The sequence below is a fragment of the Ursus maritimus genome, unplaced genomic scaffold (assembly GCF_017311325.1).
Source record: "Ursus maritimus isolate PB19 unplaced genomic scaffold, ASM1731132v1 scaffold_31, whole genome shotgun sequence".
Taxonomy (NCBI): Eukaryota; Metazoa; Chordata; class Mammalia; order Carnivora; family Ursidae; genus Ursus; species Ursus maritimus.
The window spans coordinates 26,075,730-26,219,908 of record NW_024425675.1 but is presented as its reverse complement, the minus strand read 5'-3'; the positions used below and the strand labels follow the sequence as shown (position 1 = coordinate 26,219,908).

The following is a 144,179-nucleotide window of genomic DNA, read 5'->3' as shown; positions in this document are numbered from 1 at the left end:
GCTGGATCCTTTCAAGGATGCCCAAGAGGAGCTGTATTCCCTGCCATGACCACCCAGAAAGGAAGGAGAAGAGAAATCAAACAGCCTGTCTAGGCCACACAGCTGTAAAGGGCAAAGTAAAGACCAGTCTTTCTTTCTGGACCCAAAGCCAGCACTCCTCCCCCCCGCCCACTTCTCGGCCTCCTGGCATCTGTACTGGTTACTACTCCTGATGACCCTACAAGAGAAGGATCACTTTTTCATTGTGCAGAAAGCACATCCATGTGCAGAGTCAACAAGAGAGTCACCGTCTTCCAGATCTGCTCTTCAAACCAAGCTGCTGGAAAAGGGGAGGGAAAGTATGCCTACTTATCTCTTGCTCCCATCATGTGAAACATGCTTTAAGCTAAATGATTTTAAAATAATTTAAATGATACATGTGGAAACAGCACCAGGAGATGCACATAAGCACTGTCTGCTTTAACTGGGACACAGCCATTGATCCAAAAGGTCTTTACATTAATACTTTTGTCGATTCGTTTTACAGTTTTCAAAATCTTTTCTGTTCCTCAGACATGGCAATGAGATTTCATACTTGCAGGTTTTATCCACCTGTGAGGCTGAGCCTTTCAAAATACAAACTCTGGCAGATGCGCAAGATATTAACTCTGGTAAGTGAGCCTTTCCTTGGTTTTTGGTCCTCCCAAACCGTCAGACCACCTTTGAACTGCTAACCCACTGATAAGAACCTAATGGGAAAGTCGAGTTCCCCTGGTTTCCAGGTGGGGAAAGTGGAGGAGAGTATGCAACTTCTAGATTGTGCTTTTTCTCCAAAGAGCTAGGAACAACAGTAACAACACACCACCCCATACATGCATCTTAAAAAGTGGAGGAGAGTATGCAACTTCTAGATTGTGCTTTTTCTCCAAAGAGCTAGGAACAACAGTAACAACACACCACCCCATACATGCATCTTAAAAAAGAAACTGTGTAATTGGCTTGGGGCTCTCTCTCAAAACTGAACACCATCAACAACAGGAGCCAAGACTTGGTTCTGCAGGGCTTTCAAGTCCCAGACACAATTCTGCAGGAAAGTTCACCATCCAAACTCTCGCCAAGAGTGACCAATAGATGCGGAAGCTTGCGAGCAGAAAGTTGGGGAACGGAGAGGAGGGGGGACGATGTGACAGGAGATGGGGGTGATCCCTTCCTTCCTTGCGTCCAGGAGCCATTCAAGGGAATCTGTCCAACAGCCACGCGCCCGAAGAAGGCGGCGGGAAGGAATGGCACCCTGAGCCCGGGGCCATCTCTAGGTCCTCCCAAGTCTACTTACTTGCTCCGAAGTGTCATCCCGGATCCGCGCGTCTTCCAGAGACCCCGCGCAGAGCGGCAGCCCCAAGCACAGCCCCAGCAGCAGGAGCATGGCGGGGTCGAGAGCGCGGCGGTGGCACTGGGACGAGGCGGGATGCGCGCAAAGGACAGCTCCGGGGCTCCGCGGCCGCAGACGTGCTCCGNTCGCCCCGGGGTCTCCTCCGTGGCCCGCCCTTCAGCTCCGCCCTCCTCGCCCCATTTCCCTCAGTCGCCTTCTGCCGCCACCTTCAGGGCTTGGGACACCTGCCACCCGACCCCCAAATCTTTCTCTCCTGCAAGGTGTGAAATGCTTCTTCCAGGACTAGCTTAAATTCCTGTGGCAGGAGGACACAGGAGTAACCAGCCTGACCCTCAGTACACTGCCCAACCCCCTTACCTGCTCTCTATACCACCCCCCACCTGCTGTGTATACCGCCACATCCCCTCATCTGCTATCTACACTACCCCTTGCCTGGTGTATATACCAATACCCCCCCCCATCTGTTCTATATACAATTCCCAACCTGCTATACATACCACCTGCCCTCACCTGCTATACATACCACCCCCCAGCTCTATATACTGCTCCCGCACCTGCTGCCCATACCACCACCTGCCCTCACCTGCTATATATACCACCACCACCACTCCCCACCTGCTAGCATAAAGCCAACATGAGACCTTCTTACTTCTGCCCAGAAAGCAGCACATGCCTCTTGGCATCCTGCACTGATGCTTAGAAGCCAAATCAAGGGACGCTAATTAGTAGTCTAATGCAGAAAGTACCAGCAATGTACTGGCCTAAGGGGGCAAAAGGAGAGGCTAGAACGGCACTGTGTAGCAGTATTTCTCAGGTTTGGGTTATTAATCATGACAATGAGTATCACTGTGTATGTTAGTTACAAACTACTGGTGATATTTCTGTTCTTCCCTAAGAATTACTATCTGCCGCCATCCACACGCGGGCTTTTACAACTTGCGCCATCTTTTTATCTGCTAGACACACGGTGTAGCTAGAGCCACTTGTATATTTCAACTTTCAAAAGCCAATCGCTTCGAAGACATTTTCTCTGTCTCTATAAAAACTACATCTAAACCCATGAGCTGAGTGATTGTGAGAGACTGGCAACAAACTTGATGGCCAAGAACAGGGAAATGGCGAACTCAATGCAACGTCCGTCCTCTGCAGTATTATGCAGCCATTAAATAAGAATCACAAGGTCCTTGGAAACAGGAAAAATGTTTACAGTGTAATCTAGAGGAAAAAATCAGATTACATAACCGTATCAACAGTATGATTATATCGGGGCGCCTGGGTAGCGCAGTCGTTAAAGCGTCTGCCTTCGGCTCAGGGCGTGATCCTGGCGTTCCAGGATCGAGCCCCTCATCAGGCTCCTCCGCTATGAGCCTGCTTCTTCCTCTCCCACTCCCCCTGCTTGTGTTCCCTCTCTCGCTGGCTGTCTCTCTGTCACATAAATAAATAAAATCTTAAAAAAAAAAACAAAAAAAACAGTATGATTATAATCAGGTAAAAATACAGGTGCATGGATATAAGAACTAGGGAAAAAGACATGAAAAATGAAAAGAATGGGGTGGTTAGTTTATGATGATATCTCTTCTTAAAATTTTTTATTTACTCTTACTGAAATGTTATTTGTCCAGCAAAGGCACTAGGAGAGGAAGGAGAAATAGGCTGCCCATTGTAAAGCGAAGGAAAGAAAATCATTGTCATTAGCAGTTAATCATTTCCAAGCCTAACCACTGGCTCACTGAAACACACAACCAACAAGAAGTGACAGTAGCAGGTCCGGTGAGGTTTTACAACGAAACCGCCGGTAAAGGAGAACTCTGAAACAGGTCAAAGGATTTTTATCTTTAGTTCTTCGACATAATCTAACCATGAGGTTGCCAATGTACCCCCTACCCAGGCTGACTCAGAAACTTGGCAGTATACGAATCATGTGCACACCCTCTCCTCATTTCTAACTAAGGAGGACAGTCCCCAGTCTTTTGGAATCAAAGCTTGTCTATTCCCCCCCAACCCCCTGAAAGAAATACCTACTTGTGAACTCAAAGTTGAATTGGAACAAAGCTGCGTTTTTTGAAAGGGGACAACAGCGACTATTATCTCAATCCCGGAACAGAATTGGGATCCTGTCTTTGTCTTCCCCTTCCTACTATTCTTCTCTGCGTCTCAACTCTCCTTTTGGCCTTATATCTGTTCTTTTTCCAGATCTCTCCCAACTGGTTTCTGCAGAGGTCCAATGTCAAGAAAAAGGAGTTTTCCTTTCTTCATCTTGTAGGACTCTCCATTCTGCTGTAGGCCATGGGGCTGGGGCTTATTATGTTCATTTTAAGGACAACTTTACCAATTGGATAAGAAATTCCTTGAGGGAAAACATCTCCCACAAGTTCTAGCACTGTGCTAAATATATGGTTAGCACTTAATGAACATTTGATGAAGGGAATTAGGAGACGGGAGGCCTGGGGGTGGGAGCCTGAGCTGGCTGTGCTGGGGACGAGGAGGGCTGGGCTACAGGCCCAACTTGGCCACTATTGAGCTACATGACTTGGGATAGTTTCCGAAATTCCCAGTATTTGCAAACTATAATAGCCTAGGTTTCTTTGTGACTTCTGAGCATCTGTAGGACTGAATAGAGATGGTCTTTAAAAACTAGGTAGGTGTAATAAAAATAAGACCCAGTGAAAGTTTTCCAAAATTGTTCACAAGCATTGGCAATGATGTATATTGGCCTTATAAATAAGGATGAAAAAAATTAACTGTCCCCCCCGAAAAAGGGGGGGTGTCCTTACACACATTTGTCTTTTGATGTCATGTTTCTCACTTCACCTCCAGAGGAGCTGGTTTTCCAGCTTGAGACTACTGAGCTCTTAGAAACTCAGAGCTCAAAGCTCAAACCTCAAAAGACTCTAAGGACATCTAGCCCACTCCGGATATTTCCACTGAGACACCTCACAGGGCTTGCCCAGCACCACACTCCATTAGAGACAAATCTCTGGCAAGGCCCCAGGTGTTCACTGACAGAATCTACTGTGGGGTTCAGCAGCAAGGGCTTCAGAGAGAGGGATGAAGAAGAGCTGCCTTGCCCAGGTCCGAGAGGCCCTCTGTGCCAGCTCTTGCTAGGAAATGGCTCCCCAAGTAACTGAAGGGTGGGCCAATGGTTCCAAAATTTTAGCGTCAGACTCATTAGAGTTCGGGGCTTTATCCTGCTCTCTCACTTGAGAATGCCAACCGATGGCAAAGCTAGCCAGGGCAGAGACTGAAGAGGAAAAGGAGGGTTGTTGTCCATTTGTTTTCTTTTCCTCTCCCTTGAATCTGCACCCTGAAGCCCCAGGTTCCTCTGTCTAACTGTTCTGAAATTCAGGCCCTCCCCAAGTCCTCTGGGCTCCCCCTTTGGTCCCTCCTTTGCCCCATGCTCCTTTTGGAGTGTCTATGAGGCCATTGTTCTAATCTGGGCCAGCTATTGCTTCCCTCTCTGGTCTCACCATTTTATCTAGTTATATGGCCTTGTGGATCTCTTGGACCCCTGACAACTTTGTATAATTGCTACAGTTTCTTACAACCTTGGGTTTTGTTGTTGTTGTTGTTGTTTGCTTTTTTCCTTAATCAAAAGGCCTAGGGAAGAAATGGGTTCCCTTCAACTTTGGCTCCGTATTTCTCAGGAGCCGGGGATATCTTGGGAGTCTAGTTACACCTCCTTTTTACCTATTTTACCAACCACTGAGTTTTATCCAGGGAGAAGATTTGCGAAAGTAGAAATAGAGAATGCAGTTTTCTAATTTCTTCTGATAATGATTTGCTGAATTTATCAACTAATCGCAAAGTGTAACACATATTTTATTTTAATATGGTTTCCTAAATAGCCTCTTGCTCTCTCTTGACTCTTGCTCTTCATGGATTCTTCTCTTTTCTGGAATGCCTCCCATTCGCTCCCCACCCAATCTTGCAAATGTCACTTCCTCCTCGGTTCTGATCAAGTAGGTAAGTGCTCTTCATACCTCTGACGGAGCCCTCGTCTCTGTGTTTACATGTCTTTCTCACTAAACCAAGACCCAATGAAGTGTTTTATTCATCTTTCTAGGCTTTGTCAGCATCCAGCATGTCATCCAAGGTTGGGAAATATTTATTGAATAAGGAAGACTCAGAACGGTATGCTTTCCATATTGTGCATTTCACTGAGAATTTGTATAACACCAGTCTGCGTGGCCAGTGACTGGATGCAAGACCACACACAGAGTATTGACCTCTCTGGAGGTAAATATTTTCAAAGAAAAACATAAAATTTACTCCTCAATTCCCAAAAACATTTTAGCCCACAATTATCCCTCTTTATTATTTATCTATATTTGTAAGAGTTATAAGAACTGGGGGAAAACAAGTGAAATTTAGACCCTCAATATAATATTCTATGAGATGTTCAATCTTCTCTTAGACTATCACATTCCTGATAGACTTGAATTCTACATGGTGAGGGCAGAGAGTTCTACTCCAACAAAATTCCCCACTCCTACCTCTATTTTTCTATCCCAGACACCCTTGCTCCTTCAAGGATCTCCGCTCAAAAAATCTGCTTTCAGAGACTGCTACAGTCTGTCACCAAACACACACACACACATAAGAAGCATCTCCCTCCCTTGAAAAATTTTAAGGTTTATATGTAGTAATATAATTTCAGTATTCCCAAGGTCATCAGAAGGCACAATTAGCACTAATTTTGCCTTATTTCCTCTTGCCAGTTCTTCACTGTTTGGTATTAGGTGTAGATGGCTGTCTTTATCTTCTGCATCTGCATTAATGTGTGACTCAAAGCTAGCAAACAGTTCTGGAGAAATATTGGTCAGCAGAACAATGCACTGTCCCTATAGAAGTGCCCGTTAAACAGTGGACAATCTCAGTGCAAAGTTAAGAATCATTTGTATTTTCTTTTGGAAGGATGCCTAGGGCAACAAGTGGTGTCCTAGTTTTCTGGGCTTTAACGTGGGACCACAGAAGACTTGGAACAGCGCCAAAGATCCACTGACGCTATCACGGAGATGGACATTCAGTTCAACCTGCCTCAGTGCCCCATATTACTGTCCTATCCTGCTTCTGTCTCTAACTCCGGGGCATGAAGACAGAGAAGCCAGCGAAACCTGCAGTCGATCTACAGGGTGTGTTTTCTCCCTGAAGACTTGCCAGATCCTTTCCAGACAGATGTTGGGAGATGTCCAGAGAACGTTCACTGAAAGCCACAGGTGTGTCTTTGGAAGGCTTCTGACTAAAACAAAACAGTGTTGGTTTTGTGGTTGATGCTGAGAGATATATCGTACTCCATGAATCAGACCTAACTACAGAGCTGTCATCAGGTTCTTTCGGCGGTGCTCGTAGGCTTGGTGCCTGCTGGCAAGCAAGCAAGCCTCCTGTCTATGTAACATACGCAGCAGGTTTGGATCTCACAGGTGCGGACTAGCCAAACAAAAATATGTGATCCTTTCTTCCTACATCTCATAGTTTTCCCATACTGCGTTCCCATTCCCCCATGGAGAACACTCTAATCTTGCCAATTCATGATAAACCATCAATATGGAGTTTTTTAAATTAAATTATTGTTTTCTTAGTCAATTTAGGTTCTCTGCTTTCTTACCTATCCATTGGATTGGTTCTAACGTCCATTAAGTCGTCAGGGAATGGAGTGGAGATACAAAGGAGGGGCCTCTGGTCCTTACCTGTGTTATGGACTGAATGTTCATATCCCCTCCAAATTAATATGTTGAAGCCCTAATCCCCAATGTGATGGTATTTGGAGGTGGAGCCTTCAGGAGGTAATTAGCATTAGATGAGGTCATGAGGGTGGGGTTCCCATGATGGGATTCATGTCCTTATAAGAAGAGCTGTGTAAGGACACAGTGAGAAGACCACCATCAACACGCTAAGAAGAGAATTCTCCTCAGGCACTGAATTGGCTAGCACTTTGATCTTAGATTTCCAGCCTTTAAAAATGTGGGAAATAAATGTTGTTCCGGCCACCCAGTCTGCAGTATTTTGTCATAGCAGCCTGCTGCTGACTAATACAGCCTATCCGTGCTGGCATGTGCATCATCCCAATTGGTTTAGGACCACATGTCTACCTCTGTGCTGGACTCTGCTCAGTGACTCAAGTGGCCATATGGCCTCCGGTTATAGGGTTTATCTCCATCTACCCCAAGTCCCCTCCTTCCATTCACAAGGCCCTGCCAGGTCTGCTGCCTTTGCCCACCATCTTCAGTTACCTAGGGAAACCCAGACGCTTCCCCTCCCCATTAGGACCTCCATTGGACTTATTGAAGAGTTCTTAGACATAACCCCAAAAGCACAATCCATACAAGAAAAAAATTAAATTGGACTTCACCAAACTCAAAACTTTGGCTTATTAAAATACCTCACTAAGAGGATGAAAATACAAACTACGGACTGTAAGAAAATATTTGCAAATCATTTATCTAACAAACCACTTGTCTAACTTATCTCATACCTTGACTATATAAAGAACTCTTCAAATTCAACTGTAAACAAACAATACTATTAGAAAATGGACAAAGGACATGAACAGACGTTCACAAAGAGGATATATGGAATGCAGATAAAAACATGAAAAGATGTTCGATATCTTCAGCTATCAGGGAAATGCAAATTAAGAACACAACAAAATATCACCACATACCTATTAGAAGCACTACAGTAATTAAAAAAAAAAACCTGACAATACCTTGGGGCGCCTGGGTGGCTCAGTCATGAAGCATCTGCCTTTGGCTCAGGTCATGATCCTAGGGTTCTGGGATCAAGCCCCACATCAGGCTCCCTGCTCAGCAGGAAGCCTGCTTCTTCCTCTCCCACTCCCCCTGCTTGTGTTCTCTCTCTCTTGCTGTCTCTCTCTGTCAAATAAATAAATAAAATCTTTTTAAAAATTGACAATATCAAATGCTAGAAAAGATGTAAAAAAAACTGGATATCTCAGAATTGAGGGTGGAAATGTAAAATGATACAGCCACTTTGGAAAATAATGTGGAAATGTCTTTTAGAAAAAACCAAACAAACATACATTTACCATACAGCCCACCCTTACACATTTATCCCAGAGAAATAAAAACACAAAACCTGTGCATGAATATTCATAGCAGCTTTATTTGTAAAGACCAAAAAACTGGAAACAATCTAAATGTGCTTCCAAGACTAAATGATTAAACAAGCTATGGTATGTTCACCCCTGTAGAATACTCCTTGGCAATAAAAAGGAACAAAGTACTGATACATCCAACATCCTGAATGGATGTCAAGGGCATTATGTTGAATGAAAAAAGCCAGTCCCAAAAGGTTGCATACTGTATGATTCCATTTATATGATGTTCTTGAAATAATAAACTTACAGAGGGATGCCTGGGTGGCTCAGTTGTTTAAGCGTCTGCCTGTGGCTCAGGTCATGATCCCGGGATCCTGGGATCGAGTCCCGCATTCAGGCTCCTTGCTCAGCAGGGAGCCTGCTTCTCCCTCTGCCTGTTACTCCCCCTGCTCTCCCTCTCCCTCTCCCTCTCTCTCTCTGACAAATAAATAAAATATTTTAAAAATATGGAAATTATTTACAACCATATGCCAGATGTACAGAAATAAAGAAGAGATTAGTGTCTGCCAGGGTTTAGGGATGTGAGGAGGGGCTGGAGGAGGGAGGGACTGGGTATAACTGCACAGTGGTAAGAGTCTGAGACCTCTGTATCTTAGCTGCGGTGGTGGTTGTTCCACGAATCTACACGTGTGATAAACTGCAGACAATTGAGCACATACATAAACATGTAAGACTGGTGAAATCTGTGTAAGTCTGTGAGGGACCAATGACTACGTCCCTGATTTTGATGTTGCACTGTAGTTATATGAGATCTTTCCAGTGAGGAAACTGAATGAAGGGTACATGGATAGAATGTGTTATGTCTACAACTTCCTGTGTATCTATAGTCATCTCAAAATAAAAGTTAGAAAATAAAGTTTACTATACTTCATGTTCTTGTGAAAAATGGGGCTCTTGGTGGAGAATGGGGCAGGGAGAGGTGGGAAGGGCCTTTTCCTGCTATTTTTCCAGTAACTCTGTGTGTGTGTGTGTGTGTGTGTGTCACATGCACATGGGTGGCCATCTTCTACCTTCTCTATACCATAGTTACCACTTTTATTTTGATCTGTGTAATCAAAAATAGAAAAGAAAGTCATCACATCTTGGTTTATTCTATCAACTAGACATGACATAGAGGGAACTGCTGACCAACGAAATCCTACCATACACATTCATTTCTCAGCTCTGCCACTGGTTATATAAAATAGAGCATCTTTTAAAAAAATATTGCCATGGTTTCACCACCATTTAAATGAAAAAACAGTACATGCCCCCTTCTATCATAAGTCCTGCTAAGATAACTTTATAAACACAAGAGGGAAATCCAACTTGCTTCTCTCAATACAACCATATGCCAACATTGTGCTAAGTGTTGTGTATGACGTATCTTATTTTCTTCTCAGGACAATCTCCAACACAGATAAAAATATGAATTCATGAAGGTGAAGTAATTTCTTCAGGTGTTGAAAATGACAGAGCTGGAATTTAATAAATCCATGAATGTGTGAACTTCAAAATAGCTACATGGCTGCCCAAAGAAAATGAAAACATGAAATGAAAAAGATGAGCACCCAATGTTTATTGTAGTGTAATTACAATAACCAGGATATAGAAGCAGCCCAAGTTTCCATTGAGAAACAAAGAAGATGTACTATACACACACACACACACACACACACACACACATACACACACATACACACTGGAACAGTACTCAACCATAAAAAAGGATGATATCTTGCCATTGGCAACAACATGGATGGACCTAGAGGGTATTATGCTAAGTGAAATAAGTCAGACAGAAAAAAACAAACACCATATGATTTCACTTATATGTGGAATCTAAAAAATAAAACACACCAATACACTAACAAACAAAAAACAGAATCAGGTCCATAAATACAGAGAACAAACTCAGTTGCCAGAGGGGTGGGGGGTGAGAGGATGGGCAAAATGGGTGAAAGGGAGTGGGCGATATAAGGTTCCAGTTATGGAATGAATATGTCACTGGAATAAAAGGTCAGCATATAGGGAATATAGTCGGTGGTACTGTAATAGCATTGCACGGTGACAGATGGTAGCTACACTCGTGGTGAGCACAGCATAACATACAGACTTGCTGAGTCACTATGTTGTCCACCTGAAACCAACTTAACACTGTGTGTCAGCTACACTTAAATAAAAAATAAATAAATTCAAAACCCCAGCTATATAGCTTATATTTTCTCATAAGGCTGCTGTATTTTATTGAACATTTAGTCTCTGCCATATTCTATTTTAAATTTTGTAAGTCACTAAATATAGCATAGAAAATGCCACTGACTATGTAATTTAACCTGGTAATGGAGTTTCTTTTTATTTTTATATTGCCATGGTTTTGCCACTTTTTCGAGAGGAATACCAATAATGCTCCCCTTATACCAAGAATCTTAAGATAATTTTGTAACAACAGTGAAATCATTTTCTATACTGTATTTGTACAATGCGTAAATGATGTATTTATCGGTGGCAGATGCCAAAAGAGACCACCTGTATGAGTCTCATATAGTTGCTGTAACAAATGGCCACAAATTTAGTGGCTTAAAACAAAACAAATGTATTCCATTACAGTTCTGAAGGTCTGAAGTCTAAAACTGGGTTGGCAGGGTGGTGTTCTTTCTAGACGCCCTGGGGAAGAATAGTTCCTTGCCTTTTCCAGCTTCTAGAAGCCATCTACTTTGGCTCGTGGTCCCACTTCACCGCAACCTCTGCTTCCATCAACATATCTCTCTGAGCCTGCCCCTTCTGTCCCCTTCCTTCTCTTGTAGGGACTCTCACGATTACATTGGACCCTCCCAGATAATTCAGGATCATTTCCTCATCTCGAGATCCTCAAATGTAATCACAATGGCAAAATCCCTTTTGCCCTGTAAGGTAACCTATTCACAGGATCTGGAGATTAGTAGGACATGTAGATCTTCGTTATCCAACCTACCAAACCTTCAGAACATTTACTTTGTATTCTGCCCTAAGCCTGCGCGTTGCAGTCCTGAGGAGAGAAGAGAAGTATCTTCTACAAGAATTCTCTTTGGTGAATTCCCAAAGATCAAGGACAAAATGATAGGTCCTACCACATTGCAAAATGAGCACTGCACTCAGTGAGTGTCCCCAAACCAGTTTTGTGCCTCTTCACCCATCACCCTCCTCAAGGCTGGATGCGGAAAGGCTGAGGTAAGGAATCCCTTTGGAGAGGGATGTTTGGTGTCTCCCCTCCCCAAGAGGCTGGCTGAAGCCATCATGAGGGGTGAAGGCAACCTAAGAAATGAACAGCACATTGCCCAGGATGCTTGTGTGTCCATTCACAGCTGGCATGAGGTCACTTGGTTTCCACAGAAGAGGACTTTATAGAGATGCTAAGCTGATCCCAACAGAGGGCAGTAGACAGCAAAAAGCCAGACGCTGAAGGAGGCACTCTCAGCAGCTGTAGGGCAGACATGGCAACTGCCAAGAGATTTGCAGCTGGAGATTTCCCCACTGGCGAAGGTCCTGAGAGGCTGTAGTAGTCAGGATTCTCCAGAAAAACAGGACTAACAAGATGTGTACATATAGGAAACAGATTTATTTTAAGGAATTGGCTCACACAATTGTGGAGGCTTGGGGAGTCCAAAATCTGTGGGGTGAGACTCAGAGACAAGTTGCAGTTGGAGTCCAAAGCCATACTACTGGAGAATTCCCTCTTATTTGGGGGAGGTCAGCCTGTGTCTACTAAGGCCTTCCACTGACTGAATGAGGTCCACCCACAGTAATAAGAGCTGTTAACCTTATCCAAAGTCCACCTATTTAAACGTTGATCTCAACCAAAAGACATCCTCACAGAAACGTCCAGAATAATGTTTGACCAAATACCTGGGCACCATGGCCCAGCCAAGCTGACACATAAGGTTAACCATTACAGCACCTGTGCTGGGTCATAGCTGCATCTGTCCTGGCCCTTACCTCGCATCTCCCTCCCTGTATATCCTAGAGGATATTCCCGATGAGAGGACAAGGACCAAGGAAAAGGACCAATTTAGGGAAAGAGAGGCGAGCCATCCACCCCCATGGAGGGCTTCGAGCCTAATGCAAGACTAAGCAGTAACCCAGGGACTTTGGGAGCTCCCAACACTTACTTATGAATTCTGTGTTCAGCTTCTTCGCCCTCACTAGAAGGGTGGTTGGACCACACTGTAAATGCGCTAAATACCACCAAATCATTCACTTTAAAATGCTTAATTTTATGTTCTGTTAATCTCACCTAAATTTAAAGCAAATTACATTTACAAAAACAAAAACAAAACCCAGCCTTCTCATACTCCGATAGCACTAATACAATGAATTGACATTTAGGGGAACTTGGAACTACAAATCTCCAACAAGTACAAGTATGGTGGGATGAAAATGTAGAGAAAGTAAGGAAATAATGGAAATGTCTTTTTCTGTGAAAAGTGGTCATCATGGGTACTCATGCTAGTCTTTCTTTTACTTACGTTTTGAAATTTTCCGTAAGAATTTTTTGTATACATAATTATGTATTTTAATTTTATCTTTTTATATTTATTTTTTTATTTTAATTCCAGTATAGTTAGCATGCAGTGTTATACTAGTTACAGGTGTACAATACAGTGACTTAGCAAATCTATACGTGACTCGGTGCTCATCATGAATAAGTGTCCCCTTGATAAGTGTATGCTAAGTGCACTCTTGATCCCCATCACTTATTTCACCCATCCCCCCCCAACCGTCCCTCTGGGCACCATCAGTTTGTTCCCTATAGTTAAGAGTCTGTTTCCTGGTTTGTCTCTCTTTCTCCTTTGTTCATCTGTTTTGTTTCTTAAACTCCACATAGGAGTGAAATCATATGGTGTTTGCCTTTCTCTGACTTATTCTGCTTAGCGTAATACACTCTAGCTCCATCATGTTGTTGCATCAAGTCTTGCATCTTGTAAATGGCAAGATTTCATTGTTTTTCATGGCTGAATAATATATACCACATCTTCTTTATCCATTCCACAGTCGATGGACACTTGGGCTGCTTCCATAATTTAGCTAATGGAAGTAATGTTACAAAAGAAACATAGGAGTGCATGTATCCTTTTGAATCAATGTTTTCGTATTCTTTGGGTAAATACCCAGTAGTGCAATTAACTGGATCATAGGGTAGTTCTATTTTTAACTCTTTGAGAAACCTCCACACTGTTTTTCCACAGTGGCTACAACATTTTGCATTCCCACAGAGTCCATAAGGTTCCCTTCTTCCACATTCTTACCAACATCTGCTGTTCCTTGTGGTTTTGATTTAAGACATTCTGACAGGGGTGAGGCGGTATCTCATGGAAGTTCTGATTTGTATGTCCCTGATGATGAGTGATGTTGAGCGTCTTTTCATGTGTCTGCTGTGCTCCGGGATGTCTTCTTTGGAGGAATGTCTATTCCCGTCTTCTGACTATTTTTTATTTAGATTATTTGGTTTTTATGGTGTTGAGTTGTTTAAGTTCTTTATATATTTTGGATACTAACCTTTTATTAGATATGTCATTTTAAGTATCTTTTCCGTTCAGTAGGTTGTCTTTTAATTATGTTGTTTCTTTTGCTGTGCAGAAGCTTTTTTGTTTTGATGTAGTCCCAATAGTTTACTTTTGTTTTTGCTTCCCTTGCCTCAGGAGACATCGAGAAAGATGCTGCTATGGCCAATGTCAGACAAATGACCGCTTGTGCTCTCTTCTAGGATTTTTACAGTTTCAGGTCTCACATTTATGTCTTTCATCCATTTTGAGTTTATTTTTGTGTATGGTGTAACAAAATAGCCCAGTTTCATTCTTTTGCTTGTAGCTGTCCAGTTTTGCATAATAAGAATTTTTTTTAAAAGAAAACCTTGATTCCACTGGACAGGATGTGCTTGGCTGCATGTAATAGAATACCTAATGAACAGTGGCCAACTTCATAATGATATCTATTGTTCACTTCACAGGAATTCCAAACAAAAGGTTGCCACCATTGATTCAATTCTCCCATCCAATATCCACATTCTTTTTTTTTTTTTTTTTGAGAGAGAGTGAACAAAATCGGGGGCTGAGGGTGGTGCAGAGGGAGAGGGAAAGAGAGAATCCCAAGCAGACTCCCTCCTAAGTGTGGAACCCGCCGTGGGGCTTGATTTCACAACCCTGAGATCATGACCTGAGCCAAAATCATGAGTCAGATGCTTAACCAACTGAGCCACCCAGGCGCCCCCAATACTCACATTCTTTTTATCTTCCTGCTTTGTGTTGACTTTTCATACTCTTCCTTGTCACCTCAGGGTCTCAAGAAGATTGGTGTAACTGAAGGTGCTATAACATGTTTAAGACAGGAAAGAGAGAAGAGACAATCTCCAACCATGTCGGTCCTTTTTGTCGGGAAAGCAAACACTTTCTCAGAAGCCATCCAGCCAACTTCCCCTATGTCTAATCTGTTAGAACTGGATCACAAGGCCATTCCCAGCTGCAAACGGGATGGGAAGTCCAACAGATGGTAAAGCAGCGTCAAACCGTCATAATACATATTAACCAATCATGATTCATCACCTTCTTGGCCAGGTCTTATTGGCCAGGAAGAAAGAGAAATGACTGTTGAGTAAGGAGCCAAGTGGGTCTACCTAGCTGCCTGGTGCCTAGTGAATAAACTAGCAGGGCATCCACGGGCCTGCAAGATCATCTAGGTGCCTATTCTCTTCCCAGGCATGCTTTATTGCAGTTTCCATGCTTCATTCACTCCAGCCTTCTCTAGATCCCACGGACATGTCCATGTGGCCCTGTTTTTGAGTCTTTGTTCAGGCTGATAGTTGGTTGAGAATGCTTCCCCCATGCTCCCACCCACTGAACCCCTTGACATTTGGGGAAGCTCTACTTAAAAACTACTTTCCCCTTCCAGATTATCAGAGTCACTAGCATCATTCTCTGTGTTTCTTCATGGTTTAGTTATTTGTGTGATCTCACCTCGTCTATGAAATTCCTAGATTCTGCAAGGCAGAAACCTTGCCTTCCACATTCTCATAGCCTTCTGATTCATCCACAGTGACCGGCACTGTGTCTTATACCCAATACTTCTTTGTCCAATTGAACCCTACAGTGAGATCCTTTGTAAACTGGAGAATCAGTTTATAATAATTACAATGAGGACCAGCACTTGTATAGCACTATATTCCAGGCAATATTTGAAATGCTTTACAAAGACTGACCCTTCACAATAACTCTGTGAGGCAGCTATTATTATTCCCCTTTTACAGATAAGCAAACCAAGGCAAAGAGAGGTTAAGTAACCTTCCCAAGGTTACAGCTAATAAGTGATAGAAACTAAGGGTACACATTTGGGCTGTTTGGCCCTAAAGTCTATGCTCTTAACCCCTCTTCTATACTGCATAAAAAGTCTAACAACATGACTGTATATAGAAAATATTCAGTGAATACTGGTTGGTTGACTGGCTGATTAGTTTATTATAAATAATTATCCACATCTTTTGTTTTGTGAGCAAAGTTTTTGAATAGGACGCCTGGGTGGCACAGCGGCTGGGCGTCTGCCTTCGGCTCAGGGCGTGGTCCCGGCGTTATGGGGTTGAGCCCCACGTCAGGCTCTTCCGCTGTGAGCCTGCTGCTTCCTCTCCCACTCCCCCTGCTTGTGTTCCCTCTCTCACTGGCTGTCTCTATCTCTGTCAAATAAATAAATAAAATCTTTTTTAAAAAAAAGTTTTTGAATAATACCTGTAAGTGAATCACTACTGCATATTCATTATGCACGTGTATTGTAGTTCAGATAAATAGTTTTACTATATGACTGCTTAAATACGTTTTTGGAAAGGAACACTACGTAATTGGCTCTAGTGATATTAGGCGTATGCTTATTTATTGACACTACAATATATACAATATAGCCCTGTATTATGTTATTCTCGAATGACATAGTAGTTCATATCCACCAACTGCCTGGTCAATATTTATGTTCAAGTTTGTCCCCTACTTTGTACAAGGTCCTTTGATCAGCTCAAAATAGGTGAGCACTTTACGCCATCTAGTGGGAACACATTTTGAAAAACATTTCCAGTGAGCTACTTAGCTACGAAAATGGTATACTGTTAACATCCAAAAGCCGCAGATAGACTTACAGATCACGATAAAAACAGAAACTTCGAATAAAACTAGAATCTTTGCTCCAATTAGCAGCAGCTGTAAAATCATTCTCCCAGACTCTTCCAGATTGCCACCCTCCTTTTCTGGATTCTGCATGGCAGCCGCCTACTAAAAACACTCCGGTGTTTCCTAGAAGGGACCATTCTCCCTATCAGTTGACCCCAAAGATATTTTTCTTCACAATATGATGAAAGGGCTCCTGGGAAAGTCACTGTTGTGTCTGGTGCCCAGAGGAGAGGGGTGCAGGGTCTGGTGAAGGTGCAAATTCGTGACTTCAGTAACCCTTCGTCAGCTGGTCACCTTTGCTATCTAGGCAAATGTCATTTGAATGTGCTATTCCCTGTTTGATGGGGAGTTCAAGCCTCTCCCCCTCACCAAGATTTCCACAAATTCTGGAGCTAACTCCTACGGTAACATCTATTTTTATTCCCACTGAGCTCCTAACCTCTGGTAGCAGACATTATTCTACACGAAAACCTAGCTTCCTTCTATTTCCAGGCATAGTGAAAGATCGTAATTCCCTGTCCCCATGAAATTAAGCATGGCCATGTATGTGCCTTGCTCTGGCCAGTCAATATGAATGGAAATGACATGTGTCACCTCCAGGCAGAAACATATAAACAAGGTACTCCTCATTTTTCCATCCTCCCTACCATGGCTTTCTCAGCCTGAGCCTCTGAGTGAGGGCAACAGAGTGCAGAACCCTCTGTCCACCTACAATGGACGGACAGCAAATATGTTCAAAGTCTGTTGTTTTAAGCCACTGGGATTTGGAGATTGTTTGTTACCTAAACATAGCCTTAAAAAAATAAAATAAAATAAAATAAACATAGCCTAGTATTGACTAATGTCTTTTGCTCTCGCTCGAATTCTCTCTCTCTCTCTCTCTCTCTCTCCACCCCTTCACCCTCCTTCTCTTATGCACTGCTCTATCCATGGACTATGCCTCCTCTTTTTTTTAATTCTCCAAAATACCACTTTTGAAACCTTCCATGAAGATAGGAAACATTTTTAAGTTAAGCATTATACATTCTGGATCTTAAAGATTCTTTGTCCACATTCTCATCACACTCCTTTTTCTCTTCTCTCCCCAACTCCTGGTACACACAAAGCATGTTAGCAACTCCTTTGTCTTGCCCCTTCTAAACCACTTGTTCTCAACTCTGTCAGATCCAATACCCTGTTTCTTATAATAAAAATTTTAACACTCCCTTTAAAACCTTGAAATAAAATTCATAGATAATTAGCCTACCTACACACATAATTTTTAAACTTCAATATAAACATAATATAAAGGAGAAAATAATCTATAATAAAATCTGATTTTCGATAGGCACCTGCTTAGGTGTAACTACATGAGATGTTATGAAGGAGTCAGATGCTTACACATGTACAGATCACTGTGACTTTGACAGCACAAATTCAGACTGATAAAGATATGCGATGCTAGTAATGCAGACTCCATAAGCAGCATTGCCAGCGGCGACATTATTTTCCAAAATGGTGAAAACTTCTTGGTTCAAAGCACAATTATACCTTAATTCACACAGCAGTTGCACTTCCACAAATTTGATGTGTATTACAATATTTGAAAAATATGTGATATAAAATTACATTGTAGGACCAAACAATTTTAAACATAAATTTTCACTTACACAATGTCAGGAGGGCATTCAAATGTCCTGTGATCCTCAAGACAACGATTTCTTATTAGGCTTTGTCCTGTGCATAGCAAGACATCTAGCGTTCCTGACCTCATCCAGCAAATACTACTAGCAGCACCTTTCAATTATTAGGACATCCAAAAAATATCCCCATATATTCCCAAAATGACCCCTAGTGGCAGTTCACTTCACAGTTCTAAAACATTACAAAGGGGATTTCATTTTTACCATAAAGTAAGATACTGTGTGTATACATGTGTTTGTTTTTATTTCCGTATTTACACACACACTTACACACACACACACACACACACACACACACATACACAGAGGTAGTTCTCACTTTGTATCGTGAGACCGTAAACACAATCATAGAGGTTGATACAGTGCAAACCAATCTTAATAATCAATAGGAAAAATTATAATTATTCCTTGACCTTTAAATGTTTTTATCAAGACATTAAAAATTCTGCCTAGGGACGCCTTGGTGGCTCAGTCAGTTAAGCATCTGCCTTCAGCTCAGGTCCTGTTTCCAGGATCCTGGGATCAAGTCCCATGTTGGGCTCCTTGCTCAGCAGGGAGCCTGCTTCTCTCTCTGCCTGCTGCTCCCCCTGCTTGTGTTCTCTTTCACTTTCTAACAAATTGTAAAATTTTTTTAAAAAATCAAAAAAAAATTTTAAAAACCCTTAAAAAATTAAAAATAAAACAAAAATAAAGATTCTGCCTAAGAATTATACTATGCAGTTATACATGCATAGGAAATTAATAAATACTATAATTTGTATTTATTTAATACACCATAAGTTCAAACATGGGAAATACTGGGAATGAAAGTGTTTCGTTTTTTGGTTAAAAACTTATCAGCGGGGGTGCCTGGGTGGCTCAGTGGTTAAGTGTCTGCCTTGGGCTTGGGGCATGATCCCAGAGTCCTGGGATCGAGCCCCGCATCAGGCTCCTCTGCTGGGAGCCTGCTTCCTCCTCTCCCACTCCCCCGCTTGTGTTCCCTCTCTCACTGGCTGTCTCTCTCTCTGTAATAAATAAATAAAATCTTAAAAAACAAACAAACAAAAAACCCTTACCAGCAGTAGTTTGAAGGGCACTGGCCTCCTTCTGCCCACTGGACAACTTAGGATATGAAGGGAGCCTCTTCTCTACACCTCCGGAACTGTCCACCCCGGTCTAAGTTTGGATCCTTCCAAACTCCTTTCCTCTGTGCTGTCCCTGTCGCCAGTGCTCCAAGCGTGCCTTCCAATGTGTTTCCTCGTGGCGTCGCTTTCTCTGAGACATTCTTTTCATTACAACCACTTCCCCCAAGGATGCCAATAAATTTGCCTTCACAGATTTTCCCGGCCACGCCTCCAGGGTCTTGAGGAGCAGCGGCGGCAACATTTCCCAGGCCCCTTCTTCCCTAACACCGTCGGTGCTCACATTCAAATTCCTTTCCTTGTCAGCACCTCCCGGGCCACGGGCTCTTTCACGCAGCCATTTTGTACAATGTCACGTGGGCCGGTCACGTGGAGCCGATGACACTGCACACGCACCTGCTCTGCAGTCTGTGGGAAGCAAATAACCGCAGAGGCCAATCCGGAAAGCGCGAAGGCCGTGACGTCATTGGTAGTTCATCCTGATGCATTTGTTATTTAGGCGCTGATTGGCGGACTGAAGGGCTGGCAGCGAAGGCCTTGGCACAACTACTCCGACGGATGTATTGCGATGTACTGAGATGTGAAGTAGGTTTGTTGAGGGCCGGTGTTATTTCACTAAACCACAGTAACTGAAATCCAGGCATATCAGAACCACGCAAAGCAAGGGTTCCCTGTAATGTAATATTGCTGTATGCGTCATTCATTTTCTGGAGAGAAAGTACACCGCTCCCTTAGGGACGGAAGCTACAATAAGCTGGGATTTGTAGTTTCCTCTCTTCCCCTCTTTCTGTACCAATACAAGAATATTCAAGGAGCTGACTGTGTGGACAGATGAATTGACAAACTTGTATCCACCTAAAAGACATAAAACTATAGTAAATTGCTTTATATAGATAGGATCCCACATAAAAAGTAAGGCCATACATGTAAATACAGGTCTTACAAGGGATTTTGCTTGTTTGCTAGAACTTGAAGAGTGCCATAGACCACACTGACCCCAAATACTTCTTTTTGGGGGGCACCTGGGTGGCACGGTCAGTTAAAGCCTCAGACTCCCGGTTTCAGCTCAGGTCTGATCTCGGGGTTGTAAGATACAGCCCCTCTTGGGGCCCCACACGCAGCAGGAATCTGCTTGAGTTTCTCTCCCTCTCCCTTTACCCCTCTCTCCCCTTGCTTGCTCTCTCTCAAATAAATTAATCTTTAAAAAAAAAAACCTTCTTTTTTGGTCTGCATTTTTATACCGCCTAATTTACTGGTCTCAAATGGGCTGTCCTCCAGATGAAGCAAGAAAGAAGCTGGATGGGAGGAGGGTAGGTGCTCTGAGACAAGTGAGAAGTGGAAGTCTTTTTTAGCTTTTCCGTTGAATGATGGAAACTTGTAGTCCCTTCCAGTTCATCTTCCCACAGTTTACCCTCCTGAGGCAGGAATCCCTTCTATTCTCTTCCTAAAATCTGATCTTGCAGCCTCTGTTTAGAGTTTAGACACTTTCATGACAGACATAGCATTAATAATAGTAATAATAATAGTAATTTTTATGATAATAATTATTATTGTAGCAGTTACTATTTAATAAGAACTTGCTATGTACCAGTTATTATAAAGATCTCTACATGTACCATTTCAATTAGTCTTCATAATAGCCTCCATTAGGCAGTCATTTCCATTTGTTAATTGGGAATCTCTGAAACTCCCTTCCTTTATATCATCTCCTACCACCCATTATTCCTTTCAGTGGATTAAAGATGGCCCCAAATGCTTCACCACTCTTCTAATCAGAGATGGACTGTATTTGCCCTCCTTTGAATTTGGAGAGACCAGAGGTTGGATTTACCCAGGAGAATGTAACAGAGTGTCACTGTGTAACTTCCAAGGATGGTTCTATACCTTCCATTTTGGACACTTGGAATGCTCCTCTGGGAACCCAGCTGCTAGGCAGGGAGAAGCCGAACTCATATGGGGAGGCCACATAGGGGAAAACTGAGATGTTCTGGCCAACAGCCTAGGCTGAACTCCCAGCCAGCAGCTGGCACCAACACCAGCTGTGTAATGAGCCGTGTTGGATGTCATAATCCGGCTAAGCCTCCAGTAGACCTCAGGCACAGCCAACACCACATGGAGCAGAAGAACCACCCATCTGAACTCAGTCAACCCACAGATTCAGGAAAAATATTAAACTGCTCTTTTAAGACATTCCATGGGATGCCTGGGTGGCTCAGTTAGTTAAGTGTCCAGTTCTTGGTTTCTGCTCAGGTCATGATCTCAGGGTCATGAGATTGAGCCCCCGTGTTCGGGGGGGGGGTCTGTGCTCATCGGGGAGTCTGCTTGAGAATCTCTCTCTCCTCTCCCTCTGCCCCTCCCCCACACTCGTTCCCCCCCCACTCGTCCCCCCCCCCTATTTAAGATTTAAATAAAATCTTTTTTAAAAAAACTGTAACATTCCATATGCTGTTCTCTGGAAATATGGTGATTTAGCCCATCTCCACAGGACCAGTTTGGCCCAGTTTACCACCAATGGAACCTCGTCCTGGCCTAACGAATCCTGCCAAATTGCACCTCAAAGAAAAGTGCTGGCAGGCTCTCAACATTCATGGTGTTAGTTCCAGAATGGCCTGGTTTTACCCAGTGAACCTCGCCCTGCTCACAGCCTCCTCATACAGTGTTGATCTTGCTCATTCTTCTACCACGGAGATGGGCTGCCTGCCCAGCCACTTCCAGCTTGTGATTTCCTGGATTCTACCTTCTTTTGTCTGTTCTGGCATGGAGTCCCCACAGAGTGATCACCTCATAATGAACCTCCTCTTTAGCCAAGAGTTCTCATACTTGGATAGTTGTCATATCCATCCCGTGTTCTCCTTGTTGAACAGCCTTTTTCTTGAGCCGTGTATTTACATTATGTCCTCATATGGTTGTTTTTAAATCCCTACCTCTCCTAACTACCCTCATGGTTTACCTCTATTTGATTAAGGTCCTGCATGATACTTTGTTCAGAATTGGATGCAGGATTCCAGGTGTAGTCTACATTGGAGAATGCACTCAGGCAATACAAGGAGTGCTTTTAGAATTTATTTTTGCCTATAAAGATGCCTTTGAATTCTCAATCTGTCTTCCAAAACATTAGGCATCCTTCCCAACTACCTGTCATCTGAAATTTTGTTCAGCGTTTAGTTCAAGTGTATTGTGAGTATATTTTATTTTGAACAGGTTCCATGAATTTTAGGACCCTGTTTCTCACCACTAAATTCATTCCTTCAAGTTAACATCAATCTGTTCATCAAAGCTTTTGTGCTTGGATTTGTTCAAACAACTGGTTCTATAATTAACCAGTTGAAAAATCATTCTATTTTCATTTTCCCCTTCAACCATGATAAGCACATTAAAATCCATCTGTGCTTCTAACAAATCTGGGGCTCCACTTTGGAAACCCCAGGGTAAAAAGAAGTAAAATGTGTTCAACTTGACATTAATCAAGCAGTATATAATCGCTGATCCTTTAGGCAGTAAATGGCTCTTTGCCATTCACAAACTCAAAAATCCAGGGGGAGAATTGACTATGACGTCTGGACAGTGTTCATGGATTGTGTGTGTTACCAGTTCCCAACTCCGCTGACAAATTAGGTTGCCTCTCAATGCCTGACCTTGGACTCAAGCCAACATCAGCATGCCCCTGAAGATGCTTCTGTTTCTCCTGCTTCCTGACCCTTCAGCATGTTTTTACAGTATTCTCTCAGCTTACCTTCGCTTTCAAGCTTCTCTCCTGCTTCCTGTGCACTCACCACCCCCCCCCCAGGATTTCAGTGCCCAGGCTGTCCCCTGCTCTCTGTGGTCCATTGACCCTCCAGTTCCACACTGATTCCTCATCACCCAGTGAATCTCCCACTATATTCCTGTCCCTCATCTAATGAGCCTTAGTTGTCAAAGCCCTTTCACATAGACATAATATTTTTTTGCCAAATAAAGTCAACTTCAAGCTCCCCCACCCCTAATTTCTAGAATCTAAATTTTTCATTTTTGGAAGAAAATTGAAGCAACCTAATAGTACGAATTTACAAACTCTTTTAACCTAGAACTTCTTTAAATTCCCTGGAGTGTCATTAGTCTGGGCCTAGAAACTATTCATTTGAATTGCTTCGGTGCAGTCTTCTTATCCACATTTCTCTTGGATTTATCACCCCTTGTCCATTGCTTGTGCTACTCTTTCCAGGCTGGTGGTCACATTCCAAGGAAAAACCAAGCTAAACAAACTACTCATTAACATGACCGCCTCTTTTCCTGGTTGTAGACCTACTGTTTTCTTAATTTTCCCACTTGTTCCAAATGTAGTTTGGAAAGTGAGTTTAGGTGTGCGTATCTCTCACGAGTCTCAACTTCTTCCCTCTTTTAGACTTCCCAGCACTGCTTTCACAAGGGAGTGCCCCTCTTGATTATGATTTCTTCATTCCACTTCTTATCCCATGTCCCTTTCAACTTCATCTCAGTAGAAGGAGAGGGAAGAGTGGGAGTGAGGGAAAGGATAAAGGTGGACAGCCCTTGATAAAAAGCTAAGAAGGACTGCCTTTCTCCTTAGCTATGTTCATTCTATTAAAATACCCTTAAGATACCCCGAGAAGACAAGAGAAGTAACATGAAGTGAAAAAAGCACGTTGTACTTATCTGAAGATCAGAATTCCCTGGATTGGCTTTGCTTTAATACTGCTGCTGCCGCTGCTGCTGCTAATAATAATAATAATAATAATAATAATAACAACAACTGAGCAATTAACATGTTCCAGGCACTGTTCTAAGTCCTTTACAGGTGCTCGTTTGTGAGTACTATTTATTATCCCTCCTTTTTCAGGTGAGGACAGCAAGGCACGCAGAGATTTGCCCAAAGTCATGAAGGCAGCTAGTGAGCAAGAGAGACAGGTTAGGGCTGTGGTTAGTAGTGAGGCTCTGGAACCAGATGGCCCAACTCTGGGCCCATTGCCACTACCAGCCTGGCCCCTTATCCCCGCCCAACACCCCTCTCTATCTGCTACCAGCTTGGACAACTCTGAGCCTCTCTTCTATCATCTTTTAAATTAAAAGATCTGGCTAGATGACCTCTAACGTCCCTGTGGCTCAGATATCCAAAGATACTCGTCACCTTATTTATATATGAGAGGCAACCACAATAACTCATATGAAGGTTCCCAGCCTGGACATCAATACCAGCTCACAGTGTTATGGTGAAGGCAGCTTCCGGTGAGGTCCTTCCCCACCAGAAACACCCAGATGCCCTGGGAGGAATTCTGTAAGCTGCTATACTGGGATTGACTGGCCACTGGGCACCCCTTGGCCCCACTGTCTCTACTAGGGAAGTGGGTCTGACTGTGAACTTCTGAAGGAACACAAAAATGGAAATGACTCAGCAGCAAGGCCAAGTTTCCATGGCCCGAGAAAAGGATGAAATCAGCCTTATATTCTCTAATTTCCTGTTTTTGGCTCGTGGTGCCTTTATCCAATTTCTAACACATTTCTTCTAAAACTTCTTTACGTTCTAGCCCCAAATTACACTAACCCACACCTGTATTCAGTGTGGAAAAAAAAAAGTTGTGACAGAATAATAGAATATCATCTAGAGAAATTAAAATAAATAATCCTTGAAGAACCTAAAACAAAGTGACTTAACTTCATTATGAGAAGGAAGGCATCAGAGTTCAAATATGTGTAAAAAGCCGACTTTTTCCATATTATGCCTCATCTGGACCAATGAACAAGCACGTAAGGGCCAGATAGAGCTATCTGTAAGTTAGTTCACTTTGGATTTGGACTTTTAAAAATATACTCTTTCACAATGGTGAAACTCGAACTGAGTTTTATAAAGGTGTGCTAGCTTTTGCCATACCGTTAGCTAAGCTACGACGACTTACATTCAGTCATGAATCTCAAGTTTATTGATATTCCTTAGAATTCTCACTGAGTACTACATGAGTTCCTATGTGGTTTAAACATCACAGTATAGTAACATTTTCTTCTTTATACTTCCCATTGATTTTCGCAAATATGCACGTGAATATTTTTTGCAGAAGTGATTTCCATCCTACAAATCAGGAAACTTTAAGGACCAGTAGATACATTCAATACATTCAGGCCCGAGGCAGGCTGCGAAAGCCCCAGGTTCAGGACCCAGCGACCTGAACACACATTACCCTGATAGGAGCCGTGGTGCTTCTGAACGTCAGGAGATAACAAACATGGTGTTTTTCCCAAGGCCTTGGGATTAGGACAGAGGCTATCAGCATAAAGAGAGAAGAGTGACCCAGGCTGCCCTTAGTGTGGCTTGTGCCAAGGTCATTCTGAATACCTGATTACAAACAGGAGATGAAATGATCCATGGAAATCATAATTATTTCTGAAAAACATGCCATAGGGTCTCACTTGCTCAGAGGCGCTATCTCAGCAGAGAATGCAAAGCTGGGACGGCATTTTCCGATGAGGAATGGGCTGAGGCACCCCAGTTGTCTGCGAGTTCACGCAGCCTGTCCTACACAAGGAAGGGGAGGGTTTGTTTTCTCCCTTCCATTATTCCAGGAAGTGCATTTTCCCAGAAGATACACCGCTGTGCTGTTCCCAAGGCCAAGGGAAAACCTAGGCAGAAAAGTAGAGACAACTTTCAGTTCTAGGCCCTGGGGTTATACTGTACATTCCCAGCTGGTTTTCTTTTGCCGTCTAGAACGATGACAGTGATGACACAGGCCCCGGGGTAGCCCCTCGCTTTGTGTCAGGCCCCGCTTGCTTAACCCCTTCCTCGGTTACTCTTCGTCGTAGCTGGCCTGTCCCGTAGATGTTACATCCCCATTCTACAGATGAGGAAAGTGATCAGCAGAGAGAGAAAATAACCTGCGAGAGTCACAAACCTAGTAAGTGGTAGGCTCCTGGGAACCAAACAGCACAATGGTAAAATGGGGAAGTATTTGAAAAGTGCAAGGATGAGTCAAAGACACTGAGGCACGGCTGTATGCAGTGCCCGCACACGGTAGGCTGTGTACGAATGGACGCTGAAAGAAGGACAGTGTGAGGTCTGCACTTGGGAAAACGTCGCAAGGCACATAACACGCCCCATTGCAGGAGTCCCCAAATGACACAAGTGATGAATGTCAGCCGGAGGCCTCGGCAGCATGTTGGGGACTGAAGTACAATTAAGTGGTTTTGGAAGATGGCTATGATTTCATAGGTAGGCACTGGAGAACGAGGGGGGTCTCTGGGGCAAGGGCACCGTATGAGGGAAAGCAAGCGGTACAAGCATTCGGGAATGAGCATGGAGTCTGGCACTGCGGTGCACGGAGCGTCTATGGGACTTCAGGAGAGCGGGCTGAAAGGCGTGAGGGCCAAGAGCCTTGAACATGAGAATCGGTCAGCTGGCTCCTCTGTAGAAAGACAGTAGGGATTTCTGAGCAGGGCTAGCAGCCTCAGAGCTGCTCTCGGACACCGCTCCGGCAACAGTGCGAGGTGAGGAGTTCGATTCAGAAAAAGCAGCCAAGTCCTCTCGAAAACACTGCCAATGTTCCAGAAACAGTGACAGTAATAACAGGGGGAATGGAGAGAAGGTGCCATTGACACCAGTGGGTACGTTCCTGGAAATGCTCACCATGGGGACTGTTAGCTGAGCCCAAGCATTTGGGAAGGTAAATTCGCTATCGAAATCATGCAGGGTGTGCTCACCAAAGCCACATCGGTACAGACAACCCGACCCAAGTCACCTTCATTCATTGAAAAGGCCACTCTACCTTTAACTAACTGGTACACCTGTTCACCTTAGATCTCTGTTTTCTTTAAACAAAATTAGGTGGCGTACAAAACAAGTGATTTTATTTATTCTGCCAAGTTTACCTTTATCAGTTGCTTAAAATATTTTTAACTGATTTGAAGCTGCTTTGTAAAAATTACTTTTTAAATGCGTATTTATAAAATATTTCATGCAAGAGTTAAAGCATAGATGTTTAGTGGAAGCAACTGAACTGTCCATAGGAAGGTGAACGTATAAAGGGAAAGTAAATGCATACAAGAGACTGTTATAATAGAGGCCACCGGGCAAGTCCCTTCTTCCAATCTGCTCCTGCGCTAGAGTGGGGATGGCATCAAACGTAGCAGGAAGCTCCAGGCCCGGGGATGAGACACACTCCCCCCATCACCTAATTCTTCCCAGGGCTGGAGCTGCCTAGTTCCATGCCGCACCAGAGAGGCCACATTTCTCGTTTGTTGCAAGGAAAATAAAATCCTACCAGGACTGGCTAATACATACAATTTCTTCACTGCATCGGTCTGAAATGTGGGAACAGCTTTATGTGCTAATCTGATAGGGAAAGTTGACTATAAACAAAGCATAAAATCTAAGGTGTATGACAATTGACCTGTTTAGAAGCAAAACACAAAACGTAGTAGCCGCTCTGAATAGTCTATGAAAGAGAACCTCAGAAAGCATTTAGCAAATATCATTTACCATCTACGGTGGGCAACAAAGTGTGCTGGTAGGTGCAGAATTAAGATTCACTCTCGTGAATCTGGAAAAATAGGAGAGGTGAATTTATGGATAAAAATGTTTCCATAGTATTAAAATCTATTTTTTGTATGTGTGCCCAAAATTTCCTTATAAAAAAATTGTCACTTTAATGATAACAGTAATTCGTAACTATAGCTACTCCTTATTGAGCATTTAGTATATGCCCAGTATTGTATATGCATTATTGTACTCAACGCTCACAAGAACTCTGTGAATACCCGAGTGTCCTGGTCGGCTAGGGCTGCTATACCAGCAGCATACTGGGGGTGGCTTAAGAACACACATTTATTTCTCACAGTTTTGGAGGCTGGGAAGTTTAGGACCAGCACTGAATCAGCCAACTGGGCTCGTGGTGAGTGGTGTCCTCTAGCCCTTGCAGATAGTCACCTTCTCACTATGGACAGTGTATTCACCTGGCAGGGAGGAGGGAGGGAGTAGACAGAGAGGGAGAGAACACTTTGGTGTCTCTTCTTATAAAGACACTAATTCTATAGGATCAGGACCCTAGGTTTATGACCCTCTCTAAACTTAATTACCTCCTTAAAGGCCCCATCTCCAAATCCAGCCACATCAGGGGGTTAGGGCTTCAACAAAGGAATTTGGATGGCATGTAATTCAGTCCATAGCAGTGGGAGATCATTCTCATTTTACTAACAAGACTCCGATTAGGTCTCACAACAAGTATGTCAAAGAACCAGAATTACGAACACAGGAAGACAGACTCCAAAGCCCAGTGCTCTTAACCACTACCCTAAAGAAGAAAGAATAAATTGTCCATAAACCCTCCAACTAGACATGACATTTTAGTCACCAAGGTTTCTTGGCTGTTTGCTGACTTACACATTATTTTATAACTGTAAATGTTAAGTCTTCATGAATCTACATGCTATTAAACAGTAATCAGCAATAATAAGCACATACATTTCTTTTTGGTGGGGGAGGAGAGCGGGGGTGGGAGGAGCAGAAGAGAGGGAATCTTAAACAGGCTCCACACCCAGCGTGGAGCCCGACATGGGGCTCGATCCCACGACCCTGAGATCACAACCTGAACCAGACCAACAGTCGGACACTTAACCAACTGAGCCACCCAGGCGCCCCCGGCACATACACTTCTATGTATCAAAAGCACGTATTTGCCAACTGACATCAATATATAGCATTTTGTGGGAGCATCTTCTGATTGGTCCCCACTGCTGCTGCCTTGGTTTAGACCCTCGTGCCTCTCCACTGTGTGAGCACCGTCCACCTCCTCAGGAGCTCCCTGCGTTTTGCCTTCCGTTTCCATCATTCTAGCTGCACCCAAACCGATCCTTATAAAATGTGGATTTTGTCCTGCTTCTGTCCTCACTGGATCCCACTGCCTGTGGCACAAAGGTGAGAGTCCCTTGACGCAGTGTATCAGGCTCTCCTGCACCTGTCCCCGTGGCCATCTCCTGTCAGACTGAGGTGCACCTGGTGCCCCGCATGCCCCAGCCGCCTCTGCACATCCTAAGCTCACTTCCCAAGTGGCATTCTCTCGCTGTCAGCCTGGACAAATCCTCCCTTTCCTTCTAGACCCGTTGGAAGCAATGTGTCCTCTGTGCAATGTGCATCGTGTCTCAGATGGGTTGGCCACCCCTTCCTCTGTGCCACCTTCATGCCACATCCTTTCTCCTTTATCACAGGTTGCTGGAGTGCTGTCTGCCCTTCACACGTCCTTCTGCACCACTACACAGAGCCCCTTGACCATCAGAACTCCCTGTGATTTGCTTTTAGTATTCAGTACCTGTACAATTGATAAAGTCTCCGTTGGTGTTTATGGTACGCAAGCTAATTCATTAACAAATGAACCATTCTCTTAGCCATCCCCCCATTATTTGTCAAACTGCTTGTTGTCCATATTTCAGTGGCATAAAGTTTTCTATATAATTTTTCCCTTCGTATTATTTCCTGGGAATTTCTTTCCCGAGCAAAGAGAGTGTGGTAACAATTTTACAGTTTGTAGTTGATACTTTCACCATGTTACTCACCAGAGAGACGGAAGCAACTCCGGGGCCGCCAAGCAATTTGTAATCATCTGTCTGTCTATAACTTCCGGTTCGGTTTGTAAGACTCTTAATTATTTTTTAGTGGAATTCACTAGTCCCCCCCTTATCCAGAGTTCCAGTTTCCTGGTTCCAGTTTTGCCGGGGTTCCAGCCACGATGTAGAAGAGGGTCCTCTGACGCATGTCAAAAGGTCAAACCAGCCCCACGCTGCGTGGCGACGCACACGTCACGTCCCTTCATCTCGTCACGTAGGCATGTTGTCATCTCCCGTCATTGCAAGAAGGGTCAGCGCCCGGAGGATAAGGTATTTGGAGAGAGAGAACCGAGAGACACCACATTTAGGGAACTTTTCTTAGTCTAGTGTTATAATCACTCTATTTTATTATTAGCTGTTGTTGTTAATCTCTTACTGTGCCTCATTTATAAATTCAGCTTTATCGTAGGTACGTATGTGCGGGATCAAGCAGTGTGTACAGGGTTCAGTTCCATCCGCCGTTTCAGGCCTCCACCGGGGATCCTGGAACTCGTCCCCACCCATAATGGGAGGATAAAGGTATGTGTTTGAGAGTAAATTAAAGCTGCTTTCATTCCATATGAGCATTTTTTAACCTGTGTAATACAATGTCTGCATTTCCTTGTATGTCATCTCTCTGCTTATCTGTGTCCCCCAGTGTGGGTAGGAGCCAGACCGTCTTTTTTTTTTTTTTTTTAAGATTTATTTATTATTTATTTGAGAGAGAGCATGCGTGAGGTGGGGGGGGACGGACTCCCGCCGAGCATAGAACGGGCCTCATGGCTTGATCCCAAGACACCCCTCAACTTCCCCCACCCCAGATCATGAGCCCAGCGAAAATTAAGAGTCCAAGGCTTGGGGCGCCTGGGTGGCTCATTTGGTTAAGAGTCCGAGGCTCAGCCACCCAGGTGCCCCCAGGCCTTTGTCTTGCAGGTGACGCGGTAGGGTGCAGGCTCACCAGCCTCAGTCTCTGTTCCCATCCTGCCTCCAGCCATCCGGAGCCACTTAACCTCTCTGTGCCTCCATGCTTTCATCTGTAAAGGAGGAGTAAGGAGATTGCAGCTTTCACCAGTCCTAGTAAATCATTTTTTTTTTAAAGATCTTATTTATTTATTTATTCATGAGAGACAGAGATAGGGAGGGAGTCAAAGGCAGAAAGAGAAGCGGGCTCCCCGCAGAGCAGGGAGCTGGATGGGGAACTCGGTCTCAAGCACCGGGGATCATGACCTGAGCCGAAGCTGCCACTTACCCAACTGAGTCACCCAGGTGCCCAGTCCTAGTAAATCTTAACTGGTTTTGCTAATCACGTATATTTTACTCATTCTATTGTTTTCTTTTCTAAGTGTCTAAAAGAAGACCCAGCACATAGTAGCCTATGCAGTTTTCGTTACTCTTTTTGGCATGAAATTCTTCATTTAAATTTTTTGTTATATACGATATGAGCTATGGATTAAAGTTCATTCCTTTTCATAGCATTATCTAATTGTTCCAGGAGCATTTATTAAGGACTGAATTCAATCCATATTGCTTTCTTGCTATCCGATTCTATATAGCATATTCTGTATGACATGCATTTCTGGACTTACTATTTTATTCCATTGATTCGTATCTATATTTTTAAGCACCAAAGCGTATTTTTTTTTAAAACTTGTGCTTTGTAATGTATTTTAAAACGTAAACACTGGGCATAATTCTTACTGTTTAAGAACCACGTTTCTTTGGCTTTTGTCTTTTCGTCCTATAGAGTTTTCCAGTTCCATAAACTCTTCTGTGGGACACTAACATCAATATTTTATAAAATGTATATATAAATTTAGCTAATGATTTAATTATTAGCTCCTTTAGCTATTACCGTTAGCAATTAGTATTTTTAAGAATACAGTGCTCCATTTACTCATGGCTTTCTTCTTTTTACCAGAGTTTAAGAGGTTTCTTGTTATAAATCTCTGCCCCGACTTAAATTCCTATGTGCTCTTGATACAATTAGTAAAAAAAGGACTTCTTTCGTGCTATTTCTGGTGCACCCACTAATAAAGAGAAATGTAACGGATTTTGTGGGTTCACCTTATACCTTGCTGTTTGGCTAAACAATTTTGCTACTTCTAGTAATTTTTTTTATGAGATTCTCAAATTTTCTTGATTAGGAATCTCAGCCTTAAGAAAAAAAAACAGATCTTTTGTTTCTCTTTTTAAGTGAAGTGTTTTTCTGCATGTGTTTCCTAATTTTTTCCAACTTGACTCTTGGTTTTATATACATGTATATACACACACACACGCACACACACACACTTCCCATCAAGTTAAAAAAAAAATTGCCTCCTGAGACTAATATTTTAAGCACTTTCATCTGAAACAGTTTGTGGAATTTCTTGAATGGCTTCCCAGTAGCTATTGAAATAGTGAAAAAATTTTAGCATTTTTATTGTTAACGTTTTAATTTGATGAATTTTCTTCAGCAATATCAGCCTCAATTTCCTAGGCTAATCCCATCTTCCACTATTGTGGATTATTCTTCCCTGGTAAGAAAATGTTGTCCAGGATAATATCTACTATTTTTAATAAGGTAAATTGGTCCCGGGGTGTCTGGGTACCTCAGTTGGTTAAGCAGCTGCCTTTGGCTTAGGTCATGATCTCAGGGTCCTGGGATTGAACCCCACATCGGGCTCTCTGCTCAGCGGGGAGTCTGCTTGTCCCTCTCCCTCTGCCTCATGCTCACACTCTCTCTCTCAAATAAATAAATAAATAACATCTTAAAAAAAAAAAAAGGTAAATTGGTCCTAAAATTTTTTTAGTGTATACTTCAGATTTGTGGGTGAAATGGTATCCACCTCATTAAATGAATTAAAGACCACAGTGTCACTTTCTGTATGTTGTTCAGATATTGTACATCCTATGAAGTTCCAAAAAAATAGTCAGGCTCAACGATTTTTTTTATGTACCTTTTTCTTTTTTCTCTCTGTGTTTTGGTCTGTTTACCTCCATATTATGGATTATTTTAAATATTTTACGTTTCATGTAAGATGTCTTATAAATTTGACACACTGGTCAATTCATGTTACTATTGAGCCTCTCACTTTCATTTTTAATTTATTTTCATATTTCTGCATTTATTAATTGGACAGATGGATCATTGTCTTCTAATTTAAAACTCTATTTTATCAGTTTTCTCCGAATTGTTGATTTCCACTCTTAGATTTAATTCTCTCTTCTGACTTTCTTTTTGTTACTATTTGCTGTGACATCTATTTTAACCTGATACCACCTTTGTAACACCTGCTTACAAGTCTCTGAAATAAACAGATTTTTAACAAGATATCAACTTTTAGTCTATTTTTATCTCGTTGGGATAAAATGTCTCATGGAGACAGCATAGGGTTGACCTTTTAAAAAAAATTGTCAGTAACCCTTCCTAATCTTACAGATAAATTTAATCTGTGTTCATCTAATATTCTACTTGCACCTACACTTTGAATTCTTTTTGGCATGTGCTTGGGTATTATAAATAAAATTGTACATTTTTAAGTACCATCCAGCACATTTTTCAACTCATAAGTTTATCTTTTTGGCATTGTCTTTGACTTTCTTTTTTTCACTTGCATTGTTTCTGAAATCTTTCAAACCATTTCCCTTTAAACAAAATCCAAAGGCTGTCTCAGACAACGGCCCGGTGTTCAATGTAACAATCACAGTGAGCCTTTGAGGCTCAAGTGTGAGTGTGGTCAGAATGGGAGCTGCTGGAAAGAACCCTAGAGCATCATGTTTCAGAGACCATAGCAGACTGCCTATGTCTATAGGGGTGTGAGCTCCCCATGTGAGTGGACGTTTAGAGAGTGGTCCTTTCCAGCAGCGGGTCCTTTCCAGCAGCAGGAGCTAGATCACGGAAATTTAGGCAGGAAGGCATGCGATCCATTCTGAGAAGGAAAGCCAGAAATAACGTGAGGGCACAGGTCCTCTGCTGGCCAAACTGGGGTCCACAGCATGACCCATGTTCAAGCAGACATCTGCAGTAGGGACTCAAGAAAGAGGCCCATTAAATAGACTTGCCAGCCAGATGGGGGAATTACAGGTGAATTCTAGTCTAGATTCACACCTGGCACCCTGGACCGCAGTGATGGATGGCAGGTTGCCTCTCCTGGGCCCATGGGGTCATGAACAGCAAAGGCTTTGGGCTCAGGCCAGACTTGCTGGATCTGTGTCTCTTCCTTTACTAACCATGAGATGTGGAATAAATGACTTAGTCTTATTTTCTTCAATTATAAAGGAGGACAAATATAGTGCCTACCTCACATGGTTCTTTCAAAGATTAAAAAATCAAAGAATTAAAGATAATACAGGTAAAAGCACCTGCCACGAGGAGGCTCAACACATCATAGTTAACATTCTTATTTCATCCAGACCACAAATAGGCAAGACTACTACACAGAGCTTCCAGGCCAGGTTTTCTCTGGTTCTGGAATGGAGGAGAATTGATTCTCCACTGACCTGAGTGAGGCTGATCAGGGACAGCAGCAGGGACAGACATTGCTCTCTTAGTCAAAGACATTCATGAAACGTCCCCACGCTCTTCAGCGTGTCTTTGTATCTGGCCCAGCGGCGTGCCCAGTTCTTACCACAATAGGTACTTAGTTATCAAAGAGAGACGGAAAAACGCTAGCAGTGAATGTTCTGCTCAGAACACCATTGTGTTCCCTTTTCCACTTTTGCTAAACTTCTCCTTTCATTTAAATAAAAGGATTTCGTTTCCAGAAACTTTACACTTTTGCCCTTTTCTCTCTGACTCTGTTTCCCTGTCTAGTTTCCCACCTGGTCCTTCAAAGAGGATGAGGTTGATCTTCAGGTCTCTCTGATTCTGAGATGAACAGAAATCAGCAAAAGCCAAAAAAAAGCATGTCCATCTGACCCTGACTTGTCCACACAGCCCAGCGACTACCTCTGGTTTTACTGTTTGAATAACCTCCGGGTGTCCGATCCACCCCCACAGCTCAAGTTTGAACTCCAGAACAAATATTTGTCCTGTTTTTGAACAAAGTTTGAGAGCTTTCTTCTTCTTTTTTTTCTTCTTTTAAAACACGAACTCTTCTGCTGTTCCTTTGAACTGGGTTCAGCGAGGAGCAGAATTCTCCGGGGACCCTGCACGGAGAGCTTGGCAAAGCCACCCAACAAAATGCATCGACTCACGTGCTTTCTCATCTGTGTCTTTGTTTCTGAAACACAAGGCTTCGAAATCCCCACCAATGGACTTCCAGAAGTGAGTACTCCCAGAAACTCCTTGCTGTGGGCCTGTACATGGGCTCAGTAAATAGCCTGTGGTTATTGCTATTTGAGGACTGTGTTCTGTGTGGAAAGGAAATTTATGATAAAATTCATCTGAGTAAGAGTGTTCACTGTTGTAATTACTGGAACGTGTGTTTACCTTTTAAAGTGTGAATGGGATTTGCATGAGAATTCAGTCAAATTCAATGGACCGGCCCCACAGAGCAACATTTATGGAACACAGCTGACTACTCCTTATCTAAACAATGGGGATAATTGATCTAACCCAAAGGGTGTTAGGGGAGTTAAATGACATATGTAAACTACCCTGCACAATGCAACCCTAGGAAGCACTTAATAATTATTAGCTGTGACGAGGATGACACTTCATTATCACTCTTGCACTAACAGTGTAAGAAAAGTCATTATCAAAGCACCATTGTCTTTCCTACCTACGTGAACAATGAGTCCTGTCATGAGGGCACTTTAAATATTGCTGTTAAGGGGGGGAGATGGCAAGTGGGCCGGCAGAGAGCAAGGATTATTTCCAGGGAGCTCAAGGTTTCCACTTCAGATCCTTGGCCATCCCCAACATAAGGAATGTCTTGGACTGAGTCATTTTGAAAGTCATGCAAACGCTATTTTGATGCCAGAGAAGGAATGTGTATCATGGGAAGATCCTAGGAGATGCAGAGGCTTTGTAATACTTGCAGAGTGAATTACCCACAAAAATGCCAAGGAACAGGATGGCATATTTGCAGGAAAGAAAAAAAAATCACTCTGCTTGGAAACGATCTGATTTTCCAACACCTTAAGAACTGCCAGGGTGTGTTGGAAATCTCATGGACAGAGCCAGGGATCGAAGCCAAGACATCCAAACATGTGTGTGCTTTTTCAGTCGCTTCTTACTTGTATTCCTTTCCTATCAACACTTTTTTTCAACATTTTTAATTGGAAGAGATGTATGGGCACATTTATCCACTCACACACTTGCTGATGGCCAAGGTCTACCCAAGAGCTCCCCAGGGACCTACTTGATCACTGGGTTACTGTGACCCCGACCTGTATGTCCTGTCATCTTCTGGCGAACTAAAAAATGCATTCCTTCAACAAATGTGAAGAGAATAGCTTCCGTGGACTCACCTCTGAGACGTAGCTAGCAAATATAAATTCATTAAAGAAGTCATGGTATCTTTTTTTAAAGGGGATTTCCCAAAGGTATAGGAAACAAGATAGAAAAACAGGATGAATGCCCTTATGCCTGTCCCTATCTGCCTCCTTTGTTCTAGATCGTTTTTATTAATAGAAATAAAAGTCCTTAATTCTTTTTTAAGTTTGCAGAATACGCAGATCTTGTTGAACTGGCCCCAGGCAAATTTCAGTTTGTGCCGGAGAACCAGAGGTATCAGGTACAGTAAGCCTTAGTCTCCAAGGGGAAATAAATGAAAGAGATCATGATTGATGAAGTAAGGGGAGGATTAAGATGCTTTGTGCTAGATATTCTCGGAGCTTGTTTTTTATCATAATGGTCACCTTAGTTCCTTAAAGGATGGTTGGCTATGCGTTTTCTTCAAATTCTAAGACGGTGGGATGATTTTACTGCCTTATCAGGAAGGATTTCCTCTTAGGAGGGCATTGCTTCTCTTAGCTGAATGGTAATCTGGATGCCTCAGGCTATCCGGTGGAGGCAAACATGGCCCACTGAGCACACATCCTCCTTGGGGCGGTCACTGCTGCCTTTGGGGAGTAGCTCAGAGAGCATAGGGACAGGCCATGGCCAAGGCCGCATCCCAGAGGCCGCCAACAACAGCACGGATACACCCTCTAATTCATGGGGGAATTCTCCAGCAGGCCAGGAAGGGTGTGGCTTCTCCCACATGCAGCCCACGTGCTGAGAAAGGGGGTGTTTATGGAAGCAACGCTAAGCTGACCAATGACTTATTTTGTATGGGCGTGAATTTTTGACTTTCTAAAAGTCCAGATTTCTTGTAAACCAATAATATGAAAACCCAACGGGCAAGTTCTCATGTCATCTAGTCACAAGAGCGAAAACTTCGTCATTGAGAATTGTATTCAAAAAATTCAAAAGAAGGCAACTGTTGACCTCACAATGTCACATAACACTCCCTACAACCTCAGCTCACTCTGAATCAGGCCAGCTAGACTTACATCCAGCACCTGACTTATTCTGCTAGAGTCCAACAGATAATAGATGTTCATCCATCTTTAAACCTAACTCGGCTTTAAAACCAATTCAGCTTTCCATGCCCAGAGGACAGTCCTTCATGTGGCTAATTCGCTGCCTGGCAGTGAAAGTGCAGGATTTTCCACACACCAGTCACTATGCCCGGCTCCAGGGCCACCCCAAAGAGGAAATACCTCAAAATCCCCAGCCTCATATAGCTGAGTCCAATGGAGGACACAGACATGCACTCGCACTGTCTTCCTTGGAAGGAAGAGCTTAGCTGCCATGAAAACTTAGTAAGAGAAGCTTACCTAGTTTGGGGGTGGGCAGGAGCGAGCTTGACAGAAAATCCCCCTGAGCTGAGATCTGAAGGATGAGTGGGGGGGGGGGGACGACACGAAAGCACTACGGACCTTGCAAATGGCATGTCCAGAGCTCCATGGTAGCCTGGGGCATCCAGATTACCATTAAGTTAAATAAGAAAATAAACGGGATAAAGGGAAGATAGGTCACTCAGCATGAGTTCCTTTGAATATTTTAATTTTAAAGTACTTGTTCTCACATTATATCAAAAAATGGTGTGCTTGCCAAGTGGCTAGAAATGTGTCCAGAGAAACACACCAGTGGGAAAATACTTCGAGAATATTTGACATTTATATCTGGGCTCCAGTGAATGAGTTATAGCTTAGTATTGAAGGGAATAAAAAAATTTTTTTTGACTGAGAGAAAGCAGTTTTTGTCCTCTAGGTAATAAGTAACACATTTTTGAAGAATGATTATCTACCTTCCTTTCACAGAGAAGTGTTTCCGGAGAATCTGGAGAAACGATGGTGAGTTTACTTTGATTTTGTTAAAAATTGATGACCGAATGATTTTCCTGTTACCTATTATCTGGAGATCGATACGGTTGCCTCCTTTGTCTCTAGCCCTGAGAGCGTTTACCTGACTTTCGAAATACCCTCTTGCCCAATTCTGTTTGGAAGAGTGTCTAAAATTCAGCATGAAAGAGTATAGTATATATGTAGGAGAGATGTCACCAGGCGAGATGTCACCAGGAGCTGAAAATGTCCTTTCTATTCTCTCAAGTTTTGCCAAAAACCTAGATTTCACCCGAGCATACATATTCATTCCAACTTAGCTGTTCGCATTTAAAATATGACACCTAACAGATCTGGAGGGGGAAAAAGACAGTGTGGGAAAGGAGTTCCCAAACACAAAATGGTCCGATTTCCTGAGATGTTCAAAGAAGTCCTTCCTGTGGCGAGAAAACATCAAAAGGAAGTGGTTTCCATTGGCTTCCTACTCTGAACTGACAGAAATTGTGAGAAGCAGACATTTAAGGGGAGGGAGGACAAGTTACTCAGCCTGGATTTTGTCTTAGTTGGAGGTGAGCTGGCTGTTACAGAGTTGAAAGGCTTAATCTTGGCTGACAGAGTTTTGGGGATGACACCTAGTATCGAAATAAGCAAATCCTTTCCGAGAAGAAAGGAAAACCTAACGGGTCACCTAATTGCCCTAGCCCTGAAGGAGTCTGCAGTTCGCAGGCCTCTCCTGAAAGACATGTGCTCCTAGTACCTGGCCTTTGGGCACCATGATAGGCTGTAATTTGTTACACGGGAGCTGCCTCAAACCAGTAGAGCAGGGTTCGGAAAGGAGGCCCAGAGCACGGGACCAATCACGGCATCAACAAGGTACTTTCTCTTCATATTCCAATCACACCCATCAGTGTGTCGTATTTCATTCTAATTGGGGGAAGGAGAAGAAGACAGGGGAAAGATGGCACCATAACAGATAAGATGGAAGAAGGCAGGGGCGCCTGGGTGGCTCAGTTGGTTAAGCATCTGCCTTCTGCTCAGGTCATGATCCCAGGGTCCTGGGATCGAGCCCTGCGTTGGGCTCTCTGCTCAGCAGGGAACCTACTTCTGCCTCTCCCTCTGCTGCTCCGCTTACTTGTGCTCTCTCTCTCTCTCTCAAATAAATAAATAAAAGCTTTAAAAAAAAATGGAAGAAAGCAGATAACAATATGGAGACCACACACGTACTTCTACCCCACTGTACCCTTGGCTGCGCCCCCCTCTGAAGATACAGCCAGGGTCCTCTCAAACCCCACTACCTTTATCATTTCCCTTGCTAGGGTCCTGCCTTTGAAGTTATTTCTTGAACTTTCTCAATCCAGTCTTGCATTCCACAACCATTTTCTACTTGTATGCTCATTTTAAGCGTCATTATTAATAGACTCACAGAGCTGAACAGCATCTCAAGATATCTCAAAACGAAGGCAGCCTTCTGCCTGGCAGGCGGGTCCCAAGTTAGGAGAATGCTTAATACTCCCTGAGTGACATGCTTACCAATGCCTGAGGACTGATCATAATAAAATGTGATACTCTTTACCGTCAGATACGTGCTGAAGTTCCGGGTAATTTTGCTCCGCGTAACCCCCATGCTTTCTTGCCAATAACAGGAAGAGGCTGATCAAGTAACTCTTTATAGCTATAAAGTCCAGTCCACTATTACTTCTCGTATGGCCAACACCATCATCCAGACCAAAGTGGTGAACAACTCCCCAGAGCCTCAGAACGTCGTGTTTGACGTTCAGATTCCCAAAGGAGCCTTCATCTCCAACTTTTCCATGTGAGTAACTCCTATGTAGACTAGAAATTGGAAATCCTCTACTCAAAGACCCCAGCTCCCTCATAGTTAGAATGGCCCTTGGTAGTCAACTGCTCCTCTGGTTCTCACTCTCAGAGCTGTGGACCCACTGGATGTCAAGAGCCGTCGTGGGCTGGGTCCCCATACTTTGTTTCTGTTCAAAGTACCAGAATTAGTGAAGGATTTGCTTTTCATGTCTAATAAATTAAAGCAACCAAGCTATCTCTCTGGTAACAACTCTTACTTGCATTTTAATGTGCTTTCTTGTGGGGGAGGGGGTGTGGGGGTGGGGAGAAATCTGTGAATTACAGGAAACCATGTATGAGTGCAGAGCAGTTCCATGCCACCTGTCATATGTTTCCCTATGGAGAAAACACATGAGAACCACTGATTAAATCCAATCGTCTGTCCAGTGATTGAATTCCTCTGTTACACCGAGGACAAGTGGCTTATCCAGGCTCGACTTGAATATCTCTTTAATGATAAACTCACTACTTCCCAGAGCAATCCACTCAATGATTGACAGGTCTGTTAGAATTATTTCTCATACTTAATTGAAATCTGTGCCGTTTCTACCCGGTGACTCTGGTTCCACTCACAATTTTTTTTCTTCTTATTCTCTGCAAAATACATACTGAAGTGTTCGAGGATGAAATGATACGCTGTCTGAGATTGGCTTCAAAATAATCGAGGTGGAGAGGGTAGGGGTAGAGGTGAGCTGACACTGGCTGAGTACTGATAATGGTGTGGCTCAGGGATGGTTTCATGGAGGTTTCTTCTATTATTCTAGTTTTTGTCCGTTTGAAGATTTCCATAATTAAAAAGATTTTTCAACCACTCCAGTGCTTTTTAAAAAGTGAGGCCAGTTATCTTGTCCCGACTGGTAGCTTCATGTATCAAGGCTAAACATTCCTTATTCTTCCAAGTGTTTGGATGGCTTTCTACCCCCGACCATTTACACGGCCATCCCCAGAGTGTGCTCTGCCTGGCCGTGTCCTGTCCCCGAGCACAAGGCTCTGCATACAGTCTGGCTATCTTTTTTCCTAAGACATTAGATTGAGTTACTTCTCATCTGCTTTGGTCTTTCATCCACCAAGGTAACCAGCAATAACTGTGAATAGACAAAACATTCAAATACCATGTACTTTGGCTTCTAAAAACTACAGAGCACATTAACTGTATTTTCTAAACAAAACAAAGTAGGTGGGGAAAAGGCATTAGGTGACTGAATTGGTATCCTTGGACTTGGCTTAGAAATTTACTTTTCAAAAACATTTAAGGCAGTCTGTTCTAAAAAAGGAAATGTAGAAAGAAGAGCTTTTATGTAGTGGCATTGCATGACACTGTGTCTGAAAAATTATATTTAGAACTGTTGTAATAAATTTTTATTTTGAAGTCACATAACCAGAATTTATTCTAGATATTGCTTCTTTCTGTTTTCCTTTCTTCTTTTCTCCTTCTCCATCTCATGTCATAGAAGATTTGAGGTGACAAAAGATAGAATTATAACTTTGGTCTTGTCTTTGGTCTCCCTTCACTCAGGGTTGAATTTATAAGACCAGAGAAGGTAGACAACTTGATCACTGCAATTTCATATGAATTGCACAAAATATTTCTTCTAGTCAAAATATTTCTTCTGCTTCTTTTTATCAAGGTTCCAAATATTCTCCCATTAGGGACAACTTCCTTTTATCTTAAAGACTTCTTGGTCTTTGAACCTGAGTATGAGTTGATGGGAATAGTGTGGACCTGGACATGTGGGGTCTAGTTCTAGCTCTGTCTCTGACCAACTGTCTGTGTGACCTTGAGCAAGTCATTGTCTCCTGGCTCTGACTTCTCATCTAAAGAGGTGGCCTTCAAGTGAGCCTCCCCAAGCCTGTCATTGGCACTTGGGGCAGGAAATTGGCCCTCATGCTGAAGAATGTCTAGTGTTCTCCACATCGCGAGAGATCCTGTTTATTTGAATGCCATTGAGTCCATTTTACTTCTGCAATTCTGTAATTCGATGGCTCTGATCAATCATTACTTGGAACGTATTAGACGACAGTCACTTAAAATAAGGTGGATAGAAATGGAGTTGCAAACGGAAGTCCGAGGTCCCTAAGGGAAATGTTAGAGGGATAAACACAAATCTGCAAAGGGATTCCCCAATGCCTCCCTCCATCTTCCCACACTCCCTACTGCTCTTGCTGGACAGTATGAGTCCCCAGGCTATTAGAATCATTTTCTAAACAAATGTAAGTCAGATTAGTTGTGATTTATCGATCACCTCTCCTCAACATAATTGTAATTCAAAAGGGTTACCCAAAGAGAACACCGCTTCATCTGAAGGGTAAAACTTGAAAATGAGGAACAATCTTAAGCATGAGCAACAGCACCCGAGGGGAAGCTTTCAGCGTAGGCACCTACCTCTTCAATCACACTCAGACAAAGGGTCTCCTGACTATAGTAGGCAGATGTCTCTCTTCTTGTTTCTTCTAGGCGCAAAATGATAATGGCCCGCGTTCACTAAATCCCCTTGGTTGGGTTGGTTGTTGGTAGTGTGTTTTGTTGAGACTACTGCTTGGAAAAACTCAACAACTCAGGGGCCTCCTGTCATTTTTTAGGACCGTAAACGGCACGACATTCACTAGTTCCATTAAGGAGAAGACTGTGGGTCGGGCGCTCTACTCCCAGGCGAGAGCCAAAGGGAAGACCGCGGGGTTGGTGAGGTAAGGGCCAGGCCGGCGCGGGCCACAGTCTCATCTGCTAGCTGCTCCCACTCCATCCCAAAGCCCCAATCAGCCTCGTTGAATAAATCTGCCATTTCCTCTTTAAAACTAAACACCTCAAGCAACGATTGCAGTAAACTTGATATGTATGTGTTTCAATAAGGACTTAACGCCAGAAATACATATTCCGCTTGATGCAGTCATAGGTTTCTTCTTTCTGAAGACTTTCAGAGATGTAAAGAATCTCTAGAACCAGCCTCCAATGCAGCAGAGGCAATGTGTGCTGTCTCCGGAATTACCAGTTTGGGTTTGAGCCCTGGCCCCACAACTGAGTAGCCTAGCAGTCTTGAGTGATCTAGATTGCTTCCTAGAAGCTTCAGTGATCTCGATTGTTCTTCCTGTTCATTTTCATAAATACCCGAGCAGGCTCGATTGCCCACAAAAGCCTAGGTGCCCTCTGCATAGATGTGGGGTCTTGCTTTCCGTCATGCATGTGCTGACTTCCGTCGGGGGGTGTTAAACCTTTAGGAGCAGGGCTCTTGATATGGAAAACTTCAAAACTGAAGTGAACGTCCTCCCTGGAGCAAAGGTGCAGTTTGAACTTCATTACCAGGAAGTGAAGTGGAGGAAGCTGGGATCCTACGAACACAGGCTCCATCTGCAGCCGGGACGACTGGCCAAACACTTGGAGGTGAGGTGGGGTTTGCAGGGCGTGCAGTGACCCTGTCCACTGATGGTTCCGAGCCCTGACTTACATTTTCTGCTGGTCACCACCCTTTGTGGCATTGGATGCTGGCAACTCAGCAAGACAGTGGGGTGGACTGAAAGGCTGATGGGTTTGGAGTCCACCAGGATGCTTCCTTACGATTTCAATGCCAGCTCAGCTCCATATTAGCTGTGTTAGTTTCCTAGGCTTGCTGCCATGAGGGATTACAGACCGGGTGGCTTAAAACAATGGAAATTCATTTTCTCACAGTTTTGGAGGCCCAAAGTCTGAAATCCAGGTGTTAGCAGGGCCTTTCTCCTGAAGGTTTGGGGGAGAATCTGTTCTTTGCTTCTCCTGGTGACCGGTAGCCACTGGCACTCCTTGACCCGTGGTCTCATAGCTGTAACACTCCAATCTCGGCCTGGTGGTCACACCATGTTCTCCTCCATGTGCCTCAAATCACCCTCTGCCTTCTTCTTATAAGAAAACGTCATTGGATTTAGGGTCCACAGAGTAGTGCGGGATGATCTCATCTCAAGATCCTTACCTTCACTTCATCTATGAAGATGCTTTTTCTAAGTGGGGTATCATTCACAGTTTCCAGAGATTTCCTGTAGACATGTCTTTGGGGGTATGGGTATCGGGGGAGAGAGCCATTCAACCATTACACTAACCTTCTGACATGGACGCATTCTCCTGAGTGTCCATTTTTTCTATCTGTGGAATGGGTGCTAGAACATATTTCCCATATAATTTATGGAAACAGGTGGCAAATAATAGGAACTCGGTGAATGCTAGCTGTCTTCCTCTCCCACCCCATGGTCCCACTGATACAAACTCACCTTTACTATCATCTTCACTTGTTGCCCTAAGAACTGAGACAGTCTTTGGGGGGGGGGGGGGGACTTGAATCTTTGTGACATCCCGTGAACATTTTGTGTCCGAGCAGAGCAGGGCCAGAAGTAGCCCAGGAGAGTATACGATCCAATCTGCCTCTCCAGTTGACAGCTAGGAAGGGGAGGCCTCCAGGCAGAAGAATCCAGGGGATAAATCGATCATGGTGACATTTTTATTCCAGTTTGAAAAGGTGTATATCTGACCGATGGAACCCTCCTTCTTCTCATGACCACCGTGTGGCATCGGCTTGCTCTCAGGGTATCTGTCACTGAGTTATTTGCAGGGCCCCTGCCGGCACATCTGGGGCCTTTGTGAAAGCTAGGAAAAGATGCCCTTCATGCCGGCTAATGCAGTCCCATGTCAGGACACATGACTTGGCCAGTGGGCGAGGGGCTGGATGTCAGCACCCTTTGCAGCCCTGGCTGGAGGCTCTGCACAACTCAACACGTGACCCTGGCTACTTTTCTAGGAGCGATGATGAATGCGCCCTTCTCTCGCTCAAGTCTATGAATCGCATGGTGAATAGATGCGATTGGCATCTTGCCTCCAATGACGCGAGGGCCGAGTTTGTTAATAATATTAACAGCAACCGAGTTAGTGATATGAGAATACTTCTATGATATTTCGGATAAGATACTTATATTTTATGTCATTGACTCCTCTGCACGAGTTATAAAGTAGAGCTCATTAGCCCTGATTTAGAGAGACATATAAATAACTTGCCTAAGGAAACAAAGCTAAGCAACAATTAAGATTTGAGACTATGTTCTATGCTCTTCATCTAAGAATTTGAGTTTGAGTCCATGAAGATAATGATTCTTAACACACATACCACGTAGCACATAAATCTTTCTTATATTTCTGAAATTTTTGTTCATCCTTAAATTTCCCATGCTCTTAGGAATTCCTTGTTTTTTAAGTAAGACTGATAGAGTCTTAATTTATTAGCAAGAGTATTAGACAAAGCGGCAAGTTTCCCAAGTTCTGGTCCAGAGTTAGCAGTCATAGCTGTGGGCTCAGGGTGAATCCATTTCCTGGCCTTCAGTGTCTCATCTGTGAAAGAAGGTTGGACCAGATGATTCTTAAGGTACTTTCCAGCCCTAACAGTCTATGAAATATATTCATTTCTAAAGAGGTTTGATCTTATCCAGAGATAAATTAAGTTGAAATTATAAAATTAGACCTCCTCGTGTTTATTCCAGAAAAGCTTTCTAATCACCATCAGACAGGCCAGCCAACTGGAAATACATTTCCCTCACAGGAATCACAGAGAACACATCTCTTTTTAACCTCCACCCCTACCTTCTGAATGTATCAAATCTTAGAAAAAGATTTTATTCCAACTCCTGTAGCTGGTTACTTACTGAAATGCCAACAAATATGGCAAGTGACTCAAGGCCACCATGCACTGGTCCCAACCTGTCAAGGAACCAGCTGTGGGACCTTAGGTACACACCCCCAAAGCATAGTTTCCTACTTAGATTTGGGGCCATGCCTGCATCAAATTGAGCACAGGACTGCTAATAGCTTCTGTGACATTCCAGAAAAGATCCTCCTGCCATTTTTATGCTCTTGTGAAGAGACTCAACTTTGTCCTGAGTACCCTACACTTGTTTATAAATAGAACTTAATGGAAGAATGACAGCAGTGGCCCCAGTTTTCTGCAACTCCCTGACTTTTCTCCCTTTCCTCCAGGAGCTGCTCAATCAACTACCCACAATGGCTGGGTCGGGCTGTCCTGGGATATCTGATCCACCCGGTTCTGTGTAAATTTAGCTCTTCCCAACATAAAGAACCTGGAGCTAATGGGAATCTTGAAGGCAAACTGAGCTCACATCTTTTGCTGGAATTTGTAATAACCAAGAAAGGAAATGTTGGCTCTGCTTAGATAAGTGTCCATGACTTTATGAAAGCAGATTAAGAAAAAAAATCAGAGGGACACCTGGGTGGCTCAGTAAGCTAAGCACCTGACTCTTGATCTCAGCTCGGGACTGGATCTCAGGATCGTGAGTTCAAGCCCTGTGTTGGGTTCCACGCTGGACTTGGAGCCTACTTTAAAAAAAGTAAAAATCAGAGAAAAATCTGGCATGATTCCAAAGCCAGGGACTTCCAAAGGGGAGAGAGCTCATCACTGTTATACATGATCCTAAATGAGGAAGAGGCAGTAAAGAAACCAATGTGCATAGGGTTCCATCTGATGGCCTCACATTTAAGTGGGTGTGTGCAAAAGATGGGAAATTTCATGATAAACAGATAGGACATTGTGGCCGGGGGCTAATGAATAGTGCGGCAAAGTGAACTGAAAAGATGGAGCAGAAGCCATGGGAAGTCAGGAAGCAGTGTGGAAAGTGCTAGGAGCTCGGGCCCTGGGTCTGAAGCCTGGCTCAGCCACTTCCAAGCTGGGTCACTCTGAATCTGTTTCTTTATCCATAAAATACTCAATAACAAATTAAACAGACCATAAGAATATCGGTAAGAGTTAAATGAGTTCATACATGTGAAGTGCTTAGCAGAGCACTTAGAGTCTACAGAGGGAAATGGAAGCCATGACAATGGTTTTTCCAAGGATCACCCAAAGGGATTGCCTCCTGCTTCACTCTGTTCAAAGCATGTAGACAGAAAAGGAATGAAAAGGCCCTGGTCTTTTGTTGACAGATCCATAGACTAAGTGCAGAATCATTTCACAATGGCTTTCCTTCTTTTGTTTCCTTCGACAACATGAACACTCTTATAAACAAGAACAACAAATATAGGCTAGGATAGAGATGGGGAATGAAACCCAGAGGGGTGAAGCAAGAGAAGGGGAGCATTGAGTTGCCCAAAGGGTCTTCAGCCCCCGTGGTGAGATGACTCAGATCCCATGGCAGTTCAGGAACGTGCAGGAGTCATCATGGAACCATGCTGGGTCACCTCTGGGAAAGCCTGACGATGAGAAAAACAGCAGAGGGTGTAGTTACGGTACTTTTTGCTCAAAAAAAGGCTTGAAAGATACCTTGATGCTTTGAGTAATTTTCTTTCCCTTCTCTAGGTAGACGTGTGGGTTGCTGAACCTCAGGGAATAAAATTTCTCCATGTTCCTGACACATTTGATGGCCATTTTGATGGTGTTCCAGTCATATCTAAAGGACGGCAGAAGGTAGCATAAGTATTGCCTGTAGCAAAGAGTCCAAGTGGCCACTAGCCCTGGGTTCTTTGCCCTCCTGTGCTCTGGGGAACAGAAAAGTGGTCGGGTGGTGAACCCTGTGAAGGAACAGAGATCCCTGAGCAAAATCTATTGTTTCTTTGCATTTTGACCAGTGACTGTCCATTTTGGGGCCTCATTTCCCTCAAGTCATATGCTTGACCGTTGCTAGAATGCAACTTTCGCATAATATGTGGTGCATTTTCATTAGTCACAGCAAGAGATGCTCAGCTTTGTTCTCTTTGCTTCGTGATCAGTAATAACCAGCAGCGGAAGAGTCAAACTCCTCCGAGAACCTTTCATAAACTCTTGTTCACACTGGTAGCCATCTCTCTGATGGAGGAAGGGAGGAATTCTTCGAGTACCTTAAGAAGTCCTAAAACCTGGGCAGCAGCCCCACAGGCTGGCAGATGCCCCCTCACGTGCCCGGCCACTGTCCCTTGCATTGAGAAGGGACTTCGGATGCTGCCTGGGTGAGGGCTGGCCATCAAGCCATGGGCAATACGTCTTCACCTGTGTGCACAGGAAGGTGTCAGCCCCTCATCTCGGGAGGGAGAGGCGCAGAGACTGGGCTCTGATGTCACTGTTCTTTCCAGGCACATGTGTCCTTCAAGCCCTCTGTGGCACAGCAAAGAAAGTGCTCCAACTGCTCTGAGACTGCGGTAGACGGAGAGCTGGTGGTGATGTATGACGTGAACAGAGAAGAGAAAGCCGGGGAACTCGAGGTGGGTAAAAACAGTCTCGAGGAGGGCCGCCAGGCTGAGGCCAAACAAAGGTCTCTTGTAGGACAAACTCCCTGGCTTCTGGGTGGCTCCTAGCTGCCGAGGCAAGTGTCCAGTTGCAGAGAAGGGACTAAAATCGTATTTCCCTAAGTGTTACTAAGCAATATCTTCTCATGTCAAGAAAACAAAATGGAGCAGCATTGCGTTTCATGTCCTTGTCCCAGAAGGGTACTTCTATCCCTAATATAAAGTACAGTAGAAACTCACAAAATGGGAGTTTGGGATAACCTTCAAAGGCCCTTTGCAATTAAACTATCGAAGAAAGCAGAGAGGTTATGGGGCTGGATGGACGAAACAACCAAGAGAAAAATCTGGACTAGTGGCGATTTCCAGGGCCAATGTTCATCGTGAGATTTCTTCAGTTTCCTTTCCCCCTTTGTCATGTCTTAGGTGTATGTCTGTATTTCCCTTGTGCTGAGGTAAGAGCCCTTAGAGGGTTTCCAAAAGTCTGTGCTTCTCTCCAGGATGGGGAGGTAGAGAAGTGTCCACAGCTACGCATTCACCAGCTAGGCACTGTACTGTCCTGGTAGACATGACCAAAGGACAGTGGAAAGAGAACTAGGGGAGCCAGGCATTGGAGCCTAGAGCAGAAGACAAAGATGGCGATCCAGAATCCAGCTGGAGCGGCCTTCTAGTAACTTCGAGAACAATCCAAACTCTCTAGAGTGCTGATAAAGGTCCTTCCTGATCTGTCCTGCTGACTCTCTACTCTAACTCCTTGAATTCTTGATCTCTATAGCTCTTGTGGTGCTGAGCCACTTACGGAACTCCTAGTGTGCCATATTTTCTCACCCTTGTCTGAAATTCTCCTCCCCACTCCTACCTGACCCCCCCAAGCCTGACAAGTCCCACGCTGGCAGACCAACTCCAAACTCATGCTCAAGTCCAGTGTGGATTCCATTTCTGTGGGAAAGACTCCCCCATCCGAGTCAGATACACGTCCACTGGGAGTTCTCAGAGTCCTTTATTTTCCTGAGCATAGCACAAAGTGCTCTGCTACAATTGTCTCTTTACTTGTCTGGATCCTGGGTTGGCCTGTGAACCCTGTGAGGGCACAGACTCTGCCTGATTGGCTGTTGGCTAGTAGGGTGCCCAGAAGGCAGACTCTCCATGAAGACTGGATGGAATGGGGTGGGGGTGGGGTAAGTGATATGCCCTGGGGAGTGAAACTACCCAGAAGGCTTGGACCTTCCCAGGAGAGGAATGGGGGAGAGCAGGAAGGAGGAGGGAGAGGCACAGATGGACACCAAGCCTCCTCTGCCCCGTGGCTTGCCTCTTCTCTCTCAGTCCCCAGGGCCCCATCTTCCTACGTGCTAAACAGTGTGCTCTGTTTTCCAGGTATTTAATGGATATTTTGTCCACTTTTTCGCTCCTGAAAACCTGGACCCAATTCCCAAAAACATCCTGTTTGTCATTGATGTTAGCGGCTCAATGTGGGGAATAAAAATGAAACAAGTAAGTACCGCCTTGTTGGTAGGGGTGCTCGGGGCTCCCTGCCTTCTTTGCTGTGCTCCCAACATGGCAGACGTTCAATGCATCTTCCCCCCCAGGCCTCAGCTCGGTCAGCTCGGGCTGCTCTGACCAAGCACCACAGGTCTGGTGGCTTATGAACAACAAACATTTCTTTGTTTGGAATCTCTTTGGAATCTCTTCTAATTACACCACAGCTCCTTGAGGGTGGCCATCCCATCTCATGTCTTCCAGGTTGGAGTTCCATAGAGGCTAATCCAACGTTAAAGGGTGTAGATGCCATTCTGCAGAACAAACCAGGAAATTTCTTGTTTTATCCATCAACCCACCCATCCAACCAATCTGAACAATTAACTAACCAATCAACCATCCATCCATCCATTCATTCATTGAGCAATCATTTCTGACCACCCAAGTGTTCATCAATGTTCTGGAATCCAAAAGAAGGACAAGGCATTATGCTCCAACACCGGGTTTCCCAACAGTGGCACTCCTGACATTTTGGACTAGATGATTCTTTGTTGTGGGGGCTGTTCTGTATGTGGTAGGGTGTTTAGCGGCATTCCTGGCCTTGACCTACTGGCTGCCACTAGCATATACCCCCTTAGTCATGACAATCAAAAATGTCTTCAGACACTGCCAGATGTCCCCTGGGGGTAAAGGTGCCCTCACTTGAGAATCTCGGCTCTAATACAACCGTGTATTCACTCTTTCTTTCCTTCATTTGTGCATGTAATGAATATTTATTAAGCACCTACTGTGTGTCAGGCACATAGTTCATCAGTTAAAAAAAAAATTGACCAAAAGCATAAAAAAACCCCATCCTTGCCCACGTGGAGCTCATGGAGTTTATGTTCTGTGAGAAAAGGGGGACAAAGAATAAGCAATAAGCATAATAAGTCATTTAAAAGTATCTTCAGGGCGCCTGGGTAGCTTGGTCAGTTAAGCATCCAACTCTTGGTTTCTGCTCAGGTCCTGATCTCAGGGTCGTGAGATCGCGCCCCGCATCTGGCTCTGCGCTCAGTGTAGAGTCTGCTTGTCCCTCTCGCTCTGCTCCTCTCCCTGCTCTCTCTCTCTCTCAGATAAATAGATAAAATCTTTAAAAAATAAAAATAAATAAAGTTATCTTCAGTGGTGGTGTTACAAGAAAGCTTTTTTGGGGTTTTTTGTTGGTTTGCTTTAGAGGAGCGTATTAGGAATTAGGAATGCCAATTGCCAATTTAAGATTTTAAACAGGTTTGGCATGTAAATAGGTGCTTCTATTGAGAAGAGCTTGAGGAAACCATTAGAAGGTGTCGGGGGGAGGCACGCAACTCTCTGGGGACAGACCCCTATAGGTGGCAGGGACAGCCAGGGCAACAGCTCTGAGTCAGATGTGTGCCAGGAGTGTTCAAGGAGCAGAGAGGAGCCAGCAGGGAGGGGAGGAGGAAGGGATCGGACAGATTGAGTGAAGCCCCTTAGGTCACTATGAGAAACTTGGCTCTAACTCAGAAAGAAATGGAGAGCTGCTGGGCGGCTTGGGGGAAGGAATGACATGATCTGACATGCTTTAAAGCCTATCTGTGGCCACTGGGTTGAGAACAGACTGGCATGTGGGTGAGAGTAGAAACAGGGAGGCCAGAAAAATGGCTATTGCAACAATCCAGGCAAGAGATGATGGTGGCATGGACCAGAGTGGTAGCTGTGGATGTGTGCAAGAAGTGACAGGATTCTGGAATCTATTTGGAAGGTAGAATAAACAGAATTTCCTAAAGCTGTGAGCTATGAGAAGAAAATAAGACCCCAAGATGCTCCGAGCTCTTACCCTGAGCAACTGGAAGGAGGGATGCAGGTTGCCATCAATGAGCTGGAAAAGACGGGCAGAATGAGACTTTGTGGGGATATCAGGGGCTCGGTTTTGGACATGTGAAGTTTGAGATGTTATTAAACGGAGGTCAGTGAGGCCATTGGCTATGCAAGTCTGGTGTTCAAAAGTGAGATATCGAGATGTACGATTAGGACTCACCAGAATGTGGAAGGTGAGTCTCATTACAACGAGACTGGCTGAGAACACCAAGGAGCAAGTGTAGCTAGAGAAGAAAACCATGAGTGAACCCTAGGATATTGAGCGAGAATTCAGGGAGAAGAGGAAGAACAAGCAAAAAAAAAGAAGAGTGAGAAAAGGCAACCAGTGGAGATGAAGAGAAAACCCAAGAGAGTCTGAGGTTCTGGAAGATAATGAGGAAGTTGTATTAAGGCGGCAGGTGTGACCGGTTGGTTCAGATGTTGCTCGTAGGTTGAGTCCGATGAGAAGTGAGAATAGTCCATTGGATTTGACAACATGAAAGTCACCGAGACCTTGAAAAGGGCAATTTTAAGGAGTCCTGATGGCGAAAACCTGAATGGAGTGGGTTTGAGAGAGAGTAGGAAGAGAAGATTTGCAGCTAGTAGGTTTAGGCCAATCTTTCAAGCAATTCTATTGCAGAGGGAGACTGAGAAATGGGAGTAAGTACGAATGAGGCTTTTATCTCATTCTTTCTTTCTTTATTTATTTTTAAATTTTTATTTTTATTTCTTTGTCAGAGAGAGTGAGCGAGAGAGAGCACAAGCAGGGGGAGTAGCAGAGGGAGAGGGAGAAGCGAGCTCCACACTGAGCAGAGAGCCCGACGTGGGGCTTGATCCCAGGACCCTGGGATCATGACCTGAGCCGAAGCAGACGCTTCACCGACTGAGCCACCCAGGTGCCCCACGACTGAGGTTTTTAAAGGGATGAGAAATAACAACATGTTTTTATGTTTATGGAAATGCACCAATAGGGGAAGGAAATTCTGAATGTAGGAGATGCAAGGGCCAGTGGCTAGAGCCACGTCCTTCAGTAGATGAGAGAGAATGAGAGCTAGTCCACCAAGGGATGGGATGTGCATTCAGTAGAAATCCTGCTAGTTCTCCTAGATCGCCAGACAGGAGGGTGCGAGACTGGGCATGTTTTCTTCTGACCGCTTTAGTCCCCAGTGAAGTTGGAATCCAGGTCGTGAGCTGAGACAGGAAGAGGGAGGTGTTGGTAGTTTGAAGAGAGAGGCGATGAGAAGTAGTCATTTAAGAGAGAGGGTGAGTAGCTGGACTTGAGAAATACATTCCAGGCACTACTAAATGGGCACCTGAAGTTTGTGATTCTTAACCAAAAGCGAGACTAGTCAAAGTGGTCGTGTAAACAAAATAAAACAGTAGAAGTTTGAGTATCAAAATGCAGACTATACATGTTCAGGATAAGTGAGAGACAGGTCAGTGTTGACTGAGGTGGGTTCGGAGGTCTTCTGGAAGAAGGGCAGCTTGAGTTGGTACTTGTAAGAAGACAGGATGAATTCTTGATCTTCCTCCTTTCTTCTTGGGCTTAGAGCTTATGTCATGAGACCCTTCTTCATCCTTTTTTGAAACAGACGGTGGAGGCAATGAGGACCATATTGGATGACCTAAGAGCTGAAGACCAATTCTCTGTGGTTGACTTCAACCACAATGTTCGAACCTGGAGAAATGACTTAGTTTCAGCTACTAAAACACAGATTGTGGATGCCAAGAAATATATTGAGAAAATCCAGCCCAGTGGAGGTGAGCAACTTTATCCTAGAGTCCAGTGAGAAATGCTCATAGGGTTCAAATCTTCATTCACTTAGGAAGTATCATTCCCTACCATGGTGGTCTTTGCCTGGCTGGCAATGCCTTCCTTAAATAATGCATGTATTATTCTATGATGAATACTAATTTCTTGTGGAAGTACAAGGTGTAACCCATCCCACACAAGTTTGTAACCGTTCCAATCTGTCTCAGAAAAGGGTGTCAGCAAGTGACACTAGCCTTCTTGTTATTCTTATACAAAAATGCAACTGTCCCCAGACCAGTGTTCCAGCATGTCAGCAAGGCTGATTTAGGGACCTTCAATTTGGTGTTTAACAAAATGACAGATGGGTGCTTTGAAACGATGAATTCCTGTTTAGGGGAATAGTTTATTACAAAGTGAATATTACTCCACTGGGGAATCTTGACCAGCCTGGGGGAAATTTGTGTCACTTGGAAAACATTCGAAGGATTTGGGTACTAAATAAACGATGCATGAGTAATCACCAGGCAGACAAATCTGAACCCAGGATGGGACGGTTTTTGTGCAAAGAGAGCGTACATAACAGAACAGCACATCGTGTTACTTTAACAGGCACAAATATCAACGAAGCCCTCCTGCGCGCCATCTTTATTTTGAATGAAGCCAATAATTTGGGAATGCTGGACCCTGAATCAGTCTCTCTGATCATTTTGGTTTCTGACGGCGACCCAACAGTAGGCAAGTAGCACTTCAATCTTCTAGTGACAAATATTTTACTCTTGGTTCTTGGAAACGTGCTTTGCTGAAAATGGGAAATCTGATGGCACTTGCCTGAGTTTCTAAACCGTTGTAGCCCCATGCTTTCTAAAAGGAGGCTTCTTTTGGGCCTGGAGCACTCACCCCTCTGAAATCCAGTCCCAGACATTTTTTGGTGATGCTCTTGAAAGCTCCCGTTTCGCCTCCACTATGTAGGGAAGCTTGCGTATGAATTGTGATAGTATGCTGTTGTATTTATTCCCTCAACTTAAGGTACGTGAGGCGGCATACGGGAGTGTGTGGGATGAGCGTGTCCGTCCCCAGTCTCCAGAAACCTCTGGGGTCTCCATCCTTCTCCATCCTATTCCATCCTTCTCCATATTCCCTCAGTCACTCACGGCAACTGGAGAAAGGACTTCTTTCTGATATATCCTGTACGTTATGCGTTCTTCACCATGAAATGGCCCAGCACCTCCTGGCTTCTATCATGGGCTCTCATTTTTACCTGCTTCATCTGTGTCTTTCTACTGCAAATACTAGAGTGCATGCTAGATTGGGTTGCAGCCTGCCGCGTAGACAAGGACCCGTACCCGACACAGCTTGATGGAAGGAAGACCGGTGGGCCAATCACGACAGTGGCCACTAGAGTTTTAGACGAAAAGCAACCGTTTTATTAGTAGCGAGACTAGAATGGGAGTTGTTACGTAGTATTTGTGGTTGACTCAGTGTTTCTTCCCTCTCAGATCAGATTACTTCTCAAATTCAATTTGAGGGGCACTTGGCTGGCTCACTCAATGAACCATGTGACTCTTGATCTCAGGGCTGTGAGTTCGAGCCCCACACTGGGTGCAGAGATTATTTTTAAAAAATAAAATAAAATCTTAAAAAAAATAAAAATTAAGCTGGCCAGCTTAGTCGGTAGAGTGTGTGACTTGGTCTTGGGGTTGTGGGATTGAGCCCCACATTGGGTGTAGAGAGTACTTAAAAATAAATAAAACCTTTAAAAATAATAATAATAACAAATAATAAAAATTAAAAACTCAATTTGAGAATAAAATCATAGGGAAGAAAAGGAAACATAGCAAAAAACTAAGTCTGTTTCTAATTTCTGTCCCTTAACCATCCAGTTCCTGTCCCCGGAGGCAATCTTTGGTTAATTTCTTGTGTATCTTTCCAGAGATATTCCGTGTGTGTGTGTATATTTCATATGCATATATACACATTGACATGTGAATACACACACACACACACATATGCTTGCCTATATGCAAATACATCCCACATACACCGATTTTTACATTGTTTATCCCCCCTTAAAAATGTATCTTTGAGATCATCCAGTATAAATACATAGAGAGTTACCCTGCTCTTTTTAATAACTGCATAGTTGCAGAGAAGCTCACAGGTTGGATGTAGCATCATTTAACCAACCCCCTTACTGGTGTGCAATTGTTTTCAATCTGTCGCTACTCCCAATAATGTTGCTATGGACGATTGCCTATATGTCATTCCCATACGTGTGAGTGCAGCTGTAAGAATAACCCCAGAAGTTGAGTCTCTGGGTCAAAGGGTAAGTGCATTTTTATTTTGACAAATTTTGCTAAACAGCCCTCCGTGGATATTCCTATAACATTGGCTCTCCTTCTCTTCCTCTCTGTCGTCATCAACTTTAGGTGAACTAAAATTGTCAAAAATTCAGAAAAACGTGAAGCAGAACATACGAGACAATATCGCCTTGTTCAGCTTGGGGATAGGATTTGACGTTGATTACGATTTTTTGAAGAGACTATCCAATGAAAACCGTGGAATTGCTCAAAGGATTTATGGAAACCAGGACACATCCTCCCAGCTCAAAGTAACGCTTTTTTTCTGTTCTTTCTTCCTCCTGCACTCATAGTCATTCAACTAGCCAAATTTAAGTCACAGTTGTCATCACTTCAGCTACGTTCAGCCGTGACAATCAGAAAGTGTTCGATTCCTTTCTCACCCCACCCCGCGTGTGTATCTGCTCTGCACTGACAGTGAGATGGGAAGCAGGAGGGGGATGGGCACGCCCTCCCTACTCCCTAAGCAAGTCCTCCAGGCATCATCAAAGCTTCTGGGCTCTCCAGTCCTGCTAAACAACTGGTGCTCCTTACCATCATGGCCATTGTTTCCCTTTTAAAGTGCGTTGGCATCTCGGTACCAACTTTTTATAATGCAACATGATAGCCTGTAAAAGCAAACAATAGCCTGTGAGCTTTGAGGTTAAAGGAGAGAAATTACTTTTTAGTTTGACTCAACGGACAAGAAAAAGACGTAGGAGAAGAAGAACATACTTTACCCCACCCTCTGTCAATTCCAGGTACCATGGTCACCATATTTAAAGTTGGGGACAGGAAAGGGGTAAGGGATAATTTGGGAATATCAACCCTGCTGACTTTTCTTACTATGAGTATTTATGAGCTTTTTTTGCTGGTCATAAATGGAAAAAAACATGCTGGGCTCTCAAGTCCAGGGTACTATTCTTAACAATTTTTTAATTTCTCCATATCTCAGTTCTTCTGATAATTGTGAGAATTTTCCTTGTCCCATAGCTTTCCACAGAGATCCTGTGAGAATAAATTAAGAGATACCAGCCAAGCATTTGGGGAATCTCAGCAAAAAGTGCTTTACATGCACCTGGGTGGCTCAGTTGGTTAAGTGTCCGACTCTTGATTTCAGCTCAGGTCATGACCTCAGGGTTGTGAGATAGAGCCCTCAGTCAGAGTCCGTTTCCCTCTCCTCTGCCCCTCCCCCCTCTTAAAAAAGTGCTTTAGACCGATGAAGTAGTATGAAAATAATGATTTCTCTGTTTTTTTTATGAATTGTAGAAATTCTACAACCAGGTCTCTACTCCATTGCTCCGGAATGTTCAGTTCAACTATCCCCACTTCTCAGTATCGGATGTCACTCAAAACAGCTTCCACAACTACTTTGGAGGTTCAGAGATCGTGGTGGCAGGAAAATATACCCCTGAGAAATTGGAGCAATTACAGAGCATCATCACTGCCACTTCGGTACTTTTACTTATCTCCTTATTTCTAAAAATATTAACTGGTCCCTCGATACTACGCATCTTGTAAATTAACAGGTTAATATCTTGCATTCTGAGAACGTTGCATGCGGAATAAAAGCAATAAAGTGAAAGGGAAGGCGTGAGAATATCTATGCCTTGGTCCCCAAACCATTCTGTCAATCCTTCCCTTGTCATCCCAAAGCCAATCCCAAACCTTGGATGTATGCACTTATTTCCTTTTTTGCATTCTTTTGAATTATTTTGCATTTCCCTTGAAGTTACATAGCGCCCTGATTCACTCACAGTAGATAGGAAAAATGTGGATTGATTAACTATAGTTCTGCTCTCCCGATGTCTTTCAACTGAATCTTCCATCATCCAGGCTAACACGGAGTTAGTCTTGGAAACTCTGGCCGAAATGGAGGACTTAGAGGATTTTCTATCAAAAGACAAGCATGCAGATCCTGATTTCACCAAGAAGTTATGGGCCTATCTGACAATCAACCAACTTCTTGCTGAGCGGTAAGAAGAAAAGAGTACACATAACAGGGATTTGCAAAAGTAAGAGGTTTGCCTCGAATATTTGAAGTAATACGCAAACAGGATGTGGAACCAAGAAAGGCAGCAAATTAATTTGGGATTTGGATTGTCAATTTCCATTGGTTCCAAGCACTTTAAGTACAGCTGAATTCACTCCTTTTTCCTTTTTATTGAGGCATAACATACAAAAAGTGGGCGAAGTGCATGAATTTTAAGTGTACATTTTAATGAATTCTTAGATGTGTCACCCATGTAATGTAAAGAGAGGACACTTCTGTCCTCTCTGAAGGGTCCCTTGTTCTCCTTCCCACAGAACATCCCCCGCCCCTGCCCCACCCCTGCAGGAGAAATCACTGTCACCATCCATTAGTTTTCTGTGACTGAACTTCTTATAATGATGTAATCTGTCTTGGACGTTTCTTGTTTCTTTCCTTCAACATGATGTCTGGGAGACTCATCCGTGTTGCTGGGAGTATCAGAAGCACATCTGCATTTACTTCTGAAAAGTTTACTGTCCAAAGAGAAATTTGCGATTCTAGTATCATCTAAGGACAGGTTCCATAATGGCTCTCTCTTTCAACTCTGGCTTCTCAGCCGACCTCCACTTACCCTGTACAGTGTAACAACTACACTTCTGAGTAATGCACAGTTCGTGGACCACGTGCAGCAGGGTCACATAGCAGGTGCCGAAGCAGAAAATCACCGTTCCCGAGCCCCATTCCACCCGTCACATCAGATTCCCAGGAAGACGGAGCAGTCTTCTGAACTAGGGCAGGAAGAAATGAAACACAGCTGAATGATTGTACTCACAGAGAAAATCTGTGATGTCAGGAAGATTGTAACACAGACACGGGGCGTTAGCTGTGGCTTGGAAGTGAGCAGAAACTATGCCTGCCCCTTTACAGAAGCATCCTGGGTGCATTCGCAGCAAAATTACAGATACACAGTGGATTGCCAAAGTTAGAGATCGATTTCTCAGAAACTAGCCCAGCAAGCAGATCAGTGGTTGCCAGGGGTTGGGGGTCAGGATGACCAGGTGGATTACAGGGGTTTTTTTAGGACAGTGAAAGTGTCCGGTATGATAGCACAATTGTGAATACGTGCGATCACACGTTTGTCAAAGCCCATAGCATGTGCACCACCAAGAACGAACCCGAATGGAAACTGTGGACGTCGGTGATGATGAAATGTCAGCGTAGATTCATAGGTTGTAACAAATACAGCACTCTGGTGGGGGGTATTGATCGAGGCTGTGGTGTGTGGGCACAGGGAGTATATGGGAAATCTCTGTACTTTCTCAATTTTATTGTGAACCTGAATCTGTTCTGAAAAAGAAAGTCTCTTAAAAAAAAAAAATCCTTAGGACTGCATGGCTCAATAAAATCCTGGCTTCGTGGGGGCCAGTTAGCCCTCTTTTATCTGTGGTCCCCAGGGTCCTGGCTGAGCCCGGAAGTGGTAGGATGTGGGACTTCCGTGCAGTAATGTTCTAGAATGCCTCTGTTTCCCAAATACAGAAGCCTGGCTCCGACAGCTGCTGCCAAAAGGAAAATTACAAAAACAATCCTGCAGATGTCTCTGGAACATCACATAGTGACCCCGCTCACGGCGATGGTGATTGAGAACGAGGCCGGGGATGAGCGCATGCTGGCAGACTCTCCCCCGCCGGATCATTCCTGCTGCTCAGGTCAGTGCTTCTGCCTGGTGGAGAAATAGGACAGGTCAGCTTTCTTAGCCTGCACCAGGGTCCTCCAACCTCTGCTCTTCTCCCCCGCAACCCACCTCTTGCTCCCAGCCCTGGGTCCCCATGTGCCCGAGCTCTTCCTGTCAATTTACTTTGGGATGGTTTATTGCTGTGGTCTTAGAACTTTTGCTTACTTAACTCCCAAAGTAATTTTGAAGACCTATGCAACCCTGCACCCATTGTTTAAATCAACATTTAGCCATTTTTCACTATGCTTAAATAGTTGCAATGAATTTAATTTGGGGTATATTTTAAACATTGAACTTTTCAAAAATATTTTTTATTTATTTGTCAGAGAGAGAGAGTGAGCACAGGCATGGGGAGCAGCAGGCAGAGAGAGAAGCAGGCTCCCCGCTGAGCAGGGAGCCTGAATCGGGGCTCGATCCCAGGACCCCAGGATCATGACCTGAGTGGAAGGCAGACACCTAACTGACTGAGCCACCCAGGTGTCCCAACACTGAACATTTAAAATAAACCTGTTACATCACTGTTTTAAGTGTATCCAATGACAGGGAATACTTAACTTGGTACTCTCCATCATCCATTAAAAAAGTACATGAACAAATTCTATTTTAATTATTGGAAATTTTATATTGTTCTTTTTTCTAGTTGAGCTGGTATTTCATTCCTGGCAGAATGATGTCTCAATGTAACACACCGTCATGCAGGAAAGCCTTTCACTGAGCATCCTGTTTCTCTGCAAGAAAAATGTTTACAAATTTAAATGTTTTTCTGTTTCTTGTGACCATTAGATTCTGATGTTCAAAATTTTTTTCTAGATTGACTTCTATTAAAACTACTACAAGTAGATATCTGGTCAAAATAATATGCATGGATTATAAACTCAATATCCCTAAGTAAAATTTTATTGAAAATCATCTCTTAATGAGAAAAAAAAAGTGACTCTTTTTTCGAGTATCTATGGGTATATGTTATTTATTAATAGATTAAAAGGGATCAGATTCAGTGTCATTTCTACTTTAAAAAAATTTTAGGGGTGCCTGGCTGGCTCAGCCTGTGGAGTGTGCAACTCTTGATCTCAGGGTTGTGAGTTTGAGCCCCAAGTTGGGTGCAGAGATTACTTAAAAATCAATCTTTTAAAAAAAATTTTATAGGCGTAAGCCCTGATAAATCTTGTTGACATAGGTAAGTAGACAGGAATGGAATGAATTTGGTCATAGCAACTGTCACTCACATAAAACTTCTTCAAAGGTATATGCCAAACTCACATAGGATCTAGTAAGCAAAAATTATTTTTCATGATCTAAGGCATGACAGCTCGGGTCCTACTTCAACTCTGTTTAAAGCAAAGAACTGGGAACTGTCTGACTTGCAAACGGATTTGTGTCCCTTGCAATGGGTTGGAGCCATTCCAGTTTTCAGCACTACCCTAACCTTCCCGGGAGGTTTTTGGTGAGAGAGCATGTCTTCCACTTCTAAACTAGGACAAGGGGGTTTTCTTAGGAGAAGTACACGTGGAAGCTGAGAACCTCAAAATTGCCACAAAACCAACCCACGATTTCTGCGTCCTGTGGAAAGTCCTAAGGTGCGCTCAGGGGCACACGTGCCAAGTTTAGAAGACGTTGGCTTATCTAAACCTTCCTGCCCTCCCTTTCTCAGGAACTAGTCCTATTGAAACAGTCTTAAGAAGGGCCTGCATACCCTGGAGGGAACGCTTTCCACATTTTTAATTTTGTCCAAGTGAGATGCCAGCTTTACTGCAGGGGCCCAGGGTTCAAGGAGCTCTTACTTGTGACATCCCAGCCTGGGGCTCCACAGCTGAATTTATCTCGGAAGAAACTCGCCCTAGATAAACTGCATTTAGAAGTGATTTTATATTGCCTAGATAAAACGCCTAGGTGAACTGTCATTTGTTTTCTTGAAGACAGAAGGCTGCCTGTCTGTATATCAAAAAGCAAAATGAACTTGTTGTAACCAGTAGGAGAAACTCGTCGGCTGAGAAACTGAATTGTGCAAATTGTTGTTTGGTGAGGAAATAGGAAAGGATCCAGGCAGAGGCTGACTGTAATCCACGGCTTCTCCAGGGGCTGGCCTGGACATCCTCTCCCCGGCCTACGCTGAAGACGTGCGGCCCTTCTGAAGCTTCTGTGGGGCAGATCCCACAGCCCCGGTCCCAGTCTCTGCAGAGATCCCTCTAGTAGGCCTACACAGCATAAAGACAGGGGGAGCTGGAAGAGAGACAATTCTGGAATAAAAGTAATGGGAGCAAACCTTCACCGAGAACCTCTACGGTCTGCATAACACGGATTCTTGACGTTGTAAGAAATCTCTATGGAAAAGTAAGCTTGGAAACTAATGGCTACGGGTTTTTCTACACAGGGGCCCTGTATTATGGCAGCAAGGTTGCTCCCGGTTCTGTCCCATCTTGGGTCAACCCTTCCCCGACACCAATGATCCCAATGCCTGTGCTGGGAGCTCAAGTGCTCGAGGCAACTCCTCCCCCACATGTGATGAGAGGTAAGAGACCTTTACCACCGCTTTCACGTCCTGGCGTCCAATCGGATCACAATCTTGTGGAGCGTTTATATACATTTAAAAAGTCCTGGTAAACCAGGTGACTTCTATAGGCATCGCTGACCTCCAGTGAGAGAAGAGAGTTCTGTGTATTAGCCAGCTTGGGCCGCCATAACCAGGTAACCTAGCTTAGCTGGCCCAAACAACAGACTTTTGTTTCTCCCAGTTCTAGAGGCAGGGACGTCCAAGATCAAGGTGCCAGCTGGGTAAATTTCATTTTCTTGGCTTGCACACGGCCAACATCTTCTCGTGTGTTCACACGACCTCTTTGTGTGTGCCCCGAAGAGAGGAAGGGTAAGCTCTCCTGTGTCTCTTCTTCACAGGGCACGAATCTCATGATGGGGGCCCCACCTCCAAATATCATCATGTTGGCGGTTAGGGCTCCAACGTATGAATCTTGGGGGTACAATCCTGTCCATAGCACTCTATTTCCAACTGTATGAGGTGAACCCTTGGGAATGGAAGAGATGTTTTTCTCAGGCGAGGTGGGCCAATGGGGTATCAGTGAAAAGAACATTCTCTTCGGAGATTGTGTGTGAACTTAAGTAAGTTACTTAATGTTCCTAAATGTTGAAAATAGGCATAATTACACTTAGGCAGCCAGATTGTTGACTCTGTGAAACCATTTGAAAGGGCTAGCACATAATAGCCAATAAATAAAAGTTAGTATTAAAGATGAGACGCTATATATTTTACAATCAAAAATAACTTTAATGTGGTTTCCTGTTGTTTCTCTCCCTTTCCTAATCTGATATTTGCCACCTTTCCCCCACCGAGGTTACGGCTGCCTAGCAATTAGCTAGCCCTGTGTAGAAAGCCTGGGCACACTTTCTTTTCCTTCCTTTTTTCTTAGAAAAGACTACATTTCAATGTTCTGAGAGAGAGCACATCCATGACCCTATTGGAAGGTCCAGAGCACCAGCTTGGGTTGTTTGAAATTTCAATAGCAGAGTAGCTCTTGATGTTCCTAGAAGTATGCAGCTTTTCTAGACTGCCTGCAACGCAGAATCTTCTAGCAAGAACATTTCTGACTGTCAGAACTGATTTCTCAAGGCTGTACACCCACCACTCTCGCCGAACACCATACTGTAACAGAGAAAACGTAGTGAGGACTTCGAATCAATTTTTAGAGTGAATGCAACTCACCCCTATGGCTTGTCTCTAAAATTATTCTTTATGGGCCAAAAGTGATTTGCTTCTTCCCCCCTCATCCACGGCAATGCTTTATCAAGAGGCCCCTCCACTGTCCCACCTGGCACGTCTGAGGATGAAGCTTCCTGAAGGGCTCTGCACTAGCTTCCGGTCACCAGTGGTAATTTTGCAACACTGCACACGTGGGGAGGGCATCCATGTGTCAGGTTACAGCGCTGGCGAAACTGCCATCTTTACCACACCAAGTGGTTCTCAGAGCAAGAGACAAGGCGCCATGAGCCCCTCACACTATTGCTTTGCAAACCGAAGCTTCTATAGAAACATGTAGAGATAAAGCTAACCTCGTTTTCGATCTTTCCAGTAAGAATGCGGTGCTTCCTCCGAGTTCATATAGTCTGCTGTATGATGCAGTCTTGAGAGTCTGACAGTTCCGGGGTCAAACTCTGCCCCTGTGACAGTGGGCCGGACTCTAGAACCTCTCTAGGTCTCCATGAGCCCACCTGTAAAATGGGGTGGTGATACATTGTGGGGTAGTTATAACGTCAGTTCCTCGTAGAAGCTCATAAAACCCGGGTCCTCAGGAATCTATGAAGTTAGTCATGGGAGGCCCCAATCTACCTTCAGCCTGATCTAAATGTAAGCCTGCACAGACTAAACTAAACATGGTGCCTCATTCCTGCTGTCTAGAATGGTATCAATTCACTGATACGTGGTTACCTACCAGCAGGTCTGATGAGTGGGATTTTGATTAATTAAAATGGCAAAATCACTCATTATCTTTAATAAAAGCCATGTCCTTCAAAAAGTATTTCAAAACACCGTATTTGTGTAAGGGAAGAGGCTATCATAACAAAATGTTTTTTTTTTTAATTGAAAAGGAGATGAGAACCTTTGTTCTGTGTTTTAACGATGCCCTCTAGTGCCCAGCTCACCACAAAATCAATTAACCAAGTATTTATTGACCTCATTGTGAGAGTTTGGTAGTGAGGGGTGCAAAGAAGTACCAGATCGAACTCCTGTTCTGGATCTGTTTATCTTCCATTTCATGTCCCAAAACACACACTTGACGTGAACGAGTGTATCAGAGTGGGTGGGAGAATGGGCTTGTCATTGGACAGCTTGGCTTTGGTCATAGCTCTGTCACGCACTAACTCTGTAATGTGACCTCGGGCAGGTGGCCTGTTCTCTGTGAGGATAGGATGAGAATTAGTTGAGTTAATGTTTGCAAGGGACTTGGCGATAAGATCTAGAAAACAATAATAGCCTCTCAATGAATGGAAGCTTGCTCTTTCGGTTTTATTCTAGAAAACACAACCACTGTGGTTCTTACAGCTCAGACCTTCCTCCCTCTGGGGCCTCTAATGACTCAGGCTGGAAGCCTGGCTGATCTGAATTGTTCTCTGTGCTCAGTTACCAGATATTGTGGATTCTACCACAGGTCTCTGGAATCTTCCCTCCAGCGCCCGTCCCGTTTCCCATTCAATGTAACATCTCTTGCCTGGGTTACTGCTGCGTTAGCTGCTGAGTGATCTTCCCACGTCCACTGTCTAATACTTAACTTACACCATGACAAGTAATTTCCCCAAAATCAAATCATGTCACATTTATTCTCAAAAACTTCAAATAGCTCCCCAACTTTAAGCTCCATTCTTTGGCGTCGTGCTCCAACTGTCTCCATGACCCCCATTTTCGGTCTTTTTCTACATTCTTCAAGAACCCATCTCCTAGTTACATTGAGGTACTTTGCAAACAAATCACCAACTTTTATACCACAAGCTGTGCACTCAGAATAAAATCTCCGTCTCTCCTGTGTCATTTTCCTCTTTTAGCTTCAACACTTTTGTGAACTCCTTCACAGGCCTTTCTCAACTGGCCAGGCGGGGCTGGTCACCCTTCATCTTTACCCTCAAGCGTTGCGTTTGTGCCATTTTTTGTCACTTATTTTATTCTCTCTTCCCTCAGTGGTTGTGTCTGTCTCTATGAGAGAAAAACTGTGAAGGAAAAAAATTATTCATAATATTCGTTAGAGCACACACGGTCAGGAAGACCTTACTCAAGGGGGGCCATCACGATGGGTATGGGGACCCCCACAATGGGGTCTTGCAGTTGGGTGGAGAAGATTGGACTCAGCTCCAAATACAGCATGGCACACTGGGTGCAAAGTCCCTCAGAGGAAACATCAGGGGTAAGGGGGATTCTGGTGAAACGGACCGAACAAGATTCTTGCTGAAGGCAGCCAGACGATCAGACGTCGCCTGGAGGGCGGTGGGGGATGAGGAACCCCGTTAGATATCAAGGGTGCTCAATATGGAGGGTGGGGATTCTAGCTAAACCAACCTCCTAGGATTCTTGCTAAAATTGGACAGTGCAGAGACAAACATGCAAGTCCAAAAGTTGAGGCCGAGTTGAAAAGGTTGGAGGAGCCTAAGTGGAGTTTGGTCAAGGGGAGAATCTTGGTCACTCCTTCATTAAATTGTGACTTCTTGAAGGTCTTATAAGACCATGTCTTACTTATAGCTACACCAAACATTGCCCAATTCGGTGCTTTGGACATAGTTGTTGTTTTTTTCTCACCAACTATTTGTTGAATGATTAAACAAACAAACAAACAAGAAGGATCAGTCAGAATAAGGTTGTCCAGTAGCAAAGGAGTCCTTTGTTGAGAGTAGCTTGATGCTTCATTGCTCCTGGACTTGATTAATATCCATCTGTATGCCAACAAATAATATTATGTCTCCTTTATTTTTATGTATTGTGCATAGCTACTTAAAAATACATATCTTTTTATCTATCTATACAACACTCAGTGTATGTATATATACATACGTAATATATATGTATACATAGTGTATACATATGTGTGCTTTTCTTATTCTTTGTGTCTTTCTTATTCATTGTTTTATCTCTAGCTTAGATCATACGTGAAAGTTTCAGAATAAGTATAAACTATATTTGTAAAATAACTTTAAACTTTGACGGAAGCTCCATGGGGAAGGGACAATGGGTCTGGACCCCTGGGTCCCCAACACCTAGAACAGAACCTAGCATCTAGGAGAAACGCCGTAAATGCTTGTTCTTGTGAAGTTAAAGACGTTCGGGAATCAAGTACTGCTCTATGTCACATTCCTTTCTGTGAGTTTGTTTGATTTCATTTTCTCTGTGTATTTTCCAGTTGAAAATGACCCACACTTCATCATCTACCTGCCCCAAAACAAAAAGAATATTTGTTTCAATATCGACTCAGAACCTGGAAAGATTCTCAACCTTGTTTCTGATCCAGAATCAGGTAAAATAAAAAGATGCTGTGTTTGAAAGAGGCAGTCAGATCATCGTCATGCTTCACTGTCACTACCTGGGATTTCTTTCTTTCCCACCTTACTAGAAGTCCTGTACCTTTCAAACGCTGATAACTAGTGAGAAATGAATTATAAATATATTCCTAAGGGAATTAGAATAGCTAAGAGACGGAGTATCAACTAGCAGATCGTACTGTGGTATAAATCGTTTAAAGTATAATAAGACGCAGTAACAAAGTGAGAGTTGCACAGGAAAAAAATGTTATGTAAGTCCTGAAGCAAAAAAGTAGTAATTTTCCCATATCGTCGAATTTGGTAAATTTGAATTATGGTGCCTGCATGCGCAAAAAAATGGCACACAGAGAGAGAAAAAAAAAGTATGTTACCTTCTCCAGGGATTTTGGTCAACGGGCAGCTCATTGGTGCCAAGAAACCCAAGAATGAAAAACTCAGCACCTATTTCGGAACACTGGGATTTTATTTCCAAAGTGAAGACATGAAAATAGAAATCAGCACCGAGACCATCAGCCTGAGCCGGGGCTCTCATGTGTCCGTCCTGTCCTGGTCTGACACAGCTCGCGTCATTAATCGGAGGTGAGTCCTCCACCCACGACTACATAAATCAATCCAGAAATCCCTGATCGAGACGTAGAACTTACAGTCCTCGTTTTACATGTGAAGAAGTCGAGGTTCAGAAAGATTGCTGTTGCCTACAACCCCGTTCCCGGCAGCCGAGTCCGCGTCTTTTGGCCACTGTGTGTCTCGGCGCCAGCCTGCAGCCTGGTGTGTAGTGAGGACTCGGTAAATATGTGCTGGATACGTGAATGAATCCATGAAAACTCCCCAGCCAACTCCATGTCCGAGTGTGCCCGGAAACACTATGATTGTGTCTTATGAGTAATATTTCCCCGTGATTACCTGTTCATTGTTTTATATAAACTGACAGAATTCCGGAGCCAGGAGTGAAAACAACATTCTGTGGCAAAAAAAAATTGTTGTAGAGGGGCCTAGAACACTCGTGGGATCGTCCAGGGCGGGATGGCGAGCTCAGGTTCACGGAGGGAGGGATGGCTTCGTAGACAGTGTGCTCTAGAAACGTTGACTCCATTTTGGCTTTCGCCCCAGGGTGCTTGTCTCTGTGAAGAAGGAGCAAACTGTGACCATCACCTTGGATAAAGACATGTCCTTCTCTGTTTTACTCCATCGCGTTTGGAAGAAGCATCCAATCAATGTAGACTTTCTGGGGATCTACATTCCCCCCACAAACAAGTTTTCTCCTAAAGCACACGGGCTAATAGGTATGGTGTTGATTGACCATGTGGCACGTGGGTCTCAGTCTCGAGCAACTTTGGAGGTTAGAACTTGGACAGTGGCAGGTCTGGACCCAAAGGACAGGTTGGGGCCACGCTCTGTGCCTGGGTCTTGATTTATACAGGTGACTGAGGACACAGGGGGTCAATGCCATTGATAGAAACCTTTACTGTCACTCAGTTTCCCCTAGAAACAAAGAGGCGTGGCCCGCCCTGCAGGGCCACCCACGGAGGAAGGCCAGGTTTGAGTCAGGGACCCGATGCAACAGGTCTCGGCCAGAGCCTCTCCTGGGTTTCTGTGGGAAGACAAGGCAGAGCGGGGTGGGTCCAGATTGGCGAGCTTGAATCATTTCAGCAGGCTTTGGGCTCTAGGGCAGTGTACTTACCTGGCCCCTGGCCCTGGAATGGCTTCCGGGCCAGCTAGAGGAGGTCTGGCTCTGGGATGGTTCGCGTGCAGATCACAGGCACGCTCCCGAGTCCTCTGCTGTCTTTCAGAATTGGCTGGGCCTGGGAGGGGCAGTCTCTCCCCGGCCGGTCAGGGTTTTCGATGTCAGATCATAATATACAGAAGGTAACAGACATGCTCCGTGCAGCCCGACAGAGCAGTGCAGGGGCCTCGGTCGTGCTCTAGCCAACGCCATTTGCCATTGCCGGTGAGGTTTTCCCAGAAGCAGGATTTCATCCTCCCAAACCGGGCAAACAGAGGAGCAACAGACACTTTCCATTTTACCTGGAAGATTTTTTTTTCTGACTGAAGAGAGGTGAACTGGTTTGGGAAGTGATAACAAGAGGGGCGTCTAGGTTCACATTCTCTACTTTTTCAGGAACTGTTTAAGCATGTGGCATCCCAAACCTTGTCCCTGGGATCTGAGCCGTGTGGCCGGTGCTCACCCCGTCATCAGGGCGGGCGTTCCGGTCCACTTCCCGTCCAGTAGGTCAGCCTCGTATGTGAGATGACCATGGCATGAGCAGCGCAGCTTTGCTCTTGGGAAGGACCCACCCCTCCCATCGCTCTGCTCTTCTCAATATGTCTTTCTACCCTAGAAATTCTAGAGGGAGGACCGAAATGCAGCTTGGGTCAAATGACAATGAGACTGTTTTTTTATTTGCCCTCGGGTTCCGTGTAAATCCGTGTCTGGGCTTTGTCTCACTAGGCCAGTTCATGCATGAGCCAAAGATTCGTATCTTCAATGAACGACCGGGGAAGGTCCCCAAGAAGCCAGAGGCGAGCATGGAGGTGAAGGGACACACGCTGACGGTCACCAGGTAGGCACTGGAGGCATACAACAGTAACGGAGAGCGCGCCTCCCGGGATTAAGCTCACACAGTAACATAGAAGCAAGAAAAGCTCTCGCAAGCGTGATCTGTGTCAGTCTGAACGGTTCATCAGGAAGAGACACATACACAACGTTGGCATAAGGACGCCGTGGGCAGGCCAGCCCCAATGCACACAAGGACTAGCTAGACAAGTAGGTCCCATTGAAGGCCCAGGGCGATTAAGCTGTTGGCCTCACCGTCGTGCATTACTAGCCCTATGGTCACAAGCTGGGTTACTGAAAAAGCTGATAAAGGAGGAAATCATAAGAATACCCGTGAACCAGGGCGCCTGGTGGCTCAGTCGGTTGAGCTTCCAACTTTTGGTTTCAGCTCAGGTCATGATCTCAGGGTCGTGGGATCGAGCCCCGCGCTCAGTGTGGAGTCGGCTTGAGATTTTCTCCCTCTGCCCCTCCTCCCTCTCTCTCTCTCTCAAAATAAATAATAAATCTTAAAAAAAAAAACAAAAAACAAAACCTGTGAACCATAGTGCTGGAGAATGAATGGACACATTTACGTAGGACTGGAGCCGCCTTCTTCTCAAGAATGAATCTACCAAAAGCATTTTTGTGTAGCTTTTCTCACACAAACCATATCCGCAGGCTTGGTTTCGAAGTGAGAATCCCATATCACAAAGCATTCTGAGTTTAACATCCTTATCAATCTTTTCAATCACTCCTAATCCACAGTAGCGGTCTCCCCTGTGGTATCTGCTAGCATTTTAAAGCAGGTGTTATTTTTGCCTTTTAAGAGTTTTTACAAAGCAATCCACTTGGCTTTATAAGAAATGACTTTTTTGCACACGAATGTCATTGGCTTCCACGTAAGTGAGTGATAAAATCGCAGTCATAATTAAGCCGTACGCACCGCCACACATCGCTTTGTGAAGTAAAACGATGAGCTCTTGGGGCGCCTGGGTGGCTCAGTCGGTGAAGCGTCTGTCTTCGGCTCAGGTCGTGATCTCAGGTGCTGGGATTGAGCCCCGCGTCGGGCTCCCTGCTCAGTGGGGGGTCTGCTTCTCCCTCTCCCTCTGCCTGCTGCTCCCCCTGCTTGTCTCTCTCTCTCTCTGTCAAATAAATACATAAAAATCTTAAAACAAAAAACAAAAAAAGTATACCACTCCCCTGGTTCCAGCTTAGGAGACCAGTGAGTTACCAGTGGGCGTCAGTGAGCTCGTTTGATAAAGAAAGGGTGAGCACAGTTAATCATAAGATAAGCTTTCTGAGGTTAGTAAACACACATCTGCTATCTTCTAATGACAAAGGTAAATGTTGGGCCTCAAGTTCATCTACTGCAAGCACCTTGCGACACACGACTGACACTGAGTTGACCTGGGGCCGTGCACTGTCGTATATATTTTAAAGCTCATTAGTGACAATATGCCCTATGACTTTTTAAATCATTGGCTGCTTTGTCCTTTAAGTGAAAGGCATGAATTTCTCGGAAACAGCTGGCATTGCCCTTAAATAGAACACTCACCCACCCAGGGAAGATGGGAGGCATCTCCGATGCATTCTGCAGGTGACATGTGAGGTTAGCCCATGTCACTTCAGTGTTGGATTCCTGCCTTCTTTCCAACTGAACATTAATTTGCACTCTTTACCTTGCTGGAAAAGTCTATTTTGGTCACTCTCCAAAGGGTTACTGGAATCATCTAAGGATATGCTGCTTATTCTCTGTCCAGACAATGTTCCGTATGACTTGGGCGAGCAGATATGGCGCTAGAAGGAAGGCGCTTCTAGGAACAGCAAGCGAGGGGGCGTGTCTCCTTTCCAGATCCGCAGGCTGGCCAAGCCTTGGACCGTGTTCTAACCCCGTGCGCCATTTTCCTTGCAGAGGTCTGCAGAAAGACTACCGAACAGACAGAGTGTTTGGGACGGAGGTCTCCTGTTGGTTTGTGCACAACAGTGGAAAAGGTTTCATCGATGGACATTACAAGGATTACCTCGTGCCCCAGCTTTATAGCTTTCTCAAAAGGCCTTAAAGATGGACGGCTTTGGAAATTATCTGTAGGTACGTTTTTCCCTGCGGCCATTCTTCAGTCTGAATAATTAAAACACTAACCAGACGTCATGGTGGTTCATAAAACCCGTTAATGCATCTGAAGAAAATAAACACTTTGCAAAGAAGATTTAGGATTTTGTTGAGTTTTCCGACGTTAAGATGTGTCCATCAAGGTCATGCAAAGGAAAGTGGCTTTGGCCAGTCAGACTGGCCTCCGGACAGAGCCCTACATTTGTCATTTACTGAGATGATTTCATTATTCTCGAGTGTCAGGTCCTCAACCTTGTAGGCTGGGTACATTTTTACGCTGTTAGGTCCATGGGATGTTCATTTCTGAGAAGTGATTTGGTGAACATTGAGTAAGAACAGGGAAGTTACTTGATCTTGATTGTTCTGTGGCTGTAAATACTAAAGCCCTGTCACCAGCTATTGAGATAGACGTGCCAAGATTCCTGTGATGGCCCGATGTGGTTTGCCAGGATTCCCTCCACAGCGCTGGCCTTAGAGGTCCTTTTTAGCCATGAAGCCTGTGTAAGTCAGTGCTCCGGAGAAACAGAAATATATATGTGTATGTATATACAGGGAGAGAGAGAGATTTATTACGACCATTTGTTCACATCATTATAAAGGCTGGTAGTTTCAAACCTGCAGGGTGGGCTGACCGATGGTGCAGGAGACCCAGGGAAAGCTGATGTTTTTGTTTGAAGGCCATGCGGCAGGAAGGATCAGGGTTGCAGATGAAATCCACAGGCAGCTAGAGAGTTCCCTCTCACTGGGTCATCCTCTTGTTCTATGCAGGCCTTCAAGTGATTGGATGAGGCCCACTTAGCAAAGGCCATCTGTTCCACTCAGCCTATGATTTAAATGTAAATGTCATCCAAAAACACCTTCAGAGAAACACCCCAAAGCATGTGTGACTCACTCTGTGGGTACCACATGGCCCAGCCAAGTTGACACATAAAATACACCGTCAGAAGGCCTTAGTTCACCAACCTCTTTCTGTTCTCAAAGCCATTCTCCAAATAAGATATGATACACATGGGTGGGCATCTGCTTATTAAATTACCATCCTTCCCAACAGTTCTGCCTCCCTGACGTTATCCCAAAGTCACCCCAGAGATGGTATGGCTCCCAAATTCTTCACATATTTAAAATCGCTCCGGACGTGACCTCACATGGCTGACTGCACACACTATTGATGTTACTACAAATTCAGAGACAACCACGGTTCCAAATTCTCTGGAAGCCACACGTTTCACACAGATTTAATGATCTTGAACGCAGAGGCTTCCTGAGTATTCCTTGCAGAACTTTGGTCTGTATTTAAGCAATTCCTGAGAGGAACGCCATTTACATTTTAAACCTTGTACGATTCGACTTTACTTCAAAATAAATTTAGCTAGCAGGTGATGTCCTAGCAAAAGGCTAACGACATTTATAAGGCAGAAGAAGTCTGCATTAATCTCGCGGATCTTGGTGATGTGGTGCCAATCTGATTCCTTGTGAGTCTGTACTTTCCTTTCTTTATAACTCCCTTTAAAAATCAATTCCTAGAATTAGGATATATTCCCAAAGGCCAAAGTGGTAAAAATGCACTTAAAAAATGTTTAAATGTACATTGTTATGAATCTTTCTCTCCATAATTTAGTAAAAGTCATTTTTATTTTAGAAAGTACACAAAACTCCCTTTTTGGACACACCCAACTTGTATTTGAAAAATCAAGTGATTATCTTTTGACCTAATTGTAAAATATTAAAGAAATGTGATATTTCTAGAACCCAAAGGTGACCACAGTGCTGAGGGGGTAAATGGCCTGGCCTTTCAGCTTCATCTGTGGTTACCTATGATACATTAAAAAAAGTCTACGACATCTTTCCCATTTCCTATTTCAAAAATACTGATCTTAAAGTGCTAATATTTAACAAAAACTTCAAAAGTGGGTTCTTACTATTAATTCTGTTACTTGGTAAAAATTTAGGCCTTAAGAGTTTTCTACCTTGAAGACTTTTCTACCTTTAAATATATAAGTTTAGGTTGATTCCTAGTATTTTATATGTGCTCTGTAATTTTAAAAATAACCATGATCTTGGGCTGTGCATTTATATGCAGGATATTGAACAAGGGTTCTAGCAAATAAACTAGATTTAAAGTCAAATCCATGTTATGCAAATTATCAAAACCTTTATTAATAGCTGGTGTGTTGAATAATAAAACTAAACTCGTATTCATACTGTCCACGTGCCCCCATTGAGACCAGTAATATGCCTTCTCTCTATAATTAGAGTTAGATGAATAATCAATTTTGAATTTCAAATGAAAGAACCAAACTAACAGGGATAGCTGGAAAGGAAGAAATTCTTCCACTGTCTACCTCTTGGTTAGTTTCTGAAAGTATTATGCTTTAGCAATAAAACAACTTGACAATTACCTATATTATGTTTTCTTATTCTTTGGAGCACTTTGCAACCCACTGGGAATTGATCAGTATTTAATTTTGTGTAGAGTAGTGGTATTCAACTTAAATCTCCGCTGGGGTATCACAGGGCTGCTATCTGTCATATGTATTAATCATCTTTAGGACTTCTGTAGCCTAGCTTCAAAGTGCTTTGTAAGTATCAATCTAAAAGGTTTCCACTAAACCAAGCAAATATATATGTCTGATTGTCAGGGAAATGAGAGCCCATGTTTGAAAAAAAACAGCCTCTTGGCTCAGATCACATCTCTGTCATAAGTTTATATGTTTGCTTGTATTTTGAAATTACTGAAAATCAAGTACATTTTCAAAGAGTTGGAAAATTGGCAATCCAAAGAAATAACTGGGAAAACAAGGAAATTAAAGATTATCTCGATGTGTAGTAAAAATGAACTATGAATCGGGAGTTATTTTCGTACCTACTGGTGTGAGATCTTATGCAAATCATTCTACATGCTTTATAGGATGACTTAATACCATGAAAAGTGGCATTTTCTCTTCAGCCTTATCCCAACTGAAAGAGAGATAAGTCACTCCAAAGACCCCGTATGATCAAAGTAAAAGTTACCTGGCTGACTGAATACATAAAAATGCTTAAATAATACTCATGTACGCTGGATACATAAAAATGCGGTAAGAATTTAGTATTATTATTTTTAACACTTTTTCCACACTGGCCAAATCTACGGTGGTAACTTTCTCTGGAATATCCTTGTAGGAGAAAGAAAAATCAAGGATGTTTCCTTTTAATGAAAGTATAACGATTCAGTTATCCACTTAACGTTTCTGGGGGCACTTCAGCCAACCCTATAACCAACTTAACAATCAAGGCTGATTCATATTCTAATCCTGGGATTCTATTTTAGCAAAGTAGGAACTGAGGTGTATCCTGATATTAGTTCATGGAGTCTCTTACTGAGGCCCAGCCAAGTTAGGGTGGATTTTTAAGTCGCTGCCCCAGATGATCAAGTTTCTCTTTGTTGGCCAATCATTTCATTTGAATATCAGTTCACCGAACACTGTCAATTCCTACACGACACACATCTTGGGTCCACACCCACTTCTCACATTTAAATTTCCAGCACCTACTGCAATGGCTTACTTACCAGAGACGCTCGGTAAATGTTTGTTCAATGAATTTACTCAAGTATGACAGCAAAAAATGGAGAGACAGGAGTAGATAAGGGGAAAACAGCAAAGAAGGCAATAGGATCCAATGGCAAGCCCCATGAAGAAAACTCAGGGAATGTGGTTTCCCAAGACACTATTACCAATAATTTCACATGACCTCAAATGAGATAATGAAAAAAATAAGAGGACAAACCACATACTGTGAGAAAATATTTGCAAAAGACGTATCTGATAAAGGACTGTTATCCAAAATACACAAAGAACTCTTACAACTCAATAAGAAAATGAACAGCCCAATTAAAAAATGGGCAAAAGACTTAAACAGACACCTCACCAAAGAAACACAGATGGCAAATAAGCACGTGAAAAGACGCTCAGTGTCATATGTCACCAGGGAATTGTAAATTAACGTAACAGCAAGACACCACTACACACCTATCAGAATGGCCAAAAATCAAAACACTGACACATCCTCACCACTGGTGGTGAGGATGTGGAGCAAGAGGAACTCTCAGTCACTGCTGGTGGGAATGCAAAATGGCGCAGCCACTTTGGAAGACGGTTCGGCAGTTTCTTACAAAACTAAACATACTCTTCCCATAGGATCCAGCAATTGCGCTCCTTGACATTCACCCTGATTTGAAAACATGTCCACATAAATACTACACATGGATGTTTATAGCAGCTAATTGACAAAATCTAGAAGCAGCCAAGATGTCCTTCAGTAGGGGAATGGATAGATTGTGGTACATCCAGAAAAGAAATATCATTCAGCACTGAAAGGAAATGAGTTATCAAGCCATGAAGAGACATGGAGAACCCTTACGTGCACGTTACTAAGTGAAGGAAGCCGATCTGAAAAGGTTACATACTGTATGATTCCAACTATATGACATTATGGAGAAGGCAAAACGATGGAGACAAGAAAAAAAAAATCAGTGGTTGCCAAGGGGTTGACTTGCAGGGAGGGAGGGATGAACAGGGAGAACACAGAGGATTCTTCAGGCTGGTGAAACTATTCTGTATGATACTATAATGGTGAATATATTTCATTATCTATTTGTCCAAACCCATAGACTGTACAATACCAGGAGGGACGCTAACATGAACTACGGACTTTGGATGATGATGACGCATCAATCATCATCATGGGTTCATTATAACAGATGTGCCACTTCGGTGGGGGATGTGGGGAGCGAGGGAGGCTGTGCGTGTGTGGGGACAGGGGATAGATACGAAATCTCTGTACCTTCGCTTAATTTCCTGTGAACTTAGAACTGATCTAAAAAAAGACAAAAAAGTCTATGTAAAGAAAAGTAGCTTGTGATGTTTTAAAAAGAAAAAAAGTCCATATAAAATTTGATTTTAGGTGCCTGCAGGCACTTTGTGTAACATAACCACTAATGGCCTCTAAGAACTTGCAGGAAAAAAATGTCCTGGCACCTAGAATCTTACTTTTGTGCTTCAGATTTTTTAAAAGTTAAAAGTCACCTCAATTACGCCACTTTATTTCATTCTGCAGATAATTTCAGGAAGATGTTGGGGAAAAGAATAAAAATGTGGGAGGTAGGAAGGAAACATTTTTTTCCTATGTTTTTCATCAGAAAACCAGGGAGGTGATTCCAAAGAGATTTGGGGGAGGCATGTGCAATCTGTCGTGGTTTATTTACCATATTATTATCGGGAAGAACCATTTTCCCTCCTGAAATTCTTCGGGCCAGATTAATACCAGGCCAGACCACAGACGTGTGGCTCCATTTACCAAACTACAACCCACCACCATGTCTGACACTTACTATGCATTTTCTGTAGTTCTCACAACAACCCTAAAGGGACACATTTTTTTTTGACAATTTGTGTATTAAAAACACTGAAATTCAAGAACATGATTTTTTCTAAAATTACATAGCTGGTGAAAAGAACAGTCAAAATTCTATTGCAAGTCTGCTCAACCCCAAAACCCAGTTCCTTTTCATGGGACTATGTTGTCAAGTTAGTTCAGAAACACTTGAATTCCTCCTGGAAGAATCGTGTTGGCAAAGCTACTGACATCATCCTGTTACTATGTCTTGTGCTGCGTCTTCTGTTTCTGTTCACCAGCATATATTCTCCCAGCTTCTGACAAGAGAAGTTCTCACCTGTCCCTGATGCTAAGTCAAAGACAGCTGGCCTCGGGGCTGGCACACAACCTGAGTCTGGCCATTCAGTATATTCCAACCCTTGCATTTGGAGTGATCTGTCCCAGGGTGGACCAGTTAAGACTCAGTTCTGGTCTTCTGTCTGAACCGTGGGAGAAAGGGAAGATGTGAAGCTGGAGATGCTGGCAGGCATCTGGCCGGTGTGAGGGGCTGAGTGGAGCCAACAGAGAAAGGAAACCCGCAGAGACCAACCCCCAATAAGGCTGTTCACACTCTGAACCCCGCTGGAAGCTAAGGTCTGCTCCTTTTATCCTGTGTACTATACATTCATTAATTTAAAAAAAATCTTTTTTTCATAACCCAGGTAGGAGGTGGAGTTCCTATCTTTTGCATCCCTAATACACTGCTCTGTTACTTAAAAATGTATAGCTTAGCATTGTCGATCGGATTGTAAAATGGTGCAGCCACTTTGGAACAGTCTGGCAGTTCCTCAAAATGTTAAACATGGTATCCCGTGAGTTGCAGTGAGACTCAGCGACTCCATTCCTAGGCGCTGGACACGGACGTCCACAGAAAGTCTCGTACCTGAATGCTCATATAGCGGCATTACTCTGCCGAAGCAGAAACAGCCAAAATGTCCATCAGCTGACCGATGGATTTTAAAAAATGTGGCCTACCCACACAGTAGACTACCGCTCAGCAAGCAAAAGGGGGTGAAGTACTGATACGGGCCCCGACGTGGATGGACCTCGAAAACATGATGCTACATGAAAGAAGTTCGTCGTAAGAAGAACACACGTTATATGATTCCACCGATGTGACGTGTCCAGAACAGACAAATCAGAGACCGGAAGTAGACCAGGGGTTGCCAGGGGAGAGAGGGAGGACAGGGAGCGACCATGAGCACAAGGTGCCCTTCTGCGGTGATGACAATGTTCTAAAAGTAAATAGTGGGGATGGGTGCGCGACTGCAGAGGTACTAAAACCACAGAATCGTGTACTTTCAGTGGGTGAAATTACATGGTGTGAACTTTATCTCCATAAAGCTGTGACTCTCTTTATAGTCTGAGTTTTTAAAATGTCCTTGTATTTATAGTTCACAGCTTTACTACAGAAAATAGAGAGTATATGAAAGATTTCCTCTAACTGTATGGTTCTAAATAGTCTTAATAGAAAACACTTTACAATAACATTCTTTTAATGAAGATAAAAAGTCATTAAGGAAATATTACAAAGGAAAGAAAAACAAGAACAAAATTACATTGTTTTGATACTTCATGAGACATAATTAGATTTTTCTATAAGCTTTGCTGAACAACTATACAGTAATATTTAAATAAATCCATTTGCTTTATACAAAAGAAACACCCTAACACAGTAGAGTCTCATAATGCCTTGGTGAACACCAATTTGATGCTTTAGGATTTTAATGTGTTAACAAATTTTCAAACTCAGGCAAGTTTCGAAATGTCTTCATATTGAATTCCTTCAACTCTGCGTCCTTTTAAAGGGCCCTACAAGTTAAAACAATTGAAAAAAAGATTAAAAACACCCAGGTACTTAGAAGACAAGAAAATGACACTACCTGTAAAGACCCAGCTGCGCCTTTTCCGTACCCCTGCGACCCCATCATGGGAGCCAACGCTGCTCTGTGACTCTGAACTCTAAACTACTCGATGGCCTACTCTTCACGAACTGCTGCGACTGCTTCAGTGACTGTGAAACGTGTCGTCACGACATGCTGTGACAGGGACCTGCTGGCTGTTCGGTGTGTCCTCTGCTCCCTGGATGCCTCCCTGGTTCCCCGTGTGGTCAGGTGTGGTCGTGAGATGGAGCCGCGGCCACAGAGAGGAACGGAAGTGACACACACGGTCCTCGCATGCGGCCCACCCCGCTCGGCCTTGGCTTGAAGCACACGGACACGGCAACTGTCAAACCAACTTGCTGAAGGTGGTGGAGACACGAGCTGGAAAAATCCTGGGCTCACACATCACCCCAATGAGAAGAGCTGTTCCCCGATCAAGAACACCCATTTTGGACTTTTAGAATGAGAAGTTAAATTCTACCGTGTTTGTGCCATTGGAGACCTTCTTTTTCAACAGCAAATATTACGGTAAGCAACTCAGACACTCATACCAAACATGTTTGTCCCGTTTAGCTTGGACGGCTCGGTTGGTCTTTCTTACCAAAAATGAGCTCAACTTTAAATGCATTTGCTTTTGGGGCGCGTGTGGGGCGTCGGTTTAGCCTCCGACTCTTGGTTTTGGCTCAGGTCATGATCTCAGAGTTCTGGGATTGAGCCCACATCAGGCACCACGTTCAGCAGGGGGTTTGCCTGAGAGTCTCTCCCTCCCTCTCCTTTTGTCCCTCCTGCTCCTGCTGTCTCTGGCTCTCTCTAAAATAATAAAATCTTTAAAACAATAAATAAATGTATTTGCTTTTTCTGTTTGTATCCAAAAGAAAGGGAAAGGGTTAAACTAGATACTGGGAAATAACACCAGTCCCGAAAGTGAATACAACCTGGGAACACAGAGGCATGAGTGTGGGCCCTGAGAACAGACTGACCAAGTTCAAATCCCTCCTTCAGCAAGTGACGTACCCCACTGTCCCCAAGGGGAAGTAACAATAGGCCCAGCTTACCGAGCTGTTGGGAAATATTAATGAGTCCATAAAGTGCTTACACAATATTTGGAACATGATAGGAGTATGAGCTCAATAATTCTTGGCTCTTATTAAACCTTTTGGTTAAAATTTGAAAGCTGGTCCTCTCTTACAAAATATAAAACAATGATGATGAGGATGACTCTAACCCCGAAGGGAGATTTCAACATTTTTTATTGCAAATCATACGTCCCCATAACAATCCTTTATTAAACGCTATTCCTTTAATATAAAATAATGACTGTATCTAAAGAAGTAAGTTCCCAGATAAAGCACGACTCAGGTTAAATCTTTCATTATCAAGTATAAAGGCCTGTGGCCAAGTACGCTTCTCCGATAAGAATACAAAGCTGGGGAATGAGAAGGGAGCCAGTCATTCGGTTAATTAGACAAATAGGCTAAAAGGCTTAAACTGTTTTTGAACAATTTGTTAAACTGTAAAAAATCTGCTTAATAAATGAGTAAATTTCAAATATTTTGGTACTGATGCTACAATTTCAGATGTCAGAAATGATAAAAAAGAATGGCAAGAGAAATCCCTTAGAAAGTTCGCGTGTCTCGTGGCAATGATGTGAAGGAACCATGCGGACACGGACGAGCGGACACACGCTCACACAGACAGATTGCTTTTTAAGTGGGAGCGAGCTGCGCAAGAAAAGAACAGCAGCGGGTGGATTTCTCCTTTGAAACGTGCATGCGGCTTTGCAGTCAAGCAGGCCTTTCACGCGGGGCCCTCCTGGGTCCGGCCTCACTGCGGCTCTGTGCGCCATGCAAGGTCAGGAAGAAGCTTGGGTACGGCGAGGGAGGAAAAGAACAGGCCCGTGAAACCCACCCGCTGTGACCCAAAGGGATCTGGACGGAACCTAAAATGCCCTCCGCGGGGATTAGCTGTTTTGTGTTTCCCTGAGAAGAAAGCATGAATTGAAGCAGGATCTCATTTGGATAGGACGATGCACTTAAAAAGTGCAGGAGGATCATTTTGCCAAGGAAATATGAGATTTTCCATGACCTCATGCTGGTTGAGTCAGAGAGAAAAACTGACCAAGTTTTTAAAAAAACTTGATCTTGAATTTAGTCGGATCGCCACATTTCTCAGTACCAGGGGAGATGCCTTCTCCTTTCCTTCCCTTACGGTTTACGTTCATCAACGCCAGTTTTTAAGTTCATGTTGTCAGAGACAGAAAAAAAAAGCTCAATTTACTTAAATGTGGTTTCTCTCAGATAAGGACCTACACGTTTTGCCAAACAGTCCAGCGATGGGTTCAGGTGCTACGACCCCCTTCGCGCAACCTCTGAAACCCGGCAGTTACCCGTAGTTCTAGAGGGCGCTCAGGGCGGTCATCAGAATCTCCGAGGGGTCTATTATCCCCCCAAATGCTACCGCTTATGGTACTGGGTGTGAAAACGGATTTCACCGTGAGAGGCACCGCACAGTCATCTGTAGTTCCAAAATGGGTCAGGCGGCGGGGGAAAGCCCGCTTCAGGCCCTTCCTTCCCTCTGGAGACATCTCAGGCCTCACAGGGCCTGTCAGTGAGCCATCCGTTCCACGCCAGTCAACAATGTTACTTGCACATCAGATTCCCTGGAATTACTGACCTCTGCTATCTTTCAGCCCTTCATGAAAGAAGGGGAGGACTGTTAAAATGTTGATCTCTGGGGTTTTCCCTCCATTCCTTCTGCCTCTGTAGTCCCCACTAATTATGCCATGCCAAATTGAGTTTTATATTAGATGTGAAAGAAAAAGAAGTCAGGATGTGGAACTGTATATATTGCATACAACTTTATAAAATACAGAGACCGGAAAGGAACAGGTCAAACCATTAAAGCAGTTATCTGGCTGGGGGATTATGGGTAATTGTTAAGTCATTTGTACTCAATTGTCCTCTTCAGGTTTTACACAGTGAGTATCGCTATAGACTGAATGTGTCCCACCCAGGAGTCAGAGCTGTGACCTAACGCCCTATGTGATCGTATTTGGTGGCGGGGCCTTTGGGGAGTGATGAGGTCGTAGGGGTGGGGCCCTCATGAATGGATTGGTGCCCTTTTAAGATCCCAGAGAGCTCCTTTGTCCCTTCCACCGGGTGAGGACACACGAACCAGGAAGCACGCCCTCCCCAGACACTAAACCTGCCAGTGCCTTGTTCTCGCATTTCCAGCCATCAGAAGTGTGAAAGGTACAACTGCCCATCAGCCACCCAGTCTACGATACGCCGTTACAGCAGCTCGAGTGGGCTAAGACACATATGCGTTTCTTTTGAAATCAGAACACAAAATGCTTTACGATGGCAGAGTCATTACCAAAACTAAGCTTACAGATTTCCATACAGGAAGACAAACAAAAAACCCAAACAAAAAACCCAGACTCTAAAATAAAACAAAGACCAACCCAATGAGAAAGAACAATGGCATATTTTTAAAGCATTCAGAAATTTCTTTGTGTCAATGTACGTACAGTTTCAATGACTATAGTAGCTGAGAAGGTCTTCTCGTTGATGGATTCTAAGGTGCCTTCATTCCCTCTGTAGCCTCCGTTTAAAACGAGAATTCTTTTTCCTACAGTAGAAAAGAATATCACCCTAAATGCAAAGAAATGTTCATTTTTTTCTTCTACTTTGTTACAGCAAAGTACAGTTACACTGAACGAACACGACGAAAACCAAAACCCCTCTTAGAAGTTCTCAATCATTTTAGAACTCTGTAATATTCTAAAGGAGATGTCTTGATCACTGTTAACATTATAAGAATCCTCATGGCTTCTTTCACTCACTTGTCAAAGGGACTGCAAGGAGTAGAAGGTACTTAGGGGAAATGTCTATAGTCCAGAAATAATCAGAAAAAAATTAGCTTACTTTGGCTTTTTCTTTCTTTTTTTTAAGAGAGAGAGGGTGTGTGAGTGGAGGGGGAGGTGCAGAGGGAGAGAGAGAGAATCTTAAGCAGGCTTCATGCTCAGCGCAGAGCCTGACATGGGGTTTGATCTCAGGACCCTGAGATCGTGACCTGAGCTGAAATTAAGAGACAGACACTTAACCAATTGAGCCACCCAGGCACTCCACTTTGCCTCTTTTTAAAAATCATAGGATGGTTTGGCAGTTTCATATAAATTTAAACATATCCTACTATGAGTGAGCTATTCTAAGTATCTTCCCAATAGAAAGAAACCACATGTCCATATAAAGACTTGCATATGAATGTTCTTGGAAATTTTATTTGTAACAGCCAAAAAAAAACTATAACCAACTGAAATGTCTATCAAAAGGGGACTGAATAAACAGAAAGTGGTACATCCATACAGTGAAACACTTCTTAGCAATAGAAAGAAGTGAGCTACACATACACGTGACAACATGCGTGAATCCAAAATAATTATGCTCAATGAGAGATGCTAGACCAAAAACCAGGACACATGGTATGATTTCATTCATATAAACTTCTAGACAGGAACTCATCTGTAGTGATGGAAAGCAGACAAGTAGTTGCCTCGGGCGACATGGGAGGCCGGAGTGGAGGGGTGGCAGAGAAGAATTATAAAAGAAAATAATAAAACTTTGGGGGGTGATGGGCACATTCATGATCTTGATTGTAGGGATGGTTTCGTGAGGAGTATTCACGGGGTAAAACTGATCAAACTGTATACTTTATACAAGTGCAGCTTACTGTGTGTCAATTACAGCTCACTAAAGCTAAAAAAAAATTTGTAGCCATAAGGTGAGTTTCATTTAAGTGGGAAATAAAGGATCTGATAAGTGGAAGTTTTAGAGACTAATAACACTGTCACCATGCCAGCAATGATACCACTACAAAGACTGGGTCAGAGGCAAACCCCCTAACCGAAGTAGCATTCATACTAGATATTTAAAAGTACCCAAATGATACAGACAATTAAGGACAAGAAAAAGCAAAACAATACAGATTTTTACTTTACTATCTCAGGTAGCTAGAGAAATATATTAATAACAACCACAGTATGACTGATTTTTTTTTTTCTTGTAAGTTTGTGTTTTGCTTCAGGAAAAAAAAAAAAATGGATCCCAGGAAAGGAAAATTGATTCATGCCACAAAATAGCTTTCACAGAGGACCGGTAAACAAACTACCGTGTCACCTGAAACGAAGCACACCACTTATACCGGCAGCTATGTATTTCCAGAAAGGAAATCCGTGTCTCTAACTATACAGTAAGGTCAAGAAACTACGGTTTTAAGGATGGAACCACTCATTTTGATAGCATACACATTAAATGGTCTGCAAAAAGATTTACCTGGTGCTGGAATTACTGTTTCTAAATGAGTCTGGTCAAGTTTCAGCTTGTCTCCAGAGTCAATCATCTTTACAACAGCTGTATATTTGTCAATTACTTCCTGTCATGTGAAATCAACACTTTTATAATAGCAGAAATAAGTGCACACAAATTTCAAAGGACGGAAATAGATAAGATGAACACAAACGAAATTCCAGTCAAAAGGTAAGAGTAACTCCTTCTATAAATGACACTGTTTTATAGATTCCATATACCACTACGCATTCTAGGCTCTTTTTAAATTTTCAAAAAGTTTATTACATTTTTATTTTAATTCCAGTAGAGTTAACAACAGTATTATATTAGTTTTGGGTGTACAATATGGTGGTTCTATGCTTCCTAATAAAGAATTCAATTCAAGGCTTAGCGAAGGTTTTTGTGGGGGAAAGAATAAAGGACTGGTTGGCGATCTTAGAATACGATTTCAATAAATACAGTGAGGGGAAGAATGCCTAGCTTGAAGTACAAGAGGAGGCATTTCTGCATGCACAATGCTGGGTGCCAGAATGGAACTATTTAGGAATGGCAACGAGAGAAAAGGACTGGAGCACAGACTTTAAAATTTTAAAATCCTAGAGCAACAAAAAGTCTTTCGGGCAAAACACAACAAGGAAGTCCTCCTTGGAACTCCGGGGACGTGATCGGCTTGCCCATCGTTAACAAAGAGGACGTGTCTCACTGACTGGCAAGGCACGCAGAGTGAGCGAGTGAGTTTAAGCTGTGCCAGCGGGATTCCATACATACGATTTGCTCCAATAAGAAAGCACACCAAGGTGAAATAGAAACTATGGTCGCAAAGGAATCATTTTTCCACCGATTATGAACCCAGCTTCTGGAACCATGAGGAACCTGAGACACAATTCTCCTCCCCTGAGGACGTGATTTTTCAGGAATATCAAAATGGCTTGACTCGGCCAGCCCCCAGCTCCTTTCACAAATTCCATCCACAGCCTCCCATTCTTACCTTCACAACACCCTTTTTCTTATGATATTTCTCTCCGAGTTTTTTGGTTATAATTTTCACGATGATTTCCTAGAAAACAACAACAGAAAAATAAAGATGAAGGGAAAGACATAAAGTAAGCTTTCCGGTTTTCCTCCTTCACTTTACGTTCACCAACAATCATAGCAAAACGTAACTGCTCTGCTAAATAAGAAATTTTGGAGTTCTAAGCCTTCCCAATTATGCAAAACATTCCCTTACTGATCCTTGTTTCTTCTTTCTCCCTTTATTCAACATGGTTACCAAAAGGGAAAAAAAAAATACCTGTCTCAAGGCTGATTTCCACACTGAAGGTCTCTTGAAATCTAGGACTTTTATCTGTCAATCTCAACCCTATTAATCCATGTCTTTCACAGAGAGCTTCTTTCTCTCTCTCCATTCAAGGAAGTGAAAAGGGCCAAAGATATTACACGATTGGTGTTCACTGCTGATAAAAACTCAGGTGGCAGGTCTCACCGGGAATTGCAAGGAACTGGGTCTTTGAGCTTACGCATGACATTTTCTACAATGTTCTTTTCTCATTAGGTTACTCTGAATTTTTGATACAGACAGGATTCTTCCAGATTAGCTCCAGCTAAAAGTACCGTTCTTCTGAACATCTAATTCTCAAATGGGAGAGAAATCTGGGCTTGTTTCATATTAATGCAGTCTGAGTTTGCTTCTGCATCGTCATTTTCCCGAGTTAGATTAGCTGTCTAACGGCTGATCATGAAAATTCCATCGCCTGACTTAATGCTAAACTCACTACAGTGATTCTGTGTTTGCTACTTCGAGTGAATGTAACAGAGGTACCAGAAGGCCACAAGTAAGCCAGGCTAAAAATTTTATTAATCAAAATTCAGTAAGGACTTTGTAGGGAGGATATATTAGAGCAGAAAAACATGTTTAAGAGAAATGGTCTTACTCTTAAGCCTCTGTTCTAAGAACCTAAAACTTTCTAAACGAAGCCAGGTAACGCCAAAAGATCTTCTCTGCTTTAGCCAGAGTATTTCTGGGCTAAATTTCTCAAAGGCCCTCATGAGTACACACTTAAAATGTGAAGCTAACTCCTCACATCACTGGGCTTACTGACATGCGCTCACACAATAGATTGGTTCGAATATTTCTTTTCTGAGTTTAAACAGTAAAGCTCTCCAGTCTACCTGCGTGGACTGCTGGTTATTTTAACAACATACTGGGCATTTCCACATAAGAGACACACTGAGTCATCAGAGCACTGTTGGATGACCCTCACTTTTAATGTAATGCTCTGCAGGAGGAACTAGGAAAAACATTTGAATAATTTATTATAAGAGAGAATTATCGAACAGAAAATATAATTGAATTGAAAGTATTATCAATGCAAAGAAACTTTTTGGACTAAAACTTGGAATGCTTTCTCTCTCTCTCTGGTTTTTTTTTTTTTCCTTTTGGTTTCTTTTCTTTCTCTTTTAAACCAATGAAGAATCACCTAGGAGGCTGGTGAAAATATGCATTTGACCATAGGAGACTAGAAAGTGGTAGTAGTAAAACATATGTAATCTGGAAAAAACACTTCTCTAAAAATTTGTGAATTACTCTCTGGGTAAGAACGACTGCTTTCAGCAAAATTCTTGGTTACATTTTCATAAACAATAATCAAACTATTCATATTTACATGCTCGTTACGGGAATGGAGAAAACAGAACAATACATGGGTGGTTTCTTGCCTTCAGATCCAGCCTTCACTGATCTTGACCAAACCTGTACTCAGAGACGGGGAGTCAGGGTGCCTGAGACACCCCACGAGGTAGTTCTGTTGACCAGCTGAGAGCACAACCTACTGAATCAGATCGCCAGGGAGATCCTGGCTCAGTGCTTACCCTATGACCTTGGGGAAATTACTCAAATGCTTGATGCCTTAGTTTTCTCACCTCTAAAATGGGAATTATAACAGGAATTACCTTATAGGGCTGATGGAAGAACTCGTTGAGGTAATTCGCTGTTGAAAGCAGCAAGTACTGTCATGTTAGCTAACTTGCTTCCTCGGCCTTTACATGGGCACCGGGCAGAAAGGCCTCCCAAATAGAAGACCACCAACTAAGATGCGGAGGCGAAATTGTTTTCCAGCTTAGAGGGAGCAGGACTATGGAGATCTGAATGAGAACTCTGGACTTCTTGACCTTCTAGGTTATTGTTAATCTTACTTTTTGAATCAAAATTATCTAAATGACATACATTCTCACTACTTTTCAGTCTCTTGTTATTGCTCAAACCAGCTTCTATCAGAAGCTGTAACGAAGGCACCCTGAGCATCTTACGAAAACTTCCCACCTGGGTTCAAAACGGAGCATCAATAAATAATAATGTTTAAAGTTATTTAAATGTTTCAAAATTTCTATCTTAAAATAACATCAATAATAAATAAATATACAATAAAATACAAAGCTCTACTTCAGTTTGTAAAATAAAAACCGGCTTTTTTCGACAAAGTACCTCAAGGGAGATTCTAAGTTTAATAAACTGTAAGTTGAAAACAAATGCTTCGGCATCCACAGTTCTACCTTTCAGTCCCTGAAAGTCTGAAAACACAACCCTTGTCTTATAGCAAAAATTGGAAATAATTCCAGGCTTAAATTCAAGATGTCCACAAATGAATCTGACATTAAACTCAAGAAATCTGGGGATGCCTGGGGGACTCAGTCATTAAGCGTCTGCCTTTGGCTCAGGTTATGATCTCAGGGTCCTGGGATCAAGCCCTGTATGGGGCTCTCTGCTCAGCGGGAAGTCTGCTTCTCCCCTTCCACTCCCCCTGCTTGTGTCCCTCTCTCGCTGTCTCTCTCTGTCATATAAATAACTGAAATCTTTAAAAAATAAAGAAAGAAACTGAAGAAATCTTACCAGCCTATAAACGTCAAGTAACTCTCCAATACACGTGCAACTGATCATTTAAGATCAGATAAAAAGAAGTCATGAAAGTTATAGATCTATCCATATGATTTAAGTATATTTGAGAAATTCAGTCATTTATACCAAATGCTCTTTACATGATTCACTCTCTTAAAAGCATTCAGGACTTAGGAAGCTCCAGGTGGATACATACAGGCTGTAGCCAGTGGTCTGTTCGGGCAGTTCTTTTCTTTTCCTCTTCGATCTGTAGAACACAGAAGATACAGGATTCTCTCTTAAAAATCCTCAGTTTATTTCAAATACCATTCAATGTAGCAAAGGAACACCGTAAACCATATACCCGTGTAATTTACAAGCTCTGACGAGACATTGCAAGACAAGACATTTCTTGCAATTAATTTTTGATTAAAAGAAAAAAAAGCACTTGGGGGGGGGGGCGCCTGGCTGGCTCAGTGGGTGGAGCGTACGATTCTTGATGTCAGGGTTGTGCGTTCGAGCCCCATACTGGGTGTTGAGACTACTTAAAAATAAAATCTTTTAAAAAACCATGGGGGGCGCCTGGGTGGTACAGCGGTTAAGCATCTGCCTTGGGCTCAGGGCGTGATCCTGGTGTTATGGGATCCAGCCCCACATCAGGCTCCTCTGCTATGAGCCTGCTTCTTCCTCTCCCACTCCCCCTGCTTGTGTTCCCTCTCTCACTGGCTGTCTCTATCTCTGTTGAATAAATAAATAAAATCTTTAAAAAAAAAAAAACCACACACACATACTTGGATGTACAAAAATATGTGACAAAGCACATCAAGTGGCCAAGAAAATAAACACAAGCGACCTCTACTTGGTCAAGACTGAAGGCCACGTGCCAGCGCTACATCAAGCAACGCTTTCATGTGGTAAAGACACAACACTTCAAACCAATTTTCTGCAGCACGGTCACTTCTACAGTGATGGCAAAAAGGAGCTTCTCTGTTTGATAAGGATAATAAATCCTATGAATGTAGGGCAAGAAAAAGATAACCACAAGAGATTAAGCACAAGGGTGTCCCAACAAAGAGCGCTGTCTGGCCGCTGAGGTGCCACATGGAGCCTTTTTCTTTCTTGACGGCCATAAGTGAACTCGAAGTCCCAACTTTCCATGGGACAGAATGCTGCCATTCTTTGGTTGATCATGAATCCCATTTTAACGTCTCCATCTTTCCAATATGAACAAAGAACACTCCAAATTCAGCAGGTTTTACGAAGCCGGTAGATCTGGCTTCCCATTTTACTTTGAAATAGATTCAGGAACTTCCTGTCATGGCCTATTGAGACATGTAAGATGTTGATCCTACTTCCCTCTCAAACCACAAATGCTACCACTCTCATACCCGCCATGCTCCAGCCACATGGACTTTTCCTTCAAGATCTTTCCTGCCTTGGCACCTTTTCACAAGCTATTCCCCATGGCCCGCCCTCAGATCCCCTTAGCACTTAGCATTTGTAATAACTTACTCACCAGTTCACTTGTTCATGGACCGTCTCTCTTACTAGAATGAAAGCCCTGTGACACACAGGGACCGTATTTTTCTTCATACTACACAGACACGTGACCTCGCACAGATGCCCAGCACATAACAGTGACTCAATATATGCTCAGTGATGGAGCGACCACATCTCCCAGTGTACATTTTATATTATACTCTCTGTTTAGACCGCACTGCATCGTAAGAACACCCAGATATGGGGAAGACCACACAGTTGCCTCTAGCCCTTCACAAATGAAGAGGAGCGTTGGAGAGACTAGAGGAAATGGTATGAGGGGGAAAAACAAGCCAGCTTCTTATATCCACTTCTTCTTTCTCTTTGCCTGTCCTTCTCCTTTCCACTTACTTCATAAATGTACTGATAAGGTAAGGCTATGTGTGGCAAGGGAGAGAAGAAGATTTAGAACTGCTCTAGAGGTGCAGGTAAGATTTAGAGCCAAAGTGTGGCCCTAGATCTTAAATCATGGGTTTTCAAGGATTCATCACGGAGGCTTAGCCATCAGGTTAAGTCAAATTAAAACTATGTCATAGCTTCTTCTCGCTGGCTACGAGGTGGCAAGTGAAGTCAGAAACAAGAGGAGAGCACGGTCTGGTGGGAGGAATCCATGGAGGATGCCCATTTCACAGAGCCACAGAAGGGAAACAGAGCTTTCGTTTCTAGCTTCAGTGACCGCCAAAGTCCTCCTGATTGAATTCCACTGACCATGAACACACAGAGAGTTCTGAAGACAGCATGTGAGGCAGGAAAGTAAACCTGTGATGAGCGATTCCAATGCTACTCACATAGAATTGTGTCCAGACTCCCTTCCCCTAACCTAGTCTGCATGCATTTTCCGACTTTATGTTAATCCAAGGACTGGTGAGACTATTTAACTTTCCCTAGTTTGAATTATGCCATTCCTCTAACTGCTAAAACATCAATAAGCAGCTTGTAAACTATACCTCCATGATTTCGTCGAGTGCAGATTTCTTTTTTTTCTTTTCTTTTGATTGAGCTGAGCTCCGGGAGGATTCTTTTCTTTTAACTGACGCTGCATTCCCGATGGTATTCAATGCGCTTGGTCCCAAGGAACTGGTAAAAAGAAGAGCCATGCTTGTTAACAAAAACGATGCACAGAAGAAGGTTTTGTGATGTGCAGGGGAACAGTACAGAAGAAATTTGTGACACGATTAATTTACAACAGATCAGTCAAAACTACAGAAGACCCGTCTTTACGCCTGCAGGACCTGAAGCAGCACGAGAACACGTAACCACTCTTGCCTCAATGCCCTCTTCCCTCTCCTTGCCCCTTCACTTAGTGCCAACATGATCAGCACCGCACAGTGGTGACAGCGCCGGCTTCGGAATTAGGGAGATCAGGGCTTAAGGAGACTTCTGCTTCTGACCTTGGGCGATTGACTTTTCTAAGCTTCAGTTCCTCATCCATTCATGAGGATAACAATGTGACCCAACTCAGAGCTCAATTGCAAGGATTAAATAAAAGGCTGGCAAAGAAGTCTAGCCATTACTGTCAGTTCTATTTTTTGAAAGCAATCTCAACATGTCACCTAATTTCTGATTGCTCCTAACTGCCTAGAATTGACAGTGTAAATTCTAGTTTTTTTAGTGTGGTATAAAATTGTCACACTGGCTCCAGAATGCGCTCTCTGACTTCTTGCATACACTAGCCATTCTGAATAACTCGTTACTGAGCCATGCCAGTTTCATGCCTTTGCAAATTTGCATGCACCTCTTTTATACCTAGAACAATGTCTCCAATTATCTCCATTTGTTCCAATTCTTTAAGATCCACTCTTCATGAGGGTTTGGACTGCCACAGCACTTTGTAGCATGTATCACACTCCACCTTGTATTATAATCATTTGCATATATGATTTGTACATATAATAATGTGTGTATATTTGTATACATTTACTTTTTTCCTGTAAAGTGAGTCACTATCTCATGACTCACATAAAATACATGCTCAATTAATATGTCAATTAATCTTACCAGTGTAAATTTAGTTCGTCATATTTGCAAAAGACAAAGTACAAATACATGCGTGAAGCTATCATGGAGATAACCAAGAAAAAAAGTGTGATTAACAGAAAAACAATGGAATTACTACTTGGACTTTTTTTTTAGAGAGAGAGAAACGTGAGTGGGAGGGGTGGAGCAGACAGTGAGAGAGAGAGAGAGAATCCTAAGCAGGCTCCATGCCCAGGCCAGAGCCGGACTTGGGGCTTGATCTCACGATCTTGAGATGAAGACCCCGAGCCCAAATCAAGAGCAAGACACTTAACCAACTGAGCCACCGAGGTGCCCCTATTTGGACTCTTTTTTTTAAGGCGCTTAAATGTAGGATTAGACTTACTGGCAGCCAGGTTACTGCAAGGATTCCTGTTCAGCTTGGAGTCAACTATCAGCCCTACTACTTTTCTGTACAGGGGATGCAGGTCAAGATTCCCCCGATCGTTCCTCATGGAAGTTGTTCTTCCTTCACCGAACTGTAAGGTTTTACATTCACCCTTTTGAAATTTCACTTACTGGGTTTTGTCCCATAACTCAATCCCCTGAATAGACTTCTAAGTTCTGATTCTGTTACCAGACAAATCCCCCAGGTTTGTGACAATTATAAATATACACATTTGGTTCTGAACAGATTAAGTCCATACATAGATGAACTCTTCAATTTGCTGCTTAAAAAAAAAAGTTCTTTAGATTTAAAAGTACTTTCAGCTAGGAATCCGCCAAACTTACCACCAATTCTAGATCACAGTCAACCACAGTATGTCTATATAAGAGGCACGAATAACCGGAGTAAATGGGAAATGAGGACTGAGTGGGTATTTGGGGTCTAGTGATCATGTTTGCATGTCTGCGTGTTTGCAAACCACCTATTTCCTACTATGATCAGCAGGAAACGCTTGCTAGTCTTGTTTTCTGAAGATTTTTTTTCCGTTTTTGAAAAACATTAGCTTATTTTTCTGCTTTTTGACTCTCTTCAAATTCTCCATAATTCCTGAATTTTATCAACAGGGAATCCTCAAATACACTGATAAATTACTTCAGTATTTTGGTATTTCTCTCAGCTTGGAACCTTGAGCTTACCCAAGGCTACTAGAGATTCTTCTTAAAACTAAGCTGCATAAAAAACAAACAACCCGGGGTGCCTGGGTGGCTCAGTCGATTAAACATCAGGTCATAATCTGAGAGTCCTGGGATCGAGTCCTGCATCAGGCTCCCTGCTCAGCGCGGAGTCTACTCGTCCCTCTCTCTTGCCCCTCCCCCCAATCGTGCTCTCTTTCTCTCTCAAATAAATAAAATCTTAAAACAAACAAACAACCCAATTAAAAAATAAGCAAAAGTGAGGCCCCTGGCTGGCGCAGTCGGTTGAGTGTCTGACTCTTGGTTTCAGCTCGGGTTGTGATCTCAGGGTTGTGGGATCGAGCCCCACATCAGGCTCTGTGCTGGGTGGAGTCTGCCTGAGATTCTCTCTCCCTCCCTCCCTGCCTCTCCGGCTCATGCTCTCTCTAAAATAAATAAGTCTTAAAAAAAAAAAAAAGCAAAAGACATTTCTCCAAAGAAGACATATAAATGGCCAAAAAGCACACGGAAAGATGCTTAACATCACTAACCATTAGGGAAATGCAAATCAAAACCACAATGAAACACCACTTCACGTCTCAGGACGGCTGGTATAAGAAAAACACAGAAAACAGGAAGTGTTGGCGAGAATGTGGGGAAGCTGGGACCCTTGCGCTCTGGTGGGAGGGATGTCAACTGGGGCAGCTGCTGTGGCAAGCAGCGAGGCAGAGCCGTCATACGATCCGGCACGCCGCTGCTGGGTCTCTACCCAAAGGGACTGAAAGCAGGGACCTGCACAGGTATCTGAACACCAATGTTCTGAATAGCATCGTTCATGACCGCCCAGGGGTGGGAGTGACTGAATGTACTGACTGACGTAGAGATGAAGCCAATGTGGTGCGTACACACGAAAGGATATTATCCAGCCTTGAAAAGGAAGGAAATTCCAACACGGATGAACCCTGAAGACATCAAAGTGGGTGAAAGAAGCCAGGCAGAAAAAGGCAATCGCTGTATGCTTCCCTTCCCTTCCCAATCCATAGAGACAGAAGGCAGAATGGAGGCTCTGGCGGCTGGGGGCTACCAGGAAAAGGGGAATGAAGTGTTCAATGGGGACAGAGTTTCAGTTTGGGCTGATGAGAAAGTCCGGGAAATGGATGCCGGTGACAGCTGCACAACAGTGTGAAGCTACTTATCGCCACTGACGCGTACGCTTAAAAATGGTGACAACGGTCAACTTTATGTTCTATGTATTTCATCACCCAAAAAAACTAAACTGAACAGAAGAAAAGTTTTCTATCAAGAACATTTATTTGGCGTTATTAAATGTCTACAGCATGACAAGCAATGGGGATAAAAAGATGAACAGAACAGCCCCTCCAGATCTCACGCCAGGGTGGGAGAGCAGACACCAAAGGATATTCCGGGAAGGGAGAACAGTAGACATAAAGGCAAGGAAGAGTGAGCCACAATGGCTCATTTAGGACAACACAAGTAATTTAGCATAACTGGAGGGCAAGGGGTGGGAGAGGCACCGGATCACAGTGGTCACACAGCAGCATGGGCAACAATGACAAGTTATCCCACAGGTGAAAGAAAGTCATTTAGAAAGATCCTTCTGCTTGTAATACCAAGGTTCTACTAGAGCTAAAATGAGTAAGGAAGAATATAAGAAATGCTGACAGAAGAAATTTTGAAGGACAGAAGTCAGTAACACAGAAACCAAAGAAATTACAATATCAAGAAAACAAAAAGTTGGTATTCTAAAAGATAAATAGCAAATTTGAGAGCCTAGATAAAAAGGATATTCTAGAAAATCAAAATTATACAAATTATTGAAATTTATATAATCAAGGTTATAATGAAAAGTTGAATAAACTAATGACCATAACAAAACTGAATCAGTAGTAAAAAGTATTCCCTCGCTTGCAAAAGATACCAGCACAATATTTTACCAAGTTTTACCAAGTTTTCAAACAAGTGATAATGCCTACCCTAAAAACACAAGAGTCCAAAAAGAATACCTACACAAATCATTTTAAGAGTAGAAAATTAAATATCAATCTCAATAATGAACTTTAAAGATGCAAAACAAAATAGTCCATTTTTTTCAGCTGTGTATTATGATTATTATTAATTTTTTTTAGAGAGAGAGAGCTCCCCCCCACCCCCCACCCTGTGCATGAGCCCGCAGAGGGGAGAGGCAGAGGGAGAGGAAGAGAGAGAATCTCGAGCAGACTCCCCACCAAGTGGGGAGGGCAATGCAGGGCTTGATCTCACGACCCTGAGATCATGACCTGAGCTGAAATCAAGAGTCGGACGCTTAACCAACTGAGCCACCCAGGCGCCCCAGCCGTGTATTATATTTAATCTTACACTAGCTGCTCTAACAATAACATCTCTCCTCCCCAAAGATGGTAACAGATTGGAAATGGAACGTTTGCTTCCAGAACAGCCCTAGAATTCTGCTTTCAGTAACTGGAGTGGATCCTAATGCGATTAGAGAAGCCCCAAAACAGAAATGGAAATTTAGTGACCTCTGTTCAAACACTAGAGAAGCAGGGCTTATCTTTGTACCTCAATATAATCTAAAGTATCCATTTTTTATATCTAGATCCTTTTGTTCATTCTCAGTTTTAGACATACAAGAGATATAAATCAACAGGAAAATAAATCTCATCCTCTATACAAATGGGCCATAATTGCAGAAAAAGAAAACTTAGATGAGTCTTTCCATTGAATTATCTGTGACACTATTTATGTGTTATTATAGATACCTGAGACTGAACTCATAGGACTGAGTCAAATAACACTATTTTTACTAATAACATCAGAGCCTGACACTGGGGTACAGAAGGCTAACTAGCAGACCCCAGAGATAACAGGTCCTCGTCCTTGGAGTTAATAAATGTTACCTTATTTGGAAAAGGGTCTCTGCAAATGAGATTAAGTTGTAGATACTGAGATGAGATTATCCTGGGTTGCCTGAGTGGGCTCTCTATGCAACCACATGCATCCTTTTACGAGGCAGATTTGACACAGAGAGAGGTGATGTGAAGATGAGCAAGGAGAAATTTGAAGACACTGCTTCTGAAAACGGAAGGATGCAGCCACAAGCTAAGGAATGCCAGCAGCCACCAGAAGCTGGAAGAGGCAAAGAACGGATTCCCCCCAGAGCCTCCGGAGGAAGCGTGGCCCTGCACATGGCTTGATTTCAGCTCAGGGACACTGACTTCAGACTTCTGGCCTCCAGACACAGAGTAAGTTTCTGTTGTTTCAAGACACTTGGTTTGGGGCGCCTGGGTGGCTCAGTGGGTTAAGCATCTGCCTTCGGCTCAGGTCATGATCCCAGGGTCCCAGGATCAAGCCCCCCATTGGGCTCCCTGCTTGGTGGGGAGTCTGCTTCTCCCTCTGCCCCTCCCCCTGCTCTCTCTCACGTTGCTCTCTGTCTAATAAATAAATAAAATCTTTAAAAAAAAAGATACTTCGTTCATGGTAATTTGTTACAGCAGCCATAGAAAACTAATACAAGGGAGCCCAGTTTGGGGGCCACTGGGACCAATTTTAACATTTTTTTTTTAAAGATTTTTTAAATTTTATTTGACAGAGATAGAGACAGCCAGCGAGAGAGGGAACACAAGCAGGGGGAGTTGGAGAGGAAGAAGCAGGCCCATAGCAGAGGAGCCTGATGTGGGACTCGATCCCAGAACGCTGGGATCACGCCCTGAGCCGAAGGCAGATGCTTAACCGCTGTGCCACCCAGGCGCCCCGACCAATTTTAACATTTATCTACACTTAGGAATAGCAAATAATAAAGGAGAATGGTGAGAAACACGTACGGGTCTAAAACCATAAGGCACTTGTGATTTGGTGTATTTGAATCTGTTTTCCAGCTCATATCCTACCGATTTTTTGAAAAGAATTTTCTTTTCAGATGTACTGTATATGGAACCCAACTAACCACCTCCTTCATGGTATCTAATGTCAGTGTCAATTCTGAAACATTTAGATCAAGGTGAAGAGCCCTGGCAAGCCATTCCGTGGCAGTAATGCATTGCTCTGTCTATTTCCTTCCCTTCTGGCCACTTATCTAGTTGTGCAAAGAAGCACTAGCCTATAAATTAACCAAGAAAACTGAGTGAGGTCTTAAATAAACAACATATAACATACTAAGTAAAATAACAAATATTGGCCAATTCAAAACTAAATTCTGGTCGACGCTGGGAAGTACCAGTAGGAAGGTACCTTCCCGACTATCTTATTGTTTTGTTTAATCTCCATAACCAAACTGGACACACTGCACATCACTGATAGCGAATAAATATTTGGTGAAGGAACTGATAAGAACCGCAAGAGAAGAGAACGTGAAAAGGGAACAGAAGCACCTGACCACACGCTATGCCAGGGTTTGGCAAACTCCAACCTGAGGGCCAAACGCAGCCTGCTGCCTGTATTTAGAAGATTTTACTGGAATACAGCCACGTTCATTTGTTTTGACACGTTGTCTGCGGCTGCGTTCTCTCTCCGACGGCAGTCAAGTGGTTGTGACAAAGACGTATGGCCAATAATGCCTAAAATATTTACTATGTGGCCTTTTACAGACAAGCTTGGTCAGGCCCCGCTCGGCTACGACACCAGGCAGCAGGGAGGGCAGCTAGGAGGGCGTGCCTCCTGCTACATTTACACTGTTCTAAGGGCTAAGAAGGTCGGAGAATAACCTAGTCTCTGTTCTCACAAAATCTTAACACACTAGGCAGAACAAAGACTGTATACCCCAGCTCATATTTAAACTTGGTAAGTGGGCTGTGATAGAAAAATCAACAGCACTGCCATAGCACAGGGGGACCCATTATGTGGAGAAGGACTCACGGAGAAGCAAAAACTTGTCACGTGGGCATTTAATCAGAATGAGCCTTTCCTCAGAAGCACCACATCATCATGGGCAGGTAAGGAAAAAACAGCTGCTAACCAACAAAACAAAACCACCGCCAACAAAAACGAGACAAAGAAGAAAATTACAACCAGAAAAAAAAAATTCCCAATCCTGCAGCTTTTAAAATGTAGTACTCAACATCTCACAAAAATTCTCAAGCTCTAAGGTGCCTGTTCACGGAGCTCACCTGGATTTGGATGACGTTGCTGCTGAACTGCAAGCTCCTTTATTCAAATTAAATGTAACTGGAAGAAAAACAAATGATATTTTTTTACATGTATATTTCATCACATATATAATATACATATATATAAATGTATGTGAGTGTGTATGTGTATATATTTCAGGAAAATTATAAAACTTATCAGATAAGTCACCATGATATATCCACATAGAAGCTCATGGACATTTTGAATAAACGAGAGCTGGAACGCTCCTATCCAGAGATGATGAATTCCTGCGGATAATACTGAGCAGATGCTCAGAGGTGGGTAAGATCTACATGTGATCGAGCTATAGGGGACAGCCTTGGCCACCCCCCCCCCGCCTCCATGGCTCCCTCTCCCCACGCTAAGGGGACAGGACTCCAATTTTGTTTAGGTGTTTATTATACCTCTTATACATGTTTTGGAGGATGCTAGAGTCTGAATGTATCCCCCTAAAATTGATCTGTTGAAAAGCTAATGCCCAAAGTGATGGGATTAGGAATTGGGGGGCTTTGGGAGGTGATTAGTAAGGTTCCTTCAGCCAAGGTAAGCCAATCGAGATGATCCCACTTTCTTTCCCAGTGGCTGTGCTTGAGGTGGAGGCTGCTATGGACTGGCCAGTGATATTCAAAAGGAAGTCTGCTGGCAGGAGGAGTGTCTTCTCGGAAAAGTTTCCTTGCTCACAGGGCACCCCAGAAGAGATGCCCTCTGTCATCCTCTGGACAATGCTGGGTGTGCACACGATGGCCAAGAGTGCCGAAGCACCCTTGTGCCCAGCTGTTGACGGATGGCATGGCATCCAGAACCGCCATATCTCTGGGGACTCTTCTCCCGGCAAGGTATTCCCTTATTATTTAGGCTAATTTTAGTCGGTTTTGTTACTTGCAGCTGAAAGCATCCTACCTGATTCATTGTTACCTTTTCATAAATCAGTAAAAAGAATGCAGTCCCAGAAAGATTATATGTCTTCCCTCCAAACACGCTGCTAGTTTTTGGCAGAGCCAATACAAAATCATCTATATTAAAAGAATAAGGGGCGCCTGGGTGGCACAGCGGTTAAGCGTCTGCCTTCGACTCAGGGCGTGATCCCAGTGTTATGGGATCGAGCCCCACATCAGGCTCCTCCGCTATGAGCCTGCTTCTTCCTCTCCCACTCCCCCTGCTTGTGTTCCCTCTCTCGCTGGCTGTCTCTATCTCTGTCGAATAAATAAATAAAAAATCTTTAAAAAAAAAAAAAAAAAAGAATAAGAAAAAAAGTAAAAAGTACCTTTTTCTTCATCATTTTCTCTGCTTAATTCTGTAAAAATAGGAGCCTCCTAAAAGGAAAAAAAAGAGAGAGAGAGAGAGTATGAAGGTTTGGTTCACAGTGCATTTACTATCAATATTCAATAGTCCCAAATTATGACTTGCTACCCATGTTGCAAGGCAGCTCCAACATGCAGCTCTAAAATGATTAAGATCCAGCCACCTGGGTGGCTCAGTCGGTTAAGCATCTGCCTTCAGCTCAGGTCATGATCCCAGAACCCTGGGATTGAGTCCTGCATCAGGCTCCCTGCTCAGTGGGGAGTCTGCTTCTCCCTCCCCCCTGCTCATTCTCTCTCTCTCTCTCTCAAATAAATAAATGAAATCTTTAAAAAAAATAAAATAAAATAATGAAGATCCTAGTTAAGAAATTATATGTACTGCAAATATTCTTTAACTGAGAATTATTCTAAAGAGGAAAAAAGTGGCTTCTCTGTATCACATCGCAGAAGCTTACCTACATTTTTATTTCTACTACAATTTAAACAGGAAACAACATAAAACAATAAACCTTAAGAATTCTAGCTAGAGGATGGGGCGCCTGAGTGGCTCAGTCGGTTAAGCATCTGCCTTCAGCTCAGGTCATGATCCCAGGGTTCTGGGATGGAGCCCTGCATCAAGTCCCTTTCTCCTCTCCCTTCCTCTGCTCATGCTCTCTTTTGCCCACTCTCTCTAATAAATAAATAAAATCTTAAAAAAAAAAAAAAAGAATTTTAGCTAGAGGATTGCTTTAAAAAGCAAAACCCTTCTACACTGTGGGATAGTTTAGTGTAAGATCAAGGGCCTAAGGCTAACTCAGACAGAACTGCAGGTCAAACGCACGTCTGTACATTATTAACTTCGTCACCTGTCAATCTCACGATCTCCCTATACCTCGATTTTTTCTGTCTTTACAACAGGAACAATATGCATATTTAGAGGTGTCATAAGGATAAAATAGGATAAAATAAAGGAGGCATTTAGCATAATGCCTGCAATAGTGTTTGATAAATGTTAATTGTTCTTTCTACTAACAAAAATGTTGTTCTTGAGATCCTGCTGAGATACTCTTTTCTCCATTAGGATCTCACAAAGGAAGGTGAAAGACATGACGTTACTTTTTAAAAATTGGTAATATTTAGCAGTGCAATGAAGAAGTCCTGATCAGTAGGACTTCCCCTGCCGTTTAGGGGAAGATGCTATTTATACTTGAAAAGTACGAATTAACGTGAAGATTTTAGTGGAATTAAGCTACAATGTTACAAAACAATGCTATTCCAAAAAGTAAATCAATTTCCTCTGTACAAGATGTGATCCTTCTTGATTTCCACAATAGGAAATTACCATTTTCCTTCTATTGAAAACAGAGGTTTAAGTATTAAAAAGGTGAGAGAATCACAAGAATAAGAAGCTTTCAATCTCAGGAAGGGGTTTAAATTTGACAATACAGCAGTTTAACCATTGTTTTTATTTTAATTTAATACAGAAAACTCCTCAAAGACTGTGAATACACGCATATGAATACATGCATGTGGAAACAGTACCATAATACACATGCACATGCATCGCTTATCGAGGAGGTCAACTAACATGGTTGACTCATGTTAGTTGACTCATCAACGGATCTTTACTTTCTTATTGCTGGCTACTTCCTGCATCACGCCGCACTAAACAGCTTCACTAAGGCATATACACTAATTATCAGAGCGGCTGTATTCACCAGAGCCAGAAACTGAAAACAAGCTGCATGTTTCTCACCAGGAGAATGGATAAACTGTGTGATAGTCATAAAATGGAATAGCAGACGTCACTTTAAAAAAAAAAAAGAGTTAAATACTGATAGGAAAGAACACAGGTACAGGAAACATAAAGAACGTTCTGAGTTACAGAAGCCAGACAGAGAGTATACGGTATGATCACATTTCTACAAAGTTCAAGAACACACTAACAGATAATCAATAGTGGTATATTAGAACCCTCGTTCCTTCTTGGGGGATGGGGAATATTAACGGGAATGACTATGACCCTGGCAACGGTCTATATCTTGATCTGGGCGGTCACTACATAGGCCATCCGCCCATCCATCTAAAGACACATACATGTGTAAAATTTCATTGAGCTGTCACCTCAAGATTAACGTCCATCATACACTTTATCACATGTATCTTATACCACGATAAGGTCTTTAAAAATACTAAATGGCTGGTAGTTTCACATATGTACTAAGTTATGTTTTCCTGTACACACATAACTTTTGGTATACAAGCAGCGTGAGCAGGGAGTTTTTACCTTCTATTTACTGCTCTATCCCCAGTGCCTGGAAGAAGGCCTAGAAGAAGGGGGTACCCAATAAACATTTGTTAAAATAAATGCCTTACTCTACTTATTCCAACACCTGAACCACCTGAACCATGTCCTCCTTCCCCGATTTGTCTGGGTTTTGCCCACTGATTATTCAAGCCCAGAGGCTGCATCTACCTTCGGATACTCCGCATCCTCCCCAGGCTGGGGCGAGTGCTGGCCCTCTAGGTTCCCACACCGTGTTTAACTCCAGCACTGCATTAATTCCAGCCAAGTGATGTCATCTGCTCTGTCTTCCCCATTAGCTATCGCCTGTGCCTTAGGGATAAGGAAACCAAGGTCTGGAAGATTATATAATTCTATAACACTGTGAGTCAGTAAGTTAGGAACTGAACCCAGCTTTGTCTTCACTCCAAAACCTGGGCTTTTATACTTGGCCACCTTCTTTCTCCTCTTAATTAAGGAACAAGACCTACAAATGTCAATTCAATGCTTAAGAATTTTGCTTGAGACCTTTTTCTGTTGCCTCCTGGAATGATATTGTTGCCCACCTGTTCTTTCCCTTCCAGGCCTCTTCTCACTTGTTCTTCAATAAATTTGGCTGTTTTTTCCTCATCATCAAGGTCCTGCTTCTTCTTTTTCTCTAGTTCCAGTTGCCGGCGGATAGTTTCTGGGTCCCTGTCTATGTACTGAATATACCAGCCTTTTGGGGTCTCATCCACCTTGCACAAACCTTAAAAGAAAGACAAACTTGTATACAATCAAAAGTAAAAGTAAATACAAATGTGTTCTATCTCTGCGTCATATGCTTATTCATTCAAATACATTCCCTCGAACACATTCAAACACACAAATTCATGCAGCACACAAATTTTCCATATTCACAGCTGATGAAACTTGGATATTTTAAGTGGAATATTTTATCTCCTCAGACAGAAAAAATTATTATTCTTATTTGTAACTAGCTAGGTTAAGTCAACTATGTAAGCAAGGTAAACATGTGAAAGAAGTATTACCTCGCTTAGTAATTATTTAACTGTGTCTAAGTAGTTAACATCCAAGGAGTACGTGATATTCTGCTGACTTAACTAAGTAGAAATTTTCCCCATAAAATGGAATAAAGTAACACACTGAATAAGTAATATATTGACACAAAATTTCTTCCTCTTCTCTTCTACCGAGCTTCAGCCTATGAAGATCAGAAATGGAATAAACTGCAATAAATTGTTTAAAAGCTCCGTGGGGTGCCTAGATAGCAGAGTCCCTTACGAGTCTGACTCTTGATTTCAGCTCAGGTCATGATCTCAGGGTCAGGAGATGGAGACCCACGTCGGGCTCCCTACTAAGTGTGGAGTCTGCTTCAGACTCTCCCTCTGCCCCTCCCGCTCGTGTTCTCTCTCTCTAAAATAAATAACTATTTAAAAAAATAAAGAAATAAAAAGCTCCTTAAGCAGGGGTAACAAAAGTTTCTGAAAGTAAAATGAATATGGGGGTAAAAAAGGGGAAGGACTGATAGTAATTCTTACCCCAGATGAGAGGCTGCTTCGGTCACACGTCTTTGCCCTATCAAAGAACTATTCCAGATGCTCACGTTCAAGTGTAACACACGCAGTCAAGCCCGGGAGATTACGCTCCTCTCCACCAGTTCGTAACTGCCCTACTTGTCCTCGTTTCCGTAAATTTACACAGAAACTGTGACAATTCTCTCTCCACCGGAGCCACATAACCGCTAATGAAATCCTGGTTTATGCTTACCCTCTCTGCCCAGCCACTTAGTGAAATCAGTCAGGGTCTCCCACTGAGTGGCGTTCATATGGATGTGCTCTCGGTGGCTGATATACTCGTTATAAACGATGTTGTTGTGAACTCTCTTAGTGCCTAAGAACAAAACATGACACTGTCAGTTCTGCGCAGGTTATAACATCATGACGTTATTATATTCACAGTGCCCAGATGCTCACCAAAGCGTCTCCTGAGAAGTTCTAGGAAGTCATTTCGGAATTCCCTAATAAGGAAAGAAAAGAGAGCATTAGGGTAATTCTAAACATAAAGCATCCTCTTCCTGAAATGGGAGCCACCATACAGTGTGAATGCCCAAATGATATACAAAACATCTATGTGAATATCTGTTACGAACCCTTAAAAACTGAAAAAGGAACGGGGGCGCCTGGGTGGCACAGCGGTTAAGCGTCTGCCTTCGGCTCAGGGCGTGATCCCGGCGTTCTGGGATCGAGCCCCACATCAGGCTCTGGGATCGAGCCCCACATCAGGCTCTTCCGCTATGAGCCTGCCTCTTCCTCTCCCACTCCCCCTGCTTGTGTTCCCTCTCTCGCTGGCTGTCTCTATCTTTGTCGAATAAATAAATAAAATCTTAAAAAAAAAAAATTGAAAAAGGAACGAATCCCAAAAGACTATAGCTTTCAAGAGCTACAGTCAAAAGTCAATCTGGAGTTGAAACTTTAGCCTTGGCTGAGCAGCTGTAACCAAAGTGACTATAGTCTTTGCAGAGGCTCCTTCATCAGGTCTCTTAATGCTACTGAATGTGTCATAACACCACCTTTTTGATGGTAACAGAACTTCCCTTACTCCACGGGAGACTGGCACTTACTGTCTCCCTCTGCACTGAGTACACTGTGCTAAGTCCAGGTAAACATAGGTGACTAAAACAGAAATCTCGACCCACGTTACAATCTAGCAGAAGCAATCAAAACAGAAATCACACTGCAAAAGAGATGTAATAAACTATCAGGGGAGTCAGGGAGGTGCCCAGAGGTGATCTCTAATATGGGTGGTGAAGTATAAATAGGACTTTAGAGGTGTAGAGGAAGAGAAGGCCTTTCCCAGCTGGCAGAGAGACACGAAAGCACAGCATCTGGGAAATGATAATCTAATTGAGCTAATGTTGAGAGTAGGTAGAAATGAGGGAAAGAACAACTAACGGGGCAGGGGTGGAAGACACAGCTGGAAAATACTGGTGGGGCTAATCTGTGAAGTACTGTGAACGTCATGCTAAGGAGGGTGCGTTTTATGCGTGCAGTGGAAAAGCACCAAATAATTTATTTAGGAATTAGTCTGTGAAAATCTATGATTTAGAAAGATAATCCTGTAGAAAGTACAGAACAAGAATTCTCAGTGTGGTCCCCAGAACAGCGGCATCGACATACATCACTTGGGAACTAGATAGAAACGCCAAGTCTCCGGCCCCACGTCAGATCTGCTGACTCAGAACGTGCCACCACGGTCATAAGCCCTCCAGCTGATTCGGGTGCAGGTAGTGGTTCGTGATCCGCGGGCATAAGACATGAACAGGAGGGGCAGAAGCTGCGGCTGAGAGTTCAGGGAGGCAGTCACAGAATGAATTTAGGCGAGAGATGATGAGAACTATCACTAGAGCCATGAGAATGGAGAGGATGCAGGTTTAACAGTCACTGTAGAGAAGAATCGACAACAGGGACTTCCCAGCCTGGCATACGCAGGTATCAGCCAGCCCAGGATAACAAGCAGGTGTGGTGGACAGAATACTGCCTTTAGCTTTAAAATGTTGGCTCTGAGAGAGCCTTCAGAAATACAGAACTGGGGCGCCTGGGTAGCGCAGTCGTTAAGCATCTGCCTTCGGCTCAGGGTGTGATCCCAGAGTTCTGTGATCGAGCCCGACATCAGGCTCCTCCGCTGCGAGCCTGCTTCTTCCTCTCCCACTCCCCCTGCTTGTGTTCCCTCTCTCACTGGTCGTCTCTGTCAAATAAATAAATAAAATCTTAAAAAAAAAAAAAAAGAAATATAGAACTGTGCAGAAAAAAAAAACTACAACTTAAGACAGATGTTAGGAATGAGCGGTAAGATGTAAGAGTCATCCGCCATAAAGGTTAACAGCTGGAAGAACAACAAACTCCTGCAGCCTGTGTACTATGGAGGGAAGGAAGCCGAGTGGGCAACATTCTTGCCCTTGAAGAGCTGGGAGGACAGGTAGAGGGGTTAAGAAAGAAAGTCAGCAGAGGGAGGAGTAGGAAAGAATGGAAAACAGAGAGATGTTTGTGGACAGTTAAGAGCATTATGCACCAAAAAAAAGATAAAGGGGAAGATGGAAAGAGGCATGAGCAACCCTTCAGGAGGCTGGTGGAGGCGGAGGGCAGCTGCCATGGATGCAGTGAACGGGGGTGGAGAGGAAGGCCCCAGTGTGCATGGCTCTCGCCAGAACGGTATTTCCCCAAATGTGGCACATGCAGCCCAGTGGTATTCCAGATGGTCTTAGGTGGTTCACAGATAAATCTTGTTTGCCTTTTTCACTGTGCTACTTGCCTTGATGGCACAAAAGCCAGGCATCTTAGCCTGGTCAAGGCAGTGGGCAGTGAGGCCACACTGTCCTAGCGACCCAGGTCATCTTCATGGGCAGGCACTCGCAGTGAAAGTCAATGTCGGTTTCATCGAATGTCCTGGATAACAATATCATTAACAGTATTAAATCTCACCCTTTGGGGCTATGTCTTTCCACTGTCCTGTGTGATCAAACAGGGTTATGAATAAACCACTTCCGCTGCTGGACAGTGGTTGTCTTGAGCGAAGTACGTGTGTGATTGTTTGAGCCATGAGCCGAACCACCTTTTTCCATGGAGCACCAATTTATTGGAAAGAATGACTGACAAATCAACCATGATTACTCCAAATTGGTTATTCCGTAGATATTTTCTCAAAAATAAACAACGGGAGCCTTGTCATGTCAAGGAAAACAATGGACAGTATTTGTTGCCAATGATAAAATTTGAGCTTTCGAGCAAAAATTTGAATCTGGTAAATTAACATCGGCCACTGGGAATTGACATACTTTCCCAAACTTAAAGACATTTCTGATGACACTGATGCTGACATTAATAAATCTGACTTTATGCTATTATGGAACGAAATGTATCATCATTCAGAATACTCAGTGAGCCAATGTTTTCCAAATGACAAATGCATGATGATATAAGATCATGCATGGGTACGAGATCCATTTAAAGTGAAAGACGGAGGGGTCACAGTCTAATAGAATGCGAAATGTTCACTGATGTGGTTTCGGATTCCGCACTGCAACTCATCTTCAAGAAACTACCACGCCAGGGCAGCCTGGGTGGTTCAGCCGGTTGAGCCACTGACTCTTGACTTCGGTTCTGGTCGTGATCTCAGGGTCCCAGGATCGAGCCCTGCGTCTCAGCAGAGAGTCTGCTTGTGGATTCTATATGCCCCCCCCAAGCCCACCCCCCCGCTTGTGCAGAGGCTTGCACAATCTCTAAAATTATAATAAATAAATCTTTTTAAAAAAAGGTTTAAGAAAGAACCATGACACTGTGTTTTAATGTAGTGTCAAAGAAGAATATCCAAACTTGTCTGAAAAAGGCTATTAAAATATTCCCTCATTCCAACTGTACATCTATGAACAGGGTGGGCTTTCTTTACGCGCTTCACCCAAAACACTTTGAAACAGACAGAGCACAGAAGCAGTTGTGGAACCAAGTGTCTTCTATTAAGTAAGACATTGGAGAGATTTGCAAAAGTATAAACAATGTCACCCTTATTTTTTTGTTTTGTTTTGTTTTAGAAAAGACAGGCTTTTTAAATTAAAAAATTCATTTATTTTAACCTGTAATAGGTTTACTATTATTTTAAATAAATACATTAATTTTTTCATTTTTAATCCCTAATTTACAAATAGCAATATATCAATATCAAACATAAACAAAAGCTCTCTGGGACTCTTCAATTATTTTTTAGGGTGTAAAGGGGTCCTAAGACCAAAAGGTCTAGAACTTTGTAAAGAAAGAGTTATACAGAAGCAAAACTAAACATTATAGTAATAATAATTAACAGCTATTAATCGAGTACTGGGTGCTCTTCTTCTAAACACTTTAAAAGTATTAACTGATTCATCTTTATGTAAACTCTCTAAAATAAAGCGAACAATTGGAAGGCAGTGCTGTTTTTAGTCCCATTTTATAGATGAGCAGACAAAAGCATAGACAGATGTAAGTGGGTCAGCCAGTCACAAAGCTCATGAGTAGAGAAGCCTGGATTTGCAGGGTTTAAGGCAGGCAGTCTGACTCCAGAGCTGTGCTCTGAGCCATAACCGAGTGAGAAACAAAGGTAGTTTTTTATGTTTGAAGTGCAAGACTAAATGGTGAGAACCACTTTTGCAATAATTTCACACTACAACAAACTGTCAAAGGAAAACAAAACCTGAGCACAGGATAATATAGCTATGGTGTTAATGTGTAAGGAATGAATGGAGCTCCCAATATAGAAAATACTAAGCATCTACTAAATGTCCAACTGAATAAAACTTATGAGAAAAGGATTTCTTCACGTTACTTACTCTGAAAAATAATCCATAAACTGCTGGGGATTTTCAGAAGCCAGCAAGAGTTGTCTCTGATGAGATTCAGACATACAGTGACATTTGAAGCCATTCTACAAAAATGGAAAGGTAGTAGTTACATTCTGATTTAGGTCATCAAAATGAGCCCTAATTGAATCAACCCTAAAAAGCTGCTCTTTGATGATAACAGTAAAAAAAAAAAAAAAAGAAAAAAGAAAAAGAAAAAAGAAAAAGAAAAGAAAAAAGAAAAAGAAAGAAAAGAAAAGAAAAGAAAAGAGGGAAAAATTCACTAGCTCTAAGCACACTTATTTTTATTTAAAAGTTTACGAGGTTGAGTTATGCAACCCTGCTAATTAAAGAATAATCCCAGATTAAAGAGACAGAAAAACAGTATTTGGAAAACAGACACTAGTAAGAAGCATGACAGGACACAGTACCAGAAGAGTGACTTTCTTTTTTAAATCACTTTGACAAATTTTATTGAGCACCTACTTCATGTAGTGCTGTGCGAACGCAGATGGAATGACGTAAAATGGGCCAGTAGTGAATTTCCATCAAGGGGACAATTTTCCCTCTGTTTTAGTTCATTATCTAAAATACACTGCGGCATATTACAGAAACCTCATGTTAAATACACTGAACCTGTATCTTCTTCAGATGACTATAAAAAAATTACAAGTCTTGACTTTGTATCTACTCAACATTTACTACTCAACTTAACATTTATAACTGATTCTTCACTAGAAAGAGAAATGAAAAATGTGTCTCTCCTCCCGTATTCCCCATCTCAGTGAATCGCACACCCACAGCCAGGACCCTAGAGCCAGGCACCCTCGAGTCCTCCTCTATGCCTGCCTTCCGTGTATCACTAAGTCCACTCTTGGCCTCCTTAACAACTCTTCTTCTGCTCCTCGGCTCAATCCCATGCAACTGGCCTGATGTCAACACTCCATCTTGCTTAGCCTCCCGAGCTTTGGCCACCCACAGACTACCTACACTATTCTTGCCTCATCTGTGTAGTACCTGTGAATTACTCTTACTTAAATGTATCTTAAAAGGAAACTTCGTATCAGTCTCATAATGAAAAACCAGTACTACTTTCCATAAACTGAAAATAAATCAATAAAATGAAAACAAAATGATGTTATTAAATTCTAGAAACCCAAGAGAGTGGATGGGCAGGAGGGGATACTCTGGATCTGACATACTTCCCCTTCAATCTTACAATACTGAGAGATGGGAAACAGGGGAGGACCTTGGAGGGGCCAACTTTCTCTTCCACCCTCCCAGGTAGGGAAGGCAACGAAAAGATATGAAGGCAAATAGGACAGAACCACTACAAGCGTCTTACTCTGAAATTGGTATCTAAAGGAAAGAATTAAGCTTTTATCCTCCTTTTCCCATAGAAACTATATTTTAGGGTAACATTTAAGGATAACCAAAGAGCCCTAGTTAATGAGAAAAAGCTCATTTTTATAAAAGAATGGTAGCCAATAATACATTTAGAAAAAACAGAAAAATAACCACTTTGCAACTCTTAAGGCAATAATAGACTCAAGCAAGGATGCTAAAACACCTTAGTAAAAGGTTGATGGGAAACTAGATATATCCTTTACTAGTTACTTGCTCATGCAAGAGGGAAAATATTACACTCTAACATTACTTTACAGGCTGTCATATTTACAATCTTAGCACTATCAGACATTATGGGCTTCCTTATGTGATGTAATATGAAATACACAGGATCACCTATCAAGTTGTCTTCCCCAAAATATTTCACCTGAACCTAATCAAGCCTTCTGCTCTAAGTTCCGGTTTACAGAAACTATAAGTTAGAGAAAGAAGGTCAAAAACAACCACAAGAAAACTTAACTGTTTCACACCAGAAAGTGGTAATGCTCCAAGGCAATTACTGGCCTAGTCTCTTCAAGTCAATGTCAGAAAAACAACTGAACATCAAAGATATGGAAGCAATCAAGCATCCACTGCTACATGAAGAAGATGGATAAAGAAGACACACACAATGGAATAGTACTCAGCTATAAAAAAGAATGAGATCTTGCCATTTGTGACAATATGGATGGACCTAGAGGGTCTTATATCTCTGAAATAAGTCAGAGAAAGGCAAATTTCCTAGGATTTCACCTATATGTGGAATCTAAAAAGCAAGTGGATAAACAAAACAAAAGCAATCAATCAGACCTATAAATACAGAGAACAAACCAATGGTTGCCAGAGGGAGAGGATAGGGGGGGTAGATGGGCAAAACGGGGAAAGGGGAGTGGGAGATACAGGCTTCCAGTGATGGAATGAATATGTCATGGGAATAAAAGGTACACCTTGGGGAATATAGTCAATGGTATTGTAAAAATGTTGTATGGTGACAGATGATCACTACAGTTGTGGTGAACACAGCATAAGGTATAAACTTGCAGTATATAGCATAAGGTATAAATTATGTTGTACACCTGAAACTAACGTAACTAATGTAATCTGTGTGTAATGTGTGCCAATTATACACATACAAAAAAATATAAAAAAAGAAAAATAATTTGGGTTTCGGGGGTGGGGTGGGAGAAAGGGTGAGGGAAGTGGGTTCTATACTCAGTTTAGAATTGAGAGAGAATTAAAAGTCCTAATAACCCAAGAGCAGAAAGTTTTAAGGAAATGAAACCATTCTCTATGATACTATAATGATGGATATATGTTATTATACATTTTTAAAATGATTTTATTTATTTGACAGAGAGAGAGAAAGCCAGCGAGAGAGGGAACACAAGCAGGGGGAGTGGGAGAGGAAGAAGCAGGCTCCCAGTGGAGCAGGGAGCCCGATGCGGGGCTTGATCCCAGGACCCTCGGATTACGCCCTGAGCCGAAGAGAGACGCCTAATGACTGAGCCACCCAGGCACCCCTGTTATTATACTTTTGTCCAAACCCATAGAATGTCCAACATCAAGAGTGAACCCTACTATAAACTATAGACTTTGGTGATGATGATGTGTCAGTATAGCTTTGATTGTAACAAAGTACTACTTTGTTGCAAGATGCTGATCGTGGGGAAGCTGTACATATGTGGAGCCTGGGTGTGTATGGGATATCTCCGCACCTTCCGCTCATTATTGTTGTGAACCTAAAATTGCTCTAAAAAAAATAACCTATTTTTAAAAGTCCTAATAACAAATCCAATTCATACCTTTTGATTCGATCTTGGTTTGAAAAAAACTTTTAAAAAGCATTTGTGGGAACAAGTGAGGACATGTGAATATGGAGTGTGTATCAGATGACATAAGGGAGTTTTTATTAATTTTGTTATGTGGGATGACGTATTTTGTGGCTATGTAGAAAAATATCCAAATATCTTAGAGATGCATACTTAAGTATTTAGAGATGAAATATCCCGATGTTTGCAATTTACTTTAAAATATTTCTGAAAAAAGTAAAGATAGGCAAGTTGCTTAAAATGTTAAATATGGGTAATAGATATACAAATGTTCATTGTACTAGTCTCTAGTTTTCTGTGTGAGAATTTCATCTTGACTATTAAAAAGAAAGAACTGGAGAGAAAAATGAAAAAGAAAAACTGCATCACTGTTATTCAGTGTAAGTCGTACTTAAGTATCTCATACCTCATTAGCAAACACTGGAGTAGATTCTTCCAATTACCCAGTGTTCCTCTGCACCTACCCAATCCCACTCAATCTCCAGAGAAAAATACGATCCTGTCACTAGCTTGCTCTCAATTCTTCAAGGTGCTTTATCATCCACCTCATTAATGACAAAAAGTATAAACTCCATTGTACGGCCTACAAAACTTTCTGTGATCTGCCCAAAGACCCCCTGAGCCACTGTACACATAATCCACTGATTTAAAACTCACAATCTTACCGGTAAGTACAACTGTTATTCTCACTTTACAAGATAAGCAAACAGAAGGAAATGTAAGCAACTTGCCCAAGACTACACAGTTAGGAAGTGGCGCAGCTGGGATTCAGGATTCTGACAGTCTGACTCCCGTCCACAAGGCTATCTACAGTCCTACCCTGGGCCGGGCACACGGTAGGTGCTCCACAGACGCTTGTTAGATGAGTAGTGTGCCAGAGCTTAGTTGTCCTTTTTCATCTGATCCTGAAAAGAGGTGTGAATCCTAACCACCCTGCTTCTCTTGAGTCGCGTCAGGTCAGAGATGACTGTCAATGTTATCTCCCAGGCATCCAGCTCTGCACTATTCAACGCCCCCGTTTTATGACAGTTCGAGGAGCATCACGTCTACGAGAGCTGCAAAACCTTATTTCATTTCTTTTTGGAGGAAGATCGTGGAGGAATGAGATGTTAAAGACCACTGGTTCCCCCAGGATGAGGGCTGCAGGTAAGGATGGCCCTACCGAGTAGAGTAGCTGACTCGCCTAGCGCGAACCCACGACTAGGGACCTGAGCTCCACTCCCTCACCCGCAGCGTCAGGGGCTTGAACCTGAATTTCCAGCCGGGCCCCATTCAGGCCCGCTTACCTCGTCCCGACACTGCTTCTGGCACATCTGGCAATACCAGCGCAGCTTCTGAAGCCCCTTGGACTTGATCCTGTTGGCGATGGCCTTTGGGGTAAGAAAATCTGACTTCCCCATCGCGACCAAGCTAGCGACAACTTTGCTGAAGCCCAGCGCCCCGCCAACCGGAAGCGGAATGAAGCTGACAGGGGTGGGTAGGCGGGACAAATCCCAAACGCGAGCCGGAAGGAGGTGGGGCCTCGGGAGGCTGAGCCCCCAACGATCGCGAGGCTTCCCTTCGTCTGGCGGGAGGAAGCGAGACTGAAGGAGAAAGCAGAGTGGGAGGGCGCTTCGGGAAGGCCCCGCGCATGCGCGGTGAGACCTGTCTGACCGACCTTCAGCCGGGCCGGTACCACCATGTTCTCTCGGGCGGGCGTCGCTGGGCTCTCGGCCTGGGCCGTGCAGCCGCAATGGTATGGCAGCTTGCGGAAGCAACGGGAGGGTTGCGAGGAATGGAAGAGCTCGGTCGGGGGGAAGAGGAAGCGAGTGGAGGCAAGTGGGACGGGACAGGGGTCGCAGGGCCTGCCAGGCCCCCTGTCCCGAGGAGGCCCCGGGGAGCCCGGGCTGCAGGAAGCCCCTCCGTTCCGGGAAGGGTGCGCGAATGGGCTGCGGTGACAGCAAGGGCTCGCCACGTCTCCTGAGGCGGGGTGGGGTGGGGTGAGGGCCACGAGGAGCGGTCATCTTGGACCTCGGGCTTGAGACTTTAGTCCGGATTGATTTCAGGAAGGTCTTGGATTCACTAAGCTAAGACATATTTAGGGAGCCCCTGCTGCGTGCCGGGCAGGTGAAGACCGAGGAGTCTTTCCCCCGGCCCACAAAGGGGAGGGGAAGACCTAAGGCAAGGTCTAGGGGAAGGTTAAGTTGTGCTTTGTGTCCTTGACGCCTTTTGAAACCCTCTAATGCTGGGCAGGGTTTGCATGGGCCAGTAAGAGCTGTTCGATTCAGCCAGGACGTGTATTAAGCGCTTACTCTGTAGCGCGGGCTCTTTGCTAGGCACTGCTGAGTAAAATAAGTGCCTTCGTGGGCTTATGGTAGTTCGGGTGCAAAAGGGACCAAAAAAATCCGCCCGATGGCGATCGGAAAGGAAAGACACCTAGCACTATCTTGAAACCTTTATGTTGAAGCAGTAACCCTGCAAGGTCATGAAATTGTCCCAAGGTCCTTAGGAGGAGGAGATAGATGGCTTTCAAGCGCCATCTGTTAACTGCCGTGCAAGTTTAAGGATTTTAAACATTGGTTTCCGAAAAAAAAAAAAATGCGTATTAGAAGTCCAAGCAATAGGCAGATAAACGTTGGTTTGTGGGTGGTACCATATAATAGGATGAAATGTCTTAAAGCTAGACAGAGTCTGGAAGAATTTCAGACACGGTGCTAAGGGGATTATTGGCTAAAAGCTGAGTGTAGCAATTCCTCGGTTTTACAGTAAGGAAGAATTCTAACGAGCTGCAGCGCAAAACTAGATTTTGTGTCCTAATTTTCATGTGGAGAGACTATAAAGCCTTAATGGAAATAGGTACGTTTTTCATTAAGCAAAAAATTCATAATAATAGAGAAAAATTTTAGGGTAATGTGATGAAATAGGATGTGAATACCTACATGAAACTGTTGGTGGATTGCCTTCAAAGTCAGATTTTTTTTTTCTAATATTGAAAATGAGTACTCATGGCAATTAAGTCACCTTAGTTGGATTCTCAGTCATGTAGGTTGTCCCATTTGTTAATCACTCAGCACACATTTGCTGGGTGCCTGCCCTGCACCGAGTTGGTACTGTGGAAAGTACTAAAAAGTTGGTGGTAAATAAATATATACGGTCTTAATGAGCGTTATGGGACAGTTTCTGGCATGCAGTGGTGCTCAGCAAACGTCAGCTCTCCTTCCCCTGTTGCTGTGCAGAAATGTCATCTGTCAGTATTTTTACCTGAGGTAGTATCCAAATTCATCTTTAAGAAATGGAAAGAGTTTCTGAAATGAGGACAAAATATTTTGCATAAAATTGTAGCAATTTTTTTAAAACCTTGTAAGGCAATTTGAAGATCTTATAATAAAGGATGGTTTTAAGTAACAGTAGTGTGACATAACTGCTAGGCTTCTAAATTGGAACCTCCATTGGCAGATACAGGTTGTAATCTTGACCTTAACCCCTTTAGAATGTTGGTTTTAAATTGGTAGGTTATGAATCTTCATCAAACATTGAGGGAAAGCATTTTCACATATTCCATTTTTCTGGGTGCCCTTTTGCTTCCCACTTATAATTGCCTTTTAAGTACAGAAATGAAAACCATCTTAATGTTTCACACTCCACAGAATTAATTTGGAAGGGGAGAAAAATAGCTTTGCCTTTACAGAACCATGAAGGGGCATTTTCTCTGTTCTGTTTTGGTTATTGGAAGCTTTAAAAATGCAATTTGTTATTGTTACAGGTTTTGTTTCAGGGACGTTAGCTTACTAACATTAGCTAAAATATTAGGCCTTATTAACATCTTAGTGAAATTATATTAATTGTTTAGGGTATCAGTAAAATACTTTAAGTTTCGGGAAATTAAATTTGTTTTTAAGTAGCATTTAAGAAGATGGAAATAAGGAAGAGACGTGTGATTTTTCTGTCTTCAAATCAGGGGAAGATAAATGTTATTTCATGTTCCCCATTCTCTAAAGTGGACTGTTTTATGGTAGCATACCAATAGCCATAAATTGAATTATATACGCTGAAAAGGAAGGGAGATGGCATTTCAGGATACACAAGGCATATTGTATTCGGAGATTGAAGTGGCAGATATTTACTTACTTGTAAAAGTAAAAAAATGTGAGGCATCAGGGTGTGTAGTGTAGGAGATCCACTCTGGAGCCAGACTACCAGATTTGAATCTCGACTGCCACTCACCTGGCTGTGTGACCCTGGACAAGTTACTCCGTGTCTCTGCCACCATTTCTTTATCCGTTAAATGGAGGTAATAGCGCACAGTTCAGCACTACTGGGTTAGCATGAAGATAAAATGAGTCAGTATTTAAATTGGTAAAGAACAGAGTGTGGTAGGAGAAATGCTGGTATGGATCCAGATACGTGAACTGAAAACTGTAAACGACATTATGCAGTTCCTCCATAAAATGTAAGAAGGTTTATTGTACTTGCCAAACAAGACTGGATCATGGGTGGTTGTGGGGGAAAAAGTGCCAGGGAGTCATTTTTTGTTGGAGAGGCAGGTGATGGACTTTCATACAGTGATTTATTATTAGAATTAGACATACTTCATAATCTTCCCTAAAAATTAGCTGATGCTGCTTCTTCCTTAATTTTTGTATTTATATAGCATGATACACTTAACATTCTTGCAAACTCTGTAATTTCTTTGAAGAATTGTTCCCCTAGCAACCTCGTTGTCTCCCTCCTCTAATACTGTTCTTAGCTTTGCTAGCAATGCTGTATGATCATAGTAAATAATGGTAATCCACAGGGGTGCCTGGGTGGCTCAGTCAGTTAAGTGTCTGCCCTTGGCTCAGGTCATGATCCTGGGGTCCTGGCATCAAGTCCCACATCCAGCCCCTGCTCTGTGGGGAGTCTGCATCTCCCTCTGCCCCCCCCCATGCACACGTGCACTCGCTCTCGTTCTCTCTCTCAAAGATAAATAAAATCTTAAAAATAACAGTGTAATCCACAACCTCTGACTTTTCTATCCACTATATCTGGTATGTTTCAATTTTCTCCAGTAATCTCCCAAGGATTTCTCAGGACTTGATATAGTTTTCCGGAACAAACAACTGATTCAAAACTATATTTTCATTTGCAAAAATTATATATTCAGCAGAGCAAGTTGCCCCTAAAGAGAGTTGAGATCAGCTCGTGGTTATTCTTTTTTTTTTTTTTTATTCCGGAACAAACAACTGATTCAAAACTATATTTTCATTTGCAAAAATTATATATTCAGCAGAGCAAGTTGCCCCTAAAGAGAGTTGAGATCAGCTCGTGGTTATTCTTTTTTTTTTTTTTTAAGATTTTATTTATTTATTTATTTATTTGATAGAGAGAGAGAGACAGCCAGCAAGAGAGGGAACGCAGGCAGGGGGAGTGGGAGGGGAAGAAGCCGGCTCCCAGCGGAGGAGCCTGATGTGGGGCTCGATCCCAGGACTCTGGGATCACGCCCTGAGCCAAAGGCAGACACGTAATGACTGGGCCACCCAGGTGCTCCAATCGTGGTTATTCTGTATGTACTCAAATTTTACTTAAAAATGAAATAACATAGATGTCTTTAGAACTGAATGAAAGCTAAACATGAGAGGACTTCAAAATAGGAAATTAGGGCATGTGCACAGCATAATCACAAAAGATCCTACCTCTTCATACTTCTCACTTGGGAGACTTGTGGAAACCAAAACATTCTGTGTTCATCCAAATATGGCATGCAATTCAGATTTATTCCCTATGATATTCTCTGACTAGAAACTTACATCCCTTAAATTGGAGTGTCTGCCTGGATCCATCATGTCCAAATGTCACTGCTTATAGTCTATACATTTAGATTGGTAGTGGTGAAAAAGTATATATACAAAAAAAAAAAAAATCAACAAATGATGTTATTTTCCAAGTGCCATTATGAAAAGATGTTAATGGAGTGGTTAGTATGTCAGGTAAGTGTGCTCTGAGATAGTAGAGCTTGTCAATATTTGACAACTTCTTTCTTTTCCGTTAGTGGATCCATTCTTAGAACAAGTCTAACATTTTTCATGTAGTCTCCGTCCTCTTCTATTTCTTTCTCTATGACAGTGTAATACCAGTAGTAAGATATATAAATCGAGATTGTTGGGACACCTGGGTGGCTCAGTTGGTTAAGTGGCTGCCTTTGGCTCGGGTCATGATCCCAGGGTCCTGAAATCGAGCCCCACCCACACTGGGCTTCCTGCTCAGTGGGGAGTGTGTTTCTCCCTCTCCCTCTGCCCCCCACTCGTGCTTGCTCTCTCTCTGTTTCTCAAATAAATGAGAATAAAATCTTTAAAAAAGAAAGAGATTGTTAAAAATAATGGTTTTGGTTATGACCTTTCAGATTTTTTATGCACATAAACACATAGAATCACAAAAAATGGGGTCATAGAACAATTTTATAATATCCTTTTCTGAGGGTATTGTGAAGAGGCTTTATATTTTAGTACAGTTGCAGATTTCTAGAACAGTTGAGCATATAGTACAGAGAGTTCCATGTACCCACATCCCACTCCGGACAGTTCTCGACTTAACCACATGTCGCATTGGTGTGGTGTACGTACTACAATTAGTGAACCAGTATTGGTACATTATTTAGGTGCATGGTTTCATTAAGGTCATTCTTTTGTTGTATATTCTGTGGATTTTGACAAATGCATAGTGACATCTATGTACCATTGCGGTATTACAGAATAGTTTTACTGCCCTAAAAATCTCTCCCCAGAATCCTAGCCACCACTGATCTTAACTCTTGCTGTAGTTTTGTCTTTGCTGGAATGTCAGATAGTTGGAATCAGACTTGATTGGCTTGGCTTAGCAATATGCAGTTAAGTTCCCTTCATATCTTCCATGGCTTGATAGCTCACTTATTTTTATTGCTGAATAACTCCATTGTATGGATGTACAAGTTTGTTTTTCTGTTCATTCACATATTGAAAGACATATTGGTTGCTTCCAGTTTTTGATGATTGTGAATAAAACTGCTATAAACATTCGTGTGCAGGTTTTCGTGTAGACATAAGTTTTCAGCTCAGATGGGTAAATACCTAGAAGCGTGATTGCTGTATCGTATGTTAAGACTGTTTAGATTTTTAAGAAACTATCAAACCATCTTCCAAAGTAGCCGTATCATTTTTTATTCCCACCAGCAATCAGTGAGAGTTCCTGTTGCTCCACATCCTTGCCATCATTTAGAATTGTCATTTTAAAAAAAATTTAACCATTCTTGGGGCACCAGGGTGCCTCAGTCGGTTAAGCATCTGACTCTTGGTTTCAGCTGAGGTCATGATCTCAGGGTCGTGGGATCAAGCCCTGTGGGATCAAACTCCATGCTGGGTGTGGAACCTGCTTAAGAGTATCTCTCTCTCTCTCTGCCTCCCTCTCTCAAAAAAAAAGAAAAAAAGTTAGCCATTCTTACAGGTGTGAAGTGGTATTTCATTTTTTTATTTTATTTTATTTTTTTAAGATTTTATTTATTTTTTGGTGGGGGGAAGTGTAGAAGAACACAAGCAGGGGGAGCAGCAGAGGCAGAGGGAGAAGCAGACTCCCCGCTGCGTAAGGAGCCTGATGTGGGGCTTGATCCCAGGACCCCGGGATCATGACCTGAACTGAAGGCAGATGCTTAACCGACTGAGCCACCCAGGTGCCCCAAAGTTTTTATTTTTTTTATTTTTCTTTAATTTTTTAATTTTTTTAGTAATCCCTACTCCCAATATGGGGCTCGAACTCACGACCTCAAGATCAAGTCATGCTCCTCTGACTGAGCCAGCCAGGTGCCCCATTTCATTGTTTTAATTTGCAATTCCCTAATGACATGATACTGAGCACCTTTTTAATGCTTATTTGCCATCTGTTTCTCTTCCTTAGTCAGGCTTGTGTTTAGATCTTTTGTTCATTTTTTATTTGGGTTGTTTGTATTCTTATTGTTGAGTTTTAAGAGTTCTTTGTGCATTTTAGATACAATAGTCCTTTATCAGATACGTGTTTTGTAAACATTTTCTCCTGGTGTGTGGCTTGGTTTTTCCTTCTCTTCATAGTGTCTTTTACAGAGCATAAGTTTTTAAAATTAATGAAGGCCAGCTTAATTATTTTTTTCTTTCATGGATCATGCATTTCATATTTTATCTAAAAACTTAGAGCCATACCTAAGGCACCTATGTTTTCTCCTGTGATATGTTACAGAAGTTGTATAGTTTTGTGTTTTTCACTTAAGATCTATAATTCATTTCAAGTTAATTTTTGTGAAAGGTGTAGGATTATTATCTAGATTAATATTTTTCCATATGGATGTCCCTTGTTCAGCACCACTTGTGGAAAAGAGTATCCTGTCTCCATTTAATTACCTTTGCTTCGGTATCAAACCTAAATCAGTTGACTGTATTTGTGTGGGTCTCTTTCCCTATTCCTTGTGCTGTGTCTTACTCCCCTGACTTAATCATTCTATAACTGGAAGCCTATATCTCCCACTCCCCTTCACCCATTTTCCCCACCCCCCCCACCCCTCTCACCCTGGCAACCGTCAGTTTGTTCTCTGTGTGTGGGTCTTATTCCGCTTTTTATGTTTTCATTTGTTTTTGTTTTTTTTTATTTCACTTATGAGTGAAATTCTGGGCTCTCCCTTCTCTTCCAGTGATCTGCTTGCCCATTCTTCACCAATACCATACTGTCTTGATTACCGGAGTTGAAATCAGGTAGTGTCAGTTCTCTGGCTTTGTTCTTCAGTATTGTGTTGGCTATTCTGGGTGTTTTGCTTTTCCATATAAATGTTAAAATCAGTTTATTGATATATACAAAATAACTTGCTGAGGTTTTTGTCTAAAATTGTATTGATCAAGTTGGGAAGAATTGACATTTTAGTAACATTGAATCTTCCTATTCATAAATATGGAATCTTTCTCCATTTATTTAGATCTTTCATCAGTTTTGTAGTTTTCTTGTGGCATATTTTGTTAGATTTATATGTAGTCTTTTGTAGTTAGACTATATGTAGTCTCTGTGTTTTTTTATTGTGGTAAAATACGCATAAATTTACCATCTTAACCATTTTTTTAAAATATTTATTTATATTTATATATATTTATATCATTGTGTGTACTATGTATTTATAGATTTATTTATTTAAAAGAATTTATTTATTTGAGAGAGAGAGCACACACCAGCTGAGGAGAGGGGCAGAGGGAGAGGGAGGAGAAGACTCCCCACTGAGCAGGGACACCCCCTCCCCCCAGCTCCATCCTGGGATCATGACCTGAGCCAAAGACAGACACTTAAACTGAGTGAGCCACCCAGGTGCCCCCCGTCTTAACCATTTTTAAGTCTACAATTCTATGATATTGTTTTTCTTTTTCTTTTTTTTTTTTTTTATGCTGTTGTTTTTCTAACTTTAAATTCCCAGTTGTTCATAGCTGGTAAAAAGAAAGCAGTTGACTTCTGTGTAGAGACCTTGTACCCTACAACCTTACTGTAATTGGTTCCAGGAGTTTTTTTGCCAATTCTTTGGGATTTTCTACATAGACAGTCATGTCGTTTGTGAATAAAGGCAGCTTTATTTCTTCCTTTCCAAATTTGTATACCTCTTATTTCCTTTTTTTGTCTTACTGCATTAGCCAGGACTTCCGGTACAGTGTTGAATTAGGAGTAAGGAGAAAGGACATCCTTGCCTTAGTCCCAATCTTAGGGGGAAACTCCCTAGTTTTTCATCATTAAACCATAGGGGGTTTTGGTAGATTTTTTTTTTTTTTTTAAGATTTTATTTATTTATTCGACAGAGATAGAGACAGCCAGCGAGAGAGGGAACACAAGCAGGGGGAGTGGGAGAGGAAGAAGCAGGCTCATAGTGGAAGAGCCTGATGTGGGCTTGATCCCATAATGCCAGGATCACGCCCTGAGCCGAAGGCAGACGCTTAACCGCTGTGCCACCCAGGCGCCCCTGGTAGATGTTCTTTATCAGATTCAGGAAGTTCTCTGTTCATAATTTGCTGAGGGTTTTTGTGTTTTGTTTGTTTGTTTGTTTGTTTTTTACTGTGAATGGGCATTAGATTTTGTCCAAAAAATTCTCTGCGTCTATTGGCCATATGAGTTTTCTTCATATGGTGTGGTGGATTATATTATTTGATTTTTAAATGATGAACCAGCCTTGTATACCTGGAATAAATCCCAGTTGATCATGGTGTATAATTCATTTTAATACATTGTTGGATTCAGTTTGCTAATCTTTTGTTGAGAAATTCTGCATCCATGTTCATGAGAGGTAATGTCCTCTAATTTTCATTTCTTACAATGATTTTATCTGGTTTTGATATTAGGGTAATGCTGGTCTCATGAAATTAGGAAATGTTCCTTCTGCTTGTAATTCTACTTCCCTGTTTTGGCACCAGCTTCCATGTTCCATGGGTTACAGATCTCTTTCCCAAGTCTCACGTGTTTCCAAACCCATTGGACATTTCCACCTTGTCCCATGGTCTTTGTGTCATATTCATTAAAATTCATTATCTCTAGAAAGATCATCCCCACTCAGTTTTCCTACCTTGGTTAATGACAACACTGTCTACTCAGGTCATTAAATTGGAAATCATTCTTACTGGTTTCCTTTTCACTCTTAAGAACTCGCTCATAAATCTGGTCTTCCTGCTGCTTTGCCAACATGTTAGTTGAGGTTCTTACCTTCTCCAGTCTGGAAGCTGCAGCAGTCCCATGCAGTCCCCATGTCATCAATATTCCAACATCATTTTGAGTTTTTCACTGCCATCTGAGGTACTTAGAAACTAAACTGGTTGTGGGCTTATAAATACTCATTGTTTCCCTACCTGTGAAATAAAATTTAAGCTTATTAACCCAGCGTATGTCCAGCTTCAAAACTACATCCTATTTGGAATGTCCTCCTTAGGCCTTCTTTGCTTATGCACAAGTTTATAGATTCTTCAGTTCTCGCACGGAGCTTTCTGAGCCAACACAGACACTTTGTAGACATTTAAGGGCTAACAGTTAATTTATATTTGATAACACGTTGTCTTCCTTAATAGGGTGGCGTTCCTCTCCTGTTTATTTTTCATAAATGTAGCTTTATAAATATATACGTGTGTATATTTAACATGCATATAAGTCACATCATTTTTACTTTTATGCATTAGCACTTTAATCATAAAGACTAGAAAAATATTTAGTGTTACATTTTATGTAAAACCTTAAGTTTTTATGAATCTTGTTTATGAGATAATAGTATGCTTCTTGTGGTCACAGACCATGTCCTGGAGCATAGTGGCTGCTTAGTACATTTTTTAAAAAGATTTCATTTATTTATTTGAGAGAGAGGGAGAGCGAGCACAAGCAGGGAGAAGAGGGAAAGACTTGCAGGCTGGATCCCAGGACCCTGGGATCGTGAACTGAGCTGAAGGCAGATGTTTAACCAACTGAGCAACCCATGAGTCCCTACTTAGTACCTTTTTATTGAGTCGAGTTGGAGAAGTTAAGAATTGGTTTAAATAAACTGTACTTTCACACATGTGGTCATGTTAGAATATATAATTGATCCTAAGTGTTACTTGGAAAAGTTTCAGTGAACTAAGGAAGTCAAGGTAGCTTTTTAGAGGTGGCTGACCTTTGTTTTAAGTATACTTGGAAGGACTTTTCTGTCATAGAAACAGTGCCGGCAGAGGCATGAAGGTGGGACTAGAGCATGTGTGATCACAATCGTGACTGCGGTGGAAGGTCTGTGTTGTTAGGGCAGACAAAATGAGGCCTTAGGTAATAGGATTCGTATCAGTATTAAGGGATTAAATATATCTATATGTGTGTGTATATATAAATATATGTATGTCAGAGTCCTATATTTAATAGATTGTTTCTTTATGGGGCATTCTTTAAATTTATTAACTTTGAAGGTTTTTCTTGTACCATGGGGCTATTTTTCAGAAAACTAAAATATTTTTAAAACCTTTATTTTCAGGATCCAAGTTCGAAATATGGCAACTTTAAAAGATAGTAAGTACTTTATCTCAATATGTGAATGAAGAAAAGCTAAATTTTGACAAATAAAAATAAAAATGCTCTTTAGCCCCACATATATTTGATCAAAATTGACAAAATGATTCTAGGTCATATGTGTGTGACATTGAATTTGTTTTGGAAAAGACCAGTGTGAGGCAGCACACGGTTCTGATTCTGTTGTCTGTACTATGCCAACGATAGGAGTAGAAAAATCTGTATTTAAATATTTTAAATGTATAATGCGCTGCCCTCTTCCATGGCCATCCTGTCCTAGGTGGCAGCTGGGTTTGACTTTCTGTTAGCACTCATGTGGCCACCCTGCCTGTCTGAGGAGCAGCTGGCTTTCACCTTTGCTCGGTACTCGTTCTGACTTCAAGCCTCAGCATCATGCTGTTAATCGATGGTCTGAGTGCTGAGTATTCTACCTTACAGTTTAAAAAGCTATTGCGATAAATTCACAACTGAAATGATAACTCCTTTTATCATAACATAGTACTTCTGTTTTTCAGTTACCAGGCGACTAAAGTCAATCAAAAACATCCAGAAAATCACCAAGTCTATGAAAATGGTAGCAGCAGCAAAATATGCCCGAGCTGAGAGGGAGCTGAAACCAGCTCGAGTGTATGGGGTAGGATCTTTGGGTAAGTGAAGGGTGTAATTCACAAATTACAAAGAACTGTTTAACAGAGATCACCACTAGTGACTTTCATTTGGTGCTTGGTGACGACGGATCTAGTCTGAGTGTTTGACATTACTCATTTTTCACAGCAACCCTATAAGGTTAGAACTGCTAGAGTCCCTGCTTTACAGATGGGAAACACTAAAATCAAGTAACTTTTCCAAGGTCACATACTTAGGTGGTTTGGCGTCAAAGCCTGCCTCTTAACCGCTGTATGTGGCTTTGAATGTTAAAAATACTCTGAAAATTTTCCCAGATTATTAACTATATATTCAAAAGAACTTAGAAATACAGTGCATTCAACTCAGGTGCTTGACTTCGTCCCATGATGTTGTGATGTGCTGGTTTAAGACTGCGGGGTGGGGAGGTGGTACCCTGCAGTGGAGTTGACTGAGCAGGCGTGGACGGGACTCGTGAATACGTGAGTGGGATGTGTAAACGTCAACTGTAAAGAAGGCACATTTCGCTTATTTTGAAATTGAAGAAAATCTATGTAGTATCTGTGTATTGATATATCTACATATTAGATTTAATTGCCTCATGCAAAAGTTTCTTGTGCTCTTTCATGTTTTTTAAACATCCATTTATACTGGTTAAAAAAAAAAAAACAACAACTTCGTGTGAGAAAATGTAGAGCACTAGGCCTTGGTGGAAATGGGTCATTGCTCTAAAAACACCACGTTTAGTTTCATGTAACAGGTACGGAAGACAGTTGGTAGTTAGGGTTCAGCGATCCTTATCAACTCCAGCCCTTTGCTGTCATGAGTCCCATCCGGTGCACAACAAGTCCTAAGTGCCTTAGTGGCTCAGTAAAGTTTGGTTGATAAATTACTCTAGCCTATTTACATGAAGAGGGAAAGTTACTTCACTATTCACCTTTCTTGCCGATACAATAAGAATAATAAATTTGTTTCCCTCCAAAGTCTATAATCACAAAATTATCTAATAAAGAAGAACTGACTTAGGTGGCTGATTAGAGTATTAGTGGTAAAATATTAAAAATTAAGCCAAGGCTGCCAATTGGTTCTGAAGTCCTTCAGACCAAATACTAACTGTTAGGTATTAAGTGGCTAATCATTTTAAATATTTAAAATAGAAAATTTTAACAGGCATTTTATGCTGTACAATATAAAACATAAAAAGAGACTTAAATATTCTCCCCATTCCCCTGAACTGTGGAGGTGAGTATTTACTTCTCTCTGCTTTTTTGGTTTATTTGTTTCGAATTTTTATTTAAATTCTAGTTAGGGGTTACCTGGGCGTCTCAGTCGGTTAAGTGTTCCACTCTTGATCACAGCTCGGGTCTTGGTCTCAGGGTGGTGAGTTCAAGCCCTGCGTTGGGCTCCATACCCAGGGTGGAGCCTACTTTAAAAAAGAAAAAGTCTAGTTAGCATATAGTGTAACATTGGTTTCAGGAGTAGAACTTAGTGATTCATCACTTACATGTAACACCCAGTGCTCATCCTAACGAGTACCCTCCTTAATGCCCATCACCCTACTTCTCTGCTTTTTATGGAGGGTCCTCAGGTTTTGGCATTTGAGAATCCCTGCTCTATATTGAAAAAAGTATGTAATAGGAGGAATTTTGTTGACATGGGTGAATGTGGTGGCCGTGAAGATGCTCCCTGTGCCCGTGGGGGCACCAGCTGTTGGAATTCACCGTGTTTGCACCCAGGCCACGCTTCCCACGGGCCATGCCTAGCCAGCACCTGAGCAGCAGGATGCTCGAGCAGGCATGTTCTTGGGAGACTTGCAGCCCCCCAGCAGTCTTGCTGAACTTCCCCTCAACTGCACAGTGGTCCAGGAAGCTGCCACCCAACCCGTCTTCCCTCCTTCCTGCAGGTCAGACCTGCACCATGATGTGATGGCCCTCCCGACTCCTTCCTGCCTTCTCCCACAGCCATTTCCTTTCTTTCCCCAGTAAAATCTGTGCATATTTCATCCCGTTTAACCCCCTCTTGGGGTCTGCTGCTTCCAAAACTAGACCAACCAAGTGAGATGGTTAAAGCAATCCCCAAAATAAAAGTGGCATCTGCTATTTTAATGCCAAGTTTTTATAAGAGCTTGATATGCAGATTATATGAGCAGGTCAGTAAATACTTGCTTCTTTTTAAAAAGGCTTGTATGCTGAAGATTTGCATCCTTCACAAGTCTGATATCTAGATAAGTTGGTACTCTGTAATTCGGGTCTCCTTATAAATTCTTTAATTGTACTAGAGATTTCCTTAAGTCAACAGTTGAGGTAAATTGTCTGTTAATTGGCCCTTGGTGCCTTTATCATACAAAGATTTAAACCTTTATGGTTTTCAACCTGATTGTAAATTGAGTAAGTACACAGACAATTTTGATTATATCAGTTAGATGCCACCTAAATTGAAATGCATCATTTCAAAAACATCCAACCCTTTCAGCTCTTTTGTAAATTAGATTTTTGCTGTATTTGGTGTATGTTACATATTTTAAATTTCTTGCTTTTTGTTTGTTTGTAATTTAAGCTCTGTATGAAAAGGCTGATATTAAGGTGCCTGAAGACAAGAAGAAACACCTCCTTATCGGTGTGTCCTCAGATCGAGGGCTCTGTGGTGCTATTCATTCCTCGGTTGCTAAACAGATGAAAAATGAGGTGGCCACGCTCACAGCAGCTGGGAAAGAAGTCATGCTTGTTGGAATTGGTGATAAAATCAGGGGTATACTTCACAGGTAATTTAAATAGATATTATTTGTGTGTAGATGGGTGTAAGCATGAATAAGTGGGAGTGTCTTTGATAGTTCATTTCAGCAAGGTGTCTTTTTTTGGTTACCTATTTTTATACCCACAGAGAGGTTTTTGTTTTGTTTTTATTTTTTCAGGACTATCAGAATATATAGATTTCTTCTGTTTTTTACTTGTCTTGTGTTTCTGCTTCATCCAGCCCATGAGTGGAATGCAACAGGAATATCAAAAGCTAGTTTTCATTTTACACAAACGAGGACTGTCAACAGCTAGCACAGCCTGCAAGTGTCAGAAGTGAGCACAGTTAACTGAGACGTGGAAGAGAGAGAAAGACTAGAGAAACACAATGCAGGAGAGGCCTGGTTACTAAACCTTAGTTCTTGAGCCACTGAGTAATCATGACAATGGATGGGACAGCTCCATTCAGTGACCAGCCCCCTTGAACCACAGTGATAAATTTTTTCCTTGTTCCCTGTGTTATTTAGACAGAAGTATTCCTTTAAACTACTCTGTGTGATCTCTGGATTCTCTTGTAGGACCCACTCTGACCAGTTTCTGGTGTCCTTCAAAGAAGTGGGAAGAAAACCTCCTACTTTTGGAGATGCGTCTGTCATTGCCCTTGAACTCCTAAATTCTGGATATGAATTTGATGAAGGGTCTATCATCTTTAATCGGTTCAGGCAAGAAAAATTTAGAAAGCGAAGCTTTTTGACCCTTTAAAATAAGTAAATGCTTACTTAACAGTTTATTGTTTTGAGATTGACATTTGCTTGTATAATTTCTAGGTCTGTCATCTCCTACAAGACAGAAGAAAAGCCCATCTTTTCCCTTGAAACCGTTGCAAGTGCTGGTAAGTAGTTTTTGCAGGAAAAGTATTTTTCTGTGTAGAAAGCAGAGATGTATACGTTCGGGAAAATAGCGTTTGTCAGGATGGCCTGTTTCAGCAGTAGAAAACGATGTCGGGCTCTGTTACCATGTATCAGTGGCTTCCACGATCTCTTAATCCATTCGTTATGACTCTTACTCCATTCCTTCATTAATAGAACATAAATAAATAAATGATTAGACGTGCTTTCTGTTCTCAAAGGTTGAAGAGCCTAGCTAGAATTGGCTTTGCATTCTCTGTCTGGGAGCTCTCTCCAAGCACAGTACAGTCCGCAGCTCTGAGTAGTGATGTGAACAGTGCTCACAATTAATGTACATTGACCCGCTCAGTTCTCGTCTTATTGTTTGAGTTAACGTCATCATTGCTCAGGGAAGCATCCTAGAAATAATATTCTGGAACCGACTTTATTTTCCTGAGGCATTTTCCCCTTTTATCCATAGTATTTCATGTATTAAGACGTACACTTTTTTAACATTTTAATGTCTCTGAAGGTGGATGTTTCTGCCAGTCAATGGCATGCCATTTTTCATTGACTGTTGTTATTTTCTTTCTTAATGGGCTAAAATTGGGGTTATCATCTGTAGCATTTTAAGTGTGATTAAGTACAATACTTCAGCACTTTACCCTAATGAATGAACGTCGAAGTGTGCCACTAAATTTCTGCAGCATAATCAAAAAGATGTAGGTTGGCCTCTGATTCCCCGCCCCCCTCTTCCATATTCCATTTCCCTCTCATTTTCCTGATGGACACCAGAAGATTTCTATAATCAAATGGCTAATTTGGGATTTTTGTATTCCACTAAACGAGTTTCAGTTTTTTCATTAATTCTTTTATTTAAATGTATTAAGTATTTGCTTACATTGTGCCAGGCACTCTGTTTGATGCTATCCAGAGGACTTGAGGACATGAAATGCAGAGAAGTTATTTTAATTGTTGACTTCTTAGTTTTTATTAAGCATTTGCAGTAGAATATCAAATGCCTTGTTTACACGTTATAGTCTGCTGAAAATCTGCTATACTCTGTAGTGTGGAAATAGATGAAACTTTTAGAACTGAGTGTTTTAACCTATCTTACATTGACTTCTGCTCTTTAATTAAGGGTTTTTATAGTAGTAAGCTGTTTTGATTAAATCCCTCTTTGCACTGTATAACTTCAAAGAAATTTATGACTTGTTTTAACAGAGAGCATGAGTATCTATGATGATATTGATGCTGACGTGCTGCGGAATTACCAAGAATACAGTTTGGCCAACATCATCTACTATTCTCTAAAGGAATCCACCACGAGTGAGCAAAGTGCCAGGATGACGGCCATGGACAACGCTAGCAAGAACGCTTGTAAGCACACAGTGGATCTCTTCTGAGAGCGTTCTCTTGCTGAGAGTAGCGTGAGGACCTTTGCATCAGAAAGTACATCCCTTAAGTACACCAGGAAGCAAGAGAACAAGGATCTAGTTCCAGGCTCTGCCACTGATTCTGTGATATCTTTGACCAATGACCATCTCTTCCCTTGAATGTTTTTCATCTCAAAACGTAGAAAAATAATCATCTCTGCCTTAAGGGAATATATATATCTCACTTGATAGACAGTAAATTTGCAAGTATTTTGAAAAAGTATCCATGGAAGCGGTAAAAAATATCTTTGTGAAATTTTTTGAGAGGCCAGGTTTGGTACTCAAAAAGACATAAAAATTCTTATTTTTAAATTAAGCAACATACATCTATGAATACGTTAAGGAACAAGTTACTCTTTCGTAGTGTTAAATTGTGTTGTCTAATCCCTTTGTTTTGTTTGTAGCTGAGATGATTGACAAACTGACTTTGACGTTCAATCGCACCCGCCAGGCTGTCATCACGAAAGAGCTGATTGAGATCATCTCTGGCGCAGCAGCTCTGTAAGTAGTGGCAGACTGCTTCAGACACGTTTCCTCCTCTCTCCGTGTCTGCTGGCTTAACATGAGGACATTTCCATTTGTTTTGCTTTGCTAAAGGTGAAATGATCCATTGCCTAACCTTGTAATCTACTTTTAGGATATAAAGATTTGGTGAAATGAGATCTCTGGTTTCTTCTGTTTCAAGCTGAAACTTTTGGCCTCAGTTTCTTCTTTTTACAAATCAATATATTGCTAGCTCTCTTTCCTAAAGCATTAGGAATAAGGATGTAAATAATCCAGTATCATTTATAAAATCTGTCTTTGGAACTTAAAACATACCATGCTCTCCAACTATAGGACTGGTTTTGGGTTTGATTTCATATAAATCTTGGGTTTTTTGGTAAATCTTGGTAAAAATTGGTTCTTCACTAATATGTCAGTACCATATGCCAATGTACCATTTTCCTCCAGAAAACTTCGTGGTTGTCTAGATATGTTAAGGTTTGTGAAACCAGGGTTGAGAAAATGGGGGTTCTGTTTTTAAAATGACTAAATTGAACCCCCACCATGTGCCAAGGTCAGTGCTAGGAAGTGTCAAAGGATGTAATCAAGGCATTGGTGTTCTAACAGGATACAAAAACATGCAGGTAGTTGTGATGAGAGGTAAATGTATAGTAAGTTGATTCATTCTTTCTTGCCTCCTCTTAATTGGTCACTAAGTTCTGTAAATTTTACCTTGTAAATGTCCTTTAACTCCTTCCCCTTTATGACCATCTAATGCAGATCCTTGTCATTTCTCTCCGGAATTAAAAAGGATATCAAGTGCCCCTTATGTGGCAGACCCTTTGCTAGACACTGAGGATGTAGTGGGGACAGTATTTGCCCTCAGAGAGCATTGACATTATCTTAAGAATTGGAGGAGACATCATCTTAGGAAAACAGACATTATCTTAGGAATTGCAGGAGAATAGGGGTCAGCGTGCTGTGGCTCAGAGCCAAGAGCAGTTTTGACATTTTTAAAGGGTTATTTTGTTTTAAAAACAGAGACAGTATGTGACTCACAAAACCTACCTTATTTACTGTCTGGCCTTGCAACAGAGTGTTAGGAGGAAAAGAGTAGAATCCATTCTCTTACATAATCACCCTGCAAAACACATTAGCTTGAGGTACGTGATCCTGTGTTTTCTGGCCACCAACACTCTCTAGTCTAGTCTTAACCGCCATCATGTCTCACTTCCCTTGAACTTCAGCCACATCGTTGTACTTCCAGTTCGCAAACATGTCATGTGCTTTTCCCTGAAATGCCATTCTTTTCTTCCTCTTGCACCCTGGATTCTTCATCTGATAGACTCCCATTTCTCTTTGCTGAACTGAGAGAAGCCTTTCTTCCAGGAAGCCCTCCTTCACCATTCGTGTGGGGCACCCTCTAGCATCCTGTGCTTCCCCTTTTCCTCATTTACACTGTTTTATTAGGAACTGCCTTTTTATTTGCCTGTATTCCTGTGGCTTGGGAGGGACTGTGTCTTACTCACTTTTGTAGCCCTGCCACCTGGCACATACTTCCTCAGTAAATTTTTTTTTTTTTAAAGATTTTATTTATTTATTTGACAGAGATAGAGACAGCCAGTAAATATTTGTTAAGCGAATGAGTGATGAGCCCTGGGAAGTGGAAATTCAGAAGAGGGAGAAATAACATTTCATTAGGTATGGGAAAATGTGGATCCATGTTTAAGGATCAGGGATAGATAGGTTTGACACGAAGGTGAAATTTAAATTGGTCCTTAAGTATTATCTCTCCAGGACAGAAACTGGGCAGAATGCCAAAGAGACACATAAAACTGATGGAGACCATTGTCTAAGTTGTCGGTCAGATCCATCAGCTTTGCCAGCCTAGGCGTCCTTGTCTTATTTTGCTTTCCAAGCATGACTTTGTTAAGACAAACCCATCTCTCAGTCTAGTCACTGATGTTGTGTTAGCATCATAGAGTACGGTGCAGTGATGAATGGCCCTGCCACTTACTAGCTTGATAAACTTGGCTAAGATACTCTTTCTGTGACTCAGTTTTGTCCTCTATAACACGGGGGCTAATGCAAGGATTACATAAGCATATTATTCGTTCTCTTCCTTGCTATATGTCCTACTGCTAATGCTAAGCTGTTTTCTTCTTGGGCGGTAAGTGTGAGGAAGCTGGGGGAGAGAGCTGCATTCTGCAGGTTCCAGGGACTGTGATCCAAAGAACCAAGGATCCTGTTTTGCTCTTGAAAAAGGAATGCCGGGAATAAAATGCGAGGATACAGCATCTGCAGAATTGAGGACCGTACCCTTTCTTGACTAGAAATGGGGGAAACCTGGCAAAAAAGGAGCAAAACCAAAGGAAATGAGGAGAGGGAGCTTGGGACATAAAAACTGAGAATCAGAAATTGACTATTAAATTTTGGCTTTCTAGAAAAGCAGTCTAAATCCTTTATTAAGGGTTGGCTGTGCAGTCCAAGCTTGGAGTGTTTATATGAGTGGATTGCATGCTCTGTAACCTATCAGTTATTCTGGTTACAACTTTACTATTTAATACAAACACATTTGGCTCCTTGGTAATAGATTGTGTCCTATTTATAGCGAGCGTAGTGGCTTCAATTACACTTGCGTAGTCTTGCCTTCTTGCATCAACATGGTTTTATTGTTCTAACCAGACTGAAATTAGTAACTTTTTATAACAGTCATTGAATCTGTTTTAAAGGAATATTTTGGTAACTAATTTACATGATAACGTTCAAGATACAAGGTGCGGAAATGGATGTTTTTAGTTGGAAATGATACCTGATTAACTAGCATGGATTGCTTCTTGACTGGCTTGTTTTGTTTGTCTTTTTTTCTAACATAATAACCAGGGATTAATGAAAACCAAGTTTCATCCTCAGACAAGAGGTAAAGTGGCAATATTTCACACTCTCTCCCCAAACCCCTCCAGAAAGAAATTCAGCTAGATATGATTGACGCTGATGAAGCAACAGTGAAACAGATTCTCTTGCGATTTAGATTTTGGCCCATTTATAGTAGCTGCCAGCTTGTGGTAGCATATGGGTAATGCCAGGGGGCTTTTTTTTTTTTTATTTATTAAATAAACTTTATGGATAGAAAATTAGCATTATTTTGAAATATTAAATATAGATTGGTGAAGAGCGGTGGTTCTCAAATTTGATGGTCTTAGGACCCCTTCATGTCTGACATAATAGAAGAAAGCTAGATTTTCATCTATTTCTGTATTCATTCTGTCCTGATGTTACATGTCGTAGCCTCTGGAAACTGCTACCATATACTCTTGAGAATGAATAAAACAGGCAAATAAGCAAATAGTTTGGCCTTGGAAAGGTCCCGAGACCAAAATTTGAGAACAACTAGTATATAGTAACATTTTATTAATGTAAAGTCAGTTCTTTAAACCCCACTTAAATAGGTATTATCCCTTGACATGATGATTTTTCCCTCTAAAACTTACTTTTGTTTGTTCTGTACTTTGTTTTTCAGGTAAAGAAAGAAAATTCAGCCAGCTGATTTTATTTTTAGCTTACTGCTGTCCTTGTCAGAAGAAATTGTTGGTCCATTGTTTAAACTACTATAGACAGCAAAATGTTTGTAAATTATCTTACAATAAACAACTTACCATGAGAAAATCACTGTCTTTTCTTATACAGGAACAATAGTTAATAGTTTTCAAAATGAGATGTTAGAAGTATTTTAAAATATTGACATGTTACTGCTAGAATTTTTTGTTAAAAAGATAATTTAAGAGCCTCTGCTCATTTTACAGTTCCAGAACACCCTTCAAAAGTTCAGAGTGTTTGGGGTCAGGGGGAAGGAAGAGGCAACAGGCCACAAGCTAGCCCAGGCTTTCATTCTTCTGCTCTTTCAAAGAATATTCAACAAAATGAAGTAAAAATGCTATTGGAGTCATTTGCTCTTTCTCATCTATGGGATGTAGAATTCCAGGCATATACTTATTTTAAATTTTAAATATTCAGTGCCTGGGTGGCTCAGTCAGTTAAGCATCTGCATTCACCTCAGGTCATGATCTCAGGGTCCTGGGACCAAGCCCCACATTAGGCTCCCTGCTTGGCGGGGAGCCTGCTTCTCCCTCTTCCTCTCTGTGATCTCTCTCGCACTCACTCTCTCAAATAAATAAAATCTTCAGTAAATAAATAAATAAATAAATAAATAAATAAAATTTAAATATGTTTTCCAAACACTGAGAAACCTTTCAGTATGATAATTCATTCCATATTCACATTTAAATAACCATTAAGATTGGATGCCTGACCTGATTATGCAGAAGCTGTCCATGCCAAAATGTCAGGGTTTCCTATTTGTTTAAAATAGCGAAATTAGGGGTTTTTTTTAATTACAAAAGTAATATATAAGTTACAAAAAGACTACAGAACTATAAAAAAATAACATATAAAAGTATATACCCATTCTAAACAATATGATGCTTTTGACTTTTTTTTTAAAGATTTTTTAAAATTTATTTGACAGAGAGACAGCCAGCATGAGAGGGAACACAAGCAGGGGGAGTGAGCGTGGAAGAAGCAGGCTCCCAGTGGAGAAGCCTGATGCAGGGCTCCATCCCAGAACACTGGGATCACGCCCTAGGCCAAAGGCAGATGCTTAACGACTGAGCCACCCAGGTGCCCCTGTTCTAACTTTTAAAAACCATTAAATACGTTTATTTAGAAAGATTTCTTCAAATGCTTTATTATTTTACCAACAACTATTTTCACAAAAATGAACAGTAATATAAAAATTGATGAGCAACCACAAATCTTACAAGAGGGCTGCCGGAAGGAAGAGAAACTGAACAGTATCCAGGGTCCTTTTCTAGCTTCCCTGAGCCTTTACAAGAGTCACTTGACATTCAATGTGTGTCAATGAGGCTGAGGCATCGGCTGGACACACGTGTGTTCAGGCTACCAGATCGCCTTCAGAAATGTCTAAGTGGTGGTTTTTCTCTTGCTTCTAAACCCCTTGGCCCATCTCCAGTTCTGAGGACAGCAGTAGAGCACGCTGAGGGTGAACTGCATGTTCTAGACAACACGGCAGGAAGAAAAGCAGGAACGTAAGCACATCGTCACATAAAAATCTGTCAGGCTCAACATGACAGACTCACAGGTTCAGAAGAGGATGACAGTTGTGGGGACCTCATGGTGCCAGCCCTCTGTCTCTGGAGTATGGACATTCTGGTCTCTCAGTGGTCCTATGTCATTTGCGTCACTGTCCTGGGTTGGAGCTCATTTCCTGTGTCACACGTTTCCCTCTCAGGTATTTTGGTGGTGTATACCTTCCAGGTAAATAGGTAACCCTTTTAAGACCTTGCATATCTTAAAATAATTACTCTATGATGTTTTCGTGGAGCCAACTGGGATGAAGACCCCGCTCAACCCTTAGCAGCGGTGTGATCTTAGGAAGTGACGTTCTTGAGGTCTTAACATTCGTAAAATGCAGATGAAAACAGTCCTTAACTTCATCGGGTTGTTAGGAAAATCAAATGAGCTAATGCTTGCCAAATACTTAGAATCTGATACGGGGTGAGTGCTGAAGAGAAAGTGATGCCCCCAGTGAGCTTGGGCCCCCCTCGGCCTGTGCTCTCACCGACTTGGCACGGGTTCTTTATCCTGGTCCCCAGCACTTTCATGTTCCACGTCCCACCGGGACAAGATGATAAGGACCAGGGCTCTTTGAGTGAGTCAGAGCTCTGCTTTCAAGATGAAAGTTCAGTCCACAGGTCCTGGGTCCTAGTGTGTCAACAAGACAGTGTGACACTCAGGGATAGCAGCCACCCCCTGTCTCCACTGCTGCAGCTCTTGCAGGAGGCTCTTTGCCTCCTTGCCACCACTGTAGCTCACCTCGAATCCACTCTCAACACCTTCATTGAGAGAAAACGCATGTGCAGTAAACACTGTTTAAAAGTGCATAATCTAGGTTTTGGGTATAGACAGTTGTGCTCTAATTCTACACGCTCTTGCAAGATGAATTGTTCTAGAAGGCATCCATTTTTCGAGCACTGCCTGCCTGCTGGATAGACGCTGTCTACTGGGCATTGATCAGTAATTGAGGTGAACGCTAGCTGCCCTCCTGAAGCGTACAGCCAAGAACAGAAGGATGAGTTTTGTTTGGGGCCTCTGTCAAACAGTAAATTTGAGTTATAGATGGGATATCCAAATAGACATTAGTAGTTGATGAGATGCAGTTAGTTACACTAGTCTGAAACTCGGGAAAAATGGAGGATAAATCGTTATATTGGGGAGTCATCTTTATATAACCATGAAAATCACCAGAGTGAAGCATATAAAAAGAGAACAAATACTTAAAAATTAGGCAAAGGCATTAGAGGAGAAAGCAAATATTTGATATAATTGAAATCAGGGTTCTCACTTTGGGAGGAGGGAGATATAAATATGAAATGGGAGGAGGTAAGGAATATGGACTTAGGGGTTTGAATCAGGCATCAGTATGTACTTGCGATTTTTGGAATATTCATATTTTCTAGTTTTCTCCACCAAACGGCCCCTGAAGCAATGACACCCCAGTAATAATGAAGGTCAGCTAGAGCCCATAGCTTGGTTTCTAAATAGTGCTCCTCACTGGGAAGAACCAGAGCCCCTTGGAGCGATGGCTAATTCCAAGTCCAGGGCAGGGAAAAGCATAAGGTAAGCCTGGAAAAATCTTGTGCTACCAAGTACGGAAACACCCAGTGAATGACAGAGGCATGTTAAAAGCACACAGCAGCTGGCCTGAAAAGGCTCCTGCTGGCCTAATACGGGACAATTTAAGCAGCAAAAAAATAATAATGTTAAGAGATTCTAGCTCACTGAATAAAAATCTCTGACTTGATACTAAAATCATACTAGAAAAAATGAGGAAACTTTCCAGAACGTCTGCTAAGAAAGGTAGAAAAAAATGCTCGGGTTAGAAGAATCACCGCTTCATAACCACTGGAGTAATGACTGACTGACTCGGTGAGAGATCAGACGTGGCTGCTCATAAAACGACAGTGGTGAAAGGTTGTGGAGAAGCAGGTTATTCAAATCGTCTCAAAGTATCACCTTATAGATTACTTATTAATCTCAACGCTTAAAAAAAAAAGGATACCTTGCAATGGAGAGACTGGTAGACACCTAACCTTTACAAATGACCAAACTTTGTCCCTAGTGATGGCACAAAATGACCCTTGCTGTTAACCTGTGTAGGAATGTTGCCAAAAATGTTTAGCTTGAACCTAATCAGGTGAGAAAACAAAGATTGCGAGACATTCTATAAAATAACTGTTCTAAAAAAACAAAAGCAAAAACGATAACAAAACTCCTGGACTTTGCAAGAATGTCATAAAAGACCAAAAAAATAAACGAAAGCCCTACAAACAACTGGGGGGACCGATTTTATTGGAAAAGACTATAGAGATGTCAACGAAATGCAATGAGTGATTCTTAATTAGATTCTGGATTGAAAAATTAAAAAGCTATTAAAGGCATTTGGGAACTACGGGAAGACCACTCTATACTGGGTTATACTATTGTATCACTCTTGAGTCTGTCGTGTGCAACAATGGTATTATGGTGTGGTGGAAGGTGTGATGCTGGAACTGTGTCAAGAAACAGCCCTCAGCACTTAACCCTCTTTGGAATTGCCTCAGCTGGAGACTGCCCTGCCCCAGGTCACAGCCCCGCCACCCGCTGCAGCCCACACCCAGTGCCTGCTCAGTGTGGAAATACAAAGCCAGTCCCCCTTGCCTAAACTCAGAGGATAGCTCCCGTCCCCCATCCCCATCTTCTTTCCTTCCCTGGGTCCTGATCCCAAGAGCACTCACAGAGACTGATCTCAATCTCAGAGGCTGCTTTCTGGAGAGGCTCACTCCGGGCAATGTGTATTGGAAGGGGTGGAGGCAGTAGACACTAAGACAGGATTTTTGGAGCTGGGTCAGCCACCAGGCTGGCCCCAAGGACCTCAGCACTGGTGGTAGATGGCTCATGATAAGCTCCTGGCACAAGATAGGTAGTTCCAGAATGTGCAGGTTGTAAAACTCACCAATGGCGAACTAGGGCGGTATGAAGTGGAAACAAGTTGGTATGAGGTATCAGTGTTCAGATATTCAGGCAAAGTGGGGACAGTAGGACTGTAAAATACAGGCCAAAAGGGCTGTGCTTAACTGCGTATCAGTCAGAAGCCACATGAATGGGCTCATGATAAGAGACGTTAAGGGATTGGGGGAGTAAGTCACCTGGCGAGTTTTAGGGATGGCTCCCAGAACAAGGGTGGGTGAAACAGATGGGCAGCCAGTGAGTGGGCTCCTCAGTCTGTACCATCAAAATAATTCACGGACAGACAACTAGGTGGCTGAGGACATTTGCCTCGCTGAATAGGCATGATTCCTTGCCCAACATCTGGATCTGAGCCAGCTTTCAGACGAAACTCTTTAGCCTTTAGGAGGAAGAACTCAACACCAAATGGAGAGGAAAATGATTTTCCTACTCCTCCCACAAAGGAACCAACAGCCACTGACTCAAGTAACCATCCACTGGAGAAATGAAATACTCAAACATTTTGAGGATTGCTGAACATAGGGGCAGAGGGGCAGAAACCAGGAGATGCAGAGTCATCATGGGCCTGTTAGAGTGGGGGCAGAGGAGACCCAGTAATAAAGGAAGCACTAGGTCCCACAGTTGATGGACCCAGTCATGAGTCAATTCCCTGATTCCTCAATGTGTAGTTACATTAGACATATAGGGAAGTTGGCACAACCTCTACGTTGATTCCTTGGCCTGTGGGGTCAGAATTGTGGTAGTGGGGAGGCCAAAACAAGCTTTTGAGATTGGTCCCGCAGCTGGGGGGGGAGAGGGAGAAATTAGTGGCATCCTTAAGGACACAAAGGATGAAGGGCCGGTGGTCCCCATTGTATCTCCATGTATCATCTGATAATTTGGCCCCTACAAATGAACTCTCAGTGACCCACCTGCAAAATTGTTCTTGTCCCCACAACTCTGGCTCCTCCAGGTTGATTGTTCTAATTTGTAAAAAGAGGAATGCTTTCGCCACGGGACACATAGGAGTCCCACTGAAATATTAGCTACTGTTGTCATCTGAGCACTTCAGCCAGGGGTCAGCATGCAGAGAGAGAAGTCATTGTGCAGGTAGGAATAACTAACTACGATCATTAGGAGACCATGCCAGAGTTACACAGTGGGCAGCAAGGAGAAATGTGTGGCACCCAAGTGGTCTGGTTGGGTGTCTCTTGGTATTCTCTTGCCCCGTGTTGACGGACCACAGACAGGTTCAGCAGCCACTGGAGTACTCCTTAATCAACCTTCTGCAGGCTGATCTCCATCCCAGAAATGACTTCCTGGGGAATCGAACCCGTGACATATGGTTATGTAGGGGGAATGTTCTTGCTTTGAGGAGACACATGCTGAAGTATTTCTGGGTTAAGCATGATGAAGTTTGCAACTTATTTTCAAATGGTTCTGAAAAAAAAATGTGTGTATACGTATATAGTAATTGTAACAAAGCATTAACAATTGATGACTCTAGGTGAAGTATATGCCTGTGCTTACACTTTTCTATTTTAACTTTGATGTAGGTTTGAAATTTTCTGAAATAAAAGATTAAGGAGTTGAACACACACACACACACACACACACACACACACACACACAGGCAAATGAAGAGGGGTCTAATACAGAGATTAGAAGGAACCTCCAGAAGTTTTGAAGGGGCAGTAAGAGAACAAGGTGTTGTGAAATCCAAGGTATAAGAGAGTTTCAAAATTAAGGTAGTGTTCAATGCTATCAAATGGCTACAAAATGGTCAAGTAAGGATAGGACTAAAAGTGTCCCATAGAGTTAGCATCCCAAAGGTCCCTGAGAATCTTGGGGACACAGGTGTCAGTGAAGAAAATATTACAGGCACCCCACCACCAAGCACCATCTCTGCAGAATTGTCATTTGGCTGAAGCACCACATTTTCAGTTCTACCGTGGTTTTAAGACTTTTAAAAATTGAGTATCTATTATGTTCACAGTTCTGGAATACTCCCTGTAGGGAGAATGTAGATCCGCTCAGAAACACGATTTATTGGGAAAGGCATATAAACTCAAATAGTAAATGCACTGTGCCAAGTAGAAGAACAGAGAAACTGACAGAGAAATACAGAGGAGAGAGATGAGGGGAAGGAAGGAAGGAAGGAAGACTCCAGAACTTGGAGTGGGGGTGGGGGGAGCACAAAAGGACATACTTAAAAGACCATTAGATCAGCCATTACAATTGGCTAACCACAGGCTGGGTAATATTTACAACTAGAGATATTTATCACAAAGTCCCGATTTCTGGCAATTTGGATAGATGTGGCAACAGTTGGCTGGGGCTAGGAGGAGCCTGGAGCAGACAACAGTTCCCCCTTCTCTCAGCCTGCTTCAACGATTTAAGGTACTTGTTTTGCACTCTGTAGGTAACTGAGTTTTACTGAACCCAGGGCTGGGATTAGAATGGGGCGAGCGAGACAGGAATTTGGGGGAGGTGGTTTGGATTTTTTAAAAATACTATATTAAAATATGATCTTCAGTTTTCTGGCGCTCCCATAAATTTTGCACCGAGGCTAGTGTCTCACTCGCCTAACTCTAACCTTTGAGCAGCTTGGGCTTGATTTAACCTATACACTGGTAAGTAGCAGCATAGGCAAGATCAGATCAGATCCGCATTTGGGGGCACTTAAGTTCCCACGCTCCAATTCCCGCCCCTGCACTCACAGCCTCTCGAGTTCCCACTTCTCTCTAAAGCCCGCATTTTAATTTCACATCCTGACTCCCTCTTTTGCCCCTAAACCACTGACGGTCCCCTCTCCCTTCCCCTCCAAGTGAACCCACCGGGAAGGCCCCAAGCACCTGCCTCCTCGGGCGCATCCTCCACCTGCACTCAACACAGCCGTTTCCTGCAGCCTTCCAGGCCCGAGAGTTGCTGCCGACACCATCGCTCTGCTCCAACAGGGCGGAGCTTCCTCATTGGCCCGCTCAGCATTCGGCTAGTGCTGCCTCGCCCCGGCGACCGTCCAGCGGGAGGCGGAGCGAGTCCAAAATGGCGGCTCTCAGGCTGGCGCGCTCCGTGCTGCTGGCGCTTTGAGGTGGTCGCCAGGGGTCGGGGGGACGATTTCCCCGCCGCGGGGGCCCTAGAGGATGAATCGAGGGCTCTGCTAAGGTTAGGCGGTGGGGGTGGAGAGAGTGGCAGCAAGGGCTGCGGTGGAGTCCACGGAGCGGGATGTGCGAGAGTTACTCCAGGTCGTTGTTGAGGGTCTCGGTGGCGCAGATCTGCCAGGCGCTGGGCTGGGACTCGGTGCAACTCAGCGCCTGCCACCTCCTCACGGACGTGCTGCAGCGCTATCTGCAGCAGTTGGGACGGGGCTGCCATCGGTACTCTGAGCTGTGTGAGTACCGGGCTGGGTGCGGGAGGGCTGCCTCTGGCCAGTCACGAGTGACACCTCCGGTCTTGCCTTCTCTATCTCAGCGTCTCCGAGGTGTTCGTCCTCTACCCCTACCCCGAGATCGGGCATTTTCTCGGCCTCTGACGCCCCTCGGATTCCACTGCCCCTGGAAACTCCAGTCATCCCTTTGGTGCCTCTTCCTCATCCACTAACTTCCCGCCTCTAGCCGGGACCCCTGTCTCCGCTCTCAGCTCCACACCCTCTCACCTCTTCTCTGATCGGAAATATGCATCGGTCTTTCTCATCATCTCATTTTTGCTGCGTGTAGAACCACCTCCAGAATGCTTTGCAGCCTCTTTTACTTTGGTCCTTTTCCTCCCTTGCCTGCAAACTACTACAACTAGTTGTCACAGGCGCTCCGTCTACCGGCCGTTTCTTACAAGGCTAGCCATTCTTCAGCTCATAACAACACATACTCGTTGACAGCTCTGCTCCGTTGGGGACACTGCCTCTTCTTTCTGTATCTGTTCATTTCATAGAGAGTGTCTCTGCTTACTGTTTCCCAAGGCCAACTTTGTCAGTTTCACTTAGATTAACTTTCACTTACATCTCGTTACTCATTGATTTGCTCCTTGATATTTTTATGTCAGTGGTTATCAAAGTGTAGTAGAGGGAACACAGGCAACTTACAAGGGTCCCCGGATAGTCTGAGCTGCAGTATTTATGGTTTTTAAGTGAGTGTCCAGTAGTATCTATAGCTGATGGTATTTAATACAGAATACTTAATAGAAACCACACGGCATCCCACTGATGTGAAGTGTGTGTGTGTGTGTGTGTGTGTGTGTGTGTGTGTGTGTGTGTTTGTGTGTATGTATTGGGGGAGCTACCGTTCATTGAAATTTCAGGTCGTTACTCTTAAGGTGGGTAAGCTGTAGAACTGGGTGAAGTGTTTAATAAGATATTTTGCTTCGTTAAAGTGGTTACTAGACTGGAAAATTGAGACCCACAGATACACTTTACTTCTTAGGCCCCCAATTCCATTCCAGCTTCCACAGTGCTGCCAAAGTAATCTGCCCATAACACACATTTGATCGTGTCATTCTTAAAAATATTTTAATTTGTACTCCATTGCTTACAGGCTGAAAATCTCAACTCTTCAACAGCACGTGGTTTTCTTTGTGAGCTTTTTCTTACCTCCTGCTGTTCTTACTGCAACCATGCTGAACTACCTGCCTTATCCAAAACATTTTTAACTATCCATTCCTATACGCATGGGGTTTCCTAGAGTATCCTTCACCCCCTGGTCCATCATTAGTACTACTTCTGTTTTGAGATTCACTTATCACTTGATTTGGGAAACTCATGTCATCTGCCCTCAGAATTCTGCACATATTCCTGTATGTAACACCTTTTGTGTTTTGTAATCATCTGTGTCTATTTCTTACCCTTTCCTTTTATTCTCCCCAGGCGACAAATTTATTATATTTGTATTCTGTAACCTAGTACGGTGGCATCATATACGAGGAGATATTTGCTGAATAAATGAATGAACTGATGACCTACTACCATAATAGCTGTTTAGTCACTTGACTTTCTGAGTTCCAAAATGTGTATTTTTGGAATGCTTGATTTCACTGATCCTTCTTCTCTGAGGATGGCACTGCAAAGTAACTCTCATTCATTGTTATCTTGAAAGTACACCACCAGCACTCTCTTGGCTTTTGCTTCTTTTCCTTCCCTCCCCCTCTTCATGGTCCTTGAGTATACCGTTGTGGTTATGCATAGTCCAGATTATATTTTTGCTACCAAATTCCCTAAATAAGGACAGATGTTCTGTATTTTTAGGTAATGAAAATATCCCCTGAATACATAGTTACCTTTCCTGCATTATACACAGAACCAGAATCTGTGCTGGCATTGCAAGTAACCAGGTATTCCAGAGTCATCCAGTACTCATTGTTATGCGTTAATGTTAATCCCTTTTCTAATTACTCTATCTCGGCAGTCAGTTTTCTTGCTTTTAGTGAGAATGTGATTATCAGGTTCATTATTCTCCATCGTGGTTTTGTGACTTATTAAAAATGCCAATTCCTGGTATACTGACTAGTTATAGACTTTATTAGGTTCTTTTTCCTATACTGTCCTAGTTTTAAACTCAAGTTTTGACCTCAGGTTACCACTATACAGTCTTGTATTCTCCTCCTTTAAATCCTCTTTGTCTTTTTGACAACATTCACTGAGCGCTGCTGAGACCTGAGCACTGCGGCCCCTGGGTGGCAGAGTCGGTTAAGCGGCTGACTCTTGATTTTGGCTCAAGTCCTGAAATCAACCCCAGTGTTGGGCTCTGCCAGTGCACGAGTGCAGAGTCAGCTTGAGATTCTCTCTCTTTCTGCCCCTTCCCCTGCTCGTGCTCTAAATAAATAAATAAATAAAATCTTAAAAAAAAAAGAACTGAGCACTGTGTTGGAGACATCAATGTCCTAAGGCACGGTCCCTGCCCACAAGTTGTGGACAGGGGTGCAGACTGTCAACAAAATAAGCTGATGGTGTTTGCTCCTTTTTAAAAAATTGCTCTCAAGTTAAAGCAAGTATCAGAAGTTGCTATTAATTCAACAAATGATGCATTTTAAAATGTCCCTGAGGTAATGATTTGTGAAAGCATTCAGGGCAGATGTTTCTCGGTGTGTTGTATTATGTATTAAATACGTGTGTGCGCACCGAAAGTAGGTGCTAAATATTTCAGAATGACTCTTCAAGACTAGTACTTGTAACTTAATAATTGCACGATACAGGCAGTAAATGCAAAAGGCAGAAGGTAAAGGAGAGATGGCTGTGGGCTGGGGCAGGATGACTTCACACGAAAGATGAGGTTTGAGTTGAGCTGTGAAGCCAGCCTATACAGAGTTGGAGCTATACAGAGTTGGAGTGGATGCCAGGCTCAAGAAAAGCATCACCTTGATACCCAAGTAGGACTGAGCGTGATGAAAGTACCAGTGAGGTGGCCAGCTTGACGTATGTGGCCAGTTCATGAGGACGGTGTTACAGGAACATGTGAAGTGATGTGAAATCGGGCTTGGGAAGGACATAGAGGAAATGATAGCACGGTCGGAAACACTGCGTGCTTCTAAGGAGGGAAACAGTGTGATGAAAGCGGTATCTTAAGAAAATTGTTCTCTCATTGAGCGCAAGAGGGACTCAAGGGAGGAGACCTGGAAACTGAACTGGGAGAGTGATGGTAGGAAGAGAGATATTCAGAAAAAGTTCTGAAATCTGTGGCCAGAAATGGGCAGGAAGAGGGGAGAACCAGAGGGTCTTGTGTTGAAACTGCAAAGCATATGGAGGAATTCAAGACGATCATTTATTCCAGACTGAGAGAATACTAATGCTTTTCCCAGGAATAGAAGAGTTGAAATGCATATCTACATCATTAAGAGGAAGAATGAATCTCCATTTTATTTATCCCTGCTATTTTATACATCATGGAAGTAACCCCTACTTGTAGCAAAATTGAGAGATCACAGAAGTGTTTGAAGTTACAAGTGAGAGTCTCCTGCTTCCCTCCCTCTGCACTGCGGCTTTCAGCCCCTTAAACTGTTAACAGTTGGATGTATATCCTTCCAGAACTTTTTTATGTGGGCGTGAGCAAGCATGTGTCTAATTTTTATAAACTTTGGGTTATTTTCATTTTACAGCCTGATTTAATTTCAGACATACTCAGTTTGAAGTGATCACAGGAGATTTCAGTTAAAAAAAAAACAAAACACCACTTTTGTAGAGAGAATCTCAACTTTGTATCTTTCTATCTCTATCCATTTGGTATGGTGCCTTCTAATGACATTTAAAGTCTGTATATAAATTATCTTTCTGATCTAAGTGTTTTCTGTAAATTTTCTGGGATTTAAAAAATTAATTCAGTGGCATACAGTAGTCTCCCCTCATCTGCGGGGGATACGTTCCAAGACACCCCCCCCATGGATGCCTAAAACCACGAATAGTACCAAACCCTATATATTCTGTGTGT

At 42.7% G+C, this 144,179-nt stretch overlaps 5 protein-coding genes across 9 annotated transcripts in view; 3 read left to right on the top strand and 2 right to left on the bottom strand.

Moving 5' to 3' along the window:
- Window positions 1-1,455, bottom strand: part of ITIH5 (inter-alpha-trypsin inhibitor heavy chain 5) — a 73,988-nt gene extending 72,533 nt beyond the window's left edge. Inside the window, exon 1 of the mRNA XM_040645444.1 lies at window positions 1,313-1,455. Coding sequence (XP_040501378.1) covers window positions 1,313-1,402 — 90 coding nt within the window. The 5' untranslated portion in view covers window positions 1,403-1,455. The remainder of the gene's footprint in view (window positions 1-1,312) is intronic.
- Window positions 1,456-35,146: 33,691 nt separating this feature from the next.
- ITIH2 (inter-alpha-trypsin inhibitor heavy chain 2) lies at window positions 35,147-73,214 on the top strand. Its single transcript, XM_040645443.1, has 21 exons — window positions 35,147-35,256; window positions 36,596-36,670; window positions 38,244-38,276; window positions 39,908-40,077; window positions 42,702-42,806; window positions 43,335-43,497; window positions 47,438-47,545; window positions 48,187-48,315; window positions 49,711-49,827; window positions 53,259-53,427; window positions 54,029-54,154; window positions 55,846-56,027; window positions 57,025-57,210; window positions 57,592-57,731; window positions 59,264-59,433; window positions 61,831-61,968; window positions 66,350-66,463; window positions 66,869-67,067; window positions 67,599-67,771; window positions 68,938-69,049; window positions 70,934-73,214. The coding sequence occupies exons 1-21, from the start codon at window positions 35,173-35,175 to the stop codon at window positions 71,079-71,081; spliced, it is 2,841 nt and encodes a 946-aa protein (XP_040501377.1). The 5' UTR covers window positions 35,147-35,172; the 3' UTR covers window positions 71,082-73,214.
- Window positions 73,215-78,028: 4,814 nt separating this feature from the next.
- Window positions 78,029-112,042, bottom strand: KIN (Kin17 DNA and RNA binding protein). Its single transcript, XM_008705417.2, has 13 exons — window positions 111,837-112,042; window positions 107,327-107,421; window positions 102,945-102,988; window positions 102,739-102,861; window positions 101,535-101,716; window positions 98,669-98,717; window positions 97,383-97,440; window positions 90,135-90,264; window positions 87,866-87,916; window positions 84,766-84,834; window positions 83,763-83,862; window positions 81,959-82,059; window positions 78,029-78,358 (listed from the first exon to the last, which is right to left on the bottom strand). The coding sequence occupies exons 1-13, from the start codon at window positions 111,948-111,950 to the stop codon at window positions 78,296-78,298; spliced, it is 1,179 nt and encodes a 392-aa protein (XP_008703639.1). The 5' UTR covers window positions 111,951-112,042; the 3' UTR covers window positions 78,029-78,295.
- A 99-nt stretch (window positions 112,043-112,141) lies between these two features.
- Window positions 112,142-132,372, top strand: ATP5F1C (ATP synthase F1 subunit gamma). 4 transcript variants are annotated; one of them, XM_008705419.2, is made up of 10 exons: window positions 112,143-112,285; window positions 122,510-122,544; window positions 123,060-123,191; window positions 125,725-125,929; window positions 126,479-126,622; window positions 126,728-126,792; window positions 128,012-128,167; window positions 128,628-128,724; window positions 131,590-131,626; window positions 132,227-132,372. In XM_008705419.2, exons 1-9 carry the CDS (start codon window positions 112,230-112,232, stop codon window positions 131,594-131,596), a joined length of 897 nt encoding a protein of 298 aa, XP_008703641.1. In that variant the 5' UTR covers window positions 112,143-112,229; the 3' UTR covers window positions 131,597-131,626; window positions 132,227-132,372. The 4 variants fall into 4 exon arrangements, with proteins under 4 accessions (XP_008703642.1, XP_008703641.1, XP_008703640.1 ...); XM_040645442.1 differs by having other exon boundaries at window positions 112,282-112,364; XM_008705420.2 differs by lacking the exons at window positions 131,590-131,626; window positions 132,227-132,372 and having other exon boundaries at window positions 112,142-112,285; window positions 128,628-128,728.
- Window positions 132,373-139,793: 7,421 nt separating this feature from the next.
- The window catches only part of TAF3 (TATA-box binding protein associated factor 3), a 173,741-nt gene continuing 169,355 nt past the window's right edge, over window positions 139,794-144,179 (top strand). For both annotated transcript variants that reach the window (XM_040645440.1, XM_040645441.1), the window contains exon 1: window positions 139,794-140,161. In XM_040645440.1, the coding sequence (XP_040501374.1) occupies window positions 139,996-140,161 (166 nt within the window). In that variant the 5' untranslated portion in view covers window positions 139,794-139,995. The remainder of the gene's footprint in view (window positions 140,162-144,179) is intronic.

Excerpts from the sequence above, each read along its gene's own strand:
- ITIH2 (XM_040645443.1), top strand. The coding sequence starts at position 35,173 with ATGCATCGACTCACGTGCTTTCTCATCTGTGTCTTTGTTTCTGAAACA. Across the intron at positions 61,969-66,349 it reads TCCCCCACATGTGATGAGAG|TTGAAAATGACCCACACTTC; the intron begins GTAAGAGACCTT and ends TGTATTTTCCAG. Across the intron at positions 66,464-66,868 it reads TGTTTCTGATCCAGAATCAG|GGATTTTGGTCAACGGGCAG; the intron begins GTAAAATAAAAA and ends TACCTTCTCCAG.
- KIN (XM_008705417.2), bottom strand. The coding sequence starts at position 111,950 with ATGGGGAAGTCAGATTTTCTTACCCCAAAGGCCATCGCCAACAGGATC. Across the intron at positions 98,718-101,534 it reads GCCTGGAAGGGAAAGAACAG|GAGGCTCCTATTTTTACAGA; the intron begins GTGGGCAACAAT and ends TTTTCCTTTTAG. Across the intron at positions 82,060-83,762 it reads AACAGTAATTCCAGCACCAG|GAAAAAGAATTCTCGTTTTA; the intron begins GTAAATCTTTTT and ends TTTCTACTGTAG.
- ATP5F1C (XM_040645442.1), top strand. The coding sequence starts at position 112,288 with ATGGCAGCTTGCGGAAGCAACGGGAGGGTTGCGAGGAATGGAAGAGCT. Across the intron at positions 112,365-122,509 it reads GGAAGAGGAAGCGAGTGGAG|GATCCAAGTTCGAAATATGG; the intron begins GCAAGTGGGACG and ends CTTTATTTTCAG. Across the intron at positions 125,930-126,478 it reads ATCAGGGGTATACTTCACAG|GACCCACTCTGACCAGTTTC; the intron begins GTAATTTAAATA and ends ATTCTCTTGTAG.